This window comes from Catharus ustulatus, chromosome 29, assembly GCF_009819885.2.
Source record: "Catharus ustulatus isolate bCatUst1 chromosome 29, bCatUst1.pri.v2, whole genome shotgun sequence".
Lineage (NCBI taxonomy): Eukaryota > Metazoa > Chordata > Aves > Passeriformes > Turdidae > Catharus > Catharus ustulatus.
In genome coordinates, this window is record NC_046249.1 from 1,759,346 (window position 1) to 1,882,218 (window position 122,873).

At 49.5% G+C, this 122,873-nt stretch overlaps 6 protein-coding genes across 10 annotated transcripts; 2 read left to right on the top strand and 4 right to left on the bottom strand.

Annotated features, from left to right (window-relative positions):
- The first annotated feature begins 2,196 nt into the window (after nt 1-2,196).
- Nucleotides 2,197-44,782, top strand: UPF1 (UPF1 RNA helicase and ATPase). Its single transcript, XM_033082172.2, is given in 27 exon segments — nt 2,197-2,516; nt 10,284-10,426; nt 12,619-12,708; nt 14,732-14,899; nt 15,663-15,843; nt 16,268-16,429; nt 16,948-17,032; nt 17,183-17,281; nt 17,479-17,587; nt 18,743-18,902; nt 19,898-20,016; nt 22,046-22,210; nt 22,619-22,733; nt 23,173-23,316; nt 25,790-26,003; nt 27,565-27,682; nt 32,221-32,377; nt 34,423-34,565; nt 35,829-36,003; nt 37,356-37,418; nt 37,420-37,445; nt 38,727-38,778; nt 38,780-38,882; nt 38,965-39,015; nt 39,018-39,181; nt 40,366-40,488; nt 41,868-44,782. Coding segments are annotated over 26 exon segments (3,351 nt in total). The 5' UTR covers nt 2,197-2,291; the 3' UTR covers nt 40,486-40,488; nt 41,868-44,782.
- Nucleotides 44,783-47,134: 2,352 nt separating this feature from the next.
- GDF1 (growth differentiation factor 1) lies at nt 47,135-51,879 on the bottom strand. The gene is given in 4 exon segments (XM_033082178.1): nt 47,135-47,787; nt 47,789-47,889; nt 47,892-47,969; nt 49,968-51,879. Coding segments are annotated over 4 exon segments (1,032 nt in total). The 5' UTR covers nt 50,223-51,879; the 3' UTR covers nt 47,135-47,189.
- Nucleotides 51,880-51,885: 6 nt separating this feature from the next.
- LOC117008360 lies at nt 51,886-53,841 on the bottom strand. Of its 5 annotated transcripts, none has more exons than XM_033082161.1 (3): nt 53,671-53,841; nt 53,578-53,592; nt 51,886-53,487 (listed from the first exon to the last, which is right to left on the bottom strand). In XM_033082161.1, exon 3 carries the CDS (start codon nt 53,306-53,308, stop codon nt 52,244-52,246), a length of 1,065 nt encoding a protein of 354 aa, XP_032938052.1. In that variant the 5' UTR covers nt 53,309-53,487; nt 53,578-53,592; nt 53,671-53,841; the 3' UTR covers nt 51,886-52,243. The 5 variants fall into 5 exon arrangements, with proteins under 5 accessions (XP_032938052.1, XP_032938051.1, XP_032938050.1 ...); XM_033082160.1 differs by lacking the exons at nt 53,578-53,592; nt 53,671-53,841 and having other exon boundaries at nt 51,886-52,484; nt 52,529-52,930; nt 53,037-53,494; XM_033082159.1 differs by lacking the exons at nt 53,578-53,592; nt 53,671-53,841 and having other exon boundaries at nt 51,886-52,867; nt 52,910-53,494.
- Nucleotides 53,842-54,018: 177 nt separating this feature from the next.
- Nucleotides 54,019-83,791, bottom strand: CERS1 (ceramide synthase 1). Its single transcript, XM_033082155.2, has 7 exons — nt 83,537-83,791; nt 63,097-63,256; nt 61,273-61,453; nt 59,716-59,877; nt 57,440-57,587; nt 55,081-55,196; nt 54,019-54,146 (listed from the first exon to the last, which is right to left on the bottom strand). Exons 1-7 carry the CDS (start codon nt 83,756-83,758, stop codon nt 54,104-54,106), a joined length of 1,032 nt encoding a protein of 343 aa, XP_032938046.1. The 5' UTR covers nt 83,759-83,791; the 3' UTR covers nt 54,019-54,103.
- A 3,572-nt stretch (nt 83,792-87,363) lies between these two features.
- Nucleotides 87,364-99,565, bottom strand: COPE (COPI coat complex subunit epsilon). The gene is made up of 10 exons (XM_033082177.2): nt 99,409-99,565; nt 98,425-98,487; nt 96,851-96,951; nt 95,806-95,958; nt 95,281-95,334; nt 94,348-94,429; nt 92,138-92,293; nt 90,668-90,736; nt 88,324-88,398; nt 87,364-87,883 (listed from the first exon to the last, which is right to left on the bottom strand). Exons 1-10 carry the CDS (start codon nt 99,514-99,516, stop codon nt 87,836-87,838), a joined length of 909 nt encoding a protein of 302 aa, XP_032938068.1. The 5' UTR covers nt 99,517-99,565; the 3' UTR covers nt 87,364-87,835.
- Nucleotides 99,566-99,732: 167 nt separating this feature from the next.
- Nucleotides 99,733-117,525, top strand: DDX49 (DEAD-box helicase 49). Its single transcript, XM_033082142.1, has 13 exons — nt 99,733-99,847; nt 101,432-101,555; nt 102,420-102,505; nt 103,780-103,901; nt 105,545-105,732; nt 107,153-107,293; nt 110,022-110,097; nt 110,856-110,932; nt 112,813-112,910; nt 114,039-114,113; nt 115,462-115,550; nt 115,806-115,877; nt 117,133-117,525. Exons 1-13 carry the CDS (start codon nt 99,733-99,735, stop codon nt 117,316-117,318), a joined length of 1,449 nt encoding a protein of 482 aa, XP_032938033.1. The 3' UTR covers nt 117,319-117,525.
- Nucleotides 117,526-122,873: the final 5,348 nt, after the last annotated feature.

The following is a 122,873-nucleotide window of genomic DNA, read 5'->3' on the forward strand; positions in this document are numbered from 1 at the left end:
TCCACTTTCATCCTCAAATGTTGTTTCATGCTTTCTCCCTGTTATGCTTTGGTCTGAACAGTTTATTCTACTCCAAAGCTTAAAAATGAGATTAATTCAGTCTCTCTGCAGAAGAGGTGACTCCTGTGCTCTTCTCTGGATTTGTTTTTTCCCAGGATGTTTTCCAATCTCCATCTCCTCAGCCACCAGCTGCAGATGTGGTACATGTTGTTTCAGGCCAGGTTTTATCCTACAGCAAAAGCAAGAATATAAAATCAAAGTTATTTATAAGAGAAGATTCATATTTGCATCTTAACGTGGTAGGGAAGAGGGACTGAATCTCCAGCTTTTCCCAACATGCAGGGGTTCATTTAAAAGGGATGGAGTGAGGGTAAACCCAAAGTTTTTTTTTTTTGTTTATTTAAAGGTAGAAATGTGGTTCTGAGCTCAGAGAATCCCCAGCTCAGAGCAGCTCAGCTTTCACTCGGGGCTGTGGGTGTTTATGACAGGTGTAACAGGAATTACAGCTGCAGCAGGAATTTAATTCCAACCCTTAATTCCCCCTGTGTCCCTCCTGCAGTTCCAACGAAACAGCTCGTGGTGGGAACAGGGGATGAAGTGACACCATTGTCACCACAGGGTCACCCAGCACAGCCCCCCTGCTCCCTCAGAGTGTCCAGGGCCACCACAGACCCCTCAGAGTGACCTGGCCACACCTCAGAGTGACCACATCCCCCTCAGAGTGACCACATACCCCCCAGAGTGACCTGTCCACACCTCAGAGTGACCTGTCCACACCTCAGCTGCTCTATTCCCTCACGAGTGTCCAGGGCCACCACATCCCCCTCAGAGTGACCTGTCCACACCTCAGAGTGACCTGTCCCCTCAGAGTGACCCGTCCACTACCTTAAGCCCTCCCAAGTGTCCAGGGCCACCACAATCCCCTCAGAGTGACCTGTCCACCATCTCAGCCCCTCACGAGTGTCCAGGGCCATCACATCCCCCTCAGAGTGACTGGTCACCCTCAGAGTGACCTGGCCACCACCTCAGCCCCTCATGAGTGTCCAGGGCCACCACATAGCCCTCAGAGTGACCTGTCCACTACCTTAACCCCTCACAAGTGTCCAGGGCCACCACATCCTCCTCAGAGTGACCTGGCCACCATCTCAGCTCCTCTATTCCCTCACAAGTGTCCAAGGCCACCACACTCCCCCTTAGAGTGACCCGTCCCACTCAGAGTGACCTGTCCACACCTCAGCCCCTCACGAATGTCCAGGGCCACCACTGCCCCACACAATGACCAGTCCACAATGCTCCAGAGCCACCACATCCATCTCGGTGACCTCTCCGCCACTCAGCCCCGCTGCTCCTCCCGCTGTCCCACTGGCTGCCACAGCCGTCACTCAGAGCCAGCCCCCGCCCACCATTTAATATCAGGAATGGCTGTCACTCAGCCCATCAACGTGTGCACTGGTGGGTGGGGCGCGCCCCTCTCGCCCTCATTGGCTGCCACGCCTGTCACTCAGAATCAAACCGCCCCTGTCCGTGTGCGTGGGACACGCCCCACCCGCTCTCACCCCTTATCTCGATGGCCCATTGGCCGCCACACCCATCACTCACATTCAAACCCCGCCCCTTCCCACGCGTGCGACCACCGGGTGCGGCGCGCACCCCTCCTCCTTCCCCCTCATCTCAAGCTCCCATTGGCCGCCACACCCATCACTCACACCCAAACCCCGCCCCTTCCCACGCGTGCAACCCCGGGCGGGCGCGCACCCCTCCACCTTTCCCCTCATCTCAAGCTCCTATTGGCTGAGGCACCCATCACTCAGCGCCAAGCCCCGCCTCTCCCTCCCCAGCGCTACCGGGCGGGCTAGCGCGCCCCCTGGCGGCCGTGCCCGCCGTGCGTGCTGCGTGTGCGTCACCCCCGCCCGCCGTCCCCTCCCGCGCGCGCGCGCTGCCGTCGGCGCGTCCCCCGCGCGCGCTCCGCGTCACCGCTCACGGGCCTGGCGCGCGGCGGCCGCGGCCGCACGGACACTCGGACCCGGCCGGACACTCGGACGCGGCCCCGCTCCTCTCCCTCGTCCCGCCCGTTGGCTCCGGCGCCGCCCGGCGAGCCGGCCCGAGCGCGGCGGCGGCGGCGGAGGGTTCGTTTTTGTGTGTGGGGGGGGCGCGCGGCCTGGTGCGCGCGGCGGATCCCGCCGCTCGCGTAGCGCGGCCGCCCGGCGCTCGCTGAGGGGGAGGCCCGGGCCTGGTCCGTGTGCGTGTGTGTGCGGGGTGGGGTGGGGGGTGTCGGACCAAACGCCGCCGCCATGAGCGTGGAGGCGTACGGCCCCAGCTCGCAGACCCTCACCTTCCTGGACACCGAGGAGGCCGAGCTGCTCGGCGCCGACACGCAGGGCTCCGAGTTCGAGTTCACCGACTTCACCCTCCCCAGCCAGACCCAAACCCCGCCCGGGCCAGGCCAGGCGGGGCCGGCGCAGGGCCAGGGTCCCCCCGGAGCGGGGCAGGGAGCTCCGGGCCCGCTGGAAGCGCAGGTGAGGGGTTGGTGAGGCGGCGGGGAAGGGGACGGGGGGGTCCGGAAGGGACGGGCGGGGTTTGGGGTTTTCGGGGCCCTCCCGAGGCGGGAGCCGCGTGTGGAGGAGCCTCGGGAGGCGGAATTATTGCAGCGAGCAAACTTAGGGCCGGCCGGCCGAGTGGCGATAGTTGTTTTATAGAAAAAAAAAACCCAAAAAACCGCCGAGTGTAGGAGTCATTTCAGGTTGTTTCTCCTTAAAACAAACTCGGGGTTTGGGTGGTGGTTGCTTATCGAAAGTTCGGCTTTTTTACTTCCTGTTGCTACGCTTTTATTTCTTCTCGTTGTTGCTGTGAATATTAATTTTAAAAATTTCATTCCCCATTTTTTTTTGCTTGCGCGGTTGTCGGGCTGGTTTGTTTGAGGGTTGTGTGGCAGAGACAAGTTCTGAGCTCTCGTTCCTCGTGCCTTAAAACCGAGTTTAACTTTTGAGGATTTTTTTTATTATTATTCCAGTTGATGGCTGGTACCTAAAAGACTGTGAAACTCTATTTATGAGGCAATTCCCAACTCGTAGGCAGGGCTGGAATTAGGATTACAGCTCCCAAGAAGTGCTGCGAGTGAAGATAACAATCTCCGTGTGCCCGTAGTAAACAACAAAAACACCCAAGAACTCTCCTGTATTTTTAAAAAATCCACACTTTTTCCAGTTTAAAGATCGTGGAATATTCCATTTCCTCCCAGACTCCTGAAATCCCTTATTAACCATTAAATGCTTGTGCATTAAGGGATGAGTTTAAAGAGGAGTTGAGAGTTTTAGGTGAGTTTTTTACCCCCAAACCAAACATTCTGGATTTGTTTTTTGTCCTTTTATTTTCCAAACCTTCCTGTGAGCCCAGCAAGAGGGAGCAGGAGCACATCCAGCTCCACAGGTGTGCAGGAGAGAGGATTTATCCTGTCCTGGGGTTTATCCGCACAAATTGAATTATTTTTTATTTCTCAAAGTGCTCAGTGACAGCAGGGATGTGCTCAGGTCGCTGAGTGTGAGAGCTCAGAGCTGTTGGGTTATTTTCTGTTTTGTTTCAGGTAGAATTTATCCAATGTGGGCATTGAGAAATCAGAATTATTTTCTACCAGTAGTAAAACGTCTGTGTGCACTCAGACTGTACATGAAAGAGAGGATTTTAATCACATTTAATTTTAAACCTTTAATGGGCTGTGATCACTCCAGAGCTCCCAGCAGAGAATTTGTGGCCAAGGAGAAGAAAAACCACCCCAAAATCAGCCTCATAAGCTGAAAGTCCAGACAAGAGGATTATTAATTACCCTTTTTTTTGTCTAAACATGTTTGAAAAACCTTTGAAGTCAAAGTTAAAAAAAAGCAATAAAAGCTGTGGAGAGCAGCTTCAGGTACTGGTTTTGTCTCCTGGCTAAAAGGAAAGGATTTTATATTGATTTTTTTTTTAAATCAGAATGGTTTTCAGTTTCTGCAAACTTTTGTGGTGATCCTGGTGCTCGTTTTGACGTTAGAAATGTCATTTTTGGGGGAGGAGGGACAGAGGTGGAGCAGGAACCGTTTCCTCCTGAGTGAAATAAAACAAAACCCAGGATCTGCTCAGACCTGTCCCTCTCAGGGCTGATAAAATCAGAAATTTGGTGGTTTTTTTTTAAAAAAAAAGTTCTGGGCAAAAGTTTTGCTGCCCTCACCAGATAATTGAAGTTTTGTTGTTCCTTTTGGCATCTCAAATAATAACTTCTCAAACTGATCAGGTTTTGCTTAATGAAAGATCAGCCCTGTGATTATAATTAAAGCTAATTAAAGACATAATTTTATTTGGAGCTGAGGAATATTGGAGTTAGAAACTTCTGCTCTGCTCTTTCTGGGGTCTTTTTAAAAAAATGAGTTGAACAATGCAGGGCACCTCATTTTTTAGGACAATTTGATGGATTTAATCTAAAAGAACTTTTAATTAATAGTTTACAATTGATTAGTGGTCAATTGACAGAAGCAGGAGGAGAGCACAAACAAATTCCCTGCTGGTTTTTCCACAGAAAATTCCATTTCCATTGTTTCCTAGAACTAAACAAACACCAGAATCGATTTTCTGAAGCATTCTAAGAGGAGTTTAAACTGCTCAGAGCAGCTGTGGCTGCCCCTGGATCCCTGGAAGTGTCCAGGGAACACCCTGGGATCGTGGGAAGGGTTAAAAAAAAACAAACCTGGATGTGTTTTAAGATCCCTTCCCACCCCAAACCATCTCGGAATTCTCTGCAATTCTCATTTTTTTCCCTGCTCTGGGTAGGACTGTGCTGCTGCTGTGGGTTAACTCAGCTCTTAGGCCCAGCCTAGGGAGGCTGGGTTTAATTTCCAGCCTAACAAAGGCTGTTTTGTGCGGCCCAGACGAGTCCTTGTTGCTCAGGTCCCATCTGGAAGCGCCGCTCCCTCCCAGGGGCGAGGCTTTCCCCGACTTCCTCCTTGGGAAAGGGAAAGCAGCTCACCCAGCTGGGATCCCACACAGCCCTGCAGGAAAAACCAGCAGCAGCAGCAGCTCCCTCTGCCTTCCAGCCCAAAATTTGGGGAGTTTGGGGACAATTCCTGAGCTGGGGTGCTGTGAAATGAAGCAGGATGGAGCTGGAACCTCAGTGCAGGAAAAACCAGCAACAGCAGCAGCTCCCTCTGCCATCCAGCCCAAAAATTGGGGAGTTTGGGGAAAATTCTTGAGCTGGGGTGCTGTGAAATGTGAAATTTGGGGAGTTTGGGGACAATTCCTGAGCTGGGGGTGTTGTGAGATGCAGCAGGATGGGGTAGGAAAGCCAGCAACCAGATGGCTTCCTCTGCCATCCAACCCAAAATTTGGGGTTTGGGGGCAGTTCCCTGAGCTGGGGGTGCTGTGAAATGCAGCAGGATGGAGCAGGAAAAACCAGCAGCAGCTGCCTCTGCCATTCAGCCCAAAAATTTGGGAGTTTGGGGACAATTCTTGAACTGGGGGTGTTGTGAAATGCGGCAGGAAAAACCAGCAGCAGCTCCCTCTGCTATCTAGCCCAAAAATTGGGGAGTTTGGGGGAAATTCACTGAGCTGGGGGTGTTGTGAAGTGCAGCAGGATGGGGCAGGAAAAACCAGCAACAGCTGCCTCTGCCATCCAGCCCAAAAATTGGGGAGTTTGGGGGAAATTCTTGAACTGGGGGTGTTGTGAAATGGGGCAGGAAAAACCAGCAGCAGCAGCAGCTGCCATCCAGCCCAAGAATTTGGGGTTTAGGGGCAATTCCTGAGCTGGGAGCGTTGTGAAATGCAGCAGGAAAAACCAGCAGCAGCTCCCTCTGCCTTCCAGCCCAAAATTTGGGGAGTTTGGGGGAAATTCTTGAACTGGGGGTGTTGTGAAATGGGGCAGGAAAAACCAGCAGCAGCAGCAGCAGCTCCCTCTGCCATCCAGCCACAAAAATTTGGAGTTTGGGGACAATTCTTGAGCTGGGGGTGTTGTGAAATGCAGCAGGATGGGACAGGAAAAACCAGCAGCAACTGTCTCTGCCATTCAGCCCCAAAATTTGGGGAGTTTGGGGACAATTCCCTGAGCTGGGGGTGTTGTGAAGTGCAGCAGGATGGGACAGGAAAAAGCAGCAACAGCTGCCTCTGCCATCCAGCCCCAAAATTTGGAGTTTGGGGGAAATTCACTGAGCTGGGGGTGTTGTGAAATGCAGCAGGAAAAACCAGCAGCAGCTCCCTCTGCCATCCAACCCCAAAATTTGGAGTTTAGGGGCAGTTCCTGAGCTGGGGGTGTTGTGAAATGCAGCAGGATAGGGCAGAAAAAGCCAGCAGCAGGTCCCTCTGCCATTCAGCCCCAAAATTTGGAGTTTGGGGGCAGCTCCCTGGGCTGGGGGCATTGTGAAATGCAGCAGGATGGGGCTGGAACCTCAGTGCAGGAAGAACCAGCACAAACCCCTGCTGCAGTGCAATTCAGGTTCTTGTTGCAGCTTGAAATGCTCCCCAAAAAACTCCTGGGGCCCTGCTTCTGGCCTGCCTGGGAATGTTCTGGGAGCCCTGAGCTGGGGCCTCACAGGCAGCAGAGTCGCAGAATCCCAGGATGATTTGGGTTGGAAAACCTTAAATCTTAAATATCCCAGAGGGAGAGGCACTTTCCACTATTCCAGGGTGCTCCAAACCCTGTCCAGCCTGGCCTTGGGCACTTCAGGGATCCAGGGAATCCATCCCAGCCAGGAATTCCTTCCCCAGATTCCCCTTTCCCAGTCCTGTCCCTCCATCCTTTATCCCAAATCCCTCCCCAGCTCTCCTGGAGCCCCTTCAGGCTCTGGAGGTGGCTCCAAGGTTTTCCTGGAGCTTCTCTTTCCTCCCAGGGAACAATTCCCAATTCCCAAATCCCAGCCCCAGTGGCAGTGGGAGCCATTCCCTGTGTCCTGCAATTCCATCCTTTATCCCAAACCCCTCCCCAGCTCTCCTGGAATCCTGGTTAACACCATCCTGTCACCCTGTCCATGGAATCAGAGAATTCCTGAGTGCTTTGGGTTGGAAGGACCTTAAATCCCAATCCCAAATCCCATCCCAGGGCTGGGACCTCCCCCTGTCCCAAACCCCATCCAGGCTGTCCCTGGGCACTTCCAGGGCTGGAGCAGCCACACCTTCCCTGTCCCCACTGATTTCCACCCTTCAGCTCAGTCCCCAGTGAATATTTCAGAGCCCAGCAGTGCCCCAGGAGTTTTTTGGGAGTAGTTTTTGTGGCACCTCAGCCCAGAGCTGCCAAACTGGCCGTGCCAGAATTCACAGCCAACACTTTTCAAACAGAGCCGTGGCCCCCCTGCCACCAGAGCTGCCCGTGCCAGCTTTTTAATCCAGAGCACTCAGGCTGACATCACAGGAGGGTTTGGAACAATCACTTCCTCATGGGGAGCTGCCAAGGGCTGGGGCAGCATTTCACAGCTCAGGTGACATCAGTGCTGCCTCCCCGAGGGCTGGGCCAGCCCCAGAGCCCTGGCCCTGCTTCCCTTGTGCTTCAGAAACCCCCAGAGAAACCCAGAAATCCCCAAATAAACCCAGAAACCCCCAACCAAACCCAGAAACCCCCAAACAAACCCAAACTTTGCTACTTTAAAAATAAACCAGAAAAAAAACCAGGAAGACAATTTTTATGAGCACCTAAAAATGTATTTATATCTCAAAATAAAGCACTGTGGGATAGAAGGGCCTGGGAATGCCTCTGAGGAATTCAGGTAAACTCCAGACTGTGCCACAATCAGCTCTAATTTATCTTTTATAAAATGGTTTTATCAATTGGAAATGGATATTTGAGGTGGGTATTTATTTATCAGCTGGCTGGACCAGCCCCAGAGCCCTGCCCCTGCTTCCTTTCTGCCTTCAGAAACCCCCCAAAAACCCAGAAACCCCAAACCAAACCCAAACTTTGCTGCTGTAAAAATAAACAAAAAAAGCCAGGAAGGCAATTTTTTATGAGCACCCAAAAATGTATTTAAATCTTAAAGTAATGCACTGTGTGATAGAAGGGCCTGTAAGGAATTCAGGTAAGCTCTAGGCTCTGGAATTCCACCTGTGCCACAATCAGCTCTAATTTATCTTTTATAAAATGGTTTTATCAATTGGAAATGGATGTTTGAGGTGGGTATTTATTTATCAGCTGGCTGGGGCAGCACAGCATTGACATTTCTGACTTTTCTGCCTTCAGAAACCCCCAACCAAACCCAAACTTTGCTGCTGTAAAAATAAACAAAAAAAACCAGGAAGCCAATTTTTTATGAGCACCTAAAAATGTATTTAAATCTCAAAATGAAGTGTGATAGAAGTGCCTGTAAGGAGTTCAGGTAAACTCCAGGCTCTGGAATTCCACAGTCTTTTGTAAATGGTTTTATCAATTGGAAATGGATGTTTGAGGTGGGTATTTATTTATCAGCTGGTTGGGACAGCACAGCATTGACATTTCTGACTTTTCTGCCTTCAGAAATCCCCAAACAAACTCAAACTTTGCTGCTTTAAAAATAAATTTAAAAAAATACAGGAAGGCAATTTTTTATGAGCACCCAAAAATGTATTTAAATCTTAAATAAAGCACTGTGGGATAGAAGGGCCTGGGAATTCCTGTAAGGAGTTGAGATAAACTCCAGGCTCTGGAATTCCACCTGTGCCACAATCAGCTCTAATTTATCTTTTATAAGATGGTTTTATCAATTGGAAATGGATATTTCAGGTGGGTATTTATTTATCAACTGGCTGGGACAGCACAGCATTGACATTTCTGACTTTTCTGCCTTCAGAAACCCCCAAACAAACCCAAACTTTGCTACTTTAAAATAATAAAAAAAAAAAAAACAAAACAGGAAGCAAATTTTTTATGAGCACCTAAAAATGTATTTAAATCTTAAATAATTCACTATGGGATAGAAGTGCCTGTAAGGAATTGAGATAAACTCCAGGCTGTGCCACAGTCAGCTCTAATTTATCTTTTATAAAATGATTTTATCAATTGGAAATGGATGTTTATTGATTTTATCTGTGCAGAGGATGGGATTTGCCCTCCTCCCCCTGCTGGGGTTGTGCTGCTGCTCCTTGAGTGAATTCCTTTTTCACATTTCCCTTTTGCCCATTCATCTCCTGATTGTTTCTGTTCAAGGCAGAGCTCACAGATAACACCAATAAAAAGTCAGCCCATTTATTTATTTCATTTATTTCATTTAAATGCTCCCCATTTCATTTGCAGAGCTGGAAATGGAGCTTTGAGGGCAGCTCCTGCTGGCTCAGGGTTGGAGTTTAACTCTTGCACTTGGCTGTTCAATTTTTAATGAGAAATAAACTCAGCTTGTTTCATTACAGCTTGAAGAGGGCAACTTTGGATTTATTTTAAAATTCCTTTCACTAAAGGTTTTGTGTTGTTAATTCTGCCACAATTAAGTTGCACCTCCCAGATAAATTGCATTAAATCCAATTTGTTAAAATATTGTATTCATAGACAAAGGCCTTGAGTGATTTTTGTCCTATTTGGTTAAAATTGATAAATAAATCTTAACTTCACAAACATTGGGAGATGTTAATCCCCTCAGATGTGCTGGGAATATTCCAGACACTTTGGTACCCCCTTTCCCCATTTTCCACTCCAAATTAACTTATCCTAGTTGAGTTTTTGGTGGAATATTGGCTAAAAAAGGCAGAGAATAAACCAAATTTTGGGGTTTTTTTTCCAACTCAATATTGAGGTGCTCAAGCCCTTCAAGGTTGGACAAATTAAACCAGGACACCAAGGAGCAACACCTGCTGTGGTGAAAGTGCCCAAAAATTGAATTATTTTTGTCAGGAGAGAGGCTGGGGGTGGGAAAGTTGCTGAGCCAGCACCAAATGTTGCAGAATTCCGTGGTGGATCCAGGAAAACCCTGTGCAGTAAAATCCCTGTTTCCAGGTAGATCCCTGGAATAAAAAAAAAAAAAAAAAAGGAAGGGTGAGAAAACAGCTGGTGGAATTGTTGAAATGGAATTTTGTTATGTAAGGCAGTGGAAAAAAAATGTAAGTGCAGCAAAACAATCTCCTTGTTTTGCTGCTTATCAGTTGGAGTCAAAATAATCCTGTGAAACAGGAGGTGATGGAGCAAATATTGATTGTGGGGTGGAATGGAAAAATCCAATCTGCAGCAAAACAATCTCCTGGGAACCTGATTGCAGTTTATCAATTGGAGCTGGAATAATCCTGGAGAGAATCCTGGTTGTGTTCCAGCTTTCTGGGCAGGATTTTGGGGTTGATTTTGGTGTTGATTTCTGGCTCTGCACCCCCAACTGCAGGTGAATGGCCCTGATGGGATCCTGCAGAATGGAGCTGTGGATGAGAACGTGGCCAAGACCAGCCAGCTGCTGGCAGAGCTGAACTTTGAGGAGGATGAGGAGGACACTTACTACACCAAGGATCTGCCTGTGCACGCCTGCAGGTCAGAGCTCAGGGGGAAGGAGGAGCTCAGAGCAACTCCCTGTGCTGCTTTTGGAGTTTTTATACAGATTTGGAGCTGCTTGGGGAATAAATCCCAGGCTCAGCCTCCTAAAATATTTGTGCCTCCCTGCAGAAATTTGGCTCCTTTGGTGATTCTCCCAGTTTCCACTTCCCCTTATTTCTGTAAATGGAGTTAGAGCTTTGTTTGGATTTTCCTCAGAGCAGCTCCCTGTGCTGCTCTTGGAGTTTTTATACAGATTTGGAGCTGCTTGGGGAGTAAATCCCAGGTTCAGCCACACCAGTGATGGCAACTCCTAAAATATTTGTGCCACACAACAGAAATTTGGCTCCTTTGGTGATTCTCCCAGTTTCCACTTCCCTTTATTTCTGTAAATGGAGTTAGAGCTTTGTTTGGATTTTCCTCAGACAATAACCTCACAACAACTCCCTGTGCTGCTCTCAGAGTTTTTATGCAGATTTGGAGCTGCCACCTTCACTTCTGGCCTGCTTGGGGAATAAATCCCAGGCTCAGCCACACCAGTGATGGCAGCTTCTAAATTATTGTGCTTCACAACAGAAATTTGGCTCCTTTGGTGCTTCTCCCTACAGAGATTTGGTTCCTTTGGTGCTTCTCCCAGCACTGTTGTTCCCCAATTTCCACTTCCCCTTATTTCTGTAAATGGAGTTAGAGCTTTGTTTGGATTTTCCTCAAAGCAACTCCCTGTGCTGCTCTCAGAGTTTCTGTACAGATTTGGAGGTGGCATCTTCACTGCTGCCCTGCTTGGGGAATAAATCCCAGGTTCAGCCACGCCAGTGATGGCAACTCCTAAAATATTTGTGCTTCACAACAGAAATTTGGCTCCTTTGGTGATTCTCCCAATTTCCACTTCCCCTTATTTCTGTAAATGGAGTTAGAGCTTTGTTTGGATTTTCCTCACAGCAACTCCCTGTGCTGCTCTCAGAGTTTCTGTACAGATTTGGAGCTGCTTGGGGAGTAAATCCCAGGTTCAGCCACACCAGTGATGGCAACTCCTAAAATATTTGTGCCTCCAAACAGAAATTTTTCTCCTTTGGTGCTTCTCTCAGCACTGTTGTTCCCCAGTTTCCATTTCCCTTTATTTCTGTAAATGGAGTTAGAGCTTTGTTTGGATTTTCCTCAAAGCAACTCCCTGTGCTGCTCTTGGGATTTCTATACAGATTTGGAGCTGCCACCTTCACTGCTGGCCTGCTTGGGGAATAAATCCCAGGTTCAGCCACACCAGTGATGACAACTCCTAAAATATTTGTGCCTCACTACAGAAATTTTTCTCCTTTGGTGCTTCTCCCAGCACTGTTGTTCCCAATTTCCACTTCCCCTTATTTCTGTAAATGGAGTTAGAGCTTGTGTTTGGACTTTCCTTGAAGCAATAACCTCACAACAACTCCCTGTGCTGCTCTCAGAGTTTTTATACAGATTTGGAGGTGGCACCTTCACTGCTGGCCTGCTTGGGGAATAAATCCCAGGCTCAGCCACACCAGTGATGGCAGCTTCTAAATTATTTGTGCTTCACAACAGAAATTTGGCTCCTTTGGTGCTTCTCCCAGCACTGTTGTTCCCCAATTTCCACTTCCCTTTATTTCTGTAAATGGAGTTAGAGCTTTGTTTGGATTTTCCTTGAAGAAATAACCTCAAGGCAACTCCCTGTGCTGCTCTTGGAGTTTTTGTACAGATTTGGAGCTGCTTGGGGAGTAAATCCCAGGTTCAGCCACACCAGGGATGGCAACTCCTAAAATATTTGTGCCTCACTGCAGAAATTTGGCTGCTTTGGTGATTCTCCCAGTTTCCACTTCCCCTTATTTCTGTAAATGGAGTTAGAGCTTGTGTTTGGATTTTCCTCAAAGCAACTCCCTGTGCTGCTCTTGGAGTTTTTGTACAGATTTGGAGCTGCCACATTCACTTCTGGCCTGCTTGGGGAATAAATCCCAGGCTCAGCCATGCCAGTGATGGCAACTCCTAAAATATTTGTGCCACACAACAGAAATTTGGCTCCTTTGGTGCTTCTCCCTACAGAAATTTTTCTCCTTTGGTGCTTCTCCCAGCACTGTTGTTCCCAATTTCCACTTCCCCTTATTTCTGTGAATGGAGTTAGAGCTCTGTTTGGATTTTCCTCAGACAATAACCACTCATGTCCTGCTTTCCCTCTGCAATTGCAGTTACTGTGGCATCCACGACCCTGCCTGTGTTGTTTACTGCAACACCAGCAAGAAATGGTTCTGCAACGGCCGTGGCAACACCTCTGGCAGGTAAAGGCTGGGATGATTTCAATAAAAACGCCACTTTTGTACCCATTTCCTCTCCTTTCACACTCAGCATGGAGCTGCTCCCTGCATGGTTTTGCTCCTCAGAAGAGCAGAGCAGTTGTTGGCTGCTGTGAAGTTGTTTATTGTGAAGGCACATCAGTCTCAAAAAGAGTCCAAAGTGCTGAGAGCTTGGAGCAGAGTCTGGATTGGAGCAGCTCCTGGTGCAAGGTCCTGGAAGGGGAAGCTGCAGCCTGGGGCAGAGTCCTGGGCAGGGGCACAAGCTCCCTGCTCTGGCTTCTCTTGTTCTCCTCCTTTTCCTCCTTCTTCTCCTCCTCTTTTTCCTCCTTTTCCTCCTCCTTTTCCTCCTTTTATTCCTCCTTTTATTCCTCCTTTTATTCCTCCTTTTATTCCTCCTTTTATTCCTCCTTTTATTCCTCCTTTTCCTCCTCCTTTTCCTCCTCCTCCTTTTCCTCCTCCTTTTCCTCCTCCTTTTCCTCCTCCTCCTTTTCTTCCTCTTTTTCCTCCTTTTCCTCCTCCCCCTCCTCCTTTTACTTCTCCTTTTCCTCCTCCTTTTACTCCTCCTCTTTCTCCTCCTCTTCTTCCTCCTCCTTCTTTTCCTCCTTTTATTCCTCCTTTTTCCTTATCCTTTTCCTTCTCTTCCTCCTCCTTTTCCTCTTCCTTTTCCTCCTTCTCCTTTTCCTCCTCCTCCCCTTCTTCCTCCTCCTTTTCCTCTTCCTTTTCCTCCTTCTCCTTTTCCTCCTCCTCTTCCTTTTCTTTCTTTTTCTCCTCCTCTTCCTTTTCCTCCTCCTCAAAGATCATGGTGAAGGAAGAGAGCTCTCAATACACAGATTTTTATTTACAAATTCCCCAATGAGCCAAAAACCACAAACCTGAAGGTTTCTTCTAAACCTTTTGGAATATACAAAAATTCATTTATAATTTCCACATCTATCTGTTCTATCTGAAAAATATTCTTACCCATTTTTATTCTGTCTAGAGCTGCTTTTGAGCTCTCACTGAAACTGCTTTTTGAAGCTTGTTTCCCACACTGATGTCCAGAGCTGTGTTTTGAGCTCTCACTGCAGTTTGGTTTTGAAATTTTTTTATACCAAGTTCTGAGGCTTTTGCTCTTTAAGGCACTTAAAACATATTGTTACTTACTTAAACTTATTTACTTAAATTAAAACAGATACACAGATTTTTATTTACAAATTCCCCAATGAGCCAAAAACACAAACCTGAAGGTTTCTCCTAAACCTTTTACAATTCTGCTTCTCTAATACAAAAATTGATGTATAATTTCCACATCTATCTGTTCTATCTGAAAAATATTCTTATCCATTTTTATTCTGTCTAGAGCTGCTTTTGAGCTCTCACTGAAGCTGCTTTTTGAAGCTTTTTTTCCTACACTAATGTCCAGAGCTGTGTTTTGAGCTCTCACTGCAGTTTGGTTTTGAAATTTTTTTATACCAAGTTCTGAGGCTTTTGCTCTTTAAGGCACTTAAAACATATTGTTATTTACTTAAACTTAAATTAAAGCAGATACACAGATTTTTATTTACAAATTCCTCAATGAGCCAAAAACACAAGCCTGAAGGTTTCTTCTAAACCTTTTACAATTCTGTTTCTCAATACAAAAATTGATGTATAATTTCCACATCTATCTGTTCTGTCTGAAAAATATTCTTATCCATTTTTATTCTGTCTAGAGCTGCTTTTGAGCTCTCACTGCAGTTTGGTTTTGAAATTTTTTTATACCAAATTCTGAGGCTTTTGCTCTTTAAGGCACTTAAAACATATTGTTATTTACTTAAAATTAAAGCTTGCACCTCTGTTTCATGGCTTAATACCTTTGAATTTCTCTGAAGGTTTTAATTCAATTCCTGTATTTTGTTCTCTCTCTGAGGAACTCACCCCTCTGTTTCCACCACCACAAACACATTTATCAAACCTTAACATTAACTAACCCACAAAGAGCTGTGATTTGGGGTTGGAAATGCTCTAAACCTGTCCTGTTTGCCCCCAGCCACATTGTGAATCACCTGGTGAGAGCCAAGTGCAAGGAGGTGACCCTGCACAAGGATGGGCCCCTGGGGGAGACCGTGCTGGAGTGCTACAACTGCGGCTGCCGCAACGTTTTCCTGCTGGGCTTCATCCCAGCCAAGGCTGACTCCGTGGTGGTTCTGCTGTGCAGGTGAGCCCAGGCCTTGCTGCCACCTCTGCTGCTCCAGCTCCTGCTTTCAGTCTCATTTCATTCCATAAAATTGTTTAATTTTGTTTAAATTAATAAAAAAATGTGTTTCGCGTTCTGCATTCCTTCAGGTGGTTGTGCAGAGTTCAGGGTTCAAATGGATAATGCAGCAAAGGAAATTCTCTTTTTAGTTCTGTAGGAACATCTTAATTCTGTAAAAAAGTGTTTTTCCTAAATTCTGCATTTCTTAGATGTTTTTCCCTCTTGTTTTTTTGAGCTACAGCTCAGTTCAGGAAGTGGCTCTGGAGCCATGGAACAGCAGCTCTCACTCACAATGTTTGAGGTCACAATAAATCAGAAATTTGTTCTGACAACCTCAGCCAGAACTGAAAATTTACAGTGGTGTGTGTTTGAATTCAGGGCTGGCACTGTGTGCTTGCAGTAGAAATTGTGTTTCAGTTTGGGAAATGCCCTCTTTGTCTGATCAGTGTGTGCACAGTATGGATTACAACCACCTCCAAAGGTTTCATATTAAATATCCATTCATATTTTAATATCAATTTTTAATATTTTAAATAATTTTAAATCCTGCAAACACCCAAGCAACACTTCTCACTTTTCCCAGCAGGCTGGGCTGGTTTTGCCTGGATTTTTTCTGCTTTTTGAGCAGTTTCAGGAACACACCACCCCCATTTTCACCCTCCACACCTTTTCCTCCTCACATTTTATCCAAACTGATGATTGCTGCCTGTGTTTTGCTCTGCAGGCAGCCATGTGCCAGCCAGAGCAGCTTGAAGGACATCAACTGGGACAGTTCCCAGTGGCAGCCCCTGATCCAGGACCGCTGCTTCCTCTCCTGGCTGGTGAAGATTCCCTCGGAGCAGGAGCAGCTCCGGGCGCGCCAGATCACAGCCCAGCAGATCAACAAACTGGAGGAGCTCTGGAAGGTACAGCCTGCACTTTTTAGGGGTTTATTTTACTCAATTCTGAGGGTTTTTTGGAAGATTTTTAAGGCAGAAATGAGGTTTAAATCCTGCAGCGCCTCAGGGAATTGGTGAAAGGATTCAGGAAATTGTTGGGAGCTTCACCAAGCTGAAAATCAAAATTTGTAAATATTTCTGCTTTAAGTGATGCCCAGCAGAGCAGGGAATTGCTGCTTCATTCAGTTAGGAGGTTTTTGAGAGTTGTTTTTGTTCATCCTTTAAAATTTAAACTGGGTTTAATATGATTTGTAATGCCCTGGTGTGGTTTTAAGGATGGTTCCACCTTGATATCTGTCCCTGTATCAGTAAAACACAATTTTATCAATCCTGCTGTCTTTTTTTAATACTTCAGGCTTTGAAACAAAAACATCTCTGCTTTAATTTCCAGGAAAATCCATCAGCAACCCTGGAGGACTTGGAAAAACCTGGTGTTGATGAGGAACCCCAGCATGTCCTGCTTAGATATGAAGATGCTTATCAATACCAAAATATATTTGGTCCTCTGGTCAAGCTTGAGGCAGATTATGACAAGAAACTCAAGGAATCTCAGGTAAAATGTGGGAGATTTGCCTGGTCAGTCCTGGGCTCACAGCACAGAGGGAAACTTTGTGAATAAAGTGAAATAAAGGTTTGAATTGCTGGGGTGTGGCAGCACAGGGATAGCAGGGAGGGGAGAACAAAAAATCCTCACTGTGAGGAGCTTGAAACACTTGGGAACTTCTCACCTTTTCTGTGTTAAAAATTTTTCTTTCCAAAATCCACCTCCTCTGCCAGAACTGCAGCTTTTTGGTGCCCCCAGCTGCTGCAGTTCCCTGGCAGGGAGCTCTGGGAGTTCTGCAAACATTTGTTGGGTGTTTGAACTGGGGGAGAACTCCACAGCTGCTCAGCAGGATTTTGTTTCTCATCATGAACTCCTAGAACAGAATTCACCTCCTGCAGGTGCTGTGAGCTCAGCCACAGCAGTACATACAGATTTTTGGTGGCATTGTTTTGTAATTTCTCCACAGGACTGTGGTGGTTGCCAAACAACTCCAGACAATAACAGATGTTATTTTTTTATCCCCTCAGACCCAAGATAACATCACAGTCAGGTGGGACCTGGGCTTGAACAAGAAGAGAATTGCTTATTTCACTTTGCCAAAGACTGATTCAGGTGAGCACACCTGCACTGTCTCCTTGGCAGGGTTTTATTTCTGCTCTCTGAATAAAATCAGCATTGCAGCAGCACTCTGAGCTTGCCTGGGGTGGCTCTGGGAGGTTTTTGTGCTTGCTCTGAGATTTTTTTTTCCCCTTTCCTTTGCAGACATGCGCCTGATGCAGGGAGATGAGATCTGCCTGAGGTACAAGGGAGACCTGGCCCCTCTCTGGAAAGGAATTGGGCACGTGATCAAAGTTCCTGATAGTATCCTTTACTTAGAGAGCCCCAAACCCTGAGCTGGAGCCTTCAGAAATCCATCATTACACCCAGAAATAATTCTCTGCTAATTTAACCTGTTTGGGGTGAAGGGAGGGAAGCTGTGCTGAAGAAAAATCACCAAAATTGGGGGAAAATAAAATCCCAATTTTTGCTGGCAATTACTACTTAACGAGGTTCTACAGATTATGGTGATGAGATCGCCATCGAGCTGAGGAGCAGCGTGGGAGCTCCTGTGGAGGTCACCCACAACTTCCAGGTGGATTTTGTGTGGAAATCCACTTCCTTTGACAGGTACTGAGGCAGGAATTTGTGTTCTTTGCCTTCACTCAGTGGTTTTTGAGAACAAAAACAAATTGGTCTTGCTGTGGCACCACCCATCAGAAATCTCAGTGTGTGGTGGTTCAGAGAAATGGAATTAATGGCATAAAAAACCCCAATTTTATAACAATTTTCAGCTTCCTAAAATTGCTTTAAACAGTTAAAATATCAAAATTTGGCTGTGGAGCCCACAGGCTTCAGCCAAGTCTGTGTTGGGTTAGACAGGAGCTGGCTTCTTATCCTGTTATTAGAATTTCCTATCAGTGGTATGTCCTTTTATTATTATCTTCTCTTATCCCATTATTTTCTTCATTGTGGCTGCAAATTTATTTTCAAATCTTGCACCTCAAATTCTTCTCACAGGTTCTTGCACCTCCAATTCCCATCTCAGGTTCTTGCACCTCAAATTCCCATCTCAGGTTCTTGCACCTCAAATTCCTCTCACAGGTTCTGTCACCTCAAATTCCTCTTACAGGTTCTTGCACTAAATTCCCATCACAGGTTCTTGCACTAAATTCTCATCTCAGGTTCTTGCACCTCAAATTCCTCTCACAGGTTCTTACACCTCAAATTCCCATCTTGGTTTCTGTCACCTCAAATTCCCATCACAGGTTCTTGCATCTCAAATTCCCCATCATAGGTTTTTGAACCTCAAATTCCCATCTCAGGTTCTGTCACCTCAAATTCCCCTCACAGGTTCTTGCACCTCAAATTCCTCTCACAAATTCTTGCACCTCAAATTCCCCACACAGATTTTTGCACCTGAAATTCCTCTCACAGGTTCTTGAACCTCAAATTCCCATCTCAGGTTCTTGCACCTCAAATTCTTGTCACAGATTTTTGCACTAAATTCCCATCTCAGGTTCTGTCACCTCCAATTCCCCTCACAGGTTCTGTCCCCAAAGGCTGATGTTCCTCTCCACATTTTCCTGGGAACCCCTTGTAACGTTCACACAGGGAAAAAACAAAATCTGTGTTCTCAGAGTGTAACTTTTGTCATTTTAATTCCGTTAATAAACATTGGATGTTGTTCCCTTTCCCACTTGTGTCTGGTACCTGGTGCAGGACACCCATGGGTGCCTCACACTGATTTTTAGGAACAACTTCCCTTCTTTCCCTTCATGCCAGGATGCAGAGTGCTCTGAAAACATTTGCAGTGGATGAGACCTCAGTGTCTGGCTACATCTACCACAAGCTGCTGGGCCATGAGGTGGAAGATGTGATCATCAAATGCCAGCTGCCAAAGCGCTTCACAGCCCAGGGCCTGCCTGACCTCAACCACTCTCAGGTAACTCAGCTCCTCCCACTGCACAGACAGTTTTACTGGATTTTTAAACTGTATTTTTTTTTCTGTATTTTTTTAACTGTATTTTTAATTGTATTTTTTACTGTATTTTTAAACTGTATTTTTTACACTGTATTTTTTACTGTATTTTTAATTGTATTTTTAAACTGTATTTTTAACTGGGTTTTTACTGTATTTTTTTACTGTATTATTTTACTGTGTTTTTTTACTGTATTTTTAAACTGTATTTTTACTGTATTTTTCTGTATTTTTTTACTGTATTTTTTTTACTGTATTTTTTAAACTGTATTTTTACTGTATATTTTTACTGGTTTTTACTGTATATTTTTACTGTATTTTTTACTGTATTTTTAACTGTATTTTTAACTGTATTTTTTGCTGTATTTTTACTGTATTTTTTACTGTTTTTACTGTATTTTTACTGTATTTTTGCTGTATTTTACTGTATTTTTTACTGTACTTTTTACTGTATTTATTTTACTGTATTTTTTTAACTGTATTTTTTACTGCATTTTAAAATGTATTTTTTCGCTGTATTTTTCACTGTATTTTTCACTGTATTTTTCACTGTATTTTTCACTGTATTTTTTAAACTGTATTTTTCACTGTATTTTTCATTGTATTTTTCACTGTATTGTTTTACTGTATTTTTTAAATTGTATTTTTTACTGTATTTTAAACTGTATTTTTAAACTGTATTTTTAAACTATTTTTAACTGTTTTTTTTTACTGTATTTTTTTTTACTGTATTTTTTACCGTATTTTTAACTGTATTATTTTACTGTATTTTTTTACTGTATTTTCTACTGTATTTTTCTTACTGTATTTTTAATTGTATTTTTTAACTACATTTTTTAACTGCATTTTTTTAACTGTATTTTTTAACTGTATTTTTTACTGCATTTTTTACTGCATTCACTGTATTTTTTAACTGTATTTATTTTACTATATATTTTTTTTCTGTCTATTTTTTTTAGGTTTATGCCGTCAAGACCGTCCTGCAGCGCCCCCTGAGCCTGATCCAGGGTCCCCCTGGCACGGGCAAGACGGTGACATCGGCCACCATCGTCTATCACCTGGCCAGGCAGGGCAACGGGTGAGGCAGGGCAGGGATGGATCAATCAATCAATCAATCAATCAATCAATCAATCAATCAATCATCCTGTGCTGGGAGGGCAGAGATCAATCAATCAATCAATCAATCAATCAATCAATCATCCTGGGCTGGGCTGGGAGGGCAGAGATCAATCAATCAATCAATCATCCTGGGCTGGAGGGCAGAGATCAATCAATCAATCAATCAATCAATCAATCAATCATCCTGGGCTGGGCTGGGAGGGCAGAGATCAATCAATCAATCAATCATCCTGGGCTGGGAGGGCAGAGATCAATCAATCAATCAATCAATCAATCAATCAATCATCCTGGGCTGGGCTGGGAGGGCAGAGATCAATCAATTAATCAATCAATCAATCATCCTGGGCTGGGAGGGCAGAGATCAATCAATCATCCTGGGCTGGGCTGGGTGCTGGGACAGACATTGCAGGGGATGGGATATAATTTACATTTTAGTGCCAGGCTGGGGAAATGCAGTGTGTGCAGATTTTGACTGATTATTTGGCTGATTTTGGCTGATTTTTTGGCTGATTTTTGCTGAGTTTTTGGCTGATTTTGACCTGATTATTTGCTGTTTTTGGCTGATTATTTGCTGATTATTTGGCAGATTTTGACTGATTATTTGGCTGATTATTTGGCTGATTTTGGCTGATTATTTGGCTGATTATTTGGCTGATTTTTTGCTGATTATTTGGCTGATTATTTGACTGAGTTTGGCTGAGTTTTTGGCTGATTTTGGCTGATTATCTGGCTGAGATTTTGGCTGATTTTGGCTGATTATTTGGCTGAAGTTTTGGCTGAGGTTTTGGCTGATTTTGGCTGATTATTTGGCTGAGATTTTGGCTGATTTTTGCTGATTATTTGGCTGATTTTGGCTGATTATTTGGCTGATTTTTGCTGAGTTTTTGGCTGATTTTGGCTGATTATCTGGCTGATTTTGGCTGAGATTTTGACTGATTATTTGGCTGATTTTGGCTGATTGTTTGGCTGATTTTTTGGCTGATATCTGGCTGATGTTTGGCTGCTATTTGGTAAATATTTGACAGGTTTTGGGGGTTTTTTTGGCTGTTTTTGGGCTTCTTTTTGCCTGATTTTTTTGCCTGATTTTTTGCCTGATAATTTGCTGATTTTGGCTGATTTTTTGGCTGATATCTGGCTGATGTTTGGCTGCTATTTGGTAAATATTTGACAGGTTTTGAGGGTTATTTTTTTTGGCTGTTTTTGGACTTCTTTTTGGCTGATACTTGGCTGATGTTGGCTGATTTTTTGGCTGCTATTTGGCTGCTTTCTGGCTGATATTTACCTGATTTTTTGCCTGAATTTTTGACTGGTATTTGGCTGGTGTTTGGCTGATTTTTTGGCTGATTTTTTGGCTGATGTTTAGCTGATTTTGGGCTGGTTTTTGGCTAATTTTATTCCTGATGTTTGCCTGATGTTTAGCTGATTTTGGGGTGGTTTTTGGCTGATTTTTTTTGCTGATGTTTCGCTGATTTTGGGGTGGTTTATGGCTTATTTTTTTTGCTGATGTTTAGATGATTTTTGGATGTTTTTGGCTGTTTTTTTTCTGATGTTTAACTGATTTTAGGCTTTTTTTTGGCTGATTTTTTTTCCTGATGTTTACCTGATATTTACCTGATTTTTAGGCTGTTTTTTGACTGATTTTTATTTTCTGATGTTTACCTGATTTGGGCTGATTTTTTTTCTGACGTTTTGCTGATGTTTAGCTGATTTTGGGTGGATTTTGGCTGATTTTTTTTCCTGATGTTTACCTGATGTTTACCTGATTTTTAGGCTGTTTTTTGGCTGATTTTTATTTTCTGATGTTTACCTGATTTGGGCTGATTTTTTTTCTGACGTTTTGCTGATTTTGGGTGGATTTTGCCTGATTTTTTTTCCTGATTTTTACCTCATATTTCACTGATTTTGGGCTGTTTATTGGCTAATTTTTTTTCCTGATGTTTCCCTGCTGTTTACCTGATATTTCCCTCCTTTTGTACCGTTTTTCCCAGACCTGTGCTGGTGTGTGCCCCCAGCAACATCGCCGTGGATCAGCTGACAGAGAAGATCCACCAGACCGGCCTCAAGGTCGTTCGTCTGTGCGCCAAGAGCCGCGAGGCCATCGACTCCCCCGTGTCCTTCCTGGCCCTGCACAACCAGATCAGGAACATGGACAGGTCAGCCCCAAAAACCTCCGTGGGGGGGTTGGGGTGGGGTTTGGGGTGTTTGGGGTGGGGTTTGGGGGGTTTGGGGTGGGATTTGTGGGGTTTGGGGTGGACACTGGGGTGTTTGGGGTGGGATTTTGGTATTTGGGATGGGGTTTGGGGTGTTTGGGGTGGGATTTGGGGTGTTTGGGGTGGGGTTTGTGGGGTTTAGGGTGGGATTTTTGGGGTTTGGGGTGTTCTGAATGGGCACTGTGGGGTTTGGGGTGGGATTTGGGGGTTTGAGGTGGGGTTTGGAGTGTTTGGGATGTTTGAGGTGGGGTTTGTGGGTTTGAGGTGAGGTTTGCGGTGTTTGGGGTGGGCACTGCGGTGTTTGGGGTGGGATTTGGGGTGTTAAAGGAAAATTCCTGGTGTTTTTTTCAGCATGCCAGAGCTGCAGAAGCTGCAGCAGCTCAAGGATGAGACTGGAGAACTTTCCTCAGCTGATGAGAAACGGTACCGGGCTCTGAAACGCACGGCAGAGAGAGAGCTGCTCATGGTGAGCCCTGGGGCTGGCCCCAAATCCCAGAGCTGCCACCCACCCCAAATCCCAGAACTGCCACCCACCCCAAATCCCAGAACTGCCATCCAAATCCCATCCCAGAGCTGCCACCCAAATCCCAGAACTGCCATCCACCCCAAATCCCTGCTGACATCCACCCCAAATCCCAGAGCTGCCACCCCAAATCCCAGTTCTTCCTCAATCCCAGTTCCTCCCCTCAATCCCAGATACCCCCCCAGTGTCCCCAGAGTGTCTCCAATGACCCCAGAGTGTCCCCAATGTCCCCCTGTCCCCCAGAACGCAGATGTGATCTGCTGTACGTGTGTGGGCACTGGGGACCCCCGACTGTCCCTAGTGTCCCCAGAGTGTCCCCAGTGTCCCCAGAGTGTCCCCAGAGTGTCCCCAGTGACCCCAGAGTGTCCCCATGTCCCCCCAGAACGCAGATGTGATCTGCTGCACGTGTGTGGGCGCTGGGGACCCCCGGCTGGCCAAGATGCAGTTCCGCTCCATCCTGATCGACGAGAGCACGCAGGCCACGGAGCCCGAGTGCATGGTGCCCGTGGTGCTGGGGGCCAAGCAGGTAAATCTAGGGGGGCTTGGGGAGCACCCAGGGGATGCCAGGGGCTGCTCAGGGCCAGGGCAGGCACACACAGTGATTCCTGTGTCATGAGGTGAGCCTGGCTTTAGTTTGGGTGAGCTCTGTTCATTTGGGGGGAGTCGTGTTGATTTGGGGTCAGTTCTGTTCATTTGGGGTCAGTTCTGTTCATTTGGAGTCAGTTCTGTTCATTTGGGGTCAGTTCTGTTCATTTGGGGTCAGTTCTGTTCATTTGGGGTTTGTTCTGTTCATTTGGGGTCAGCCCTGTTCATTTGGGGTCAGTTCTTTCTGTTCATTTGGGGTCAGTTCTTTCTGTTCATTTGGGGTCAGTTCTGTCCATTTGAGGCTGTTCCTGCTGTTTTTGGGACTACCCCTGTTCATTTGGGGCTATCCCTTCTCTTTTTGTGGCTATTCCTATTCTTTTTTGGCTATTCCTGCTCTTTTTGGGGCTATCTCTGTTGTTTTTTGTACTACTCCTGCTCTTTTGGAGCTATTCGTGCTCTTTTGGGGCTCTCCCTGCTCTTTTTGGGGCTGTTCCTATTCTTTTTTGGCTATCCCTGCTCTTTTTGGGGCTATTCCTGCTGTTTTTGGGGCTGTTCCTGCTCTTTTTGGGGCCATTCCTGCTCTTTTTGGGGCTATCCCTGCTCTTTTTGGGGCTATTCCAGTTCTCTTTGAGGCTGTTCCTGTTCTTTTTGGGGCTCTTCCTGCTGTTTTTGGGACTATCCCTGTTCTTTCTGGGGCTATCCCTGTTCTTTTTGGGACTATCCCTGTTCTTTTTGGGGCTATCCCTGTTCTTTTTGGGGCCATTCCTGCTCTTTTTGGGACTATTTCTGCTCTTTTTGGGTCATCCCTGTTGGTTTCTGTTTCCATGCCCTGGAAGCTGTTGGTGCTCTAGGAACAATCTGCAGAGTGTCCAAGATTTTATATTAAAACAATCATTGCAAACAGAGTGGCACTGAAGGTTCCTGAAATTTGGGGAGAGCTGAACTGAGAATTATTAATTCCTGATGTGTCAGGGAATGGATTGAACTGACAGAGAGTGGGGTTGGGTTTTAAATTTAGGGGAAATTGTTACCTGTGAAGGAGGGGAGGAGCTGGGATGGAATTCCCAGAAAAGCTGAGGAGTGTCCAAAGCCAGGCTGGAAAGAGAAACTCCAGGGAAACCTTGGAGCCATTTCCAGGAGCTGAAGGGAATCCAGGAGAGCTGGGAGGGATTTGGGATAAAGGATGGAGGGACAGGACACAGGGAATGGCTCCCACTGCCACTGGGGCTGGGATTTGAGAATTGGGAATTGTTCCCTGGGAGGATTCAAGGCCAGGATGGAAAGAGAAACTCCAGGGAAACCTTGGAGCCATTTCCAGAGCCTGAAGGGGCTCCAGGAGAGCTGGGGAGGGATTTGGGATAAAGGATGGAATTCCAGGACACAGGGAATGACTCCAAACTGGGATAGGGGAATCTGGGTGGGATACTGGGAAGGAATTCCTGACTGGGATGAATTCCCAGAGCAGCTGTGGCTGCCCCTGGATCCCTGGAATGTCCAAGCAGTGAAGTGAAGTTTGCGATTTTATCTCGTCCAAACCCAAATCGCGCTCCTGCCTTTTCCATTTTTTCCCAGTAATTTCTGTTACTTTGAACAACCTCCACCAGCCCAACTGAACTGTTCCCCCCTGTCCCACAGCTGATCCTGGTGGGTGACCACTGCCAGCTGGGCCCTGTGGTGATGTGCAAGAACTGACAGGGTGACACAATGGTGTTAACCAGGATTCCAGAGCCTGAGGGGCTCCAGGAGAGCTGGGGAGGGATTTGGGATGAGGGATGGAGGGACAGGACACAGGGAAAGGGGAATCTGGGTGGGATACTGGGATGAATTCCTGGCTGGGATGAATTCCCAGAGCAGCTGTGGCTGCCCCTGGATCCCTGGAATGTCCAAGGCCAGGCTGGAGCAGCCTGGGACAGTGAAGTTTGCGATTTTAGATCGTCCAAACCCAAATCGCGCTCCTACATTTTCCAGCAGGATTTTTCCATTATTCTAAACATGCTCCACCAACCCAACTGAGCTGTTTCCCTCTCTCCCACAGCTGATCCTGGTGGGTGACCACTGCCAGCTGGGCCCTGTGGTGATGTGCAAGAACTGACAGGGTGACACAATGGTGTTAACCAGGATTCCAGAGCCTGAGGGGCTCCAGGAGAGCTGGGGAGGGATTTGGGATAAAGGATGGAGGGACAAGACTGGGAAAGGGCAATCTGGGTGGGATACTGGATGAATTCCTGGCTGGGATGAATTCCCAGAGCAGCTGTGGCTGCCCCTGGATCCCTGGAATGTCTAAACAGTGAAGTGAAATTTGCGATTTTGTCTCGTCCAACCCAAATCGCGCTCCTGGATTTTCCAGCAGGATTTTTTTATTATTGTAAACATGCTCCACCAACCCAACTGAGCTGTTTCCCTCTCTCCCACAGCTGATCCTGGTGGGTGACCACTGCCAGCTGGGCCCTGTGGTGATGTGTAAGAAGGCAGCCAAGGCGGGGCTGTCGCAGTCGCTGTTTGAGCGCCTGGTGGTTCTGGGCATCCGGCCCATCCGGCTGCAGGTGCAGTACCGCATGCACCCCGCCCTCAGCGCCTTCCCCTCCAACATCTTCTACGAGGGCTCCCTGCAGAATGGGGTCACTGCAGGTAAGGGGCAGGGCCAGCAGGGCCAGCAGGGTGTGGGGTTTGTGGGTTTGGCAGGGCAGGGCAGTGAGGGGTCGCGTTCTCGTGTTCTCTCGGTTCCCCTCCAACATTTCTACGAGGGCTCCCTGCAGAACGGGGTCACTGCAGGTAAGGGGCTGGAGCAGCAGGGCCAGCAGAGTGTGGGGTTTGTGGCTGGAGCAGCACCCCCAGGGCCAGCAGGGTGTGGGGTTTGTGGCTGGAGCAGCACCCCCAGCAGGGTGTGGGGTTTGTGGGGTTTGTGGGTTTGGCAGGGCAGGGCAGTGAGGGGTTGTGTTCTCGTGTTCTCTCGGTTCCCCTCCAACATTTCTACGAGGGCTCCCTGCAGAACGGGGTCACTGCAGGTAAGGGGCTGGAGCAGCACCCCCAGCAGGGTGTGGGGTTTGTGGGTGTGGGGTTTGTGGGTTTGGCAGGGCAGGGCAGTGAGGGGTTGTGTTCTCGTGTTTTCTCGGTTCCCCTCCAACCCTGCAGAATGGGGTCACTGCAGGTAAGGGGCTGGAGCAGCACCCCCAGCAGGGTGTGGGGTTTGTGGCTGGGAGCAGCACCCCCAGCAGGGTGTGGGGTTTGTGGACAGGGCAGTGAGGGGTTGTGTTCTCGGTGTTGGGGCACCAAATGTTTGATTCTCCATCATGTAAAGCTTGCTGAGTTTATTTAGGGTGAGTCCTGTTCTTTTGGGGTCAGCCCTGTGTGTTTGGGGTCAGTTCTGTTCACTTGGGGTCAGCCCTGTGTGTTTTGGGGTGAGTCCTGTTCATTTGGGGTCAACCCTGTGTGTTTATGGTGAGTCCTGTTCACTGGGGTTAGCCCTGTTCATTTGAGGTCAGCCCTGTGTGTTTGGGGTCAGTTCTGTTCATTTGGGGTTGTTCCTGTTCATTTGGGGTGAGCCCTGCTCATGTGAGGTTATTGCTGTTCATTTGGAGTTACTCCTGTCCATTTGGGCTGTTCCTGTTCATTTGGGGTCAGCCCTGTGTGTTTAGGGTGAGTCCTGTTCACTGAGGTGAACCCTGTTCATGTTGGGTTATTCCTGTTCATCTTGGGGTTAATTCTGTTCATTTAAGGCTGTTCCTGTTCATTTGGGGTCAGCCCTGTTCCATTTGGGGCTGTTCCTGTTCTTGTGGGGTCAGCCCTGTTAATTTGGGGTCAACCTTGTGTGTTTGGGGTTAGCCCTGTTCACTTGGGGTCAGCCCTGTTCATGTGAGGTTATTGCTGTTCATTTTTTGGGGTTATCCCTTCTCATTTTGGGTCATCCCTGTTGGTTTCTGTTTCCATGCCCTGGAAGCTGTTGGTGCTCTTGGAACAATCTGCAGAGTGTCCAAGATTTTATATTAAAACAATCATCTGCAAAGAGAACAGAGTGGCACTGAAGGTTCCTGAAATTTGGGGAGAGCTGAGAATTCAAATCCTACAAATCTCCAGCAGAAATTCCCTTACCTAGATTTACTGTTTTAATTAAAAAAAAATAAATTGCATCACCCTTTATTTTGATGTGGAAATTTCAGAATTGCTGATGTGTTCTGTTCCCTGCTCCCAGCTGACAGGGTGAAGAAAGGATTTGACTTCCAGTGGCCCCAGCCTGACAAACCCATGTTCTTCTACGTGACCCAGGGCCAGGAGGAGATTGCCAGCTCAGGCACCTCCTACCTCAACAGGTGAGCCCAGCTCTGCCAGCTAAGCCTGGCCTAAGTGTGCAGGGAACAAATCCTTGGATTAATAAAAGCTTCCATTGGGGGATGCAGCTCAGATTTGTTTTCCTTGGGAAAAAGGCTCAAGGCTGGGCTTGGTGTGTGGAGAATTCTTATAAATACTTATATTGGAGGATTTTTATAAATTATTTCATGTGGATGAATTTGGGCCAAATCACATTTTCAACTCCAATAAGCAAAATCCCAAATTTCATTTAATCCAGAAAGGATGGAAATCAATTTTTTGTTTTATTTTTCCTTTTTTTCTACACATTCCACCTTCTTTTTCAACAAATAAATTTAAAATCTGCTCCTCTTAGGTCATTATTGTTCAAGTGTCTTGGCTCAACAGGTGAGCCCAGCTCTGCCAGCTAAGCCTGGCCTAAGTGTGCAGGGACCCCTCAGGGAGCAAATCCTTGGTTTAATAAAAGTTCTGTTGGGGGGTGCAGCTCAGATTTGTTTTCCTTGGGCTCCTTTTAGAGCTCAAGGCTGGGCTGGGTGTGTGGAGAATTCTTAGAAATACTTATATTAGAGGATTCTTATAAATTATTTCATGTGGATAAATTTGGGCCAAATCACATTTTCAACTCCAATAAGCAAAATCCCAAATTTCATTTAGTCCAAAAAGGATGGCAATCAACTTTTTTTTTCTTTTTTTTGCACATTCCACCTTCTTTTTCAAGAAATAAATTTAAAATCTGCTCCTCTTGGGCTGTGATTGTTCACATGCCTTGGCTCAACAGGTGAGCCCAGCTCTGCCAGCTAAGCCTGGCCTAAGTGTGCAGGGACCCCTCAGGGAGCAAATCCTTGGATTAATAAAAGTTTCATTGAGGGGTGCAGCTCAGATTTGTTTTCCTTGGGAAAAAGGCTCAAGGTTGGGCTGGGCTTGGTGTGTGGAGAATTCTTATAAATACTTATATTAAAGGATTCTTATAAATTATTTCATGTGGATAAATTTGGGTCAAATCACATTTCCAACCCCAATAAGCAAAATCCCAAATTTCATTTAGTCCAAAAAGGATGGAAATCAATTCTTTTTTCCTTTTTTTTCTGCACATTACACCTTCTTTTTCAACAAATAAATTTAAAATCTGCTCCTCTTGGGCTGTGATTGTTCACATGCCTTGGCTCAACAGGTGAGCCCAGCTCTGCCAGCTAAGCCTGGCCTAAGTGTGCAGGGACCCCTCAGGGAGCAAATCCTTGGATTAATAAAAGTTTCATTGAGGGGATGCAGCTCAGATTTGTTTTCCTTGGGCTCCTTTTACAGCAAAAAAAGGCTCAAGGCTGGGCTTGATGTGTGGAGAATTCTTATAAATATTTATATTAAATAAATTATTTCATGTGGATGAATTTGGACCAAATCACATTTTCAATCCCAATAAGCAAAATCTCAAATTTAATTTATTCCAAAAAGGATGGAAATCAAGTTTTTTTTCTTTTTTCCACCTTCTTTTTCAAGAAATAAATTTAAAATCTGCTCCTCTTGGGTTGTGATTGTTCAGGGAAACCAGCCCAACTTGTGAAAAAATCAAAAATCAGCTGAGATATTTTTAATCCAGGCTGTTTCCTGAGCAGAATGTGCAAGGCTGGCTGCAGATTGTGCACAAACAAACAGCACAGCTCAAAACATTCTCTATTTAAAGCTTTGAGATAAAACAGCCAGAGGATCTGGGGGATGCTTGGGATGATGTTGATTAGAAAAGTTCAATGTGTACATAAAAATCCAGCAAGAAATTGAGATTTTTTTGCTGTTTGTGAAGGGAAAAATCTGCTCCTTGAGTCCATGGGGAAGGAATAAAAAAAAAAAAGAGGAATGGATTTAAACTGGGCTTAAATCCATTTAAAAATTGAGAATTTCACCTGGATCCTGACTTAAAAACAGGGAGGAGAAACCTTTGGAAGCCCAAATTTTGAGGAAAATGAGAAGTTTTTTAACTCTTTGCTCAGATTTTCTCCATAATTTTTTTTTACACCATCAGTGTGGGGTTACCCTACTTCTGAATGATTAAAGCAGTTCCTGGCTGCTATAAATGTTATTTATTGTAACAGCACAGCAGTGTTTAAAACAGGCACAGACATGAAATCCATGGAGGTTTTAGCACAAAGTCCCAAGCAATGGCAAAAAGCAAAAAGCAATGGTAATGGCAAAAAGCAATGGCAAAACAAAAAGTAATGGTAAAATATAATGGTAAAAAGCAATGGCAAAAGGCAAAAAACTGGCAAAAAGCAATGGTAAAAGCAAAAAACAATGATAAAAGCAAAAGCAATGTTAAAAGTAAAAAGCAAAAAACAATGGTAAAAGCAATGGTAAAAAACAATGGCAAAAAGCAAAAAGCAATGGCAAAAACCAAAAAGCAATGGCAAAAAGCAAAAGGCAAAAAACTGGCAAAAAGCAATGGCAAAAGGCAATGGTAAAAAGCAAAAAACAATGGTAAAAAGCAATGATAAAAAGCAAAAAGCAATGAGAAAAGCAATGTTAAAAGCGACAAGCAATGTTAAAAGCAAAAAGCAATGGCAAAAGCAAAAAGCAATGATAAAAAGAAAAAAACAATGGCAAAAAGCAATGACAAAAAGAAAAAAGCAATGGCAAAAAGCAAAGGCAAAAAGCAATGGCAAAAAGCAATGGCAAAAAGAAAAAAACAATGGTAAAAAGCAATGGCAAAAAGCAAAAGCAATGTTAAAAGCAAAAGCAATGGTAAAAATAAAAAGCAATGGCAAAGGCAAAAAGCAATGGCAAAAGGCAATGGTGAAAAGCAAAAAACAATGGCAAAAACAAAAAGCAATGGTAAAAAACAATGGCTAAAAGTAAAAAGCAATGGCAAAAAGCAAAAGGCAAAAAACTGGCAAAAAGCAAAAGCACAAAGCAATGTTAAAAGCACAAAGCAATGTTGAAAGCACCAACTCTCCCCACACACAATCTCACACAGAATTTTCCCAACAATCTGACCCATAAAATTCAAACACTGCCTCTCCACCTGTGAGAATTCTGATTTTTACCACACCTGGGATCCTTTTAACCACCATGAACTGTTCAAAAACCCAACCCTGACATTTCTCCTGTGTGAGCCACGTACAGGATCTGTCCTGTTCTGGCTGGGAAATGTCAGCAATGCTCTCACTGCAGCTCTGTTGTGTCCAAGCAGTGTCTGAAAAAGCTTTTAAAGGCTCACAGAAACCATCAGAGTGTTTGTGAACCTTCACTAGGGCTGGTTCTGCTCCGGGTCTGCTCCTTTTACAGACTGAAAACACTGCAGCACTCATTGAAACAAACTTATTAATTAATTAATTCATGCATTTATTTATTTATTTATTTATTTATTTATTTATTTATCCATTCTAAAACTCAAACTTACATCTAGACTTAAACTTAGGTTCATTCTGAGTTTCAGTCCATGCAAGGGCTTTAATTCTGGAGGATTCAGGCAGGCCCTTGTCTCCCTGACTCCAACAAAGTTTTATTTTGTCTCAGTAGTGTCTAAAAAAGAGCTTTTAAAACCTCAGAGTGTTTGTGAACCTTCACTAGAACTTGTTCTGCTCTGAATCTGCACCTTTTACAGACTGAAAACACTGCAGCTCTCACTGAAACAAATTTATTTATTTATTTGTTTGTTTGTTTGTTTGTTTGTTTGCTTATTGATCCTAAAACTCAATCTTATTTATTTATTTATTTGTTTATTTGCTTATTTATTTATTTATTTATTTATTTATCCTAAAACTCAGACTTACATCTCAACTTAAACTTAGGCTCATTCTTCTCCTTAACCTCTCATTCAATTGCCAGGGCTTTAATTCAATCCCTGCACTCTGGAGGGTTCAGGCCCTTGTCCCACTGACTCCAACAGAATTTTATTTTTTCTATTAAGTGTCTAAAAAAGAGCTTTTAAAGGCTCAGAGTGTTTGTGAACCTTCACTAGAACTTGTTCTTCTGCTCTGGATCTGCACATTTTACAGACTGAAAACACTGCAGCTCTCACTGAAACAAACTTGTTTATTTATTTATTTATTAGTTTGTTTGTTTGTTTGCTTGTTTGCTTATTGATTCTAAAACTCAATCTTATTTATGTATTTATTTGTTTGTTTGTTTGTTTATTTATTTATTTATTTATTTATTTATTGATCCTAAAACTCAAACTTACATCTCAACTTAAACTCAGGCTCATTCTTCTCCTTAACCTCTCATTCAATTACCAGGGCTTTAATTCAATCCCTGCATTCTGGAGGGTTCAGGCCCTTGTCTCACTGACTCCAACAAAGTTCTATTTTGTATAAGTAGTGACTAAAAAAGAGATTTTAAACCTCAGAGTGTTTGTGAACCTTCACTAGAATTTGTTCTGCTCTGCTGTCTCCCCATACACAATTTTATCTAAAATTTTCCCAACAATCTAACCCATAAAATTCAAACACTGCCTCTCAACCTGTGAGAATTCTGATTTTTACCACCCCTGGGATCCTTTTAACCCCCATGAACTGTTCAAAACCCAACCCTGCCCTTTTTTCCTGTGCAGGACTGAAGCTGCCAACGTGGAGAAGATCACCACCAAGCTGCTCAAGGCTGGGGCCAAGCCTGACCAGATTGGAATCATCACCCCCTACGAGGGCCAGCGCTCCTACCTGGTGCAGTACATGCAGTTCAGCGGCTCCCTGCACACCAAGCTCTACCAGGTACCCCAGGGGGCAAAAATCTGAAATTTGGGGGGGTTATTCCAACTGCAGGCTGTGATTTTTTGGGGTTTTTCAGTTGGTTTTGGTTCATATCAGTGATTTATTTTGAATTTTTAAATGGTTTCGGTTCATATCGATCGATTTTTTTGAATTTTTTTAGTTGGTTTGGATTTTTTTTTTTTTAATTTTTAACTTCTTTTTGTTAATATCAGTGGATTTCTTTTTGAATTTTTAAGGTGGTTTTGGTTAATATCAATGGAATTTATTTTAATTTTTAAGTTGGTTTTGGTTGATATCAGTGGATTTTTAAAAATTTTTGAGTTGGTTTTGGTTCATATCAATGGATTATTTTTTTTTTAATCTTCAGTTGGTTTTGGTTCATATCAGTGATTTTTTTTAATTTTTAAATGGTTTCGGTTCATATCAATCGATTTTTTTGAGTTGGTTTGGATTTTTTTTAATTTTTTACTTGGTTTTTGTTAATATCATTTTGAATTTTTTAGGTAGTTTTGGTTAATACCAGTGTTTGGGGTTTTTTTTTTTCATTTTTGAGTTGCATTTGGTTAATACAGATTGATTTTTAAATTTTTGAGTTGGTTTTGGTTAATCTCAATATTTGGAGTTTTTTTAAATTTTTGAGTTGGTTTTGGTTAATCTCAATGGATTTCTTCCTGAATTTTTGAGTTGGTTTTGGTTAACATTAATGGATTTTTTTTTTAAATTTTTATGAAAAGTTTATTAAAGTTTATTAAGCTCCCTGTGGAAATCCTTGTGCCCTCCTCAGCCCCCACACCCAGGGACGTGCAGGAAACCAAAGAAATCAAAACCAAATCCTGGATTGATGAACCTGGGAGCAAATCCTGCAGCAGACAGCACAGAGCTGAGTTCCAGCACTAAAAACAAAATAAAAACCAAAAAACAAAAACCAAAAGCCATTTCTCCCTGTGCCAGCAGTGCTGTGTCCCTGGCACTGAGCTCATCCCACCCTGCTCAGTTTTGGGACAGTCAGAACATTTTAATCAGAACTTTTTAGTCAGAGATTTTTAGTCAGAGATTTTCAATCTCACTGAGATTTCTCAGAGCTCATCTCATCCTTCTCAATTTTGGAGCAACCAGAATTTTTTTGGCAACACCCTCAGCAGAGAACTTCTGTGCAGAGTTCTGGGAGAACCACAGAGCTCTGAGCATGGCAGGAATTTCTCCTGGAAGGAATTTCTCCTGAAGGGAATTTCTCCTGAAAGGAATTTCTCCTGAAAGGAATTTCTCCTGAAAGGAATTTCTCCTGAAAGGAATTTCTCCTGAAAGGAATTTCTCCTGGAAGGAATTCCTCCTGAAAGGGAATTTCTCCTGAAAGGAATTTCTCCTGGAAGGAATTTCTCCTGGAAGGAATTTCTCCTGAAGGGAATTTCTCCTGAAAGGGATTTCTCCTGAAAGGGATTTCTCCTGAAAGGAATTTCTCCTGGAAGGAATTTCTCCTGGAAGGAATTTCTCCTGGAAGGAATTTCTCCTGAAAGGAATTTCTCCTGGAAGGAATTTCTCCTGAAAGGAATTTCTCCTGGAAGGAATTTCTCCTGGAAGGGAATTTCTCCTGCAAGGAATTTCTCCTGGAAGGAATTTCTCCTGAAAGGAATTTCTCCTGAAAGGGAATTTCTCCTGAAAGGAATTTCTCCTGGAAGGAATTTCTCCTGGAAGGAATTTCTCCTGAAGGGAATTTCTCCTGAAAGGGATTTCTCCTGAAAGGGATTTCTCCTGAAAGGAATTTCTCCTGGAAGGAATTTCTCCTGGAAGGAATTTCTCCTGGAAGGAATTTCTCCTGAAAGGAATTTCTCCTGGAAGGAATTTCTCCTGAAAGGGAATTTCTCCTGAAGGGAATTTCTCCTGGAAGGAATTTCTCCTGAAGGGAATTTCTCCTGAGCTGAGACTCCCTGTTCCCCTGTCCCCATTGCAATCACCAAACCTCTCCTCCCTCCAAACCCAACATTTTCCCAGCTGAGGGAGGGTCCAGCAGTGCCTGGGGGTGGCAGAGCTGTTTTTCTCTCTTGCAGGAAGTGGAAATTGCCAGTGTGGATGCGTTCCAGGGCAGGGAGAAGGATTTCATCATCCTGTCCTGTGTCAGGGCCAACGAGCACCAGGGCATCGGCTTCCTCAACGACCCCAGGAGGCTCAACGTGGCCCTGACCAGAGCCAGGTGGGGACAGGGCCCAGGGACAGGGCTCTCTGGGGCTTGGGCTGGAATTCCCAGAGCTCCTGGATCCCTGGAATGTCCAAAAATTGGAGAAGGCAAATCCCAGGAAAAGCTTGGAGCTGTTTGCAGACTCTAAAGGGGCTCCAAGAGAGCTGGAAAGGATTTAGGATGAGGGATGGAGGGATGGAGGGACAGGACTGAGAGATGGATTCCCAGAGGCAGGGCTGGGTGGATTTTGGGAAGGAATTCCTCCCTGGAATGGAATTCCCAGAGCTCCTGGATCCCTGGAATGTCCAAAAATTGGAGAAGGCAAATCCCAGGGAAACCTTGGAGCTGTTTGCAGAGCCTGAAGGGGCTCCAAGAGAGCTGGAGAGGGTTTGGGATGAGGGATGGATTCCCAGAGGGCAGGGCTGGCTGGGATTTTGGGAAGGAATTCCTGGCTGGGATGGAATTCCCAGAGCTCCTGGATCCCTGGAATGTCCAAGGCTGGAAAGAGGAGCTCCAGAGAGAAACCTTGGAGCTGTTTCCAGGCTCTGAAAGGGCTCCAGGAGAGCTGGGGAGGGTTTGGGATGAAGGGATGGAGGGACAGGACACAGGGGAATGGATGGGATTTTGGGAAGGAATTCCTCCCTAGGATGGAATTCCCAGAGCTCCTGGATCCCTGGAAGTGTCCAAGACTGGAAGAGAAGCTCCAGAGGAAACCTTGGAGCTGTTTCCAGGCTCCTGGAGAGCTGGAGAGGATTTGGGATTGAGGGATGGAGGGACAGGACACAGGGAGTGGATGGATTTTGGGAAGGAATTTCTCTCTGGGAGGGTTTGGGATGGAATTGCCAGAGCTCCTGGATCCCTGGGAGTGTCCAAAAATTGGGAGAAGGGCAAATCCCAGGAAAACCTTGTAGCTGTTTCCAGAGCCTAAAGGGGCTCCAGGCGGAGCTGAAAAGGATTTGGGATGAGGGATGGAGGGGTGGAGGGACAGACTGAGGATGGATCCCAGAGGGCAGGGCTGGGTGGGATTTTGGATTTTGGGAAGGAATTCCCCTGAGACTCTCAGGGATAATCTGTTGGTACAAACAAGTGTGAGGCACTCACAGCCCCTGGAAGGGACAGGAGTTACTTGCAGCAAACCTGGAGGAGGAAATTTCCTGCTGGGAATCTCCTTCCAGCTGTTTGAGCCACATCTGGAATGATTGCTGCCAACAATCCCAGCTTTTAATCAGCATTGTGATGAAATTAATTAAATTAATTGTGGTTTCCCTGGTGTCACAGGTATGGGGTGATCATTGTGGGGAACCCCAAGGCCCTGTCCAAGCAGCCCCTCTGGAATCACCTCCTCAATTACTACAAGGAGCAGAAGGTGCTGGTGGAGGGGCCCCTGAACAACCTGAGGGAGAGCCTGATGCAGTTCAGCAAACCCCGCAAGCTGGTGAACACCATCAACCCCGTGAGTGCCTGGGCTCTGAGTCATGGGATCCTAAATCCTGGGATTCCTGATCCTGGGATCCTCAATCCTGGGGTTGGTCTAAACCCTGGGGTCCTGAATCCTGGGAGCCCAAATTCTGGGGTCTTAAATCCTGGGGTCCCGAATCCTGGGGATCTGAATCCTGGGAATTCCAAATCCCTGGGGTCCTGAATCATTGGGGGGCCCAATCCTGGGGGTCCTGAATCCTGAATCCTGGATCCTGAGTCCATGGGGGTCCTGAATCCTGGGGTCCTGAATCCTGGGGTGTTAAATCCTGGGGATCCTAAATCCTGGGGTCCTGAATCCTGGGGTCCTAAATTCTGGGGGTCCTAAATCCTGGGGTCTTAAACCCTGGGGGTCCTGAATCCTGGGGGTCCTGAATCCTGGGGGTCCTGAATCCTGGGATCCTGAATTCTGGGGTCTTAAATCCTGGGGATTCCAAATCCTGGGGGTCCTGAATCCTGGGGATCCCAAACCCTGGGGATCCTAAACCCTGGGAATCCTCCGTCCTGGGGATCTAATCCTGGGCATCCTGAATCCTGGGGGTCCCCAATCCTGGGGTCCTGAATCCTGGGGGTCCTCAATCCTGGGGGTTCTGAATCCTGAATCCTGGAGGTCTCAAATCCTGGGGATCCTGAATCCTGGGGATTCCAAATCCTGGGCTCCCGAATTCTGGGGGTCCCGAATCCTGGGGGTCCCAATCCTGGGGATCCTGAATCCTGGGATCCCAAATCCTGGTGGTCCTGAATCCTGGGGATCCCAAATCCTGGGGATTCCAATACTGGGATCATGATCCTGGGGTCCCAAATTCTGGGGTCCTAAATCCTGGGGATCCCAAATCCTGGGATCCCCACTCCTGGGGTTCTAAACCCTGGGGATCCTCAGTCCTGGGAGTCCTAAACCCTGGGGTCCTAAATCCTGGAGATCCCAAATCCTGGGGTCTTAAACCCTGGGGATCCCAAATCCTGGGGGTCCTAAATCCTGGGGGTCCCTCAACATTGATGTGATCTGTGGAATTTTATGATTTTTTCTGTTAGAGTTGATCCATTCCAACATTGATGGAAACTGTAGAGTTCTATGAATTTTTTTCTGTTAGAATTAATCCATTCCCTCATTTGAGTGTGATCTGTGGAGTTTTATGATTTTTTCTGTTAGACATGATTCCATTCCCCTCATTTCCCTATGGACCCGTGCACTTCCTATACAATCTTTACCCCAAATCAGCTCCCCCTGGGGTTGCAGTGAGAGTTTTTTTTTGGGCAGGAATGAATGAGGATGAGTGGTTAATTACCCCAATGAAGGTTAATGAAGGTTAATTACCCTGATTGCTGCAGGGAGCTCGCTTCATGACCACGGCCATGTACGACGCGCGCGAGGCCATCATCCCCGGCTCCGTGTAACGACCGCAGCAGCCAAGGTAAACCCCCAAAAAAATCCCCAAAAATCCCCAAAAACCCCCAAACCCTGCTCCAGGGCTCACACCTCACACCCTTCCAAATCACATCTCACACCCTGACACTTGGCAGAGTCCTGAAAGCTTTGAAAGCTGCAAGTTCTGGGTTTGGTAAAGGGTGTTAAACTCGGAGCGATGGAAAAATTTGTGGGGGGAAATGGGAGAGGGTTGAGGAGTGAAAATGTTTGGGGATGAAGTTGAGGGCTGAAAATGTTTGGGGTAAATTTGAGGAGTGAAGATGAGAGGGGTAAATTGAGGCTGAAAATGTTTGGGATAAAGTTGAGTATGAAAACTTTTGGGGTGAATTTGAGGCCTGAAAATGTTTGGGGTGAATTTGAGGCTGAAAATGTTTGGGGTGAATTTAAGGACTGAAAATATTGGGATAAAATTTGAGGCTGGAAGTGTTTGGGATGGATTTGAGTGAGTGAAAATGGGATAAATTTATTTAAGGACTGAAAATATTCGGGACTTAATTTAACAACTGGATATGTTTGGGATGAATTTAATTGATCCTGAGATCCCCAGGAACTGCTGCAGGGCTGGGAATTGATCCTGGAATGTCCAGAATTGATCCTGGAATCTCCAGAATTGATCCTGGAATCTCCAGAATTGATCCTGGAATCCTCCAGGGCTGGGAATTGATCCTGGAATGTCCAGAATTGATCCTGAGATCCCCAGGGCTGGGAATTGATCCTGGAATGTCCAGAATTGATCCTGGAATCCCCAGGGCTGGGAATTGATCCTGAAATCCCCAGAATTGATCCTGGAAGGTCCAGAATTGATCCTGAAATGCCCAGAATTGGCTGGGAATTGATTCTGGAATCCCCAAGAACTGCTCCAGGGCTGGGAATTGATCCTGGAATGTCCAGAATTGATGCAGAGCTGAGAATTGATCCTGGAATGCCAGAATTGATCCTGGAAGCCCCAGAATTGATCCTGGAATGCCCAGAATTGATCCTGGAATCCCCAGGGCTGAGAATTGATCCTGGAATCTCAGGGCTGAGAATTGATCCTGGAATCCCCAGGGTGAGAATTGATCCTGGAATCCTCCAGGGCTGGGAATTGATCCTGAATCCTCAGGATTGATCCTGGAATGTCCAGAATTGATCCTGGAATGCCCAGAATTGATCCTGGAATCTCCAGGGCTTGAGAATTGATCCTGAAATCCTCAGAATTGATCCTGGAACCCCCAGAGCTGCTACAGGAATGCCCAGATGTGCAACCCCTCTGTTCTCCCTCCCCAGGCCGCCCATTCCAACATGTACTTCCAGACCCACGACCAGATTGGGATGATCAGTGCTGGCCCCCAGCCACGTCACTGCCATGAACATTCCCATCCCCTTCAACCTGGTGATGCCCCCCATGCCTCCCCCGGGCTACTTCGGCCAGGCCAACGGCCCTGCTGCAGGTGAGGAGCCAGGAAACACCCAAACCTTTTATAAAATGTTTTTTTTTTTGTGGTGCACAATCATCACTGTGCTTCCCTGCAGGCCGTGGGGCTCCCAAGGGCAAGGCCGGGCGCGGCGGGCGGCAGAAAAATCGATTGGGATTCCTGGCAGCAGCCAGTCCAACCTCCCCAACAGCCAGGCCAGCCAGGATGTGGTGTCCCAGCCCTTCTCCCAGGGCCCCCTGACCCAGGGCTACATCTCCATGAGCCAGCCCTCCCAGATGAGCCAGCCTGGGCTCTCCCAGCCCGAGTTATCCCAGGTGAGAGGGGGGTTTTGGGGAGGGGGTTGGGATGTGGCTCAGGGCTGGGGAAAGGCTGAGCACAGAGGGTGGGAGTGAGAGAGGGGGAAAGCCCAGACTTGGGGCCCTGGTGCCCCTCCTACCCAAATTTCAGTTCCTGCTGGCCCCAAGTTTGGGTCCCTGCTTGCCCCTTCTGTCCCAAATGTGGGGTCCTTGCTGCCTAAATTTGGGTCCCTGCTGTCCCAAATGTGGGTTCCTGCTGCCCTTCCTGTCCTAAATTTGGGTCCCCTGCTGCCCCTCCTGGCCCCAAATTTGGGTCCCTCCTGCCCCCTCCTGCCCCAAATTTGGTCCCTGCTGCTCCACCTGCCCAAAATTTGGGTCCCTGCCTGCTTCTCTCTGCCCCAAATTTGGGTTCCTGCTGGCCCTCCTGCCCTAAATTTGGGTTTCTTGCTGCCCCTTCCTGCCCCAAATTTGGTTCCCTGCTGCCCCCTCCTGCCCCCAGGTTTGGGTTCCTGCTGCCCTTCCTGCCCTAAATTTGGGTCCTTTCCTGCCCAGTATTTTGGGTCCCCTGCTGCCCCTCCCTGCCCCAGATTGGGTCCCTGCTGCCCTCCTGCCCCCGATTTGGGTCCCTGCTGCCCCTCCTGCCCCAAATTTGGGTCCCTGCTGCCCCTCCTGACCCGAGCTCAGCGACACCACAAAGGGTCTGGAGCTGCCAGCACAAAAAACAACAAATAACAAAAAACCCCAGAAAGAACCCCAAAAACCCCTATAAAGACCAAAGTGTGCAGGGCTCTGTCTCTGCTGCCACACTCAGGGACACTCAGGGCACACCCTGGGCTCACTGATTCTGCTGATGAGATAAATCAATTAACACTGACTGGGAGGGAGAGATGCCCCTTGACCCCTGAATTCCCTCACTGCCCCATTCCCTGCCCCTTGGCACTCCCCAGGGGATTTTTTAGGTTAAAATCTCCATTTTTAGGCAAAACCCCCCCAGCCCCCTGTACCTGCAGCTCCTCCCTGCTGAGCCTGAGCTGCCAGGTTTGCTCCCTGCCCTGCTGGGGACATGCAGGGAGGTGTCACTTCTGTCAGCTCAAACAACCCTGGCACCAGGAAAAGCAGATTTCAAAAAAAAACCCCAACTGTTCTGAGCTTTCCCACGAGCTGTGCACTGATTTTGGGGCCTGGCTCCCCTCTCCTTGCAGGACAGTTACCTTGGTGATGAGTTTAAATCCCAGATTGACGTGGCTCTGTCACAGGACTCAACTTACCAGGGGGAACGAGCTTATCAACATGGTGGAGTGACGGGACTGTCACAGTACTAGAGTGTGAGCACCTGGGTCTGGCTGGTTTGAACTGTCCCCTCCCTGGTCTGAACTGTCCCCTCCCTGGTCTGAACTGTCCCCTCCCCTGGTCTGAACTGTCCCTGTCTGGTTCAAACTGTCCCTGGCTGGTTTGATCTGTCCCCTCCCCTCGTCTGAACTGTCCTTCCATGGTTTAAACTGTCCCCTCTCCTGATTTAAACTGTCCTTCCCTGATTTAAACTGTCCCCTCCCTGGTTTGAACTGTCCCCTCCCCTGGTTTAAACTGTCCCCTCTCCTGGTTTGAACTGTCCCCTCCCCTGATTTTAACTGTCCCTCCCTGGTTTTAAACTGTCCCTGCCTGGTTTAATCTGTCCCTCCTTGATTTAAACTGTTCCCTCCCTGGTTTGAACTGTCCCTGCCTGGTTTAAACTGTCCCCATCTCACTGTCCCCTCTGATTTAAACTGTCCCTGCCTAGTTTAAACTGTCCCTGCCTGGTTTAAACTGTCCCTGCCCTGCTTTAAACTGTCCCCCCCTCACTGTCCCCTCTGATCTAAGCTGTCCTCTCTGATCTAAGCTGTCCTCTCTGGTTTAAGCTGTCCCCTCCTCACTGTCCCCTCTGATTTAAACTGTCCCTTCCTGGTTTTAAACTGTCCCTGCCTGATTTAATCTGTCCCTCCTTGATTTAAACTGTTCCCTCCCTGGTTTAAACTGTCCCCTCTGATTTAAACTGTCCCTTCCTCACTGTCCCCTTTGCTTTAAACTGTCCCTGCCTGATTTAAACTGTCCCCTCTGATTTTAAACTGTCCCCTCCCTGATTTAATCTGTCCCTTCTTGATTTAAACTGTTCCCTCCCTGGATTAAACTGTCCCTACCCTGATTTAAACTCTCCCCCACTGAATTAAACTGTTCCCTCTTGATTTAAACTGTCCCCTCCTCACTGTCCCCTTTGCTTTAAACTGTCCCTGCCTGATTTAAACTGTCCCCTCTGATTTAAACTCTCCCCCACTAAATTAAACTGTCCCCTCCTGATTTAAACTGTCCCTCCCTAATTTAAACTGTCCCCTCTGGTTTAAGCTATCCCCTCTCATCTAAGCTGTCCCCTCCTCACCTGTCCCCTCTGGTTTAAGCTGTCCCTGCCTGATTTAAAACTGTCCCCTCTGATTTAAACTGTCCCCTCCTGGTTTAAACTGTCCCCTCTGATTTTAAACTGTCCCCCCTAATTTAAACTGTCCCCTCTGGTTTAAACTCTCCCCCACTAAATTAAACTGTCCCCTCTGATCTAAGCTGTCCCCTCTGATCTAAGCTGTCCCCTCTGGTTTAAGCTGTCCCCTCTGGTTTAAGTCCCCCCCTAATCTCACCCTGGTTTAGTTAAGCCCTGACTGAGCTCTCCTTTCCCCCCCAGGTTGAGGAAGAAGAGCTAAGCTTGCGTGGAGCTTAGTTCATCAGCATTTTATTCTGGGTAATAAAAAAATAAAATAAAATGGATACCTGTTTTCCACTGCTAAAACTGAAGCACCACTGTGTGAGAGCAACAGGAGAAAAGAGAAACCAACCAAGGGAGAGAGGAGAGAGAGAGAGAAAGGAGAGAGAGGAGAGCGAGGAGCGCGCGAGAGCCACTGCTGGAGCTCCCTGAGCCACGGAGACTGCGAGAGGACAGCGAGCCCTGGAGGCTGCAGGAACTCACCAGGAGGGCTCAGCTGAGCTCCCCCAGCACCCCCAGCTCCGGAGAAGGGCCTTAAACAAAGCAGGTTTCACTTCATTCCATACTTCTCTTGAGCGAGCAGGGCATCTGAAAGCTTTGTTCAGAGCAGGTGGGGAGAGGGAAACCCTCACCTCAGAGTTGGGCTCGTTGGGAGGGTAGAAAAAATATTTTAGCAGGAGCTGTTTATATTTTAGGACAGAGTATCTTGAAAGAAAAAGGAGAAAAGAAAAAAAAATAGAGCAAGTCCCTGTCTGGGTGACAGAAATGCTCAACTCTGAGGTGCAGGTTTTGTTGTCCAACACTGGCTCTGAAATTTTGGTGTCATCGTTGTCGCCCACATTGTCAACGAGGTGGTTTTAAAAGAGATTCTTTCAAAAAGAGCACTGAATTTTTAAAAGAAGTTTTGTCTCTGAATTCTTAGTGGTGGACCTGGGAGATTTAGATCCTTGTTCTGAGAAGCTTGTATTACAAAAAAAAAACTTTAAAAAAACCAAAAAAAACCTTTAAAAAAAAACCCAAAAAAAAAACGTTTCAAACAAAAAAAAATTCGAGCACCATCCTTGAGAAACTTTCAGTGTGATTTCCAAGTTGCAGCAATCAGCCTCTTCCTCCTTCATGGGATGGCAGTTGGGAGTGAGAGCAGGAGGGTTTCCAAGTTGTTTTCTGTCTGCTTCAATTGGCAACTGTCTGGACTCTACTCTGTGACAAACAGCTTTCTGTAAAGATGAATTTGTGCTTGGCAGGGGCCGGGTTCCTGTGCCCTTCGGCCCTGGAGGGAAGGTGCAGCCAGGCCTGCTTTGGTCCCCACTTTTTTTGGGGAGGAATAGTGGAAATTGGGGATTATTTTGGGTCAGGAAGTGAAAAGGCTCCCAGTGCAAAGGAGCAGGATGGATAAAAAGGACAAAGCAGGCAGGTGGGGGAAGGTGGTGGCCTCTGAGAGATTGAGCTGGGTTTAATTTGGGGAGGATGGGTCAGGCTTTGGGGGATGGAGCACCAGAGGGACAGAGCAAAGTGTGCAGGAAAGGGGAAAAAAAAAAAAAAAAAAGAAAAAAAAAAAGTTAGGCCCAACTTTGCTTTGTGAAATGGGGAAGTTTTGAGGCCAGGAGGATAAGCCAGGCTCTAAGCCAGGCTCTAAGCCAGGCTCTGAGCTGGAGCTGTGGCTGAGCCAATCCCAGGGCAGCCCTTGGGAACTTTGCATTTCCAAAACCTCCTGAGGAGCAGCTCAGAGAGGGAATTGATTCCTCCAGCCCCATTTTGAGCAGATCCCTGGATTGCAGCAGCAGAGATTGAGCTGAGCCTGGCTCTTAGGCTGGAGTTAAGCTTTACACTCAAAGGGCTCCAAGTGTTTCCAGTCCTTTTTTGGGGGGGAAAAACTCAAAATACCTCTCATGTGAATGTACTTCAAACAGCTCAAAGCCCATTTTTGCACCCAGGGAGGGGGGAAAGCTTTTCCTTCCTGGACATCCCTGCCCTGGCGTGGAACCACCCCCAGCCTGGCGGGGGGAGAAACTGCAAAAACCACAAAAATCAAAAAAAACAAACTGCAAAACCACAAAAACTCAACTCACTAAACCCATTCTTTTCTCATCCAAAGCCTCCAGAGTTTAGATTTAAAACCAGTGAGAGAATGGAGACACAGGCCACCTTCCTTCCTCGTGAGATGGACTTGTTTTATTTATTCACATTGCCGAAGGGCTTTTTCATTTTTTTTTTTTTTTCCTTGCTAGGCTGAGTAGTGCATTTAGAATTTTGGGTAGGTTTAAGCTGAACCCCTCTGTGCAAAGCTGTCCATGAGTAATGTAACCCCCTCCTCTCCCCTCACCCTTTATTTCACTGCTGGGAATGCTTGCCTCTGCTTCGTGCTGGTTTTTTTTTCCTTTGTAGCAGCTCAAACTCAATTTTTGAGTTTTACCAATCCAGACATCAGTGCTAGCACGGTGTTCAAACTCTTTTTTTTTTCCTTTCTTTTTTTTTTTTAATTAATTAAATTTTTTTTTTTGTATCAGTTTTGTTTTAAAACCTGTTTGTCATCAATAAAACTTTAAAAAAAAAATGAATAAACAGCTCTTGCATTCAAGGTGGCCCCTAAGTTTCAATGAGGAAACCATGCAACGTTCATTAAAGCTTTAGTCTGATTGTATAAACTTCAAGTTTATTACTTTTTTTTTTGTTTTTAAACACAGGACTAGTACAAAAGTGGGGGTGTGCATAGCAGAGGGGGTGAGCAACTCAACTGGGAGAACTGGGAAAACTGGGAATTCCCCCCCACACACACCCAGGATTTGGGAAAAGCTTCCAGCCTGGAAGCACAAAAATGACAAAAATGGCTTTGCCCTGCCAGGCTCAGGGCTGGGGCTCAAAGCTGGGCCTAGGGGGGGGTTAGGCCTGACCAAAGTCCTGTCACAAACCCAGAACACTGCAAGGTTTTCTTCCTCTGCCCTTGGAAAAATGAGAATTCAGTGGTTCCTGCTGGACACTGGCCTGGATTTGGGAATGTGAGTCCAGGCTCCATCTTCAGCTCCACATTTTGGGTGTTAAAACAAAAAAAAAATCACCAAAAAGGGACCCCCAGTGGTTAAACCCTCAGTGCTTCCCCGGGGGAGGAGGTGAGAAAACTCCATCAGAGACAACATCAGTATGAAACAACAAAAAAATAAAATAAAAACCAAAGCTGCACAAAGGGTTCACAGTTCAAAAATGAGAAAAAATTCAAGTCTAACTCAGATTCCTTTTCAGTTCCCCCCAAAAACCCCAAAGTGGCAGCAGAGCCTCACTCAGGGGAGAGCTCAGGAGCTGGGCTGGGCTTTAGACCTGGGGAAAAGCTGAGCCCAGGGGAGTGAGAGAGGGGAAATGGCCCAAATTTGGGTCCCTGCTGCCCCTCCTGCCCCAAATTTGGGTCCCTGCTGTCCCAAATTTGGGTCCCTGCTGCCCCTCCTGCCCTGAGCTCAGCGACACCACAAAGGGTCTGGGGCTGCCAGCACAAAAAACAACAAATAACCAATAAGAACCCCCAAAAATAACCCCAAAAAGAACCAAAAAGAGCCCCAAAAAGAACCCATAAAAACCCCAAAAAGCCAAAGTGTGCAGGGCTCTGTCTCTGCTGCCACACTCAGGGACACTCAGGGGACACCCTGGGTTCATTGATTTGCTAATGAGGTAAATCAATTAACACTGACTGGGAGGGAGGAGATGCCCCTGACCCCTGAATTCCCTCAGCCCCATTCCCTGCCCTTGGCACTCCCAGGGGATTTTTTAGGTAAAAATCTCCATTTTTAGGCAAAAATCTTTTTTTTTTTTTTTAGGCAAAACCTCCAGTTCATTTGGCCAGCCAGCACAAGGCCTGTCCCCAAACCCCCCCATCCCCAAGCACAGCCTGAAATCTGCTCCCACAGCCCCAGGGCAGCTCCAGGCTGGCTCTGCCCCTCTTGGGGAGGGGATTTGGGCAGCCCAGCCCAGCCCCTGCAGCTGGATCAGCCCCCAGGGACCCCCCCAGCCCTGACTCACCCAGAAAAATCCTTTATGCCCTGAGAAACCTGCAGAGTTCAGCCAAAATCCCAAAATCTGCAGAGTTCAACCAAAACCCCAAAATCTGCAGAGTTCAACCAAAACCCCAAAATCTGCAGCCCTGGGGGTGCCTGGCACGAGCAAGGGGGGAAATTGGGGTTCACAGCCCGGTGCCACCGTCCCCTGCAGAGAAGGAAACGAGCACCAGGCTTGGTCATAACCCCATAAATCCCAAATCCCATCCTAACTAATCCTAAACCAGCTCCAGCAGGGCTCCCTCAGTGCCAGCTCAGCCCCAGTGCAGAGAGGAGCCCCCGACGCCCCCGAACGCCCCAAACACAGCGGGGATTTCTCACAGAGGGGTTAATTCCACACACACACCTTGTCTGTCTGTCTGTCCATCATCCATGAATCCATCAATCATCCATGGATCCATGATCCATCCATGATCCATCATCCATCCATCCATCATCCATCCATCATCCATGGATCCATCATCCATCCATCATCCATCAGTCATCCATGGATCCATTAATCATTCATCCATCCATCCATCATCCATCATCCATCCATCATCCATCCATCATCCATCCATCCATCATCCATCATCCATCCATCATCCATCCATCATCCATCCATCCATCCATCCATCATCCATCCATCCATCATCCATCCATCCATCCATCATCCATCCATCATCCATCATCCGTCATCCGTCCATCATCCATCCATCATCCATCCATCCATCATCCATCATCCATCCATCATCCATCCATCATCCATCATCCATCCATCATCCATCATCCATCCATCATCCATCAACAATCCATCCATCATCCATCCATCCATCCATCATCCATCATCCATCATCCATCATCCATCATCCATCCATCCATCATCCATCCATCCATCATCCATCCATCCATCCATCATCCATCATCCATCATCCATCCATCCATCATCCATCCATCCATCCATCATCCATCCATCATCCATCCATCCATCATCCATCCATCCATCCATCCATCATCATCCATCATCATCATCCATCATCCATCCATCATCCATCATCCATCCATCATCCATCCATCCATCCATCATCCATCCATCCATCCATCCATCATCCATCCATCCATCATCCATCCATCATCCATCCATCATCCATCCATCCATCCATCATCCATCCATCATCCATCCATCCATCATCCATCCATCCATCCATCCATCATCCATCCATCATCCATCCATCATCCATCCATCATCCATCATCCATCCATCCATCCATCCATCCATCCATCATCCATCCATCCATCCATCATCCATCATCCATCATCCATCCATCCATCATCCATCCATCCATCCATCATCCATCCATCATCCATCCATCCATCATCCATCCATCCATCCATCCATCATCCATCCATCATCCATCCATCATCCATCATCCATCCATCATCCATCCATCATCCATCCATCATCCATCCATGGATCCATCCCCCACCCATGTACCCAACCCCTCTACCTGCACCCACACTCATCCACCACCATGTCCTCGTAGTGCCGCAGCACCACGTTGTCGCTGTTGTCGTAGTAGAGGATGGAGATGGGCGAGAGGCGCACGGGGACGCAGCAGGGCTGGGGGGTGCCCTGGGGGTCCAGCGAGTGCACCATGGTCTGCAGCACGGCGTGGTTGGTGCTGTTGAGCTCGGCCGCCAGCGGGAAGGGACAGTCCCCGCCGCAGTAGTTGGCCAGGTAACCCTGGGGCGCGATGATCCAGTTCTCCCAGCCCACGTCGCTGAAGCTGATGTAGAGACGCTGCGGTTTGCACAGGGGGCTGGGGGTCACCGCCGGCGCCGGGGGGCTCCTCCTGCTGCGCCCAGCTCGGCACTGCCGGCCCAGAGTCACCACCAGCAGCGACGTGGCCACCAAGGAGTCGCCGCCGGCGCAGCCGCCGCGGCCGCTCGCCGAAATCTCCAGCACCAACGCCAAACTCCCGCCCGGCCTCTTCAGCGCCGCGCCCAGGTCGAAGAGCAGAGATTTGTGCAGCTGCACGAATGAGCGCTCCAGCAGCGGCCGCCGGCCCGGCCTGGGGCTGGGGCGGCCCCCGGGGGGACACCTGGTACAGCCGGAGCTCCAGGGGCTGTCCCGGGCTGCCCTGGTAGGAGCTGTGCTGGAACTGCAGCTCCAGCTGGGCCATGGTCACCGAGCTCGCCCTCCTCCAGCGCGGGACAGGTTGAAGAACAGGAGTTTCCGCAGACACAGCCACGCCTGGGGCTGCTCCCTCGGGGAGGAAACGGCCTGGAGGAAGGAGAGACAGCGGTGGGGGGGGCTGGAGGCTCCGGGGTCAGCTCCGGGGTTTGGGGAACCCTTGGGATGAGCAGGATCAGCTCCAGGGTTTGGGGAACACTCAGCATGAGCAGGATCAGCTCCAGGATTGGGAAACCTTGGGATGAGCAGGATCAGCTCTAGGACTGGGAATCCTTGGGATGAGCAGGATCAGCTCCAGGGTTTGGGGAGCCCTTGGGATGAGCAGGATCAGCTCCGGGGTTTGGGGAACCCTTGGGATGAGCAGGATCAGCTCCAGGTTTGGGAATCCTTGGGATGAGCAGGATCAGCTCCAGAGTTTGGGGAACCCTTGGGATGAGCAGGATCAGCTCCAGGATTGGGAATCCTTGGGATGAGCAGGATCAGCTCCAGGATTGGGGAATCCTTGGGATGAGCAGGATCAGCTCCGGGGTTTGGAACCCTTGGGATGAGCAGGATCAGCTCCAGGATTGGGAACCCTTGGGATGAGCAGGATCAGCTCCAGGATTGGGAACCCTTGGGATGAGCAGGATCAGCTCCAGGATTGGGAACCCTCAGGATGAGCAGGATCAGCTCCAGGGTTTGGGGAGCCCTTGGGATGAGCAGGATCAGCTCCAGGATTGGGAACCCTTGGGACGAGCAGGATCAGCTCCAGGGCTGAGCTCGGTCCTGGCTGTTTGGGGAAATGAGGGGGAGCAGCAGCGAATTTGGGGAATTTCCGGGTTCAGCCAGGCCGAGGAAAACTGGAACCACGAGAGCAAAGAGCTCTGCGGTGCCTTGAGCCCTCAGGGACACCAATCCAACACTCCCCGGGGAGGTGAGAACGGCTCAGAGCAGCCAGATGTGCCTGGGGAGAGCCAGATGTGCTGTGTGGGCAGCCAGATGTGCCTGGGGGGCAGCCAGATGTGCCCGGGGGCAGCCAGAGGCGTTGGGACAATGAGGGGGTGAGGGGGGAGGATCCAGCCCGAGGGCCGAGCATCCCATCCCTGCCCGAGCTGAGCTGATCCCGTTCCTGCCCCACATTCCCACTCACCCCAAAGCCTGGGATCGGGATTGGGATCGGGATTGGGATCAGGATTGGGGTCAGGACTGGAATTGGGACTGGGATTTGGACTGGGATCAGGATTGGGGTCAAGATTGGGGTCAGGATTGGAGGACTGGAGTCGGGATTGGGATCAAAATTGGGATCAGGATTGGGATCAGAATTGAGATCAGGATTGGGGTCAAAATTGGGGTCAGGACTAGGATCAACAGTGGGATCAGGATTGTGTTCAGGACTGGAGGATTGGGATCAGGACTGGGTTCAGGACTAGGATCAGAATTGGGATCAGGAGTGGAATCAGGACTAGGATCAAAATTGGGGTCAGAATTGGGATCAGGACTGGGATCAGGACTAGGATCAGGACTGGGATCAGGATTGGGATCAGGATTGGGATCAGGACCAGGATCAGAACTGGGATCAGGACTGGAGGATTGGGGTCAGGATTGGGATCAGGATTGGGATCAGGACTAGGATCAGAATTGGGATCAGGACTGGGATCAGGACTAGGATCAGGATTGGGTTCAGGACTGGAGGATTGGGATCAGGACTGGGTTCAGGACTGGGATCAGGACTAGGATCAAAATTGGGGTCAGAATTGGGATCAGGACTGGGTTCAGGACTGGAGGATTGGGATCAGGACTGGGTTCAGGACTGGGATCAGGATTGGGATCAGGACTGGGGTCAGGAGTGGGGTCAGGATTGGAGGATTGGGTTCAGGACTGGGATCAGAATTGGGGTCAGGACTGGGACCAAACCAGCCCCTCAGGAGGGATTCAGGACTCTCCAGCCCAGACCTGGCACCGCTGCCCCCCTCACCCCCCCTCCCGGAGCTCCCAAACCCCCAAACCCTCCCCTCCAGAGCCCGCAGGGACTCGGCACCGCCGGGACCTCTCCGACCCTCAGCAAGGAGCCAAAGCTCGGCCCAGGCAGAGCCCCGCACGCCCCGTGGCTGTACCTCGGTCCGCAAAGACCCGCACGATGTCCCCGGGCACGTGGAGCTCCTCCACCCGGCAGGGATCGCGCTGGGGCAGCTCCTTCCTCCGCTGGAACATCCTCCAGAGCACGGAGGGCACCGGCAGCGCTGCCCTGGGGCCGGGATCGGCTCCGAGCCCCCGCAGGGACCGCCCGGGCCGGCGCAGCTCGGGGAGAACCAGCGGGAGGAGCAGAGCCCAGCCCAGGCTGCGGAGGAGCCGCTGGAGCAGCATCGGCACAGAGGGGACAGGGATGGACAGAGGGGACAGGGGTGGGGACAGAGGGGACTGGGATGGGGACAGAGGGGACTGGGATGGGGACAAAGGGGACCGGGATGGGGACAGAGGAACCGGACTGGGCACAAAGGGGACCGGGATGGGGACAGAGGAACCGGGATAGGGACAAAGGAACCGGGATGGGGACAAGGGGACGGAGCGGAGCCTTTGATGGGCTCGGTGCTCAATCAGCACCGCGGGGTGGCCGGGATTTAACCCTTGAACCCTTTAGCATTTAACCCTTTAACCCTTTAGCATTTAACATTTAACCCTTTAACCCTTGAACCCTTTAGCATTTAACCCTTTAACCCTTGAACCCTTTAGCATTTAACCCTTTAACCCTTGAACCCTTGAACATTCAACATTTAACCCTTTAACCCTTTACCCCTTTAACATTTAACCCATGAACCCTTTAGCATTTAACATTTAGCATTTAACCCTTTAACCCTTTAACATTTAACCCTTTAACACTTGAACCCTTTAACCCTTGAACCCTTGAACATTTAACCCTTTAACCCTTGAACATTTAACCCTTTAACTCTTGAATCCTTTAACATTTAACCCATGAACCCCTTAGAATTTAACCCTTGAACCCGTTAACATTTAACCCTTTAACATTTAACATTTAACCCTTGAACCCGTTAACATTTAACCCTTTAACCCTTGAACCCTTGAACCCTTTAACATTCAATATTTAACCCTTTACCCCCTTAACATTTAACATTTAACCCTTTAACATTTAACCCATGAACCCTTTAGCATTTAGCATTTAACCCTTTAACCCTTGAACCCTTGAACATTTAACCCTTTAACATTTAACATTTTACCCTTTAACCCTTGAATATTTAACCCTTGAACCCTTTGACATTTAACCCTTGAACCCTGTAACATTTAACCCTTTAACCCTTTAACATTTAACATTTTACCCTTTAACCCTTGAACATTTAACCCATGAACCCCTTAGAATTTAACCCTTGAACCCATCAACATTTAACCCTTTAACATTTAACATTTAACCCTTGAACCCTTAAACCCTTTAACCCTTGAACATTTAACCCTTTACCCCTTTAGCATTTAACCCTTTAGCCCTTTAACATTTAACATTTAACTCTTAAACCCTTTAACATTTAACCCTTGAACCCTTTAGCATTTAACCCTTTAACCCTTTAACATTTAACCCTTTAACCCTTTAACATTTAACCTTTAACCCTTTAACCCTTTCGGGGCTCACTCAGGCTCCAGCACACTCTGCAGGTTCAGGGGTGGGGATGGAAAATCCAAAAATTCAAATCCGGTTCTTGCTCCCACAAAAAAAATCTTCTTTTAAATTCAATCACGGCGTGCAAAGTTTCTCTCTTAATGGCATCAACCTCCAGCACATCGAACCGTGCAAGTCCTGCTTTGCACAGCTCCAAAAATCACTGGTACCAAACAATACCAGTCCCTGCCCCAAAAATCATCAGTTCCTGCCCCAAAAATCACAAATTTCTGCCCCAAAAATCACCAGTCCTTGCCCCAAAAATCACAAATTTCTGCTCCAAAAATCACCAGTCCTTGCCCCAAAAAATCACAAATTTCTGCCCCCAAAATCACCAGTCCTTGCCCCAAAAATCACCAGTCCCAAAACCCCCCAGTCCCTGTCCCAAAAACACCAGTTCTTGCCCCCAAAAATCACAAATTTCTGCCCCAAAAATCACCAGTCCTTGCCCCAAAAATCATCAATTTCTGCCCCAAAAATCACCAGTCCTTGCCCCAAAAATCATCAATTTCTGCCCCAAAAATCACAAGTTCCTGCCCCAAAAATCACCAATTTCTGCCCCAAAAATCACCAATTTCTGCCCCAAAAATCACCAATCCATGCCCCAACCCCCAGGTCCCCCAGTCCCTTCCAGGCCATCCCAGCAGAGCTGTCACCACCCCACGGATGTCACCTCCCCCCAAACCCACCCAGCTCAAAGCCAGCTCTACAAAATTCAGTTTTATCCCCCCAAAATCAGCCCAGCTCCGCTCCGGCCCCGCAAATCCCAAAGAATTCCCGAGGAATTCGGAATTCCCAAGGATTCCTGGGATGCTCCTCTGGGGGGACAAAGTCCTGTCACAGCTTGGGGACATTTCCAGCAGCTCCATTCAGGGCTCAGACACAAACAGGGAAGGAGCAAAAATGGGAAAATCCCAAAAATTCCCACCCTGACACCTGGAAAAAATGTCCTGAACGGCGAGGGGACAACGAGGGGACAACGAGGGGACAACGAGGGGACAACGAGGGGACAACGAGGGGACAACGAGGGGACACAGCAGGGTCCAAACCCACAGAGCTGCCCAGGACAGGGAGCTGGGAAACTGCCTGGAAATGCAAGAGAGGAGCAGGAAATTTCTGGTTTTCCTGGAAATCCAACCCAGAGGAGAAGGAATTCTGTGTTCTGGAAATCCAAGAGAGGAACAGAAATTCTCTGTTTTTCCTGGAAATCCAAGAGAGGAGCAGGAATATTCCCTGTTTTTCCGGGAAATCCAGTCCAGGTAAGAAGGAATTTTCTGGTTTTCCTGGAAATCCAAGAGAGGAGCAGTTGGGAATCCAATCCAGGGGAACAGGAATTCTCTGTTCTTCTAGAAATCCAACTGGAGGAACAGGAATTCTCTGTTCCTCTGGAAATCCAAGAGAGGAGCAGTTGGGAATCCAATCCAGGAGAACAGGAATTCTCTGTTCTTCTGGAAATCCAACTGAAGGAGCAGGAATATTCCCTGTTTTCCTGAAAATCCAACCCAGGAGAGAAGGAATTCTCTGTTTTCCTGGAAATCCAGTTGGAGGAGCAGGAATTTTCTGTTTTTCCTTCACTCCTGGGTTCAGGGACCTGCAGGATCCTTTTCCAGCCACCCCAAACCCTCCACGGGGTTTTCCAAACAAACCAAACCAAACCTGGAGCTCCTGGGGTGGATCTGACCCAGAGGTGACCCAGAGGTGACCCAGAGGTGACCCAGAGGTGACCCAGAGGTGACAGTGACAGCCCCAGGGTCACCTCTGCAGCTGGAGCACATCTGGAGCACATCTGGAGCACATCTGGGCCCCCCAGGGCAGGACAGAGCAGCTGGGAAGGGACAGGGGGAACCACAGAACGTGGTTGGGTCCTGGCAGAGCTGTGGTGTGTCCTGGGCAGAGTCAGGTCCTGGCAGGGCTGTGGTTGGGTCAGGGGTGAAGTTGTCCTTGGGCCTGTCCTTTGCAGGGTCCTGGCAGGGTTCTGGGCAGGGCCAGGTCCTGGCAGGGCTGTGGCTGGGTCCTGGTAGGGCTGTGGTGTGTCCTGGCAGGACCAGGTCCTGGCAGGGCTGTGGTTGGGTCCTGGCAGGGGTCGGGGTGAAATTCTCCTTGGACCTGTCCTTTGCAGGGTCCTGGTAGGGTCCTGGGCAGGGCCAGGTCCTGGCAGGGCTGTAGTTGGGTCCTGGGCAGAGCCAGGTCCTGGCAGGGCTGTGTTGGGTCCTGGCAGGGGTCGGGGTGAAGTTCTCCTTGGATCTGTCCTTTGCAGGGTCCTGGCAGGGCTGTGACTGTGTCCTGGGCAGGGCCAGGTCCTGGCAGGGCTGTGGTTGGGTCAGGGGTGAAGCTCTCCTTGGGCCTGTCCTTTGCAGAGTCCTGGCAGGGTCCTGGCAGGGCTGTGGTTGGGTCAGGGGTGAAATTCTCCTTGGGCCTGTCCTTTGCAGGGTCCCAGGGCTGTAGTTGGGTCCTGGGCAGAGCCAGGTCCTGGTAGGGCTGTGGCTGGGTCCTGGCAGGGGTCAGGGGTGGAATTCTCCTTGGGCCTGTCCTTTGCAGTGTCCTCTGCAGGGTCCTGGGCAGGGCCAGGTCCTGGCAGCTCTCACAACCTCTTGTCCTTCACGAGGCCGTTCTTGAGGTGCAGCCTGGGGGGAGCAGAGCTCGGGATCAGCCCCACAGAATTCCCTGCCCCCTTTCCCTGTCCCAGCTCTGAACAGTCTGACAGAGCCAGAACAGCTCCCAGAGCTCAGGGACAGCTCAGAGCCCTTCCAGGACCTGAAGGGGCTCCAGGAGAGCTGGGGAGGGATTTGGGATAAGGATTGGGATTGCAGGACACAGGGAATGGATTTGGGATGGGAATCTGGGTGGGATTTGGGGAAGGAATTCCTGCCTGGGAGGATTCAAGGCCAGGCTGGAGAAGGGAAATTCCAGAAATTCCTTGGAGCTGCTTGCAGAGCCTGAAGGGGCTCCAGGAGAGGATTTGGGATTCCAGGACACAGGGTTGGGGTTGGGATTGGGGTGGGATTTTGGGAAGGGATGGAATTCCCAGAGCAGCTGGGGCTGCCCTGGATCTCTGGAATGTCCCAGGAAAGGTGGGAGAAGGATCCAGAAAAACCTTGGAGCAGCTTCCAGACCCCAAAAGGAGCTTTGAGAGAGGGATTTGGGATAAAGGATGGGAATTCCAGCATATGGGAAATTGATTTAAATTAGAAAATAGGAATTTCGGTGGGATTTTTTTGGGAAAGAATTCCTGGCTGGGCTGGAATTCCCAGAGCAGCTGGGGCTGCTCCATCCCTGGAATGTCCAAGGAAAGTGGGAAAAGGAAAATTCCAGGAAAACCTTGGAGCTTTTTTGAGATCCTAAAGTGACTCCAAGAAACCTGGAGAAGGATTTGGGATAAGGGATGGAATTCCAGGGTGTGGGGAATGGATTTAAACTGGAAAAGGTGAATTTGGGTGGGATTTTTTGGGGAAGGAATTCCTGGCTGGGCAGCCCAAGGATGGTGGGAGGTGTCCCAGGGATGGGCCTGGATGAGTTTTGGGGATTTTCCAGGCTGGAATGTCCCCCCTGAGCACGTACCCCTCCTTGAGGGCCCGGATCCCCGCGCTCCTGCTCTCGGCCACGTCGTACTCGCGCACGTCGTTCACCTCCTGCACCTGCCCCAGCAGCACCTTGGCCACGAACAGCACGATGTACTGGGGACACAGGGGACAGGGAACCTCAGGGACAGCCCCAGAGAGGGGGGGACACAGCCCCAGAGCGGGGACAGGGGACAGGGACACTCAGGGACAGGGGACAGGGGACAGGGACACTCAGGGACAGGGGACAGGGGACAGGGACCCTCAGGGACAGCCCCAGCTCAGGGGGACTCTCCCTGCTGTGTCCCCCCTCTGGGGCAGGGCAGCTCCCCCAGCAGCTGGGAATGCAAGAGAGGAAAACAGGAATTCTCTGTTTTCCTGGAAATCCAACCCAGGGGAGCAGGAATTTTTTGTTTTTCCTGGAAATCCAACCCAGGGGAACAGGAATTTTCTGTTTTTCCTGGAAATCCAACCCAGGGGAACAGGAATTTTCTGTTTTTCCTGGAAATCCAGCCCAGGGGAACAGGAATTTTCTGTTTTCCTGGAAATCCAACCCAGGGGAACAGGAATTTTCTGTTTTTCCTTCAGCAAGGGGCAGCCCCCCCCAGGATGGGGTTTGTGACTCGGAACAGAATTCCTGGAACTGCCCCTCCCGGATTTCATGGCAGGGGTGATGGGATCAGCCCTGCCCTGTCCCCTGGGATCTGTCCTGTCCTGTCCCCTGGGATCAGCCCTGCCCTGTCCCCTGGGATCTCTCCTGTCCCCTGAGATCCCTCCTGTCCCATGGGATCTGCCCTGTCCCATGGGATCCTCCCTGTCCTGTCCCCTGGGATCAGCCCTGTCCTGTCCCATGGGATTTCCTCCTTCCCTGCCCTCCCCAAACCCGCAGGGCAGGGAAGTTCACAGGAATGTTCACTGGGATGTTCACTGGAATATTCACAGGAACATTCACAGGAAAATTCACTGGGATTTTCCCAGAGATGTTCACAGAAATATTCACAGGAATATTTACTGGGATTTTCACAGGAATATTCACAGGGATGTTCACTGGGATGTTCACAGGAATATTCACAGGAGCATTCCCAGGAATGTCCCCAGGGATGTTCACTGGGAAGTTCACTGGGATTTTCACAGGAACATTCACAGGAATGTCCCCAGGGATTTTCACAGAAATATTCACTGGAATGTTCACTGGGATTTTCCCAGAGATGTTCACAGGAATATTCACAGGAACGTTCACTGGGATGTTCACTGGGATATTCACAGGAATATTCACAGGGATGTTCACTGGGATATTCACAGGAATATTCACAGGAATATTCACAGGAGCATTCCCAGGAATGTCCCCAGAGATGTTCTCAGAAATATTCACAGGAACGTTCACTGGGATTTTCACTGGGATATTCACAGGAATATTCACTGGGATGTTCCCAGGGATTTTCACAGGAACATTCACAGGAACATTCACAGGAATGTCCCCAGGGATGTCCCCAGGAATATTCACAGGAACATTCCACAGGAATGTTCCCAGGAACATTCACAGTGATGTCCCCAGGGATGTCCCCAGGGACGTTCTCAGCCCGTTGTCACCTCTCTGCAATCCCAGCCCTCCCATCCCGGCCACCCCAGGGGTGTCAGACACTCGCAATTCCACAGGAACCCCCCCAGGCTCCCCCGCCCCCAAATCCCCCAAATCCTCCTCCAGCGCTGCAGTGCCAGCAGCGAGGTGACCCCAAGGGAGGGGACATTGCCTGCTGTCCCCAAGGCCAGTTTGGGGTCCCTGTGGGGTCCCTCTGTGTCCCTGCTGTCCCTGTGTGTCCCTGTGGGGTCTCTGTAGGGTCTCTGTAGGGTCTCTGTGTGTCCCTGTGTGTCCCTGCTGTCCCTGTGTGTCCCTGTCTGTCCCCGAGTGTCCCTCTGTGTCCCTGCTGTCCCTGGGTGTCCCTCTGTGTCCCTGCTGTCCCCATGTGTCCCTCTGTGTCCCTGCTGTCCCCGTGTGTCCCTGCTGTCCCTGTGTGTCCCCATGGGTCCCTGCTGTCCCTGTGTGTCCCTGCTGTCCCCATGTGTCCCTGTGTGTACCTGCTGTCCCTGCTGTCCCTGCTGTCCCCATGTGTCCCTGCTGTCCCTGCTGTCCTTGTCTGTCCCCACGTGTCCCTGCTGTCCCCGAGTGTCCCTGCTGTCCCTGCTGTCCCTGTGTGTCCCTGTGTGTCCCCCTGGGTCCCTCTGTGTCCCAGCAGCCCCGTGTGTCCCTGCTGTCCCTGTGTCTCTCTGTGTCCCCATGTGTCCCTGCTGTCCCTGCTGTCCCTGCTGTCCCCATGTGTCCCCGTGTGTCCCCGCGTGTCCCCGCCCCCCCGGGCACGCACCAGGAACCAGTAGATGTTCATGAGGGTGAGCAGGAGCAGCAGGGCGTTGAAGAAGAAGTAGAAGGGGATGTTGGGCACGGCCTGCAGGCTGCAGTGACACGTGGTGTACAGAACCTTGAGGGGAAACCAGTACAGGCGGAACCAGAACCTGCGGGGACAGGGACAGGGATGGGACAGTCAGACAGGGACAGGGACAGTTAGACATGGGACAGGGACAGGGACAGTCAGACAGGGGACAGGGACAGGGACGGTCAGACATGGCCACAGGACAGGGACAGAGCCATGGGACAGGCATGGGACAGGACAGTCAGAGAGGGGACAGGGATGGGACAGTCAGACAGGGACAGGGACAGTCAGACAGGGGACAGGACAGGGACAGGGACAGTCAGACAGGGACAGGGACAGTCAGACAGGGGACAGGGACAGGGATGGGACAGGGATGGGACAGGGACAGTCAGACGGGGACAGGGAGAGTCAGACAGGGACAGGGACAGGGACAGTCAGACAGGGGACAGGGACAGGGACAGGGACAGTCAGACAGGGACAGGGACAGGGATGGGACAGAGACAGGGACAGGGACAGGGACAGTCAGACAGGGACAGGGACAGGGATGGGACAGGGATGGGACAGGGACAGTCAGACGGGGACAGGGAGAGTCAGACAGGGACAGGGACAGGGACAGTCAGACAGGGGACAGGGACAGGGACAGGGACAGTCAGACAGGGACAGGGACAGGGATGGGACAGGGACAGGACAGGGACAGGGACAGGACAGGGACAGTCAGACATGGGACAGGGACAGGGATGGGACAGAGATGGGACAGGGACAGGGACAGTCAGACAGGGGAGAGGGACAGTTAGACAGGGGACAGGGACAGGGACATGGACAGGGACGGGACAGGGACAGTCAGACAGGGGACAGGGACAGTCAGACATGGGACAGGGACAGTCAGCCTGGGATAGGGACAGGGATGGGACAGGGACAGTTAAACATGCGTCAGGGACAGGGATGGGACAGGGATGAGACAGGGACAGGGATGGGACAGTCAGACATGGGACAGGGATGGGACAGGGACGTGTCAGCCATGAACACGGGACAGGGACAGGGACACGTTAGCCATGGAACAGGGACAGGGACAGGGACACAGCCATGGCCACAGGACAGGGACAGGGACAGGGTGGGGTCAGTGTCCCCCTGGCAGGGCACAGAGCCAGCACAGCCCCCCCTGCCCTGGCACAGGGTGAGGGACACAGAAACAGCAGGGAAGGTCGGGATGGGGATTGGGATCGGGATTGGGATTGGGATTGGGATTGGGATTGGGGTGAGGGACACGGAGCCAGCAGGGAAGGTCAGGATCAGGACTGGGGTTGGGATCAGGATCAGGAATTGCGATCAGGATCAGGAATTGGGATTGGGATGGGGATCAGGATGAAGGACAGGCTCACCAGCTGAGGCTGAAGGCCAGGTAAGTTGGGATTGGGATCAGGATCAGGGACAGGAATTGGGATCAGGATCAGGATCAGGAATTGGGATCAGGATCAGGATCAGGAATTGGGATGAGGATGAGGGACACCCTCACCAGCTGAGGCTGAAGGCCACGCAGGTTGGGATTGGGATCAGGAATTGGGATCAGGGACAGGAATTGGGATCAGGGACAGGAATTGGGATCAAGATCAGGATCAGGATCAGGGTCAGGAATTGGGATCAGGATTGGGATCAGGACTGGGATCAGGAATTGGGATGAGGATGAGGAGCACCCTCACCAGCTGAGGCTGAAAGCCAGGCAGGTTGGGATTGGGATCAGGATTGGGATCAGGGTCAGGATCAGGATTGGGATCAGGATTGGATGAGGACCACCCTCACCAGTTGAGGTTGAAGGCCAGGCTGGTTGGGACTGGGATTGGGGATCAGGATCAGGAATTGGGATGGGGATGAGGATGAAGGACACCCTCACCAGCTGAGGCTGAAGGCCAGGCAGGTTGGGATTGGGATCAGGAATTGGGATTGGGGATGAGGATCAGGAATTGGGATGAGGATGAGGAGCACCCTCACCAGCTGAGGCTGAAGGCCAGGCAGGTTGGGATTGGGATCAGGAATTGGGATCAGGATTGGGATCAGGAATTGGGATCAGGATGAGGATCAGGATGAGGATGAGGAGCACTCTCACCAGCTGAGGCTGAAGGCCACGCAGGTTGGGATTGGGATTGGGGATCAGGATCAGGAATTGGGATCAGGATGAGGATGAGGATCAGGATGAGGATGAGGAGCACCCTCACCAGCTGAGGCTGAAGGCCACGCAGCCCGCGTTGGCCAGCGCGTCGTTGAGCCGGTGGAAGGCGCCGCCGCGGTGCTTGAAGTAAACGTTGAGCTTGGTGAACTCGAGCTGCACGTCATTGATGTCGTGCAGGAACAGCACCAGGATCCCCACGTTGTGGTACCTGGGAGATGGGAATGGGGGAAAATGGGGGGGAAATGGGGGGGAAATGGGGGGGAAATGGGGGGGAAATGGGGGGGAAATGGGGGAAATGGAAATGGGGAGATGGGGAAAATTGAAATGGAGGAATGGAAATGGGAGAAATGGGAAATGGGGGAATGGAAATGGGAGAAATGGGAAATGGGGAAATGGGGAAATGGGGGAATGGAAATGGGAGAAATGGGAAATGGGGAAATAGGGAAATGGGGGAATGGAAATGGGAGAAATGGGAAATGGGGAAATGGAAATGGGGAAATGGAAATGGGGAAATGGGTGGAATGGAAATGGGGAAATGGGGAAAATGGAAATGGGGAAAATGGAAACGGGGGAAATGGAAATGGGGAGATGGGGAAATGGGGAATGGGGGAATGGAAATGGGAGAAATGGAAAATGGGGAATGGGGGAAATGGAAATGGGGAAAATGGAAATAATGGGGAAATGGGAGAATGGAAATGGGAAATGGGGGAAATGGAAATGGGGAAAATGGGGAAAAACAGAGAAAATGGGGGGAAAGGGATGGGGAAATGAGGAAAAACAGTGGGGAAAGAAAGGGAGGGAGGAAAAAAAAGAGGAAAAAAGGGGGAAAAAATAAGGGAGGGAAGGGGAGAAAAAATGGCAGAGGAAAAAAAGGGCTCCCCACAGCACCCATGAATTTTGGGCTCCCCACAGCTCCCTGTAGATTTTGGGGCTCCCCACAACCCCCACAGGAATTTGGGGCCCCCCACAGCACCCCATGGTTTTGGAACTCCCCACAGCACCCAGTGGATTTTGGGGCTCCCTCCATGGATTTTGGGACTCCCCACAGCCCCCCCCTGGAATTTAGGGCTCCCCTCAGCCTCTCATGGATTTTGGGGCTCCCTACAGCCCCCATGGAAATTTGGGGCTCCCCACAACCCCCCTGGACTTTAAGGCTCCCTGCAGCTGCCCTGATTTCTGTGGCTCCCCACATCCCCCATGGATTCTGGGGTTCCCCTCAGCCCCCCATGGATTTTGGAGCTCCCCATAGCCCCCCCTGGAATTTGGGGCTCCCCACAGCACTCAGTGGATTCTGGGGCTCCCCACAGCCCCCCCATGGATTCTGGAGCTCCCCATAGCCCCCACAGGAATTTGGGGCCCCCCACAGCCCCCCCAGGATTTTGGGGCTCTCCGTGGATTCTGAGGCTCCCTGTAGCACCCCCCAGGATTCTGGGGCTCCCCCCATGGATTTTGTTGCTCCCCACAGCCCCCAGTGAATTTTGGGGCTCCCCACAGCCCTCCAGGATTTTGGGACTCCCCACATCCCCCCATGGATTTTGGGGTTCCCCACAGCCCCTCCATGGATTTTGGGATTCCCCACATCCCCCCCAGGCTCGGGGCTCACCTGAAGGCGTAGGAGGCGGCGATCAGCACCAGGGCCACCACGTGGTGCAGCAGCATCACCAGCGAGTCCTTGCGCCACGTGTCCATGTAGGCCGTGGCGTAGAGCGAGTGCCCGTAGAAGCTGCCCTGCAGCAGGTAGGCCAGGGCGATGTCCCGCGGCACCGCCATGCCCCGCTGCCAGCCTGGGCAAAGGGACAGCGAGGGTGGGGTTGGTTAACTGGGTTTGGCCTGTTGGGTTAAGTTAACTGGGTTTAGTTCATTGGGTTAGGCTCGTTGGGTTTGGATCGGCGTGGGTTTTGTTAATTGGGTTTGGTTAATTGGTTTTGGCCAATTGGGTTTGGTTTTCTGATGATTGGGTTTGCCTCATTGGGTTTGGCCAATTGGGTTTGGTTTTCTCATGATTGGGTTTGGTTAATTGGGTTTGGCTGATTGGGTTTGGCTGATTTGGTTTGGTTCGTTGGGTTTGGTTAATTAGGTTTGGTTAATTGGGTTTGGTTTGCTCATGATTGGGTTTGGTTCATTGGGTTTGGTTCATTTGGTTTGGCTTGATTAACTGGGTTTGGTTCATTGGGTTTGGTTCATTGGGTTTGGTTAATTGGGTTTGACCAGCTGAGTTTGGTTAATTGGGTTTGGTTAATTGGGTTTGGTTGGTTGGGTTTGGTTAGTTGAGTTTGCCTGATTGGGTTTGGCTCATTTGGTTTGGCTTGGGTGTGGTTAATTGGTTTTGGTTAATTTGGTTTGGTTAATTGGTTTGGTTCACTGGGTTTGGCCGATTGGTTTTGCTGATTGGGTTTGGCTTGGGTTTGGTTAATTGGGTTTGGCCAATTGAGTTTCTCATGGGTTTTCTCATGATTGGGTTTGGTTCATTGGGTTTGGCTCATTGGGTTTGGTTCATTGAGTTTGGCTGATTGGGTTTGGTTAATTGGGTTTGGTTAATTTGGTTTAGTTAATTGGGTTTAGCCAATTTGGTTTGGTTTTCTCATGATTGGGTTTGGCTGATTTGGTTTGGTTAATTGGGTTTGGCTGATTGGGTTGGTTGATTGGATTTAGTTAATTTGATTTTGGTTAATCGGGTTTGGACAGTTGGGTTTGGCTCATTGGGTTTGGTTTTCTCATGACTGGGTTTGGTTAATTGGGTTTGGCTGATTTGGTTTGGTTAATTGGGTTTGGCCAGTTGGGTTTGGCTAATTTGGGTTTGGTTAATTGGGTTTGGTTAATTGGGTTTGGCTCATTGTTACCAGTCACAATTGGTCAAAAAAAGGGAATTTTGTCCAATTAAAAAAGGGAATTTTGGGGCTGTGCCCTTTGTACACCCAGAACACAATCTAAAAAGAGAATTTTACATGGTCTAAAAGGGAATTTTACATGATCCAAAAGGGAATTTGGGGCTGTACCCCTCTATACACCCAGAACATGATCTAAAAAGGGAATTTTACATGATCCAAAAGGGAATTTTGGGCTGTACACCCATAACATGATTTAAAAAGGAAATTGGGGCTGTACCCCTCTATACACCTAGAAAATGATCTAAAAGGGAATTTTACATGATCTAAACAGGGAATTGGGGGCTGTACACCCAGAACATGATCTAAAAAGGGAATTTTACATGATATAAACAGGGAATTTTACATTATATAAAAGGAAATTTTACATTATCTAAACAGGGAATTTTACATGATATAAAAGGGAATTTTACATGATCTAAAAAGGGAATTTTACATGATATAAACAGGGAATTTTACATTATATAAAAGGGAATTTTACATTATCTAAACAGGGAATTTTACACAATCCAAACAGGAATTTGTGTTTTCCATTCCCTCACCGCGGAAAGCCGCAGCCGGCTCGTGGAAGAAGCGGTGCTCGGTGCAGAAGAGCAGGAAGGCGCCGTAGGACCAGGACAAGGAGTAGAAAAGGAATTTCCAGGCGCTCTCGGGCATCTTGGCAGCATCTCGGGGCTGCAGGCGGCACCACTCCCCCAGGGGCTGCGGGAAAAGGGAGTTTGGTGAGAAAAAGGGGAATTTTGGTGAGAAAAATGGGAATTTTGGGGAGAAAAATGAGAATTTTGGGGGGGAAAATGGGATTTTGGTCAGAAAAATGGGAATTTTGGTGAGAAAAATGGGAATTTTGGTGAGAAAAGGGAATTTTGGGGAGAAAAGAGGGAATTCTGGTCAGAAAAGGGAATTTTGGTCAGAAAAGAGGGAAAAGGGGCAGAAAAAAGGGAATTTTGGTCAGAAAAAAAAGGAATTTTGGTCAGGAAAGGGAAATTTGGTGAGAAAAGAGGAGGGAATTTTGGTCAGAAAAAAGGGAATTTTGGTTGGTCAGAAAAGAAGGAATTTTGGTGAGAAAAGAGGGAAAAGGAGTAGAAAAAAAGCAATTTTGGTCAGAAAAAAAGGGAATTTTGGTCAGAATAAACAGATCCAACAAAGCATGGGCTCGTTTTTTTTTGGGAAATAAATGGACCCAAAACGAGACACAGCTTCATTTTTTTGGGGGAATAATTTGACCCAGCAAGGCACAGCCTCATTTTTGGGGGGAATAAATGGATCCAGAAAGGCACAGGCTCATTTTTTTGGGAAATAAATGGACCCAAAATGAGACACAGCATCAATTTTTTGGGGAATAATTTGACCCAGCAAGTCACAGCCTCATTTTAGGGGATAAAAAAGGATTTTTTGGGAACCAAACCCACCCCAAATCCCCCCTCAGAAGCTCCCTGGGAGCTCCAAGCTGAGCTGGAGGTGAAAACAAAATTCCTGGGCAGTAACTGGACCCTGGCCCAGGTCAGCACTTTGTGTCCTAAATTAAGGCCCCAGCTGTCCCCACGCTGGGGCTGCTCTGCTTTTCTGCAACCCCAAAAGTTCTGATTTCCTGGGCACGTCCCAGGGCTGGAATCGCTGCCAAGGGCAGGAAAGAGAGGAGGGAGCTCAGAGGGGATGAATGGAGCAGGGACAGAGAGAGCTGGGCACAGAGAGCAGGGAGGGGGCAGGGACAAGGCAGGGACAGGGACACGGGGACAAGGACAAGGCAGGGACAGGGATACGGGGAGAGGGACAGGGACAGGGACATGGGGACAGGGACAGGGACACGGGGACAGGGACAGGGACAGGGGGACAGGGACAGAGAGAACTGGGCACAGAGAGCAGGGAGGGGGCAGGGACAGGGACAGGGGGACAGGGACAGGGACACGGGGACAGGGATATGGGGACAGGGACATGGGGACAGGGACATGGGGACAGGGACAGGGACAGAGACAGGGACATGGGGACAGGGACAGGGACGTGGGGACAGGGATATGGGGACAGGGACAGGGACATGGGGACAGGGACAGGGGGACAGGGGGACAGGGATGGGGACAGGGGGACAGGGGGACAGCGACAGGGACAGGGACATGGGGACAGGGACAGGGACATGGGGACGGGGACAGGGACAGGGACATGGGGACAGCGACAGGGACACGGGGAGAGGGATATGGGGACAGGGATATGGACACGGGGACAGGGACAGAGACAGGGACATGGGGACAGGGATATGGGGACAGGGACAGGGATATGGGGACAGGGATAGGGACAGGGATAGGGACATGGGGACAGGGACATGGGGACAGGGATAGGGACACGGGGACAGGGATGGGGACAGGGACATGGGGACATGGGGACACAGATACGGGGACAGGGACACAGGGAAAGGGACATGGGGACAGGGACAGGGACAAGGATATGGGGACAGGGACAGGGACATGGGGACAGGGACAAGGATATGGGGACAGGGACATGGGGACGGGGACAGGGACATGGGGACGGGGACAGGGACAGGGACATGGGGACAAGGATGTGGGGACAGCTCGGGGGGTTTGGGGGGTTCAGATCCCTGCTCACCCCATGAGGGTTTGGGGTGGGGGGAACCACAAGGGTCTGTGGGGGTCTGGGGAGTCCATGGGACAGGGACAAGGACTGGGATATGGGGACAGGGACATGGACACGGGGATGGGGACAGGGACATGGGGACAGGGACATGGGGACAGGGACATGGGGACAGCTCAGGCAGTTTGGGGGGTCTCAAATCCCTGCTCACCCCATAAGGGTTTGGGGTGGGGGGAACACAAGGGTCTGTGGGGGTCTGTGGGGTCCATGGGGACAGGGGGACAGGAACACGGGGACAGGGACACGGGGACAGCAAAGGGGGTTTGGAGGACTCAGATCCCTGCTCACCCCACAGGGGTTTGGGGTTGGGGAACCACAGGATCTGGGGGGTTTGGGGGGTGTCTGGGGAGTCTGGGGGGGTCTGTGGGGTCCATGGGGCAGGGACAGCTTCCCCTATTCCAGGATGGATTTGGGAATCCTCAAACCCCTGCTCACCCCACAGAGATTTGGGGTGGAGGAGACCACAAAGATCATCCAGTTCCAGTCCTTCCCCGATCCCTGGGTGGGTTTGGGATGCTGAGCTTGGCCTCAAAGCCCTGCTCAGGGTTTGGGGTGGGGGGACCACAGGGGTCTGGGGGGTCTGGGGAGTTTGGGGGGCAGGGACACCTTTGGGATGCTGAGCCTGAAATCCCTGCTTGCCCTACAAGGGTTTGGGGTGGGGGGACCACAGGGGTCTGGGGGGGTCTGGGGGGGTCTGGGGGGTCTGGGGGGCAGGGATAGCTTTGGGATTTGAGCTCAGCCTCAAATCTTTGCTCATCCCATAAGGGTTTTGGGGGGTTTATGGAGTCTGGGGGTGTCTGGGGGGGGCTGTGGGGGTTTGTGGGGTCTGTAGAGCAGGGGCACCTTTGGGATTTGAGCTCAGCCTCAAATCTTTGCTCACCCCATAAGGGTTTGGGGTGGGGGGAACCACAGGGGTCACCCCATTCCAGCCCCTCCTCTATTCCAGGGACCCCAGGGTGGCGCTGGGAAGGAGGGGAAGGACACGGGGGGGACCCAGAGAGGAGGAGGAAAAGGAGGAAAAGGAGGAGGAGGAGGACGAAGAGGATGAGGAGAAGGAGGAGGATGAGGAGGATGAGGAAGAGGAGGAGGAGGATGAGGAGGGGAGGGGAGGAAGGCGCGGTGCCCTTTAAGCAGCCCCGTGACGTCTCTCCCGTCTCTCCCCACCCGCCCTGGGCTCTCCCAGCCCGGCCCCGGCTCCCGACGCGGCTCCGTCGCCCGTGGCAACAAGAGCATCCCTGCTCCGTCACCATGGCAACGGCAGCGGGTGATGGCAGGACAGACATCCCCACCCCCACCCCGCGGGGCAGGGCAGGGCAGGGCAGGGCAGGGGGGGCTCCGGGGACCCCAAAATTCACACCCAGGGATCCCTAAACCTGCATCCAGGGATCTCTAAATAATTTAAACACCCAGGGATCCCTAAATCCACCCCCAGCTCCAGGAATCCCTAAATCCTCATCCAGGGATCCCTAAATAAACACCCAGGGACCCCTAAATCCTCATCCAGCTCCAGAGAACCCTAAATCTGTGTCCATGGACCCCTAAATTCACAACTAGGAATCCCTAAAGCCTCATCCAGGAATCCCTTAATAAACACCCAGAGATCCCTAAATCCCCATCCAGGGATCCTTAAATCCACATCCAAGGATCCCTAAATAACCAGCCAGGGATCTCTAAATAAACACCCAGGGATCCCTAAATCCACATCCAGGGATCCCTAAATCCTCATCCAACTCCAGAGAACCCTAAATCTGTGTCCATGGACCCCTAAATCCACAACTAGGAATTCCTAAACCTGCATCCAGAGAACCCTAAATCCTCATCCAGGGATCCCTAAATAAACACCCATGGATCCCTAAATCCACCCCCAGCTCCAGGGATCCCTAAATCCTCATCCAGGCATCCCTAAATCCACAATTAGGAATCCCTAAATCCTCATCCAGGGATCCCTCAATCCACTCCCAGCTCTGGGGATCCCTAAATCTGCATCCAGGGATCCCTAAATAAACACCCAGGGATCCCGAAATCCATCCCCAGCTCCAGCAGCAGGACACAGGAGCATCCAGAGATCCCTAAATCCTCATCCAGGGATCCGTACATAAACACCCAGAGATCCCTAAATCCACATCCAGGGATCCCGAAATCCATCCCCAGCTCCAGAGAACCCTAAGTCTGTGTCCAGGGATCTCTAAATCCACACTCAGGGACCCCTCAATCCTCCTCCATGGACCCCCCAGTCCCCTCCCGGGTTTCAGTCCCGCTTTTTCCCGAGCTGTTCCGGGCGGTGCCAGCGCGGGACACAAAGGAGCGGCTGGCACGGAACGGCCCCGGGAGCGGCAGAGCCAGGGGCGAGCGGGGACAGAGCTCTGTGTCCTGTGTCCCTGGTGTCCCCCCTGTCCCTGCTGTCCCTGCTGTCCCCAAGGCCAAGGGGAGAGCCAGGACAGAGCTGTGTGTCCTCTGTCCCCTGTGTCCCTTGTGTCCCTGCTGTCCCCAGGGCAAAGGAGAGAGCCGGGACAGAGCTCTGTGTCCTGTATCCCTGCTGTCCCCAGGGGCGAGCGGGGACAGAGCTGTGTGTCCTGTGTCCCTGGTGTCCCCTCTGTCTCTGCTGTCCCTGCTGTCCCCTCTGTCCCTGGTGTCCCTTCTGTCCCCAGGGCCAGGGGCGAGCCGGGACAGAACTCTGGCCCCTGTTCCTGCTGTCCCCTCTGTCCCCTCTGTCCTTGCTGTCCCCAGGGCCAAGGGGAGAGCCAGGACAGAGCCCTGGCCCCTCTGTCCCTTCAGTCCCCTCTGTCTTCTGTCCTCAGGGCTCTGGGGCAGTCCCAAGGGGTTCTGTCCCCTCTGTCCCCTCTGTCCCCAGAGCTGTGGGGGTGCCCCAAGGGGCTCTGTCCCTGGTGTCCCCCCTGTCCCCACTGTCCCCTCTGTCCTCTCTGTCCCCATGGCTGTGGGGGTGCCCCAAGGAGCTCTGTCCCTTCTGTCCCTTCAGTCCCCTCTCCCCTCTGTCCTCTCTGTCCCCAGGGGTCTGCGGGTGTCCCAAGGGACTCTGTCCCTTGTCCCCTCTGTCCTCTCTGTTCCTGCTGTCCCTTCTGTGTCCTAAGGAGCTCTGTCCCTCTGTCCCCAGAGCTGTGGGTGTGCCCCAAGGAACTCTGGCCCTTCAGTGCCTGGTGTCCCTTCAGTCCCCTCTGTCCCTGCTGTCCCCAGGGCCAAGGAGAGAGCCGGGACAGAGCTCTGTGTCCTCTGTCCCCTCTGTCCCTCAGTCCCCATGGCTGTGGGGGTGCCCCAGGGAGCTCTGTCCCTTCTGTCCCTTCAGTCCCTTCAGGCCCCTCTCCCCTCTATCCTCTCTGTCCCCAGGGGTCTGGGGGTGCCCCAAAGGGCTTTGTCCCCTCTGTCCCTGCTGTCCCCCCTGTCCCTGCTGTCCCGTCTGTCCCCACTGTCCCTCAGTCCCCAGGGCTCTGAGGATGTCCCAAGGGACTCTGTCCCTTGTCCCCTCTGTCCCTGCTGTCCCCAGGGCCAAGGGGAGAGCCAGGACCGAGCTCTATGCCCTCTGTCCCCTTCTGTCCCTGGTGTCCCCTCTGTCCCCTCTGTCCCTCAGTCCCCAGGGCTCTGAGGGTGTCCCAAGGGGCTCTGTCACCTCCTGTCCCCTCTGTCCCCTCTGTCCCCAGTGCTAAGGGGGCGTCCCAAGGGGGCTCTGTCACCTCTGTCCCCTCTGTCCCCAGTGCTAAGGGGGCGTCCCAAGGGGGCTCTGTCACCTCTGTCCCCTCTGTCCCCAGGGCCAAGGGGAGAGCCAGGACAGAGCTCTGTCCCTGGTGTCCCCCCTGTCCCTGCTGTTCCCCTCTGTCCCCACTGTCCCTCAGTCCCCAGGGCTCTGAGGGTGTCCCAAGGGACTCTGTTCCTTGTCCCCTCTGTCCCCTCTGTTCCTGCTGTCCCTTCTGTGTCCTAAGGAGCTCTGTCCCTCTGTCCCCAGAGCTGTGGGGGTGCCCCAAGGAACTCTGGCCCTTCAGTGCCTGGTGTCCCTTCAGTCCCCTCTGTCCCTGCTGTCCCCAGGGCCAAGGAGAGAGCCAGGACAGAGCTCTGTGTCCTCTGTCCCCCCTGTCCCCTCTGTCCCCTCTGTCCCCAGGGCTAAGGGGGAGTCCCAAGGGGCTCTGTCACCTCCTGTCCCCCCTGTCCCCTTTGTCCCTCCTGTCCCCAGAGCTGTGGGGGTGTCCCAAGGGGCTCTGTCCCCTCTGTCCCCTGTCCCCTTTGTCCCCTCTGTCCCCTCCCCACCACGCACGAGGCTCCCCAGGAATTCCCAATTTCCCATCCCCAAATCCACCCCAGCCCCTCCCGGCCCGGGACCCCCCTGGGCTGGGGCAGCCTCGGCTTTTTGGGAATTCCATCCCAGGGAACAATTCCTGCCCAAACTCCCACCAAAAACTCCCGGATACCCGAGGCCAGAGGAGCTTGGGGACCCTGGGGACACCCAGAGCCACCCGTGCCTCAGTTTCCCCTGCACGACATTTCCTGATTTTTAAATTATTTTTTTTTTCGGGGAAAAAGGCGATTTTCCCACCAAAATATTGAGTGGATGTCCCCCTTTTTTTTAGTTTTTTTTTTGGGGAAAAAGGCGATTTTCCCACCAAAATATTGAGTGGATGTCCCCTCCTTTTTTTTTAGTTTTTTTGGGGAAAAAGCGATTTTCCCACCAAAATATTGAGCACATGTCCCCTCCCTTTTTTTTTAGTTTTTTCGTTTAAAAAGGCGATTTTCCCACCAAAATATTGAGCGGATTTCCCCCTTTTTTTTTTAGTTTTTTTTTTGGGAAAAGGCGATTTTCCCACCAAAATATTGAGTGGATGTCCCCTCCTTTTTTTTTAGTTTTTTTGGGGAAAAAGCGATTTTCCCACCAAAATATTGAGCACACGTCCCCTCCCTTTTTTTTTAGTTTTTTTGGTTAAAAAGGCGATTTTCCCACTAAAATATTGAGCGGATTTCCCCCTTTTTTTTTTAGTTTTTTTTGGGGGAAAAAGGCGATTTTCCCACCAAAATATTGAGCACATGTCCTTTTTTTTTTTTTTTTTTTCAGGGAAAAAAGCAATTTTCCCACCAAAATATTGAACGGATGTACCCCCCCCCCCCCATTTTTTTTTTTTTTATTTTTTCAGGGAAAAGGCGATTTTCCCACCAAAATACTGAGCAGATGTCCCCCATTTTTTTTTAGTTTTTTTGGGGAAAAAGGCGATTTTCCCACCAAAATATTGAGCACATATCCCTTCCTTTTTTTTTTTTTTTTTTTTTTTTTTGGGGGGGTGAAAAAGGCGATTTTCCCACCAAAATACTGATTTTTTTTTTTTTTTCCTCGATTCCGTGTCCCAGGCGGGGAGAGCAGCAGCAGGAGAGGCCCTGAGGACGCTGACACAGCAGAGCAGCCCCCGAGGGGAATAAAGAATAAAGAATAAAGAATAAAGAACTCTTTGTTGTGCCTTTTCTCCTTCCTGCAGCTCGCAGGGTTTGTGTTCCCAGGAGGAAAAAAAAGCAGAGCCTGGCCCCAGCTCGGTGTCCTCGCTCATTTTGAGGACATTTCTCCCTCCAAGTGTTGAGGGATTGGAAAATGAAACCTTCAGGGTGGGGGAAAGTTCCTGAATCGCTGCAGAAATTCGGAATTTCCAACCCCCACATCCTCCCAGGGCTGCTCTGGCTCTGTCCCCTCCAGCCCTGAGTGAATTTTCCAGAATTTTTTATTGCAGGACACTGGGATGTCCCAAAAAATTTGGACAAACACCTGGCTGGGTCAAAAATGGAGAATTTTGAGGAAGGTTTTGGGGGGAGAGGGGAGAATTGACACCACCAAACCCCCAAAATCAACTTTTCCACATAGAGAATTTTCCTGGATTGGGACAGAGCAGCTCCAGATGTGCCCCAATCCAGCTGTGCCCCCAATCCAGATGTGTCCCAATCCAGATGTGCCCCCAATCCAGCTGTGCCCCCAATCCAGCTGTGCCCCTGGATTTACCCACCTGAGGACAAGGAGAGAACTCCAGGAGCTTCTCTCAGTTTTTTTTTTTTTTTCCACTCCTTTTTCCAGGCTCAGGTGCCCTCCAAGGGTTTATAATTAATTAATTAATTAATTAAAATGAATCCACATTTGCATTGGCAGTGAGGGGTTTGTGCAGGGGCAGCAAAAGGGACAAAGTTGGCTCTGAGAATGAGGAAAAAAAAACCAAAACTGCTGAAAAATCCACTCAGAGCCTGCAGCAAAAGGGACCAAATTCTGCTCCCAGCATCTCCAGGAGCTTTGGGTTGGCTCTGAGTGGTTTTTTCAGCAGTTTTGTTTTTTGGGGGTTTTTTTGGTTTTTTTTTTCCACTCCTTTTTCCAGGCTCAGGTGCCCTCCAAGGGTTTATAATTAATTAATTAATTAATTTAAATGAATCCACATTTCCATTTGCAGCAAGGGGTTTGTGCAGAAGCACCAAAAGGGACAAATTTGGCTCTGAGGATGAGGAAAAAAACCAAAATTGCTGAAAAATGCACTCAGATCCTGCAGCAAAAGGGACCAAATTCTGCTCCCAGCACCTCCAAGAGTTTTGGGTTGGCTCTGAGTGAATTTTTCAGCAGTTTGGGTTGTTGTTCTTTTTTTTTCCACTCTTTTTTCCAGGTTCAGGTGCCCTCCAAGGGGTTTTAATTAATTAATTAATTGATTGAAATGAATGTGCTCTCCATCCACATTTCCATTGGCAGTGAGGGGTTTGTGCAAAAGCAGCAAAAGGGCCCAAATTCAGCTCCCAGCACCTCCAGGATCTTTGGGTTGGCTCTGAGTGGATTTTTCAGCAGTTTTGGGTTGTTTGTTTTTTTTTTCCACTCCTTTTTCCAGGCTCAGGGTTTTAATTAATTAATTAATTGATTGAAATGAACGTGCTCAGGTTGCTCCTTTCTAACCCAGACACACACCAAGGGCAGGGCTCAGCCACCAAGGGGCAAATCCGAGGGTTCCAGGGCTGGATCCTGCCCTGGAGCTGCTCTGAAACCCAAAAAGCAGCAAAAGGGACAAAGTTGGCTCTGAGAATGAGGAAAAAAACCCCAAAATTGCTGAAAAATCCACTCAGAACCTGCAGCAAAAGAGACCAAATTCTGCTCCCAGCACCTCCAAGAGTTTTGGGTTTGGTTCTGAGTGGATTTTTCAGCAGTTTTGGGTTTGTTTGGGTTTTTTTTCCACTCCTTTTTCCAGGCTCAGGTGCCCTCCAAGGGTTTATAATTAATTAATTAAATAATTTAAATGAATCCACATTTGCATTGGCAGAGAGGGCTCTTGCAGAAGCAGCAAAAGGGACAAAATTGGCTCTGAGAATGAGGAAAAAAAACCAAAACTGCTGAAAAATGCACTCAGAGCCTGCAGCAAAAGGGACCAAATTCTGCTCCCAGCACCTCCAGGAGTTTTGGGTTTGGTTCTGAGTGAATTTTTCAGCAGTTTGGGTTGTTGTTCTTTTTTTTTCCACTCCTTTTTCCAGGCTCAGGTGCCCTCCAAGGGGTTTTAATTAATTAATTAATTGATTGAAATGAATGTGCTCTCCTTCCACCTTTCCATTGGCAGGGAGGGGTTTGTGCAGAAGCAGCAGAAGGGACAAAGTTGGCTCTGAGGACGAGGAAGAAAACCCCAAAACTGCTGAAAAATCCTCTCAGAGCCAACTCAAAGCTCCTGGAGGTGCTGGGAGCTGAATTTGGGCCCTTTTGCTGCAGGATCTGAGTGAATTTTTCAGCAGTTTTGGTTTTTTTTTCCTCATCCTCAGAGCCAAATTTGTCCCCTCCCTGCCAATGGAAATGTGGATGGAGAGCACATTCATTTCAATCAATTAATTAATTAATTAAAACCCCTTGGAGGGCACCTGAGCCTGGAAAAAGAAGTGGAAAAAAAACCAAAAAAACAAAAAACAAAACTGCTAAAAATCCACTCAGAGCCAAACCCAAAGATCCTGGAGGTGCTGGGAGCTGAATTTGGTCCCTTTTGCTGCAGGCTCTGAGTGCATTTTTCAGCAGTTTTTTGGTTTTTTTTCCTCATTCTCAGAGCCAACTTTGTCCCTTTTTCTGCCTCTGCACAGAGCCCTCACTGCAAATGGAAATGTGGATGGAGAACACATTCATTTAAATCAATTAATTAATTAATTAAAACTCCTTGGAAGGCACCTGAACCTGGAAAAGGGAGTGGAAAAAAAAAATAAACCCCAAACTGCTGAAAAATGCACTCAGAGCCAACCCAGAGCTCCTGGAGGTGCTGGGAGCTGAATTTGGGCCCTTTTGCTGCAGGTTCTGAGTGCATTTTTCAGCAGTTTTGGGTTTTTTTCCTCATTCTCAGAGCCAACTTTGTCCCTTTTTCTGCTTTTTCACAAACCCCTCACTGCCAATGGAAATGTGGATGGAGAGCACATTCATTTAAATCAATTAATTAATTAATTAAAGCCCCTTGGAGGGCACCTGAGCCTGGAAAAAGGAGTGGAAAAAAAAACAAACAAAAAACAAAACTGCTGAAAAATCCAATCAGAGCCAACCCAAAGCTCCTGGAGCTGCTGGGAGCAGAATTTGGTCTCTTTTACTGTAGGCTCTGAGTGGAATTTTTAGCAATTTTGGGTTTTTTTTTCCTCATCCTCAGAGCCAACTTTGTCCCTTTTTCTGCTAAAGGAAATGTGGATGGAGAGCACATTCATTTCAATCAATTAATTAATTAATTAAAACCATTGGAGGGCACCTGAGCCTGGAAAAAGGAGTGGAAAAAAAAACCAAAAAAACAAAAAACAAAACTGCTGAAAAATCCACTCAGAGCTGAATTTGGTCCCTTTTGCTGCAGGCTCTGAGTGGATTTTTCAGCGATTTTGGGGTTTTTTTCCTCATTCTCAGAGCCAACTTTGTCCCTTTTGCTGCTTCTGCACAGAGCCCTCACTGCCAATGGAAATGTGGATGGAGAGCACATTCATTTAAATCAATTAATTAATTAATTAAAACCCTTGGAGGGCACCTGAGCCTGGAAAAAGGAGGGGAAAAAAAAAAAACAAAATTGCTAAAAATCCACTCAGAGCCAAACCCAAAGCTCCTGGAGGTGCTGGGAGTTAAATTTGAATTTTTGGGGGGTTGGAGCACAGAGAGCACAGGAAGAGGCTTCAGCACCTTCAGGGTTTCTCTGAGTTTTTGTGGTCAGAGCATTTCCTCCTCTGCTGGGGGAGTTTTGGGTTCCTGAGCAGCCAGGACACAAAAACCCTTCCCCAGCTCTCAGTTCTCACAGGAACAGGCCCCAAATGAGGAAGGATTCCCCAAAAAAGCAAAATTCTGAGTGGGGGAGAAGTGGTTGGGGTTGGAGAATTCTCTTTTTTGTTCTCTCTCCTTGAATCATCCCTTAAAGATGGGGTGTGCTCGTCCCTTGCATAGAGGAGAGTTCCTCAAAAATCCCAAATTTGGGGGGAATGAACAGATGAGAATTCCTAAAAAATCCCAAAATGTGGGGACCCTGCACAGATGAGAATTCCTAAAAAAAATCAAAAAAACAAAAAAAACCAAATATGGGGGCAATGCATGGCTCAGAATTCTTTAAAAATCCCAAATTTGGGGGGGAATGCACAGCTCAGAATTCCTAAAAATCCAAATTTTGGGGGACTGCACAGCTGAGCATTCCTAAAAAAAAATCACAAAATTTGTGGGACACTGCAGAGCTCAGAATTCCTTTTAAAATCCCAAAATTTGGGGGGACACTGCAAAACTCAGAAGTCCTAAAAATCCCAAATTTGGGTGACATTGCACAGCTGAGAATTCCTAAAAAAATAACAAAATCTGGGGAGAATGTACAGCTGAGAATTCCTAAAATTCCCAAAATTTGGGGACCCTGCACAGATGAGAATTCCTAAAATAGTCCCAAAATTTGGGGACCCTGCACAGATAAGAATTCCTAAAAAAAAATAAAATAAAAAAAAAATTTGGGGAAAATGTACAGCTGAAAATTCCTGAAAAATCACAAACTTTGGGGGACACTGCACAGCTCAGAATTCCTAAAAATCCCAAATTTGGGGGACACTGCAAAGCTGAGAATTCCTAAAAAATTGCAAATTTGGGGAGAATGCACAGCTCAGAATTCCTAAAAAAAAAATCATAAAATTTGGGGGCACAGCACAGTCTGAGAAATCCTAAAATAGTCCCAAAATCTGGGGGGAATGCATGGCTCAGAATTCTTTAAAAATCCCAAATTTGGGGGGCAATGCACAGCTCAGAATTCCTAAAAATCCCAAATTTGGGGGGGAATGCACAGCTCAGAATTCCTAAAAAAAAAATCCCAAATTTAGGGGACATTGCACAGCCTGAGAATTGCTAAAAAAAATCCCAAATTTGGGGGGAAACTTTACAGCTGAGCATTCCTTAAAATCCCAGATTTGGGGAGACACTGAACACTGAGAATTCCTTAAAAAATCCCAAATTTGGGGGGAATGCACAGCTCACAATTCCTAAAAAATCCCAAATTTGGGGGGACACTGCACAGCTCACAATTTCTCAAAAATCCCAAATTTGGGGGGCAATGCACAGCTGAGAATTCCTGAAAAATCACAAAATTTGGGGGGAAACTTCACAGCTCAGAATTCCTAAAAATCCCCAAACTTGGGGGACACTCAGCCCCTGCCCTGAGAGTTTCAAACCACTCTGTGACCCAAACCAGCTTTACAGAAAATTCCCATTTTTGCCCACAGCAATTCCAGCAAGGAAAAACTCCCCATTTTTATTTTTATTTTTATTTTTATTTTTATTTTTTTTTTAACCCCAACCCTGGATCTGGAATTCCCCCCTCTCCTGAGGAAAGCTGATGCTGCTGAGCTGAGCTGAGCTCCCCTCAGGTCAGGCTGATGCAGATGCAGCCACAGGAACCGGCCCCACTCGGCCCCCCTGGGCCTTCTGCAGTTACAGCAGTGACCCAGTTCCCCAGGGCACGGAGCAGGAGCTTCCCTGAGCATCCCTGAGCCCTCCCAGAGCATCCCAGAGAATGCCAGAGCCCTCCCAGGGCATCCCTGAGCATTCCTGAGCCCTTCCAGAGCCATCCCAGATCTTCCCTGAGCATCCCTGAGAATGCCTGAGCCCTCCCAGGGCATCCCTGAGCATCCCAGAGCATTCCTGAGAATGCCAGAGCCCTCCTAGAGCTTCCCTGAGCCCTCCTAGAGCATCCCAGAGCTTCCCAGAGCATCCCAGAGTCCTCCCAGATTCTCCCAGAGCTTCCCTGAGTCCTTCCAGAGCTTCCCAGATCATCCCTGAGCCTCTCAGATCCCTCCTAGAGCCCTCCCAGAGCATCCCAGATCATCTCAGAGCCTCCCAGAGCCCTTCCAGAGCCTCCCAGAGCATCCCTGAGCCTCTCAGAGCCTCCCAGATCATCCCAGAGCATTCCTGAGCTTCCCTGAGCCCTTCCAGATCTTCCCAGATCATCCCTGAGCCTCTCAGATCCCTCCTAGAGCCCTCCCAGAGCATCCCTGAGCTTCCCAGAGCATTCCTGAGAATGCTAGAGCCCTCCTAGAGCATCCCAGAGCCTCCCAGTGCCCTCCTAGAGCATCTCAGAGCATCCCAGAGCCCTTCCAGAGCATCCCTGAGCCCTCCTAGAGCATCCCTGAGCCCTTCCAGATCCCTCTCAGATCCTTCCAGAGCCTCCCAGAGCCTCCCAGAGCATCCCAGAGCCCTTCTAGAGCATCCCAGAGCATCCCTGAACTCTCCCAGATCCTCCCAGAGCATCCCTGAGCCCTCCCTTGGGCAGGGGATGAGGGGAATTCAGGTTGTTGCAAATTCCCCTAAAAATCCTCACCCACAGACCCTTCAATGGACAGGCAGGGAATGAGGAGGAAATTCAGTTTGGCACAAATTTCCCTCAAAATCCTCACCCACAGACCCCTTCAATGGACAGGCAGGGAATGAGGGAAATTCAGTTTGTACAAATTCCCAACAGATCCCTCACCCACAGCCCCTTCAATGCATCATGGATGGGCAGGGCATGAGGGGAAATTCAGTTTGTACAAATTCTCAAGAGATTACTCACTCACAGCCCCTTCAACCCCTCACAACCAGAGAATGAGGGAAATTCAGTCTGGAAAAAATTCCCAACAGATTCCTCACTCACAACCTCTTCAGTGCATCATGGACAGACCAGGAACAAGGGAAATCCAGTCTGGCACAAATTCCCAGCAGATTCCTGATCTACAGCCCCTTTGACCCATCTCAGACAGGCAGAGAATGAGGGAAATTCAGTCTGGAATAAATTCCCCTCAAAATCCTCACCCACAGACCCTTCAGCGCATCATGACCAGACCAGGAATGAGGGAAATCCAGCCTGGCACAAATTCCCAGCAGATTCCTCACCCACAACCCATTCAGTGCATCATGGACAGACCAGGAATGAGGGAAATTCAGTTTGTACAAATTCCCAACAGATTCCTCACTCACAAACCCTTCAGTGCATCATGGACAGACCAGGAATGAGGGAAATTCAGCCTGGAAAAAATTCCCCTCAAAATCCTCACCCACAGACCCTTCAGTGCATCACGGATGGATAGAGAATGAGGGAAAATTAGTCTGGAAAAAATTCCCAGCAGATTCCTCACCCACAGACCCTTCAGAGCATCATGACCAGACCAGGAATGAGGGAATGAGGGAAATCCAGTCTGGGACAAATTCCCAACAGATTCCTCACCCACAGCCCATTCAGTGAATCATGGATGGACAAGGAATGAGGGGAAATTCAATTTGCCACAAATTCCCAGCAGATTCCTCACCCACAGACCCATTCAGTGCATCATGGATGGACAGGGAATGAGGGAAATCCAATCTGGCACAAATTCCCAGCAGATTCCTGATCTACAGCCCCTTTGACCCATCACAGCCAGGCAGGGAATGAGAGAAATTCAGTCTGGAACAAATTCCCAGAAGATCCCTCACCCACAGACCCTTCAGTGAATCATGGATGGACAAGGAATGAGGGGAAATTCAATTTGCCACAAATTCCCAGCAGATTCCTCACTCACAGACCCTTCCAAAGCATCATGGAGAGACAGGGAATGAGGGAAATTCAGTTTGGTGCAAATTCCCCATAAAATCCTCACCCACAGCCCATTCAGTGCATCACGGACAAACAGGGAATGAGGGAAATTCAGCCTGGAACAAATTCCCAGCAGATCCCTCACCCACAGACCCTTCAGTGCATCATGGACAGACCAGGAACAAGGGAAATCCAGTCTGGCACAAATTCCCAGCAGATTCCTGATCTACAGCCCCTTTCACCCCTCACAGCCAGGCAGGGAATGAGGAGGAAATTCAGTCTGGAATAAATTCCCCTCAAAATCCTCACCCACAGCCCCTTCAATGGACAGGCAGGGAATGAGGAGGAAATTTTGTTTGGCACAAATTCCCAGCAGATCCCTCACTCACAGACCCTTCAGTGCATCATGGATGGATAGAGAATGAGGGAAATCCAGTCTGAAACAAATTCCCAGCAGATTTGTCACCCACAACCTCTTCAGTGCATCATGGACAGGCAGGGAATGAGGGGAAAATCCAGTTTGGAACAAATTCCCAGCAGATTCCTCACTCACAGACCCTTCCAAAGCATCATGGAGAGACAGGGAATGAGGGAAATTCAGTTTGGTGCAAATTCCCCTTAAAATCCTCACCCACAGCCCCTTCAGTGCATTATGGACAAACAGGGAATGAGGGAAATTCAGTTTGTACAAATTCTCAACAGATTCCTCACCCACAGCCCCTTCCAAAGCATCATGACCAGACCAGGAATGAGGGAATGAGGGAAATCCAGTCTGGGACAAATTCCCAACAGATTCCTCACCCACACACTCTTCAGTGCATCATGGACAGGCAGGGAATGAGGAAAATCCAATCTGGAACAAATTCCCAGTAGATTCCTCACCCACAGACCCTTCCAAAGCATCATGGATGGACAAGGAATGAGGGAAATTCAGTTTGGAACAAATTCCCAACAGATTCCTCACTCACAACCTCTTCAGTGCATCATGGATGGACCAGGAACAAGGGAATCCAGTCTGGAACAAATTCCCAGCAGATTCCTGATCTACAGCCCCTTTGATCCATCACAGCCAGGCAGAGAATGAGGGAAATTCAGCCTGGAAAAAATTCCCCTCAAAATCCTCACCCACAGACCCGTCAGTGCATCGTGGATGGATAGAGAATGAGGGAAATTCAGTCTGGAACAAATTCCCAGCAGATCCCTCACCCACAGACCCTTCAGTGAATCATGGATGGACAAGGAATGAGGGGAAATTCAATTTGCCACAAATTCCCAGCAGATTCCTCACTCACAGACCCTTCCAAAGCATCATGGACAAACAGGGAATGAGGGGAAAATCCAGTTTGGTGCAAATTCCCCCTTAAAATCCTCACCCACAGCCCATTCAGTGCATTGTGGACAAACAGGGAATGAGGGAAATTCAGTTTGGCACAAATTCCCAGCAGATTCCTCACCCACAGCCCCTTCAGTGAATCATGGATGGACAAGGAATGAGGGGAAATTCAATTTGCCACAAATTCCCAGCAGATTCCTCACTCACAGACCCTTCCAAAGCATCATGGACAAACAGGGAATGAGGGGAAATTCAGTCTGGAACAAATTCCCCTCAAAATCCTCACCCACAACCCATTCAGTGCATTATGGACAAACAGGGAATGAGGGGAAATTCAGTTTGAAACAAATTCCCAACAGATTCCTCACCCACAGCCCCTTCAGTGCATCATGACCAGAGCAGGAATGAGGGAAATTCAGTTTGGTGCAAATTCCCAACAGATTCCTCACCCACAACCCATTCAGTGCATTATGGACAGACCAGGAACAAGGGAAATCCAGCCTGGCACAAATTCCCAGCAGATTCTCACCCCCAGCCCCCTCAGCAGCCCTGGGGGCTCAGGCTGGACCTTGCACCAGCTCAGCACCCCAAAAAAGCCGAGGGGGCTCCTTTGGGACAGGGGGGCTGTGGTGACACCCACGGGGATCCACGAGGAAATGAGGAACGAGGCCTGGTGGCACTGGGTGTGACAAAATGCTGTGCCCTGACCCCCAAAATCATCCAAATTCCCACTTCAGTCCTGGGGAGGCCGGGACAGAGGGGAGGGAGGGAGGCGAGCTCTGCTGTCCCCTGCCCGGCCAGAGCTGCCCCTGCTGCTCGGGGACATCCTGCCCGCCCTGTCCCCACCCCGGCGGTGACAGCAGAGGGGACAGCGCTGGGGAAGAGCCCTGGGGGTGGTGACAGCAGAGGGGACAGAGCCGGGAAACGCCCCGGGGGCTGCGGGAGCATCGCGGCATCCCCTGAGCCCTGAGGGTCTGGGAACATCGCTCCCTGAGCTCTGTGGAGTTTTGGGGACATCTCTGCATCCCTGAGCTCTGTGGGACTGTGGGGACATTGCTCCCCGAGCCTTGGGGGTTTTGGGGACATCTCTGCATCCCCTGAGCTCTGTGGGGTCTGGGGACATCACTCCCTGAGCCCCGGGGGTTTGGGGACATCTCTGCATCCCCTGTAGAGGGAAAACGGAGCAGGGGGGGCTCTGCCGGCGCTCAGGGATGCTGAAATCCTACAGGATGCAGCCCCCGGTAAAAGGGATGGAATAACCCGGGAATAACCGGGAAGAAAAATCCCTGAGCCTTGCGGTGATGGAAACGTGGAGGAAAAATGGAGCAGGGGGAGCTCTGCCGGTGCTCGGGGATCTCAGATCCTACAGGATGCAGCTCAAGAAAAGGCACAAAACCCTGGGAATAATCAGGAAGAAAAATCCCTGAGCCTTGAGGGATGCAGAGATGGAAACGTGGAGGAAAAATGGAGCAGGGGGAGCTGTGCCGGCGCTCGGAGATGCTGAAATCCCTGAAGAACGCAGCGCCGGAGGAAGGCGCAGAACAACCTGGGAATAACCTGGAAGAAAAAGCGCTCAACCTTGAGGGGATGCGGGGATGGAAATGTGGGGGAGGGAAAAAGAGCTCAGGGATGCTGAAATCCTACAGGACACAATCCCCGGTAAAAGGGATGGAATAACCTGGGGATAAGCGGGAGGAAAAACTCCTCAACCTTGAGGGGACGCAGGGATGGAAATGTGGGGGGAAATGGGGTTGGGGAGCTCTGTCGGTGCTCGGGGATGCTCAAATCCTACAGGATGCAGCACCAGGAAAGGCACAAAAACCTGGGAATAACCAGGAAAAAAAAATCCTGAGCCTTGAGGGATGCGGGGATGGAAATGTGGGGTGGAAATGGGGCAGGGGGAGCTGTGCCGGCGCTCAGGGATCTCAGATCCTACAGGATGCAGCACCAGGAAAGGCACAAAAACCTGGGAATAACCAGGAATAAAAATCCCTGAGCCTTGAGGGATGCGGAGATGGAAATGTGGGGAAATGGAGCAGGGGGGCTGTGCCGGTGCTCAGTGATGTGCAAATCCTACAGGACACCATCCCCGGTAAAAGGGACGGAAAAACATGGAAAAAAAACCCCTCAGCCTTGAGGGATGCAGAGATGGAAATGTGGGGGGGAAATGGGGCAGGGGGAGCTCTGCCGGTGCTCAAGGATGCTCAAATCCTGCAGGATGCAGCCCCCAGTAAAAACACGGAACAACCAGGAAGAAAAACCCCTCAGCCTTGAGGGGACGCAGAGATGGAAATGTGGGTGGGAAATGGAGCAGGGATGCTCCATCCTCAAGGGATGCAGCGCCGGAGGAAGGCACGGAATAACCTGGGAATAACCTGGAAGAAAAACCCCTCAACCTTGAGGGGATGCAGAGATGGAAATGTGGGGGGGAAATGGAGCAGGGGGAGTTCTGGTGGTGCTCAGGGATGCTCAAATCCTACAGGATGCAGCCCAAGAAAAGGCACAAAACCCTGGGAATAACCAGGAAGAAAAAATCCTGAGCACTGAGGGATGCAGAGATGGAAATGTCGGGGGGAAATGGAGCAGGGGGAGTTCTGCCGGTGCTCAGGGATGCTCAAATCCTGCAGGATGCAGCACCAGGAAAAACACGGAACAACCAGGAAGAAAAATCCCTCAGCCTTAAGGGGATGCGGGGATGGAAATGTGGGTGGGAAATGGAGCAGGGATGCTCCATCCTCAGGGATGCAGCGCCGGAGGAAGGCACGGAATAACCTGGGAATAACCTGGAAGAAAAACCCCTCAGCCTTGAGGGGATGCAGAGATGGAAATGTGGGTGGGAAATGGAGCAAGGGGAGTTCTGCCGGTGCTCAGGGATGCTCAAATCCTGCAGGATGCAGCTCCCAGTAAAAGGCACAGAATAAACTGGGAATAACCGGGAAGAAAAATCCCTCAGCCTTAAGGGGACCCAGAGATGGAAATGTGGGGGGGAAATGGAGCAGGGGGAGCTCTGGCGGTGCTCAGGGGTGCTCAAGTCTTACAGGATGCAGCTCCCAGTAAAAGGCACAGAACAAACTGGGAATAACCGGGAAGAAAAATCCCTCAGCCTTAAGGGGATGAGGAGATGGAAATGAGGGGGAAATGGAGCAGAGGGGGCTGTGCTGGTGCTCAGGGATGCTCAAATCCTGCAGGATGCAGCCCCCAGTAAAAACACGGAACAACCAGGAAGAAAAATCCCTCAGCCTTGAGGGGATGAGGAGATGGAAATGTGGGTGGGAAATGGAGCAGGGATGCTCCATCCTCAGGGATGCAGCGCCGGAGGAAGGCACGGAATAACCTGGGAATAACCTGGAAGAAAAACCCCTCAGCCTTGAGGGGATGCAGAGATGGAAGTGTGGGGGGGAAATGGAGCAGGGGGAGCTCTGCCGGTGCTCAGGGATGCTCAAATCCTGCAGGATGCAGCTCCCAGTAAAAGGCACAGAATAAACTGGGAATAACCGGGAAGAAAAATCCCTCAGCCTTGAGGGGATGCAGAGATGGAAATGTGGGGGAAGTGGAGCAGAGGGGGCTGTGCTGATGCTCAGGGATGCTCAAATCCTGCAGGATGCAGCCCCCGGTAAAAGGCACAGAATAACCAGGAAGAAAAACCCCTCAGCCTTGAGGGGATGAGGAGATGGAAATGTGGGTGGGAAATGGAGCAGGGACGCTCCATCCTCAGGGATGCAGCGCCAGAGGAAGGCACGGAATAACCTGGGAATAACCTGGAAGAAAAACCCCTCAACCTTGAGGGGATGCAGCGCCGGGAAGGCGGCGGAGAGGGAGGGAGGGAGGGGGCGGAAAGCACCGGGGGGGCTCTCGGTACCGTCACACCGAGCGATGCCCAGAACGGGGGGGCGCATCCCTCACCCCAAACCCCACTCAAACCTCATCCCCCCATAACGGGGGGGCAGGGACTGCCCTCAGCTCTGCCCCCATCACCCCCACCCACACCCCACACCCCGCACTGACCCGAAAGAGGCGGCGGGAGCAGGCGCGGCGCAGCGCGGTCCAGCCCAGCGCGCAGATCCCGCACAGCAGCACCTCCGCCCAGCCCAGGTGCGCGTTCTCCGCCCAGGTACGGCGAGCCAGCTCCCAACCGCAATCCTCACAGCCCCGAGCTGCCCCCACCAAGCTGCCGAAAGCCCGGCGGAGCAGCTCCCCGTAGCCGGGCATGGGCTCCGGAGGCGGCATCGCGGAGCTGCCACGGCCGCGGCCCCGCGCAGGCTCCGGCGGGGCGGGCTCGGAGCTCCCCCCGCGCCGGTACCGGGCTGGAGCCGCCCCCTGGCACGGCCCGGCCCCCTCGGGCTCGGCCGGGGCTCCCGGAGGGGGAGCGGGAGGGGACGGGAGGGGAGGAGGGGAAGGAACGCGGGGGAGGAGGTGAGAGAGCGGCGGGGTTCCGGTAACACGGGGTTTTGGGGTTCCGCTACCCCGAAATTTCGGTACCCCAAAATTTCTGTACCCCGAGGTTTCGGTAGCCTAAGGTTTTGGGGTTCCGGTACCCCGAAGTTTCGGGGTTTGGGTACCCCGAGGTTTCGGTAGCCTAAGGTTTTGGGGTTCCGGTACCCCGAAGTTTCGGGGTTTGGGTACCCCGAGGTTTCGGTACCCCGAGGTTTTGGGGTTCCAGTACCCCGAGTTCTCGGTAGCCCGAGGTTTTGGGGTTTCAATATCCCGAGGTTTCGTTACCCCGAGGTTTCGTTACCCCAAAATTTCGGTACCCCGAGTTCTCGGTACCCCGCGGTTTTGGGGTTCCGCTACCCCGAGATTTCGGGGTTTGGGTACCCCGAGGTTTCGGTACCCCGAAGTTCCGGTATCCCGAGTTCTCGGTACCCCAAAATTTCGGTACCCCGAGGTTTCAGTAACCCAAGATTTCAGTACCCTGAGTTCTCGCTACCCAAAAATTTCGGTACCCTGAGTTCTCGGTACCCCGAGGTTTTGGGGTTTCGATATCCCGAGTTCTCGGTACCCCAAAATTTCGGTACCCTGAGTTCTCGGTACTCCAAAATTTCAGTACACCGAGTTCTCTGTACCCCGAAATTTCCGTACCCCGAAGTTCCGGCACTCCGAGTTCTCGGTACCCCGAGGTTTTGGGGTTCTGCTACCCCGAGGGGGTTTGAGTCTTTATTTTGGGGTCTCAGGTGCCCCTTTTGGGGTCTCAGGTGCTGATTGAGGGGATTCAAGTGCAAATTTGGGGGTCCAGGTGCCCTTTTTGGGTATTTGAGCATTTATTTTGGGGTTCAAGTGCCAATTTTGGGGGTTCATGTGCCAATTTTGGCGTTCAGGTTCCCCTTTTTGGGGGTCTCAGGTGCTGATTGAGGGGGTTTGAGTGCAAATTTGGGGGTTCAGGTGCCTCTTTTGGGGTCTCAGATGCCACTTGGGTGGGTTCATGTGCAAATTTTGGGGTCCAGGTGCCCTTTTGAGGTTTGAGTGTTTATTTTGGGGGTTCATGTGCAAATTTTGGGGTTCATGTGCCCCTTTTTGGGGTTTGAGTGTTTATTTTGGGGATCCATGTGCAAATTTTGGGGTCTCAGGTGCCCCTTTTGGGGATCTCAGGTGCCCCTTTTGGGGTTTGAGTGTTTATTTTGGGGTCCATGTGCTGCTTTTTGGGGGGTTCAGGTGCTGATTGAGGGGTTTGAGTGTTTATTTTGGGGTCCAGGTTCCCCTTTTTGGGGGGTTCATGTACAAATTTTGGGGTTCAGGTGCCCTTTTTGGGGGTCCAAGTGCACATTTTGGGGTCCAGGTTCCCCTTTTTGGGGTCCAGGTTCCCCTTTTTGGGGTCCAGGTGCCCCTTTTTGGGGCTGTCTCCCAATCCCTGCCTGTCCCCCCCCGTGTCCCCTGGGATTGTTTTGGTGTTCCCAGGGAATTTCTGGGCACACTGGAGCCTTTCAGAGCTGCACAAAGGGAACATTGATCCCAAAAAAAAAAAAAAAAAAACCAAAAAAAACCCCAGAGCCAAGGCTGGGCACAAAGGGAGCTTTGAGTGCCAGAGGGAATGCAGAGATGAGAGTTTAAAAAATTCAAATTTGGGGAGAATGAACAGCTGAGAATTCCTAAAAAATCCCAAATTTAGGAGGAAATTGCACAGCAGAGAATTTTTTTAAAATCCCAAATTTGTGGGGACAGTGCACAGCTGAGAGTTCCTAAAAAATCCAAATTTGGGGGGGATGAACAGCTGAGAGCTCCAAAAAAATCCAAATTTGGGGGGAATGAACAGCTGAGAGCTCCAAAAAATCCAAAATTTTGGGAGAATGAACAGCTGAAGTTCCTAAAAAAATTTAAAAATCCAAATTTGGGGGGGGGATGAACAGCTGAGAATTCCTAAAAAAATCCCAAATTTAGGAGGAAATTGCACAGCAGAGAATTTTTTAAAAATCCCAAATTTGTGGGGACATTGCACAGCTGAGAGTTAAAAAAAAATATCCAAAATTTGGGGGACAATGAACAGCTGAGAATTCCTAAAAAATCCCAAAATTTGGGGGAAAATTCAGGAAAATCCAAGAGAATTATTTTTTTATTATTTATATTTTTATTTTTAATTTTTAATTTTTATTTATTTCATTTTCTGGGTTCCAGAGGGAATTTTTCCAGTTCCAGAGGGGATTTTTTGTGTTCCAGAGGAAATTTTTTGTGTCTCAGAGAAGATTTTTTGTGTTCCAGATGGAATTTCTGGGTTCCAGAAAGAATTTCTGAGTTCCAGAGGAAATTTTTTGTGTCCCAGAAGGAATTTTTTATGTTCCAGAGGGAATTTCTGGGTTCCAGAGGAATTTTTTTGTGTCCTAGATGGAATTTTTGGGGTTCAAGATGGAATTTCTGTGTCCCAGGGTGATTTTTCTGTGTCCCAGAGAAGATTTTTTGTGTTCCAGGGAGGATTTTTAGTGTTCCAGATGGAATTTCTGGGTTCTAGAGTGATTTTTTTGTGTCCCAGATGGAAGTTTTGGGGTTCCAGAGGGAATTTTTTGTGTTCCAGAGAGAATTTCTGAGTTCCAGAGGGGAATTTTTGTGTCCCAGGGTGATTTTTTGGGGTTCCAGAGTGAATTTTTGGGGTTCCAGAGAGAATTTCTGAGTTCCAGAGGAATTTTTTTGTGTCCCAGGGTGATTTTTTGTGTCCCAGAAGGAATTTTTTATGTTCCAGAGGGAATTTCTAAGTTCCAGAAGGAATTTCTGGGTTCCAGAGGAATTTTTCTGGGTTCCAGATGGAATTTCTGGGGTTCCAGGTGGAATTTCTGTGTCCCAGGGTGATTTTTCTGTGTCTCAGAGAAGATTTTTTGGGTTCCAGGGAGGATTTTTAGTGTTCCAGATGGAATTTCTGGGTTCTAGAGTGATTTTTTTGTGTCCTAGAAGGAATTTTTGGGGTTCCAGAGAATATTTCTGAGTTCCAGAGCGATTTTTTTGTGTTCCAGAGATATTTTTTTGGGTTCCAGATGGAATTTCTGTGTCCCAGTGTGATTTTTTTGTGTCCCAGAGAGGATTTTTAGTGTTCCAGGTGGAATTTCTGGGTTCCAGAGGGAATTTTTTATGTCCCAGGGAGGATTTTTTGGGTTCCAGATGGAATTTTTGGGGTTCCAGAGAGAATGTCTGACTTCCAGAGGGATTTTTTTGTGTCCCAGGGTGATTTTTTGTGTCCCAGGGAGGATTTTTTGTGTCCCAGAAGGAATTTTTTATGTTCCAGAGGGAATTTCTAGGTTCCAGAAAGAATTTCTGGGTTCCAGACGAATTTTTTTTGTGTCCTAGAAGGAATTTTTGGGGTTCCAGAGAATATTTCTGAGTTCCAGAGGAATTTTTTTGTGTCCTAGATGGAATTTTTGGGGTTCCAGATGGAATTTCTGTGTCCCAGGGTGATTTTTCTGTGTCCCAGAGAAGATTTTTTGTGTTCCAGGGAGGATTTTTAGTGTTCCAGATGGAATTTCTGGGTTCTAGAGTGATTTTTTTGTGTCCCAGATGGAATTTTTGGGGTTCCAGAGGGAATTTTTTATGTCCCAGGGTGATTTTTTTGTGCCCCAGGGTGATTTTTTTGGGTTCCAGAAGGAATTTTTTATGTTCCAGAAAGAATTTCTGGGTTCCAGAGGAAATTTTTTGTGTTCCAGAAGAAATTTCTGGGTTCTAGAATTATTTTTTTATGTCCCAGGGTGATTTTTCTGTGTCCCAGGGTGATTTTTTAATGTTCCAGAGGGAATTTTTTGTGTCCCAGAGAAGATTTTTTGTGTTCCAGATGGAATTTCTGTGTCCCAGGCTGATTTTTTTGTGTCCCAGAGGAAATTTTTGTGCCCCAGCTCAGGCACTGGGTGCATACTGCAGGGCCAGGCGGTCAAAGTCGTTCTCCTACAACCACAGCCAAAAATAAACACATTAATCAATGAATTATCAATGAATTATCAATGAATTATCAATGAATTATTAATGAATTATCACCCATCAATCATCCTCACATCCACATTATCACCTCAGCTCCCCAGAACTGAAGGGATTCCAGCAGCAAATCCCATTTTTTATTTTAATTTGCTGTTTTTTCCCTCTCCCAGTTTTTTGAGCACAAATTTCCACCTGGATTTTAATTACACCAAAATTTTAATTTTTAAATTAAAAATCTTCATCTCAAGAATTTTTTTTAAATTTTCCCAGGTTTGAGATGCCCAAAAATGCTGAAAAATCTGAAGGGGAAGGAGCTGCCCCTGGGGTTTGTTTGTGGCTCCATCAGAACGTAATAAATTCAATTTATTTCATTTATTTCTGTTATTATTTATATTTTTTCCCCTCCCTACCTTGGCCTGGTACTCCTTGATGAAGGGATGATTTTTGTGAGCATCTTTCAGCTGGGACAGGTAACGATTGGTGACCTGGCAGGGACAAAAAATGGAAATTTGGAGAACAAATCCCTCCTAAATTAATTTTTTTTACACCTCAAATCCTGATTTTTTCCCTCACTGTCCCATTTCAAACCAGCAGGATCCACACACACGCTTGGAATAAAAATTAAAATTCAAAATAAAGTTGCAGTGGTGGTTTTGAGTTTAAAAAAAATAATCAGGAATTGATGAACTCAGAGCTCCAAATGTTTTTCCTGCCCAGTTTTTTTGTCTGGAATTGTGGGTTGGAAGGATCAGGAAATTCCAATGGGAAAGGAGAATTCCTGCTGGAGCTTCCCATTCCCAAAATATTCCCATTTGTCCCCAAATCCTGCTGGGGACCCTGCAAGAGCCAAATTCACAATTTCCATCTTCAGGGAATTCTCTGAGCTGGGAATTCCCAATTTCCATCCTCAGGAAATTCCCAATTTCCATCCACTGGGAATTCTCAATTTCCATCTTTAGGGAATTCCCAATTTCCATCCTCAGGAAATTCCCAATTTCCATCCTCAGGAAATTCCCAATTTCCATCTGAATTCCCTGAGCTGGGAATTCCTGATCTCCATCCTCAGGGAATTCCTGATTTCCATCCACTGAGAATTCCCAATTTCCATCTTCAGGGTCATTCCCTGAGTTGGGAATTCCTCTTTTCCATCCTCAGGGAATTCTCAATTTCCATCTTTAGGGAATTCCCAATTTCCATCCACTGGGAATTCTCTGAGCTGGGAATTCCTGATTTCCATCTATTGGGAATTCCCAATTTCCATCCTCTGGGAATTCCCAATTTCCATCTACTGGGATTTCCTGATTTCCATCCTCAGGGTCATTCCCTGAGCTGGGAATTCTTCTTTTCCACCCCCAGGAAATTCCTGATTTCCACCCCCACAGAATTCCCCATCCCCACCCTCAGGGAATTCCTGATTTCCATCCACTGGGAATTCCTGATTTCCATCCTCAGGAATTCCTGATTTCCATCCTCAGGGATTTCCCCATTCCCACTCTCAGGAATTCCTGATTCCCACCCCAGGGAATTCCTAATTTCCATTGTCAGGGAATTCCCAACTTCCATCCACAGGGAATTCCCTGATCTGGGAATTCCTGATCCCCATCCACTGGTAATTCCCCATTCCCACCCCAGGAATTCCTGATTCCCACCCTCAGGAATTCCCATCCCCACCCCAGGGAATTCCTGATTCCCACTCTCAGGGAATTCCTGATTTCCATTCTCAGGGAATTCCTGATTTCCATTCTCAGGGATTTCCCCATTCCCACTCTGAGGAATTCCTGATTTCCATCCTCAGGAATTGCCATCCCCACCCCAGGAATTCCTGATTCCCACCCAAGGGAATTCCTGATTTCCATCCTGAGGGAATTCCTAATTTCCATTCTCAGGGAATTCCCAACTTCCATCCACAGGGAATTCCCTGATCTGGGAATTCCTGATCCCCATCCACTGGTAATTCCCCATTCCTACCCCAGGAATTCCTGATTTCCATCCTCAGGGAATTCCTGATTTCCATTCTCAGGGAATTCCCCATCCCCACCCCAGGAATTCCCTGATCTGGGAATTCCTGACTTCCATCCTCAGGGAATTCCTAATTTCCATTGTCAGGGATTCCCCATCCCCACACCAGGGAATTCCTGATTCCCACCCCAGGGAATTCCTGATTTCCATTCCCACCCCAGGGAATTCCTGATTTCCATTCCCAGGGAATTCCTAATTTCCATTGTCAGGGATTCCCCATTCCCACCTCAGGAACTCCCCATTCCCACCCCAGGAATTCCTCTTTTCCATCCTCAGGAAATTCTTGATTTCCATTCTCGGGAATTCCCCATCCCCACCCCCAGGAATTCCCCATCCCCACCCCAGGAATTCCTGATCTCCATTCTCAGGGAATTCCTGATTTCCATTGTCAGGGAATTCCCCATCCCCACCCCAGGAATTCCTGATTTCCATCCTCAGGAATTCCTGATTCCCACCCCAGGGAATTCCTAATTTCCATTCTCAGGGAATTCCTGATTTCCATCCTCAGGAAACTCCTGATTTCCATCTTGAGGAATTACTTATTTCCATCCTCAGGGAATTCCCAATTTCCATTCTCAGGGATCCCCATTCCCACTCCAGGGAATTTCTGATTCCCACCCCAGGAATTCCCATCCCCACCCCAGGAATTCCTGATCTCCACCCTCAGGAATCCCCATCCCCACCCCAGGTATCCCAGGAATTTTGGGCCTCTCCCTCCCTGCAGCCCCAGCTCACCTCGGGGGCCTTGCCCAGGTGCTGGGACAGCACCACGAGGTTCAGCAGCGTCTCAGGGTGGCTGCTGTCCTGGAAAAGAGCGGGATCAGCTGGGATCAGCCTGGGATCAGCTGGGAACAGGGACAGGGACACACAGGGGGGGCTGCCAGGGGGAGCTGGGATGGCATTCCCACAGAAATCCAGGGGTGGGGCAGCCCTGGAAGTGCCTCAGGTCAGCTGGGAGCTGTGGGGGTTGTGGGGATGGGATGGGATGGATGGGATTTGATTTATGGGATTGATGGGAATATGGGATGGGATTTATGGGATTGATGGGATGGGAGTATGGGATGGGACGGGATTTGATTTATGGGATTGATGGGATGGGATGGGATGGGATTTATGGGATGGGATTGATGGGATTTGATTTATGGGATTGATGGGAATATGGGATGGGATGGATGGGATGGATGGGATTTGATTTATGAGATTGATGGGAATATGGGATGGGATTGATGGGATGGGATTGATGGGATTTGATTTATGGGATGGATGGGAATATGGGATGGGATTTATGGGATTGATGGGATGGGAGTATGGGATGGGACGGGATTTGATTTATGGGATTGATGGGATGGGATGGGATGGGATTTATGGGATGGGATTGATGGGATTTGATTTATGGGATTGATGGGAATATGGGATGGGATGGATGGGATGGATGGGATTTGATTTATGAGATTGATGGGAATATGGGATGGGATTGATGGGATGGGATTGATGGGATTTGATTTATGGGATGGATGGGAATATGGGATGGGATGGATGGGATTGATGGGAATATGGGATGGGATTGATGGGATTGGATGGGATGGATGGGATTGATGGGATTTGATTTATGGGATTGACGGGAATATGGGATGGGATCCACGGGATGGGATGGATGGGACTGATGGGAATATGGGATGGGATTGATGGGATGAGATGGGATGGGATTTGATTTATGGGATTGATAGGAATATGGGATGGGATTGATGGGATGGGATAGGAGTATGGGATGGGATGGGATTTGATTTATGGGATTGATGGGAATATGGGATGGGATTGCTGGTCCCATGGATGTGAGCTGGAACTGGGGCCATTCCCAGCTGGAACTGGGGCCATTCCCATGCCATGATCTGGAACTGGGGCCATTCCCCTGCCATGATCTGGAACTGGGGCCATTCCCATGCCATGATCTGGAATTATGGCCATTCCCATGCCATGATCTGGGATTAGGGCCATTCCCATGCCATGATCCAGGATTGGAGCTGTTCCCATGCCATGATCTGGAACTGGGGCCATTCCCATGCCATGATCTGGGATTATGGCCATTCCCATGCCATGATCTGGGATTAAGGCCATCCCCATGCCATGATCCAGGATTATGGCCATTCCCATGCCATGATCTGGGATTAGGGCCATTCCCATGCCATTCCCAGAGCCCTGCCCTACCTTGTCCAGGGCCTCCTGCAGCAGCCCCTCGGCCTCGTCCCAGCGGCCCTGGCCCATGGCAGCCGCGGCCTGGCCATTGAGCAGGGGCAGCGAGGGGGAGCAGCGCTCTGCCAGCTCCTGGAACGTGTAAAACGCGTCCTGCAGCTTGTCCCCACCCTGCAGGGGACAGAGACACTCATCAGGGACAGGGACAGAGCTCAGGGACACAGGGACAGGGACAGGGACACAGGGGCAGCGAGGGGGAGCAGCGCTCTGCCAGCTCCTGGAACGTGTAAAACGCGTCCTGCAGCTTGTCCCCACCCTGCAAGGGACAGAGACACACATCAGGGACAGGGACAGTCATCAGGGACAGGGACAGTCATCAGGGACAGAGACAGAGCTCAGGGACACAGGGACAGGGACACAGGGACAGGGACACAGGGGCAGCGAGGGGGAGCAGCGCTCTGCCAGCTCCTGGAACGTGTAAAACGCGTCCTGCAGCTTGTCCCCACCCTGCAGGGGACAGAGACACTCATCAGGGACAGGGCAGGGACAGGGACACAGGGACAGAGCTCAGGGACACAGGGACAGGACAGGGACACACATCAGGGACACAGGGACAGGGACACACATCAGGGACAGGGACAGAGCTCAGGGACACAGGGACAGGGACACAGGGGCAGCGAGGGGGAGCAGCGCTCTGCCAGCTCCTGGAACGTGTAAAACGCGTCCTGCAGCTTGTCCCCACCCTGCAAAGGGACAGGGACAGTCATCAGGGACAGGGACACACATCAGGGACAGGGACACACATCAGGGACACAGGGACACAGGGGGAGCAGCGCTCTGCCAGCTCCTGGAACGTGTAAAACGCGTCCTGCAGCTTGTCCCCACCCTGCAGGGGACAGGGACAGTCATCAGGGACAGGGACAGAGATCAGGGACACAGGGACAGGGACACAGGGACACAGGGACAGGCACACAGGGACACAGGGACAGGGACACAGGGACACAGGGACAGGGACACAGGGACAGGGACACAGGGACAGGGACACAGGGACAGTGAGGGGGAGCAGCGCTCTGCCCGCTCCTGGAACGTGTAAAACGCGTCCTGCAGCTTGTCCCCACCCTGCAAGGGACAGGGACACTCATCAGGGACAGGGACACACATCAGGGACAGAGACAGAGCTCAGGGACAGGGACAGAGACAGGGACACACATCAGGGACAGGGCAGGGACAGGGACAGAGCTCAGGGACACAGGGACAGGGACACAGGGACAGGCACACAGATCAGGGACACAGGGACAGTGCTGGATCAGGACACAGGGACAGGGACAGTGCTGGGACAGGGCAGGGACACAGGGACAGGGACAGGACAGGGATAGACATCAGGGACAGACATCAGGGACACAGTAACAGAGATCAGGGACAGGGACACAGGGACACAAGGACAGGACAGGGACAGACATCAGGGACAGGGAATTCCCATTTCCAGACACTGGGAACTCCACTGGGAATTCCTCATTTCCATCCTCAGGTAATTCCCAATTTCCATCCTCTGGGAATTCCTCATTTCCATCCTCTGGGGATTCCCTGAGCTGGAATTCTTCATTTCCATCCTCAGGTACTTCCCAACTTCCATCCTCTGGGAATTCCCAATTTCCATCCTCTGGTAATTCCCAACTTCCATCCTCTGGGAATTCCTCATTTCCATCCTCTGGGAATTCCCAATTTCCATCCTCAGGTCACTCCCTGAGCAGGGAATTCCTGATTTCCATCCTCAGGGTCACTCCATGGAATTTTGGGAATTTATTTAATGGAAAACCAAACTGTGGGACCCTGGATCCCCTGGAATTTTGGGAGTTGATTGAATGAAAAACCAAACTGTGTGACCATGGATCCCCTGGAATTTTGGGAGTTGATTGAATGGAAAACCAAGCTGTGTGACCATGGATCCCCATGGAATTTTGAGAATTGATTTAATGGAAAATCAAACTGTGGGACCCTGGATCCCATGGAATTTGAAGAATTTATTTAATGGAAAACCAAACTGTGAGACCCTGGATCCCCTGGAATGTTGGGAGCTGATTCCAATCCCTCCTGCCCTCCCAAACTGAGCAGTTTCACCTCATTCCCAAACATCCTCAAGGACATTTTGCAAGAGCAGCTCCCCCTGGTCCTCTGGGATGTTTTGGGAATGTTTTGGGAATGTTCTGGGAATGTTTGGTACCCACCAAGGCCAGGTTCACCCAGGCTGTGGCCAGCTGGGTCAGGGTTGCATCCTCATCCTGCTCCTGCATTTTCTTCAGCTCCTTCCTGCAGGAAAAGTGGGAATGACAAAGGAAAGGGGATTTCAGCATAGAACCAAAAACTTGGGGGGGTTCCCCTCGAATTTTCCATGATTTGATTCCAGGGAGAGGAGAAAGAAAAGGGGAAGGGAAAAGGGGAAGGGAAAAGGGGAAGGGAAAAGAAAGGAAAGGAAAGGAAAAGGGAAAGGGAAGGAAAGGGAAGGAAAGGGAAGGAAAGGGAAGGAGAAAAAAAAGGAAAAGGAAAAGGAAAGGAAAAGGAAAGGAAAAGAAAAGAAAAGGAAAAGAAAAGGAAAAGAAAAGGAAAAGAAAAGGAAAAGAAAAGGAAAAGAAAAGGAAAAGAAAAGGAAAAGAAAAGGAAAAGAAAAGGAAAAGAAAAGGAAAAGAAAAGGAAAAGAAAAGGAAAAGAAAAGGAAAAGAAAAGGAAAAGGAAACAAAAAAAAGGGAAAAAAAAGAGCAAAATGAAAGGGAAAAAGGAAAAATGCAAAGGAAAAGGGAAAAGGGAAAGGGAAAAGGGAAAGGGAAAAGGAAAAGGGAAAAGGAAAAGGGAAAAGGAAAAGGGAAAAGGAAAAGGGAAAAGGAAAAGGGAAAAGGAAAAGGGAAAAGGAAAAGGGAAAAGGAAAAGGGAAAAGGAAAAGGGAAAAGGAAAAGGGAAAAGGAAAAGGGAAAAGGAAAAGGGAAAAGGAAAAGGGAAAAGGGAAAAGGGAAAAGGAAAAGGGAAAAGGAAAAAGGAAAAGGGAAAAGGAAAAGGGAAAAGGAAAAGGGAAAAGGAAAAGGGAAAAGGAAAAGGGAAAAGGAAAAGGGAAAAGGGAAAAGGAAAAGGGAAAAGGGAAAAGGAAAAGGGCAAGGCCCCAGTCCCACCTGGCCAGGTCGAGCCTGTCGAGTTTCAGCAGGATCTGGATGGTCATGGCCAAGCTGCAGGGACAAGAGCAGAGAGCCTGAGGCAGCTCCAGAGATTCCAGAGAATGGATCCACAGATTCCAGAGCATGGATCCACAGATTCCAGAGGATGGATCCACAGATTCCAGAAAATTCCCAGCCCTGGGATCACCCTGAGGATCCCCCCTGACCCCTGGGATCACCCTGAGGGTCCCTCCTGACCCCAAACCTGATCTGGGACCACCCTGAGGGTCCCTCCTGATCTGGGATCACCCTGAGGGTCCCTCCTGACCCCAACCCCACCTGGGATCACCCTGAGGGTCCCTCCTGACTCTGGAATCACCCTTAGGGTCCCTCCCAACCCCAACTCCAACCCCTGGAGCTGCCCCCTGTCTCAGACCCCACATGGATCAACCCCAAACTCTCACAGGAAAAACCCCAAATCCCCCAGAGGAAGCTCTGGAATCTTCCAGACTTGCCCAGCAGGAACTGCTGGGGCTCCCTCACCACTCCAGGCTCTCCCCCTGGTGCAGGGCCCTGAGGGCAGCCTCAGGGTTCTGGGAGTGCAGGTAGATGGAGGCTGCCATCAGCAGGAAGGTGCAGTTGGCCACATCCACACTCTTGGCCATCTTCTTGTCCAGCTCTGCCACGATGGAGTCCCTGAGGGGTGGGGAAAAATAGGGGGAAAATGGGAGAAAATGAGGGAGAAATGGGGGAGAAATGGGGGAGAAAACAGGAGAAAATTGGGGATAAAATGGGAGAAAAAATGGGGGACATGGGGAGAAAATGGGGGAGAAATAGGGGAGAAAATGGGAGAATAAATGGCAGAACAAATGGGAGAAAACAAGGGGAAATGGGATAAAATTGGGATAAAATGGGGCAGAGAAAAGATGGGAAAGACAAAAGGAGGAGAAAAGGGAGGGGAAAATTGAAGGAAAAAATAGGGGGGGAAATGGGGGGAAAATGGGAGAGAAAAGATGGGAGAGAGAAAAAATGAGAGAGAGAAAAAAATGGCAGAAAAAAAATGGGAGAACAAAATGGGAGAGAGAAAAGATGGGAGAAAAAAATGAGAGAAAAAAATGGGAGAGAGAAAAAAAATGGGAGAGAGAAAAGATGGAAGAGAGAAAAAAAATGGGAGAGAGAAAAAAATGGGAGAAAAAAATGGGAGAGAGAAAAAAATGGGAGAGAGAAAAAAATGGGAGAGAGAAAAGGTGGGAGAGAGAAAATGGGAGAGATAAAAAAATGTGAGGAAAAAAAATGGGAGAAAAAAAAAGGGAGAAAAAAAAAGGGAGAAAAAAATGGGAGAGAGAAATGATGGGAGAGTGAAAAAAATGAGATAAAAAAACCAGAAAATCTGTGTCTGCTCCAGCCTGGGAGTGTGCAGAGCCAGGCTGGAGCATCCTGAGCAGTGCAAAGTGTCCCTGCAGAGCCTTTAACCCCCTGCAGCCCCAGAGCCCAGGAATTTCAGGAATTTCAGGAATTTCAGGAATGTCAGGAATTCTGCCCTCCCCAGGCTGCCTGAGCCCCCCCCAGCCCCTGATGTCCCCCTCACCTGTGGCTCTCGTTGGCCAGGAACTCTGCAAACATCCTGACAGCCTGCAGCTCGGGGCTGGCACTGGGCCTGATCTCCTCCAGCACCACCCCAAACTTCCTCTGCAGGGACAAGGGAGCAAAGGGAATAAAGGGAATAAAATAATAAAGAGAGGCAATAAAACAGCAACACAGAATGGTGGGATTAAATGAGGTTTAAAAATAGATTTAAAAATAAAGATTGATGTGAAATAATGGAATAAAATGATGGAATGGAATGGAATAGAGGAGTAAAATAATGGAATGGGAATAGTGCAGTAAAATGATGGAATGGAATACAGGAATAAAATAATAGAATGGAAATAGAGGAATAAAATGATGGAATGGGAATAGAGAAATAAAATGATGGAATGGGAATAGAGGGATACAATAAAGGAATGGGAATAGTGGAATAAAATGATGGAATGGAATAGAGGAATGAAATAAAGGAATGGGAATAGAGGAATAAAATAATGGAATGGGAATAGTGAAGTAAAATAAAGGAATGGGAATAGAAGGATAAAATAATGGAGTGGAATAGAGGAATAAAATAAAGGAATGGGAATAGAGGAATAAAATCATGAAGTGGAATAGTGGAATAAAATGATGGAATGGGAATAATGGAATAAAATAAAGGAAAGGGAATAGTGGATTAAAATGATGGAATGGAAGAGTGGAATAAAATAATGGAATGGGAATAATTGGATAAAATAAAGGAAAGGGAATAGAGGAATAAAATGATGGAATGGGAATAAAAGAATAAAACAAAGGAATGGGAATAGCTGGATAAAATAAAGGAATGGGAATAGAGGAATAAAATAATGGAATGGAATAGTGGAATAAAATGATGGAATGGAATAGTGGAATAAAACAAAGGAATGGGAATAGAGGGATAAAATAAAGCAATGAGAATAGAGAAATAAAATAATGGAATGGAATAGTGGAATAAAATGGTGGAATGGAACAGAGGAATAAAATAAAGGAATGGGAATAGAGGAATAAAATAATGGAGTGGAATAGATGAATAAAATGATGGAATGGAATAGTGGAGTAAAATGAAGGAAGGGGAATAGAGGAATGAAATAAAGGAATGGAAATAGTGAATAAAATGATGAAATGGGAATAGTGGAATAAAATAAAGGAAAGAGAATAGTTTGATAAAATAAAGTAATGGGAATAGAGAACTAAAATGAAGGAATGGGAATAGTGTGATAAAATTATGGAGTGGGAATAGTGGAGTAAAATAATGGAGTGGAATAGTGGAATAAAATAAAGGAATGGGAATAGACTGATAAAATAAAAGAATGGGAACAGTGGAATAAAAGAATGGAATGGGAATAGTGGAATAATATCCTGGAAGGGAACAGTGCAATGACACCCTGGAAGGGAACAGTGGGATGACATCCTAGAGGGAACACTGGAATAAAATGATAGAATGGGAATAGTGGAATAAAATAAAGGAACGAGAACAGTGCAATGACACCCTGGAAGGGAGCAGTGCAGTGACACCCTGGGCTGCACCCCCAGCACCCCCACAGCCCCCCAGCCCCTCCTGACCTGGGCCAGGTAGGCGCGGAACAGGAACACGTCGCGCTCCAGCTCCTTCTCGGGGCTGCCCGGCTGTGGGAGGGAGGACAGCGAGCTCTGAGGGCTCTGGCACCCAGCAGGGCCCTCAGGAACAGAACCCACAGAAACGGGGCCACAGGAATCATCCCTGCAGGAACCAACCCCACACAAACCAGCCCCTCAGGAACAGCCCCTCAGGAACATCCCTGACCTACCAAATCATCCCTGAAAGAACCAACCCCACAGGAACAACCCCACAGGAATAACTCCACAGAAACCATCCCTGCAGGAACATCCCTGCAGGAACAACCCCACAGAAATCATTCCTGAAGGAACAGACCCTGCAGGAACAGCCCTGCCCTACCAAATCATCCCTGCAGGAACCGACCCCACAGAAAGAGCCCCACAGGAACCATCCCTACAGGAACAACCCCACAGAATCAACCCCACACAAACCAGCCCCACAGCAACAATCCCTGCAGGAACCAACCCCACAGAAATCATCCCTGAAGGAACCATCCCTACACAAACCGACCCCACAGAACCAACCCCACAGGAACAACCCCACAGGAACCAGCCCTACAGAAACATCCCCACAGGAACCAACCCCACAGAAATCATCCCTGCACGAACCAACCCCACAGGAATCATCTCTGTAGGAACCAACCCCACAGGAACCATCCCAGCAGGAACATCCCCACAGGAACAGCCCCACAGGAACCAGTCCTACAGAAACAGCCCCACAGGAACCAACCCCACAGAAATCATCCCTGCACGAACCAACCCCACAGGAATCATCCCTACAGGAACAGCCCCATAGAACCAACCCCACAGAAACCATCCCAGCAGGAGCCCGCAGGAACCAGCCCCACACGAACCCTCCCGGAGCCACCAACACCCGCCCGGCCCTCAGGGATCCCCAACCCCTTCAGAGCCGCGGTGGGGCCCGGGCAGCGCCGCCCGCCCGTGCCCGACCTTAGCCCGCTGCGCCTCATTGATGGCGGCCTGGTAGGCGCCGATGTAGAAGTTGTTGCGGAGGTCGAAGAGCTCGTCCGGCTCCCCGGCCGGCGCCGTGCCCGCCATTGCCCTCAGCCACGTCCCCGGAAGCGCCCGCGCCGCGCGGGCCGCCGGGAGCCGCCGTCTCCATGGAAACAGCCAATAGCAACGCGAGGAGGTGGTGACGTCATCAAAGCGACGCGTGGTGCGGCGTGTGGGCGGGGCTAGAGCGAGCCAGCCAATCAGCGGAGCGCGTGGCTCTGACGCAATCAGGGCGCGCGGTGCGCACGCGGAGCGGCGGGCATGGCGGAGTTCCGGGCGCTCGGGCTGGCGCCGTGGCTGGCGGAGCAGGCGCGGCAGGTGGGGCTGGTGCGGCCCACGCCCGTGCAGGCGGCCTGCATCCCGGCCATACTGCAGGGTGAGCATCGCGGGGCACTGCCGCACCCGGGAGGGGCTGCGTATGCGCCCGGTTCCGTTCCCGGAACGGCCCCTTACATCCCCGGTTCCATCCCCAGTGCCAATCCCTTTCCCTCTGCCCCAGGCCGGAACTGCCTGGGCTGTACCATTCCCATTCCCCATTCCCAATCCCTTTCCCTCTCCCCAGGCCGGGACTGCCTGGGCTGTGCCATTCTCCATTTCCCAATCCCATTCCCCATTCGCAATCCGATTCCCCATCTCTATTTCCTATTCCCTTTCCTTCCCCCAGGCTGGGACTGCCTGGGCTGTGCCATCCCCATTTCCCAATCCCCATTCCCAGTCCCATTCTCCATATCCCAATCTCCATTCCCCAGTCCCCATTCCCAATCCCATTCCCAATCCCATTTCCCATTCCCTCCCCCCAGACCGGGACTGCCTGGGCTGTGCCATTCCCAATCCTCATTCCCAGTCCCCATTCCCAATCCCATTCCCATTTCCTATTCCCAATCCCATTTCTCATTTCCCAATCCCTCTCCCCAGGCCGGGACTGCCTGGGCTGTGCCATCCCCATTCCCAATCCCATTCTCATTTCCCAGTCCCATTTCTCATTCTCCATTCCCAATCCCTCCCCAGGCTGGGACTGCCTGGGCTGTGCCATTTCCATTCCCAATCCCATTTCTCATTTCCCAATCCCCATTCCCAATCCCATTCTCCATATCCCAATCCCCATTCCCCATCCCTATTTCCATTCCCAATCCCATTCCCCATTCCCATTTCCTATTCCCATTCCCTCTCCCCAGGCCGGGACTGCCTGGGCTGTGCCATCCCCATTCCCAATCCCATTCCCATTCTCCATTCCCCATTCCCAATCCCATTCCCATTTCCTATTCCCAATCCCGTTTCTCATTTCCCAATCCCCCTCTCTCTCTCCCCAGGCCGGGACTACCTGGGCTGTGCCATTCCCAATCCCCATTTCCCAATCCCATTCCCATTTCCCATTCTCAATCCCATTCTCCATTCCCAAGCCCCATTCCCAATCCCATTCCCATCCCCATTCCCAATCCCATTCCCATTTCCTATTCCCAATCCTATTCTCATTTCCCAATCCCATTTCCCTCTCCCCAGGCCGGGACTGCCTGGGCTGTGCCGTCCCCAGTCCCATTTCCCATTCCCAATCCCATTCTCCATTCTCCATTTCCCAATCCCCAATCCCAGTCTCTCTCCCCAGGCCGGGACTGCCTGGGCTGTGCCATCCCCATTCCCAATCCACATTCCCAATCCCATTTCCCATTCCCAATCCCATTCTCCATTTCCCATTCCCAATCCCATTTCCCAATCCCCCCCACTCTCTCTCCCCAGGCCAGGACTGCCTGGGCTGTGCCATTCCCAGTCCCCATTTCCCAATCCCATTTCCCATTTCCCAATCCCATTTCCCATTCCCATTTCCCATTCCCATTTCCCAATCCCATTTCCCATTCCCAATCCCAATCCCCATTTCCCAATCCCATTTCCCAATCCCATTTCCCATTCCCAGTCCCCATTCCCAATCCATTTCCCAATCCCAATCCCATTTCCCTCTCCCCAGGCCAGGACTGCCTGGGCTGTGCCCACACCGGCTCCGGTAAGACCGCGGCGTTCGTGCTGCCGGTGCTGCAGGTGCTCTCCGAGGATCCCTTCGGCATCTTCTGCCTCGTGCTCACCCCCACCAGGTACCAGGGCTGGGCTAAAGGACAAAATTTATTGATTGTGAGGCCTGGGATTGGTGCAGCTTGGGCAGAGCCAGAGCCCGAGGGGCTGCAGATATTTATTGGAAAGTTTGCAGTTGTTTATTGAAAAGTTTATGGTTTATTTGTTGAAAAATTTTCGTTTTATTTATTGAAAAGTTTATGGTTTATTTATTGAAAAATTTGCAGTTGTTTATTGAAAAGTTTGCATTTTATTTGTTGAAGATCTTGCAGTTAGTTATTGAAAAGTTTGCATTTTATTTATTGAAGTGTTTATGGTTTGTTTATTGAAAAGTTTGTGGTTTATTTATTGAAAAGTTTGCAGTTGTTTATTGAAAAACTTGCAGTTATTTATTGGAAAGTTTGCAGTTATTTATTGGAAAGTTTGCAGTTATTTATTGGAAATTCTGCAGTTATTTATTGAAGATTTTGCAGTTGTTTATTGAAAAGTTTGCAGTTGTTTATTGAAAAGTTTGCAGGTGTTTATTGAAAAGTTTGCAGTTGTTTATTGAAAAGTTTACAGTTGTTCATTGAAAATTTTGCATTTTATTTATTGAAGATTTTGTAGTTATTTATTGAAAAGTTTACAGTTATTTATTGAAAATGTTGCAGCTGTTTATTGAAAAGTTTACAGCTATTTACTGAAAAGTTTACAGTTATTTATTGAAAATTTTGCATTTTATTTATTGAAAAGTTTGCAGTTGTTTATTGGAAAGTTTGCAGTTGTTTATTTGAGATTTTGCAGTTATTTATTGAAGATTTTACAGTTATTTATTGAAAATTTTGCAGTTATTTATTGAAGATTTTAAAGTTATTTATTGAAAATTTTGCATTTTGTGTGTCCTACAGGGAGCTGGCGTCTCAGATCGCCGAGCAGTTCCGGGTGCTGGGCAAACCCCTGGGGCTGAAGGACTGCGTGGTGGTGGGAGGGCTGGGTGAGTCCTGAAACCCCAAAATCCCAAAATCCCAGCTCAAAATCCCAAAATCCTAGCCTGGGGGTGTGGGAGGGCTGGGTGAGTCCTGAAAACCCCAAAATCCCAAAACCCCAGCCCAAAATCCCAGCCTGGGGTGTGGGAGCTTTGGGTGAGTCCTAAAAAAATCCCAAAATCCCAAAATCCCAGGATGGGGGTGTAGGAGAGCTGGGTGAGTCCTAAAAATCCCAAAATTCTGCCTCTCCCCAGAGCCTCCTGATAATCCCTGAACCTTTCCTTGAAATCCATCCCAAATTTCCTGAACTTTTCCTGATCTCCATTCCAAATTTCCTGAATTTTTCTTTGCTCCCCATCCCAAATCCCTGAGCCTTTCCCTGCTCTCCATCCCTTCCCTGCTCCAGATCCCACATTCCCAGCCCAGTTTGAGACTCTCCAGATCCCACATTCCAGAACATTCCAGGCTGTTCCCTGCAGACATGGTGGCCCAGCCCCATTCCCAGTTCATTCCCAGTCCATTCCCAGTTCATTCCCAGTCCATTCCCAGTTCATCCCAGTTTGTTCCCTGCAGACATGGTGGCCCAGCCCCATTCCCAGTTCATTCCAGAACATTCCAGGTTGTTCCCTGGTGGCCCAGCCCATTCCCAGTTCATTCCCAGTTCATTCCCAGTTCATTCCAGAGCATTCCCAGTTTGTTCCCTGCAGACATGGTGGCCCAGCCCCATTCCCTGGCAGTTCCAGAACATTCCCAGTTTGTTCCCTGCAAACATGGTGGCCCAGGCCCTGGAGCTGGCAGTTCCAGAACATTCCCAGTGTTTTGTTCCCTGCAGACATGGTGGCCCAGTTCATTCCCAACCCCATTCCCATTTCATTCCAGAACATTCCCAGTTTGTTCCCTGCAGACATGGTGGCCCAGGCCCTGGAGCTGGCAGTTCCAGAACATTCCCAGTGTTTTGTTCCCTGCAGACATGGTGGCCCAGTTCATTCCCAACCCCATTCCCATTTCATTCCAGAACATTCCCAGTTTGTTCCCTGCAGACATGGTGGCCCAGGCCCTGGAGCTGACAGTTCCAGAACATTCCCAGTTTGTTCTTTGCAGACACGGTGGCCCAGCCCCATTCCCTGGCAGTTCCAGAACATTCTTGGCTGTTTTTGCAGACATGGTGGCCCAGGCCCTGGAGCTGGCAGTTCCAGAACATTCCAGGCTGTTCCCTGGTGGCCCAGCCCCATTCCCAGCCCCATTCCAGAACATTCCAGAACATTCTTGGCTGTTTTTGCAGACATGGTGGCCCAGGCCCTGGAGCTGGCCCGCAGGCCCCACGTTGTCATCGCCACCCCCGGGCGCCTCGCCGACCACCTGAGGAGCTCCAGCACCTTCAGCCTCAGCAAGATCAAGTTCCTGGTACAGCCTGGGGGCACTCCTGGGAATTTTGGGGGGAATTTCCTCCATCCCTGGGAGCATTCCTGGGAATCTGGGGGGGAATTTGGGGAATTTCCTCCATCCCTGGGAGCATTCCTGGGAATTTTGGGGGGTTTCCTCCATCCCTGGGTGGAATTCTGTAGGATTTCCTCATTCCTTGGATGGATTTTTGGGAATTCTGTGGGATTTCCTCATTCCTTGGGTGGATTCCTGGGAATCCTGCTGAGTTTCCTCCATCCCTGGGAGGATTTCTGGGAATCCTGCTGGGTTTTTTCCATTTCTGGATGGATTCCTGAGAATCCTGCTGCTTTCCCTCCATCCCTGCTGGTTTTGCTCATTCCCTGGATGGGTTTCCTCCATCCCTGATTTGTCTCCTCCATCCCTGGATGCATTCCCAGTGATCCTTCTGCTTTCCCTCCATCCCTGCTGGGTTTCCCTCTATCCCTGGGTACATTCCCAGTTACCCTGCTGGTTTCCCAGTGCCCCAGCTGGGTCCCCTCCATCCCTGGCTGCACCCCCAGTGCCCCAGCTGCTCTCCCAGGTCCTGGCTGAGCTCAGAGCTCTCTCCCAGCTCAGGGCTGAGCTCAGAGCTCTCTCCCAGGTCCTGGCTGAGCTCAGAGCTCTCTCCCAGGTCCTGGCTGAGCTCAGGGGCTCTGTCCCAGCTCAGGGCTGAGCTCAGGGCTTTCTCCCAGGTCCTGGCTGAGCTCAGGGGCTGTGTCCCAGCTCAGGGCTGTGTCCCAGGTCCTGGCTGAGCTCAGGAGCTCTCTCCCAGGTCCTGGCTGAGCTCAGGGCTGTGTCCCAGGTGCTGGCTGAGCTCAGGGCTGTGTCCCAGGTCCTGGCTGAGCTCAGGAGCTCTCTCCCAGGTCCTGGCTGAGCTCAGAGCTCTCTCTCCCAGGTCCTGGCTGAGCTCAGGATCTCTCTCCCAGGTCCTGGCTGAGCTCAGAGCTCTCTCCCAGGTGCTGGCTGAGCTCAGAGCTCTCTCCCAGGTCCTGGCTGAGCTCAGGGCTGTGTCCCAGGTCCTGGCTGAGCTCAGAGCTCTCTCTCCCAGGTCCTGGCTGAGCTCAGAGCTCTCTCTCCCAGGTCCTGGCTGAGCTCAGGGCTGTGTCCCAGGTCCTGGCTGAGCTCAGAGCTCTCTCTCCCAGGTGCTGGCTGAGCTCAGAGCTCTCTCCCAGGTCCTGGCTGAGCTCAGGGCTGTGTCCCAGGTCCTGGCTGAGCTCAGAGCTCTCTCTCCCAGGTCCTGGCTGAGCTCAGAGCTCTCTCTCCCAGGTCCTGGCTGAGCTCAGAGCTCTCTCTCCCAGGTCCTGGCTGAGCTCAGAGCTCTCTCCCAGGTCCTGGCTGAGCTCAGGGCTGTGTCCCAGGTCCTGGCTGAGCTCAGGGCTGTGTCCCAGGTCCTGGCTGAGCTCAGGGCTCTCTCTCCCAGGTCCTGGCTGAGCTCAGGGCTCTGTCCCAGCTCAGGGCTCTCTCTCCCAGGTCCTGGCTGAGCTCAGGGCTGTGTCCCAGGTCCTGGCTGAGCTCAGGAGCTCTGTCCCAGCTCAGGGCTGAGCTCAGGGCTCTCTCTCCCAGGTGCTGGCTGAGCTCAGGGCTCTCTCCCAGGTCCTGGCTGAGCTCAGGGCTCTCTCTCCCAGGTGCTGGACGAGGCTGACCGCCTGCTGGAGCAGGGCTGTGCGGATTTCAGCGCTGACCTGGAGCTGATCCTGGGGGCCGTGCCCGCGCGCCGCCAGACCCTGCTCTTCAGTGCCACCCTCACGGCCACCCTGAGCCAGCTGCAGGCCCTGGCTGCCAACAAACCCTTCTTCTGGGAGGCTGTGTCCCCGTGAGTGCCACAGCTCCCCTCCTGCCTTGGCCTTTTTATTCCTTTTCCGGATTTTTTTTTTTTTCCTGTGCTGGCGGCAGCTCCGGGAGTTTGGGGGTGTTGGGATAAGGGCAGGGAGGGGCTGGAGAATTCCTGGAAGGGGCTGGAGAATTCCTGAGGGATCTAGGAAAGGGCTGGAGAATTTCTGGAAAGGGCTGGAGAATTCCTGAGGGAGTTTGGAAAGAGCTGAGAAAATTCTGAGGGAGCTGGGAAAGGGCTGGAGAATTCCTGAGGGGGCTGGGAAGGGAGCTGGAGAATTTCTGGAAGGGGCTGGGAAAGGACTGAAGAATTCCTGGGGAAGCTGGGAAAGGGCTGGAAAATTCCTGGAAAAGGGATAAAGAATTCCTGAGGGAGTTTGGAAAGAGCTGAGAAAATTCTGAGGGAGCTGGGGAGGGGCTGGAGAATTCCTGGGGGAGGTGGGAAGGGGCTGGGGAATTCCTGAGGGATCTAGGAAAGGGCTGGAGAATGCCCTGGAAAGGGCTGGAGAATTCCTGAGAGAGCTGGAGAATTCTTGGAAAGGGCTGGAGAATTCCTGAGGGAGTTTGGAAAGAGCTGACAAAATTCTGAGGGAGCTGGGTAAGGGCTGGAAAATTCCTGGAAAGGGCTGGAGAATTCCTGAGGGAGCTGGGAAGGGGCTGGAGAATTCCTGGAAGGAGCTGGAGAATTCCTGAGGGAGCTGGGGAGGGGCTCAGCCTGGAGAGAAGCAGCATCACTGGGGACATTCCCAACGCCCACAAGTCCCCAAGGGCAGGGGACAGCCAGGAGGGCCCCAGGGGACACCAGGACAGGAGGGAACAGCCCCAGAGTGTCCAGGTGGGACAAGAGCAGGAATTTCCTCATGGGAAAAGGTGGCCAGGAAGGAAGGAGGTGTCCAGGGACGTGGTGTGGGATGGGCTCCATGAGCCTGGAGGGCTTTTCCAGCCTCCCTGACCCTGGGATTTCCCATTTCCCCCTTCTCTAACCCTGGGATTTCCCATTTCCATAACCCTGGGATTTCTCATTTCCCCTTTCCCTAATCTTGGAATTTCCCCCTTTTCCTGACCCTGGGATTTCCCCTTCCCTGACCCTGGGATTTCCATTTTCCCATTTCCCCTTCCCTAACCCTGGCATTTCCCATTTGCCATTTCCCTTTCCCTGTGATTTCCCATTTTCCCTTTCCCTGACCCTGGAATTTCCCCTTCCCTTTCCCTAAGATTTCCCCTATCCCTAACCCTGGGATTTCCCATTTCCCCTTCCTAACCCTGGGATTTCCCTTTCCCTAACCCTGTGATTTCCCCTTTCCCTAACCCTGGAATTTCCCATTTTCCCCTTCCCCTGCAGGGTGAGGACAGTGGAGATTTCCCCTTCCCTTTCCCATTTCCCATTTCCCCTTCCCCTGCAGGGTGAGGACAGTGGAGGGGCTGGAGCAGAGGTACCTGCTGGTGCCTGAGGCTCTCAAGGACGCTTACCTGGTGCACCTGGTGCAGAGCTTCCAGGAGCAGCACGAGGACTGGGCCATCATCATCTTCACCAAAACCTGCAAGTGAGCCTGCAATTGTCCCTGGCACAGCTTTTCCCACCCTGGAATTGTCCCTGGGACAGCTTTTCCCACCCTGGAATTGTCCTAGACTGTGCTGGATCATCCTGGGACAGTTTTCCTGCCCTGGAATTGTCCCTGTCCCAGTTTTCCCACCCCTGGAATTGTCCCTGGCCATGTTGGATCACCCTGGGACAGGAGGATTCCAGTTTTCCCATCCTTGGAATTGTCCCTGGCACAGTTTTCCCACTCCTGGAATTGTCCCAAACTGTGCTGGATCATCCTGGGACAGTTCTCCCACCCTGGAATTGTCCCTGGGACAGTTTTCCCAACCTGGAATTGTCCCTGGCACAGCTTTTCCCACCCTGGAATTGTCCCTGTCCCAGTTTTCCCACCCTGGAATTGTCCCTGTCCCAGTTTTCCCACCCCTGGATTTGTCCCAGACTCTGCTGGATCATCCTGGGACAGTGGCACAGTCCCTGCCTGTGAAAATTCCAGTTTTTCCCACCCCTGGAATTGTCCCTGGGACAGTTTTCCTACACCTGGAATTGTCCCTGTCCCAGTTTTCCCACCCTGGAATTGTCCCTGTCTCAGTTTTCCTACCCCTGGAATTGTCCCTGTCCCAGTTTTCCCACCCTGGAATTGTCCCTGGGACAGTTTTCCCACCCTGGAATTGTCCCTGGGACAGTTTTCCCACTCCTGGAATTGTCCCTGTCTCAGTTTTCCCACCCTGGAATTGTCCCAGACTGTGCTGGATCATCCTGGGACAGTGACACAGTCCCTGCCTGTGAAAATTCCAATTTTCCCACCCTGGATTTGTCCCTGTCCCAATTTTCCCACCCTGGAATTGTCCCTGGGACAGTTTTCCCACCCTGGAATTGTCCCTATTCCAGTTTTCCCACTCCTGGAATTGTCCCTGTCCCAGTTTTCCCATCCTTGGAATTGTCCCAGACTGTGCTGGATCATTCTGGGACAGTGGCACAGTCCCTGCCTGTGAAAATTCCAATTTTTCCCACCCCTGGAATTGTCCCTGTCCCAGTTTCCCCACCCTGGAATTGTCCCTGTCCCAGTTTTCCCACCCTGGAATTGTCCCTGTCCCAGTTTTCCCACCCTGGAATTGTCCCTGGGACAGTTTTCCCACCCCTGGAATGGTCCCAGACTGTGCTGGATCATTCTGGGACAGTGACACAGTCCCTGCCTGTGAAAATTCAAATTTTTCCCACCCCTGGAATTGTCCCTGTCCCAGCTTTCCCACCCCTGGAATTGTCCCTGTCCCAGTTTTCCCACCCCTGGAATTGTCCCAGACCATTTTGGATCATCCTGGGACAGTGACACAGTCCCTGCCTGTGAAAATTCCAGTTTTTTCACCCCCTGGAATTGTCCCTGTCCCAGTTTTCCCACCCCTGGAATTGTCCCTGGGACAGCTTTCCCACCTTGGAATTGTCCCTGGCACAGTTTTCCCACCCTGGAATTGTCCTAGACTGTGCTGGATCATCCTGGGACAGTTTTCCCACCCTGGAATTGTCCCTGGGATAGTTTTCCCACCCCTGGAATTGTCCCTGTCCCAGTTTTCCCACCCTGGAATTGTCCCTGTCCCAGTTTTCCCACCCTGGAATTGTCCCTGTCCCAGTTTTCCCACCCTGGAATTGTCCCTGGGACAGTTTTCCCACCCTGGAATTGTCCCTGGGACAGTTTTCCCACCCTGGAATTGTCCCTGGGACAGTTTTCCCACTCTGGAATTGTCCCAGACTGTGCTGGATCATCCTGGGACAGTGACAGAATCCCTGCCTGTCCCATTTTTCTCACCCTTGGAATTGTCCCTGCCCATGTTGGATCATCCTGTCCCAGTTTTCCCACTCTTGGAATTGTCCCAGACTGTGCTGGATCATCCTGGGACAGTTTTCCCACCCTGGAATTGTCCCTGGCACAGTTTTCCCACCCTGGAATTGTCCCTGTCCCAGTTTTCCCACCCTGGAATTGTCCCTGTCCCAGTTTTCCCACTCCTGGAATTGTCCCTGTCTCAGTTTTCCCACCCTGGAATTGTCCCAGACTGTGCTGGATCATCCTGGGACAGTGACACAGTCCCTGCCTGTGAAAATTCCAATTTTCCCACCCTGGATTTGTCCCTGTCCCAATTTTCCCACCCTGGAATTGTCCCTGGGACAGTTTTCCCACCCTGGAATTGTCCCTGTCCCAGTTTTCCCACCCTGGAATTGTCCCTATTCCAGTTTTCCCACTCCTGGAATTGTCCCTGTCCCAGTTTTCCCATCCTTGGAATTGTCCCAGACTGTGCTGGATCATTCTGGGACAGTGGCACAGTCCCTGCCTCTGAAAATTCCAGTTTTCCCACCCCTGGAATTGTCCCTGGGACAGCTTTTCCCACCCTGGAATTGTCCCTGGGACAGCTTTTCCCATCCTGGAATTGTCCCTGGCCATGTTGGATCACCCTGGGACAGGGGAATTCCAATTTTCCCATCCTTGGAATTGTCCCAGACTGTGCTGGATCATCCTGGGACAGTTCTCCCACCCTGGAAATGTCCCTGTCTCAGTTTTCCTACCCCTGGAATTGTCCCTGTCTCAGTTTTCCACCCCTGGAATTGTCCCTGTCCCATTTTTCCCACCCCTGGAATTCTCCCAGCCCCTTTGGGATCTCCCTGTCCCATCCCTGCCTGTCCCAGCTCTCTCCTGCTCCATCCTGAGGATTTTCCTGGTTTTTTTTTCCCCTCCCTTGCAGGGACTGCCAGGTGCTGAACATGATGCTGAGGAAATTCAAATTCCCTTCCGTGGCTCTGCACTCCATGATGAAACAGGTGAGGGCTCCAGGGCTGCTCCAGGGGCTTCCACACCTGGAATTTCTCCTGGAATTTTCTCCAGGGGCTTCCCACACCTGGAATTTCTCCTGGAATTTTCTCCAGGGGCTTCCCACACCTGGAATTTGTCCTGGAATTTTCTCCAGGGGCTTCCCACACCTGGAATTTGTCCTGGAATTTTCTCCAGGGGCTTCCCACACCTGGAATTTCTCCTGGAATTTTCTCCAGGTGCTTCCCACACCTGGAATTTCTCCTGGAATTTCTCCAGGTGCATCCCTCACCTGGAATTTGTCCTGGAATTTCTCCAGGGGCTTCCCTCACCTGGAATTTGTCCAGGGGTTGCTCCACGTGCATCCCACACCTGGAATTTCTCCAGGTGCATCCCTCACCTGGAATTTCTCCTGGAATTTTCTCCAGGTGCATCCCACACCTGGAATTTTCTCCAGGGATTGCTTCAGGTGCTTCCCTCACCTGGAATTTTCTCCTGGAATTTCTCCAGGTGCTTCCCTCACCTGGAATTTCTCCAGGGGTGAAATGCATTCCACACCTGGAATTTTCTCCAGGTGCATCCCACACCTGGAATTTTCTCCAGGGGTTGCTCCAGGTGCTTCCCACACCTGGAATTTTCTCCAGGTGCATCCCTCACCTGGAATTGTCTCCAAGTTCTTCCCACATCTGGAATTTTCTCCAGGTGTTTCCCACATCTGGAATTTCTCCAGGTGCTTCCCTCACCCCTCACTGGAATTTTCTCCTCCCAGAAACAGAGATTTGCAGCTCTGGCCAAGTTCAAGTCCAGCATCTTCAGGATCCTCATCGCCACTGACGTGGCTGCCAGGTAAAACCAGAGCTCACAGCTGGGCCTGCTGGGCAGAGCTCAGTTAGGCTGAGCTTAGCAGGAGAGGAAGGGTTTGGGAATTGCTGAACTCCTTCAGGAATGGGTTTGGGAATTGCTGAACTCTGAAAATGAGTTGGGAATTGTTGAACCTGAGAGAAAGGAGTTTGGGAATTGTTGAAGTCCTTGAGGAATGAGTCAGGGAATTGTTGAATTCCTTCAGGAATGGGTTTGGGAATTGCTGAACTCGGAGAGAAAGGAGTTTGGGAATTGCTGAACTTTGTGAGGAATGAGTTTGGGAATTGCTGAACTCTGAGAACAAAGTCAGGGAATTCTTGAACTCTGAGAATGGGTTTGGGAATTGCTGAACTCAGAGAGGAAGGAGTTTGGGAATTTTTGAACTCTGAATGAGTTTGGGAATTGTTGAACTCCTTCAGGAACGGGTTTGGGAATTGCTGAACCTGAGAAGGAAAGGAATTTGGGAATTGTTGAACTCTGAAAATGAGTTGGGAATTGTTGAACCTGAGAGAAAGGAGTTTGGGAATTGTTAAACTCCTTCAGGATGGAGTTTGGGAATTGTTGAACTCTGAGAACAAAGTCAGGGAATTGTTGAACCTGAGAATGAGTTTGGGAATTGTTGAACTCAGAGAGAAAGGATTTTGGGAATTTTTGAACTCTGAATGAATTTGGGAATTGTTGAACTGTGTGAGGAATGGGTTTGGAAATTGCTGAACTCTGGGAGTGAGTTTGGGAATTGCTGAACTCAGAGAGAAAGGAGTTTGGGAATTGCTGAAGTCCTTGAGGAATGAGTCAGGGAATTACTGAATTCCTTCAGGAATGAGTTTGGGAATTGCTGAACCTGAGAGAGTTGGAATTGTTGAACTCTGAGAATGAGTTTGGGAATTGCTGAACTTTGTGGAGAATGGGTTTGGGAATTGTTGAATTCCTTCAGGAATGGGTTTGGGAATTGCTGAACTCGGAGAGAAAGGAGTTTGGGAATTTTTGAACTCTGAAGGAGTTTGGGAATTGCTGAACTTTGTGAGGAATGGAATTTGGGAATTGCTGAACTCCTTCAGGAATGGGTTTGGGAATTGCTGAACTCAGAGAAAATGGAGTTTGGGAATTGTTGAACTCTGGGAAAAAAGATTTTGGGAATTGTTGAACTCTGAGAATGGGTTTGGGAATTGCTGAAGTCTTTGAGGAATGAGTGAGGGAATTGCTGAACTCTGTGAGGAAAGGGTTTGGGAATTTTTGAACTCTGAATGGGTTTGGGAATTGTTGAACCTGACAAGGAAAAGAGTTTGGAATTATTGAACTGTGAGGGAGAATTTTGGGAATTGCTGAACTCTGATAATGAGTTTGGCAACTGTTGAATTCTGTCAATGAGTTTGGGAATTATTGAAGTCCTTGAGGAATGAGTTTGGGAATTGAACTCTGAGAACAGAGTCAGGGAATTGTTGGACTCTGAGGAAGGATTTTGGGAATTGCTGGACTCCTTCAGGAACAGGTTTGGGAATTGCTGAACTCTGTGAATGAGTTTGGGAATTGAACTCTGAGAACTGAGTCAGGGAATTGCTGAACTCAGAGAAAGGATTTTGGGAATTGTTGGACTCTGAGGAAGGATTTTGGGAATTGTTGGACTCTGAGGAAGGGATTTGTGCTCCAACCCCCAATAAAGTTTTGTCCCTCTGGAGGAAGCAGGGCTGAGCTGGGATCCCTGTCCTGTGGAATTGTCCCAGCACTGAACAGAGCTCAGCTCCCACCCAGGCTGTTCTGTAATTTCAGAATTTTATATTTAACAGAACATTTTAATATTCTATATTATTTAAACTTTTTTTTTCCCCACAACTGAGTGATTTTTTTTTTTCTCCCCTGCACTGCAGAGGTTTGGACATCCCAGCAGTGCAGGTTGTCATCAACCACAACACCCCAGGGCTGCCCAAAATCTACATCCACCGCGTGGGGCGGACGGCGCGGGCTGGTGAGAGGGGACAGGGACACCGGGGGGGGGACAGGGACACTGAGGGGACAGGGACACCATGGGGACAGGGACACCAGGGGGGGACACCAGGGAGAGGGGACGGGGACACTGTGGGGACAGGGCCACCATGGGGACGGACAGCAGGGAGGGGACAGGGACACTGGGAGGGGACAGGGACACTGGGAGGGGACAGGGACAGCAGGGAGGGGACAGGGACACCAGGGAGGGGACAGGGACACAGGGAGGGGACAGCAGGGAGAGGGGACAGGGACACTGTGGGGAGGGGACAGGGACACTGTGGGGGGACAGGGACGCCATGGGGACAGGGACACTGGGAGGGGACAGGGACACTGTGGGGACAGGGACAGCAGGGGGGACAGGGACAGCAGGGAGGGGACAGGGACACTGTGGGGGGACAGGGACACTGGGAGGGGACACCAGGGAGAGGGGACAGGGACACTGGGAGGGGACAGGGACACCAGGGGACAGGGACACTGGGAGGGGACACCAGGGAGAGGGGACAGGGACACTGGGAGGGGACAGGGACACCAGGGGACAGGGACACCGTGGGGACAGGGACACTGTGGGGGGACAGGGACACAGAGAGAGGGGACAGGGACACCGTGGGGATAGGGACACTGTGGGGGGACAGGGACACTGTGGGGGGACAGGGACACTGGGAGAGGGGACAGGGACAGCAGGGGACAGGGACAGCAGGGGGGACAGGGACATTGTGGGGACAGGGACACTGGGAGGGGACAGGGACACTGGGAGGGGACAGGGACACCATGGGGACAGGGACACTGTGGGGACAGCAGGGAGGGGACAGGGACACTGTTGGGGGGTGACAGCCAGCAGGGAGGGGACAGGGACTTCAGAGAGGGGACAGGGACACTGTGGGGACAGGGACACCATGGGGACAGGACCACCGTGGGGGGGTGACAGCCAGCAGGAAGGGGACAGCACCAGCAGGGAGGGGTGACAGCCACCATGGTGGGTGACAAGGACACCATGGAGGTGACAGTGACACCATGGGGTGACAGCCAGCAGGCAGGGGTGGCAATGTGCTGTGGGTGTTTGGGGCTGTCCCTGTGTCCCCCCTGTCCCCAATCCCTGTCCCTGTCCCAGGCAGGAGTGGCAGGGCCATCACCCTGGTGACACAGTATGACATCCACCTGGTGCACGCCATCGAGGAGCACATCAGTGAGTGTCTGCTGGGCCAGCAGTTTTTTCCATTTTCCCCTTTTTTTCCCCATTTTTTTCCCCTTTTTTTCCCCTTTTTTTCCCCTTTTTTTTCCCCTTTTTTTCCCCTTTTTTTCCCCTTTTTTTCCCCTTTTTTTCCCCTTTTTTTCCCCTTTTTTTCCCCTTTTTTTCCCCTTTTTTTTTCCCTTTTTTTCCCCTTTTTTCCCCTTTTTTCCCCTTTTTTTCCCCCTTTTTTCCCCTTTTCCCCTTCCCATTCCATTCCCCATTTTCTTTTCCCCCTCCCTTCTCCCCTGATTTTTGGATTTTCCCTTTCCATTTCTCTCCCTGATTTTGGATTTTTCTCTCCCCAATATTTGAACTTCCCCCCCTGTTATTTCCATTTCACCCCGTGAATTTTTTATTTCTCCCCTGGATTTTGGATTTTCCCTCCCCATTTCCCCCTGATTTTTGGACATTTCTCCCCCTGAATTTTTTATTTCTCCCCTGAATTTTTTATTTCTCCCCCTGTTATTTGAATTTCTCCCCCTGATTTTTGCATTTCACCCCTGTTATTTCCATTTCACCCCCTGAATTTTACATTTCCCTCCCCTGATATTTGAATTTCTCCCCCTGAATTTTCCATTTCTCCCCCTGATATTTCCATTTCTCCCCCTGAATTTTCCATTTCTCCCCTGATATTTCCATTTCTCCCCCTGAATTTTCCATTTCTCCCCTGATTTTTCCATTTCTCCCCCTGAATTTTGCATTTCTCCCCCTGATTTTCCCATTTCTCCCTCCCCTGATATTTCCATTTCTCCCCTGATATTTGCATTTCTTCCCTGAATTTTGCATTTCTCCCCCTGATATTTCCATTTCTTTCCCTGTTATTTCCATTTCTCCCCCTGAATTTTCCATTTCTCCCCCTGAATTTCCATTTCTCCCCCTGAATTTCCATTTCTCCCCCTGAATTTTCCATTTCTCCCCTGATATTTCCATTTCTCCCCTGATATTTCCATTTCTTCCCTGAATTTTCCATTTCTCCCCCTGAATTTTCCATTTCTCTCCCTGAATTTTCCATTTCTCTCCCCTGTTATTTCCATTTCCCCCCCTGAATTTTTTATTTCTCCCCCTGAATTTTGCATTTCTCCCCTGTTATTTCCATTTCTCCCCTGTTATTTCCATTTCTCCCCTGTTATTTCCATTTCTCCCCCTGAATTTTCCATTTCTCCCCCTGAATTTTCCATTTCTCCCCCTGTTATTTCCATTTCTCCCCCTGAATTTTTTATTTCTCCCCTGAATTTTTCCATTTCTCCCCTGAATTTTCCATTTCACCCCCTGAATTTTCCATTTCTCCCCTGCTTTTGCTCAGAGCTGAAGCTGCAGGAGTTCTCTGTGGAGGAGCAGCAGGTGCTGAACATCCTGACCCAAGTGAACGTCACCAGGAGGGAGTGTGAGATCGTCAGTGCCCTTTTCTTACCTCATCATTTTGGATTTTTTTCTGTTTTCTCCTCGTTTTTGGGTTTTTTTGTGGTTTTTTCCCTGTTTTTGGGGTTTTTTTTCCTGTTTTTTTCCTCGTTTTTGGGGTTTTTTTTGTATTTTTTCCCCATTTTTCGTGGGTTTTTTTCTGTTTTTTCTCGGTTTTGGGGTTTTTTTCTGTTTTTTTTTTTCTCTTTTTTGGGGTTTTCTGAGTCCTGCTCTGTTTTCCCCTGGCAGGAGCTGGAGGGGATGGACTTTGATGAGAAGAAGGAAATCAATAAAAGGAAACAAATGATCCTGGAGGGGAAGGTGAGAGAGAGAGAGAGAGAGAGAGAGGGAGAGAGAGAGAGAGCAGCTGGGGGAGCTGCTGGGGAAAGGGAAATTGGGATGGGAATGGAATGGGGAGTGGGGAACTGGGAATGGGAATGGGGAATGGAAAAGGGGAAAAGGAAAGGTGTGTCCCCAGTGCCTTGTCCCGAGTGCCTTGTCCCTGTCCCCATGCCCTGGGTGTGTCCCCTGTCCCTAGCAGTCCCTGTCCCCATACCCTGTCCCCTGTCCTTGTCCCTATGCCCTGTCCCCAGTGTCCTGTCCCCAATATCCTGGGTGTGTCCCCAATGCCCTGTCCCTGTCCCCTCTCCCCATGCCCTTTCCCTGTCCCTAGTGCCCTGTCCCTGTCCCCAGTGGTCCCTGTCTCCTGTCTCCTGTCCCCAGCAGTCCCTGTCCCCTGTCCCTGTCCCCATTCCCCCTCCCTGTCCCCAGTGCCCTGTCCCCAGCAGTCCCTGTCCCTGTCCCCAGCAGTCCCTGTCCCTGTCCCCAGTGCCATGTCCCTGTCCCCAGCAGTCCCTGTCCCCATGGTCTGGGTGTGTCCCCATGCCCTGTCCCCATGTCCTGTCCCTGTCCCCATGCCCTGGGTGTGTCCTCATGCCCTGTCCCCATGCCCTGTCCCTTGTCCCTGTCCCTGTTCCCCCTCCCTGTCCCCAGCAGTCCCTGTCCCCGTGCTCTGGGTGTGTCCCTGTCCCCTGTCTCTATGCCCTGTCCCCGTCCCCATCCCCTGTCCCCAGTGTCCTGTTCCCGTCCCTTGTCCGCAGCAGTCCATGTCCCTGTCCCTGTCCCCGTGTCCCTGTCCCCATGCCCTGTCCCCAGCAGTGCTGTCCCCATTCCCTGTCCCCATGCCCTGCCCCTGTCCCCATACTCTGGGTGTGTCCCCATGTCCCTGTCCCCTCTCCTCATGCCCTGTCCCCATGCCCTGAGTGTGTCCCCATGCCCTGTCCCCGTCCCTGTCCCCATGTCCCTGTCCCCCCAGGACCCCGAGCTGGAGGCCCAGAGACGCTGTCCCTGTCCCCATGTCCCTGTCCCCTGTCCCCATGCCCTGTCCCCATGCCCTGTCCCCATGTTCTGGGTGTGTCCCTGTCCCCATGTCCCTGTCCCTGTCCCCATTCCCTGTCCCTGTCCCCTGTCCCCATGTCCCCGTCCCTGTCCCCCCAGGACCCCGAGCTGGAGGCCCAGAGGCGCTGTCCCTGTCCCCATGCCCTGTCCCCATGTCCCCATGTCCCTGTCCCCCCAGGACCCCGAGCTGGAGGCCCACAGGAAGGCCGAGCTGGCCAAGATCCGCAGCAGGAACCGGCAGTGCCGGCAGCGGCTGCAGCAGCAGCTGCACAGGAGGAAGGAGCTGCAGCTCAGCAGGAAACTGCACAGGAGCCTGGAGAGGAGGAGGAGGAAGAGGGAGGAGAAGGGGGAGGAAGAGCAGTGACACCCCTGGAGGAAGAGCAGTGACACCCCTGGAGGAAGAGCAGTGACACCCCTGGAATGGCTGCTGGGGAAAATTGGGGTTGGACATTTGGGGTAACGGGAGCTGAGATCAGGAATGGATCCAAAATCCTGGGGGGGAGCTCAGAGCTCAAACTGAGCCAGGTCTGGAACATTCCAGGGATGGAGCAGCCACAGGAAATCTGGGAATTCAGCCCAGCCAGGAATCCCTGCCCAAAATTCCTTTTCCCAGTTAAATCCATTCCCTGTGTCCTGCAATCCCAAATCCTTTTAGGGATTGGAAGCTGCTCCAAAGTTTTTGTGGAATTTCTCTTTTCCCACTTTCCTGGGACATTCCAGAGATCCAGGGGCAGCCACAGCAAATCTGGGAATTCAGCCCAGCCAGGAATTCCTTCCCAAATTCCCCTTTTCCAGTTTAATCCATTTCCCATATCCTGGAATTCCCATCCTTTATCCCAAATCCTTTATCCCAAAGTGCCTTTTAGGGATTGGAAGCAGCTCCAGGATTTTTCTGGATCCTTCTCCAGCCTGGCCTTGAATCCTCCCAGGCAGGAATTCCTTCCCAAAATCCCCTTTTCCAAAAGTTTAAATCTATTCCCCATATCCTGGAATCCCAAATCCTTCATCCCAAATCCTTTTAGGGACTGGAAGCAGCTCCAAGGTTTTTCTGGAATTTCCCTTTTCCCACTTTCCTGGGATATTCCAGGGATGGAGCAGCCACAGGAAATCTGAAAATTCATCCCAGCCAGGAATCCCTGCCCAAAATCCCCTTTCCCAGTTTGAATCCATTCCCTGTGTCCTGGAATTCCCATCCCTTATCCCAAATCCTTTATCCCAAAGTCCCTTTTAGGCTCTGGAAGCAGCTCCAAGGTTTTTCTGGAATTTCCCTTCTCCAGCCTGGCCTTGAATCCTCCCAGGCAGGAATTCCTTCCCAAAATCCCACCCAGATTCCCATCCCAAATCCATTCCCTGTGTCCTGGAATTCCCATCCTTGATCCCAAATCCTTTTAGGGACTGGAAGCAGCTCCGAGGTTTTTCTGGAATTTCTCTTCTTCCACCTTTCCTTGGACATTCCAGGGATGGAGCAGCCCCAGCAAATCTGGGAATTCAGCCCAGCCAGGAATTCCTGCCCAAAATCCCTTTTCCCAATTAAATTTTTTTTTAATTAAAAAAAAAAAAAGGGAAATTTTAGGGCCAAGTTTGGAGCCTCTCTGCTGCTTCTCCTCTTTCCAAAACCAAACTGTGCTGCTCTGAAGGCCCCAAAAAACCCCAAATTTTACCCCAAAAAATCCGAATTTTACCCAGAAATTCTTCTCGCTTTTCCCCAAGGCCGCCAGGGGGAGCCCCACACCCGGATTGTTTGGGGGGTGTCAACCGTGAAATAATGACAATAATTATAAATTATCAATTATAAATTATAAACTTAATTATGGATTATTCTGGGGCAGGGCACTGGAATTTGTTGGAGTTTATTTTATTTTATTTTTGGGGATTTTTTTGGGATTTTTTTGGGTTTAGTTTCTTTTATTTTTGGGATTTTTTTGTGGTTTGTTGGGGGGTGTCAACCATGAAATAATGACAATAATTATCAATTATAAATTGTAATTTATAAACTTAATTATGGATTATTCTGGGGCAGGGCACTGGGATTTGTTGGAGTTTGTTTTATTTTATTTTTGGGGATTTTTTTGGGTTTAGTTTATTTTATTTTTGGAATTTTTTTGTGTTTTTTGGGGGGTGTCAACCATGAAATAATGACAATAATTATCAATTATCAATTATAATTTATAAACTTAATTATGGATTATTCTGGGGCAGGGCACTGGGATTTGTTTGGGTTTAGTTTATTTTATTTTTGGGATTTTTTTGGGATTTTTGGGGTTGTTTTCTACCTCCCACAATTGTCAGGCAGGGCCTGTGTGAGTTTGGGAGGTGCCAAACACTGAAATAATGACAATAATTAACAATTAAAAATATAATTATAAATTACTCTGGGGCAGGGCAGTGGGATTTTTGTTTTGTTGTTTAATTTTATTTATTTGGGATTTTTGGGGATTTTTTGGTGGGTTTTTTTTTTATTTTTAGGGTTTCTTTTGGGGCATTTTTTGTGGGGGTTTTGGGATTTTTTTGGGGTTTTTTTGGGGGTATTTTTGGGGGGTTGTTTTTGGGGTTTTTTGGGGTATTTTTTGCATTTTTGGGGGGGTTTGGGGTTTTTTTGGGGGGTATTTTTGGGGTTTGGGGGGATTTTTTGGGTATTGTTTTGGGAATTTTTGGGGGGTTTTATTTTTGCATTTTTTTTGGGGGGTTTGCAAGGGATTTTTGGGGAGTTTTTGAGATTTTGGGGGTTTTTTTGCATTTTTAGGGGGTATTTTTGGGGTTTTGGGGATTTTTTGGGGGTTTTTTTTGGGATTTTTTGGGGGGGTTTGCAGGGGATTTTTGGGTATTGTTTTTGAGATTTTTGGGGGTTTTTTTGCATTTTTAGGGGGTATTTTTGGATTTTTGGAGGATTTTTGGGGGTATATTTGGGGATTTTTTGGGGGGGTGTTTTGGGAGATTTTTGGGGTATTTTTTGGAATTTTTTTTTAGATTTTTTTGTTGTTTCCCCCCCAGCAGAGCCGTGCAGGACGTGCCTGTCCTGTGCTGCCCTGTGCTCTGGAGTGGAACCTGAGCATTTCTGCACTAAAAATAACCCAAAAAACCAAAAATAACCCGAGCTCTGGGAAGGAGCAGCTGCTCCTGCAGCCAGGGGGCAGCTCCCTGATTTCTTCAGTAATTAATGAAATTATTTAATTGCTTTTTTAATTGCATTATTTATTTACATTATTTAATTGCATTATTTAATGTCATTATTTAATTATATTATTTAATGGCATTATTTAATGACATTATTTAATGTCATTATTTATTTACATTATTTAATTGCATTATTTAATGGCATAATTTAATGACATTATTTACTTATTTAATTATATTATTTAATGCCATTATTTAATGATATTATTTAATGTTATTATTTAATGGCATTATTTATTGGCATTATTTAATTGCATTATTTAATTATATTATTTAATGCCATTATTTAATTGCTTTATTTATTTACATTATTTAATAGCATTATTTAATGACATTATTTAATTGCTTTGTTTAATTGCATTATTTATTTACATTATTTAATTGCATTATTTAATGCCATTATTTAATGATATTATTTAATGCCATTATTTAATTGCATTATTATTTACATTATTAATGGCATTATTTAATGACATTATTTACTTATTCAATGGCATTATTTAATTATATTATTTAATGCCATTATTTATTTACATTATTTAATTATATTATTTAATGCCATTATTTACTTATTTAATTATATTATTTAATGCCATTATTTAATTGTATTATTTAATGGCATTATTCAATTGCATTATTTAATGACAGTATTTAATTGCATTATTTAATGCCATTATTTAATTGCATTATTTAATGGTATTTAATGACATTATTTAATGACATTAATTACATTATTTAATGGCATTATTTAATGGCATTATTATTTATATTATTTAAAGGCATTATTTAATGGGGCCATCCCTGTCACATGGAGCAGGACAGAGCAGGACAGCCCTGGGGACAGGAGCAGGACATCCTTGGTGCCACCCTTGGGCACCAAAACCCCCAAAGAACAAAAACTGCAGGAGCCTGGAGCTGGGATTTGCTCTTTAATGCCCAAAACCCTGAGGGGACCCCAAATGCCCTCCCCAGCCCCAAAACTGCCACCAAATCAACACCAAAATCAACCAAATCCACCCCAAAATCAACCAAATCCACCCCAAATCGGCACCAAATCCACCCCAAAAGCAACCAAATCCACCCCCAAATCCACCCTGAACCCAACCCCAAAATCAGCACCAAATCAACACCAAAATCAACCAAATCAACACCAAAATCAACCAAATCCACCCCAAAATCAGCATCAAATCCACCCCAAAATCAACCAAATCCACCCCAAAATCAACCAAATCCACCCCCAAATCAACCAAATCCACCCCAAAATCAACCAAATCCACCCTGAACCCAACCCCAAAATCAGCACCAAATCCACCCCAAAATCAACCAAATCCACCCTCCCCAGCCCCAAAACCGGCACCAAATCCACCCCAAAGTCTGCACCGAATCAGCCCCGCTGTGCCCTGAGGGGTGCCCCAAATCCACCCTCCCCAGCCCCAAATTTGGCACCAAATCAATCCCAAATTCAGCACCAAACCCACCCCTCTGTGCTCAGCTCAGCCAGGTTTAAATCTTGAATTTTCCCTCTGGAAGGACCTGGGGAGTGACCTCGGGATCAGGGCTGGATCCAGGGATTGATGCAGGGATTGATCCAGAGATGGATCCTGGATCCTGTCCCAGGGTTGGATCCTGTCCCAGGGGTGGATTCCCAGAGATGGATCCTGGATTCTGTCCCAGAGATGGATTCCCAAGGGTGGATCCTGGATCCTGTCCCAGGGATCGATTCCCAAGGATGGATCCTGTCCCAGGGGTGGATTCCCAGGGATGGATCCTGGATCCTGTCCCAGAGATGGATCCTGTCCCAGGGATGGATCCTGGATCCTGCCCCAGGGATAGATCCTGGATCCTGTCCCAGAAATGGATCCTGGATCCTGTCCCAGGAGTGGATCCTGTCCCAGGGATGGATTCCCAGGGCTGGATCCTGTCCCAGGGATGGATTCCCAGGATGGATCCTGGTCCTGTCCCAGGGCTGGATTCCCAGGATGGATCCTGGTCCTGTCCCAGAAATGGATCCTGGATTCTGTCTCAGGGTTGGATCCCCAGAAATGGATCCTGGATCCTGTCCCAAAATGGATCCCCAGGGATGGATCCTGTCCCAGAGATGAATCCTGGATCCTGTCCCAGAGATGGATCCCCAGAGATTGATCCTGGATCCTGTCCCAGAGATGGATCCCCAGGGATGGATCCTGTCCCAGAAATGGATCTTGGATCCTGTCCCAGGGATGGATCCCCAGGGCTGGATCCTGGATCCTGTCCCAAAATGGATCCCCAGGGATGGATCCTGTCCCAGAAATGGATCTTGGATCCTGTCCCAGGGGTGGATCTGTCCCAGGATGAATCCTGTCCTAGGGGTGGATCCTGGATCCTGTCCCAGAGATTGATCCTGTCCCAGAGATTGATCCTGTCCCAGGGATGGATCCTGTCCCAGGGTTGGATCCTGGATCCTGTCCCAGGGCTGGGTCCTGGATTCTGTCCCAGGGCTGGGTTCTGTCCCAGGGTTGGATCCCCAGGGGTGGATCCTGGATCCTGTCCCAGGGATGGATCCTGTCCCAGGGCTGGATCCCCAGGGACACCCCCAGGATTTCAGGGAAATCCGGAATTTTCTCTCCTGGCTGTGCCGACCTCTCTCCCCCCTCCCTCAGCTTTGCAAAAGGCCAAGTGGTTTTCCTAAAAAATCTACAGAAAAAAAATTATTTTATTATTTTTTGTGGTTGTGTCACCCCCTCCCATTCAGCCCCTTCCCCTTAG

Coding starts and splice junctions, on each gene's coding strand:
- DDX49 (XM_033082142.1), top strand. CDS start 99,733: ATGGCGGAGTTCCGGGCGCTCGGGCTGGCGCCGTGGCTGGCGGAGCAG. Junction 105,733..107,152: donor TTCTGGGAGGCTGTGTCCCC/GTGAGTGCCACA, acceptor CTTCCCCTGCAG/GGTGAGGACAGTGGAGGGGC. Junction 107,294..110,021: donor ATCTTCACCAAAACCTGCAA/GTGAGCCTGCAA, acceptor CCTCCCTTGCAG/GGACTGCCAGGTGCTGAACA.
- LOC117008360 (XM_033082161.1), bottom strand. CDS start 53,308: ATGTGCTCCAGATGTGCTCCAGCTGCAGAGGTGACCCTGGGGCTGTCA.
- CERS1 (XM_033082155.2), bottom strand. CDS start 83,758: ATGCCGCCTCCGGAGCCCATGCCCGGCTACGGGGAGCTGCTCCGCCGG. Junction 59,878..61,272: donor GCCGCCTCCTACGCCTTCAG/GTGAGCCCCGAG, acceptor CCCATCTCCCAG/GTACCACAACGTGGGGATCC. Junction 54,147..55,080: donor ATCCGGGCCCTCAAGGAGGG/GTACGTGCTCAG, acceptor TGCTCCCCCCAG/GCTGCACCTCAAGAACGGCC.
- COPE (XM_033082177.2), bottom strand. CDS start 99,516: ATGGCGGGCACGGCGCCGGCCGGGGAGCCGGACGAGCTCTTCGACCTC. Junction 94,430..95,280: donor GACAGGCTCGACCTGGCCAG/GTGGGACTGGGG, acceptor CTTTTCCTGCAG/GAAGGAGCTGAAGAAAATGC. Junction 90,737..92,137: donor TGCAGGAGGCCCTGGACAAG/GTAGGGCAGGGC, acceptor GCTCTTTTCCAG/GACAGCAGCCACCCTGAGAC.